This window comes from Fistularia commersonii, chromosome 21 (genome assembly GCF_037954325.1).
Source record: "Fistularia commersonii isolate RoL2024-O1a breed Wild chromosome 21, RoL_Fcom_v1.0, whole genome shotgun sequence".
NCBI classification, from domain to species: Eukaryota; Metazoa; Chordata; class Actinopteri; order Syngnathiformes; family Fistulariidae; genus Fistularia; species Fistularia commersonii.
Window position 1 is genome coordinate 10797447 of NC_141304.1, and position 144179 is coordinate 10941625.

At 40.0% G+C, this 144179-nt stretch overlaps 6 protein-coding genes, 2 long non-coding RNA genes and 2 other non-coding genes across 12 annotated transcripts; 7 read left to right on the plus strand and 3 right to left on the minus strand.

The window, feature by feature from the left end:
- Window positions 1–18168: 18168 nt before the first annotated feature.
- trnak-uuu (transfer RNA lysine (anticodon UUU)) lies at window positions 18169–18241 on the plus strand. The gene has a single exon. It is a non-coding gene; the product is annotated as a tRNA-Lys (tRNA).
- Window positions 18242–19406: 1165 nt separating this feature from the next.
- Window positions 19407–19479, plus strand: trnak-uuu (transfer RNA lysine (anticodon UUU)). Its single transcript has one exon. It is a non-coding gene; the product is annotated as a tRNA-Lys (tRNA).
- A 23991-nt stretch (window positions 19480–43470) lies between these two features.
- On the plus strand, window positions 43471–69052 carry aldh1l1 (aldehyde dehydrogenase 1 family, member L1). Of its 2 annotated transcripts, XM_086168582.1 has the most exons (24): window positions 43496–43527; window positions 43707–43791; window positions 44996–45141; window positions 46929–47163; window positions 47233–47398; window positions 48399–48500; window positions 48939–49028; window positions 50147–50284; window positions 61797–61922; window positions 61999–62090; window positions 62205–62352; window positions 62430–62549; window positions 63268–63395; window positions 63706–63856; window positions 63944–64014; window positions 64325–64430; window positions 64544–64631; window positions 65239–65332; window positions 65419–65518; window positions 65599–65697; window positions 66550–66715; window positions 66804–66909; window positions 67523–67722; window positions 68558–69052. In XM_086168582.1, the coding sequence occupies exons 3-24, from the start codon at window positions 45015–45017 to the stop codon at window positions 68611–68613; spliced, it is 2709 nt and encodes a 902-aa protein (XP_086024708.1). In that variant the 5' UTR covers window positions 43496–43527; window positions 43707–43791; window positions 44996–45014; the 3' UTR covers window positions 68614–69052. The 2 variants fall into 2 exon arrangements, with proteins under 2 accessions (XP_086024707.1, XP_086024708.1); XM_086168581.1 differs by lacking the exon at window positions 43707–43791 and having other exon boundaries at window positions 43471–43527.
- On the minus strand, window positions 52378–60245 carry LOC147222275 (uncharacterized). The gene is made up of 2 exons (XM_086168585.1): window positions 59927–60245; window positions 52378–53274 (listed from the first exon to the last, which is right to left on the minus strand). Exons 1-2 carry the CDS (start codon window positions 60123–60125, stop codon window positions 52472–52474), a joined length of 1002 nt encoding a protein of 333 aa, XP_086024711.1. The 5' UTR covers window positions 60126–60245; the 3' UTR covers window positions 52378–52471.
- LOC147222276 (uncharacterized) lies at window positions 56794–59111 on the minus strand. Its single transcript, XR_015107787.1, has 4 exons — window positions 59090–59111; window positions 58603–58713; window positions 58118–58192; window positions 56794–56887 (listed from the first exon to the last, which is right to left on the minus strand). It is a non-coding gene; the product is annotated as an uncharacterized LOC147222276 (long non-coding RNA).
- Window positions 69035–74458, plus strand: LOC147222277 (uncharacterized). Of its 2 annotated transcripts, none has more exons than XM_086168583.1 (4): window positions 69035–69894; window positions 70064–70133; window positions 71089–71153; window positions 71832–74458. In XM_086168583.1, the coding sequence occupies exons 1-4, from the start codon at window positions 69767–69769 to the stop codon at window positions 73060–73062; spliced, it is 1494 nt and encodes a 497-aa protein (XP_086024709.1). In that variant the 5' UTR covers window positions 69035–69766; the 3' UTR covers window positions 73063–74458. The 2 variants fall into 2 exon arrangements, with proteins under 2 accessions (XP_086024709.1, XP_086024710.1); XM_086168584.1 differs by having other exon boundaries at window positions 71898–74458.
- A 1288-nt stretch (window positions 74459–75746) lies between these two features.
- pdrg1 (p53 and DNA-damage regulated 1) lies at window positions 75747–80435 on the plus strand. The gene is made up of 5 exons (XM_086167748.1): window positions 75747–75883; window positions 77364–77439; window positions 78666–78740; window positions 78824–78904; window positions 80127–80435. The coding sequence occupies exons 1-5, from the start codon at window positions 75800–75802 to the stop codon at window positions 80207–80209; spliced, it is 399 nt and encodes a 132-aa protein (XP_086023874.1). The 5' UTR covers window positions 75747–75799; the 3' UTR covers window positions 80210–80435.
- A 907-nt stretch (window positions 80436–81342) lies between these two features.
- Window positions 81343–85232, minus strand: LOC147222279 (uncharacterized). Its single transcript, XR_015107739.1, has 3 exons — window positions 85057–85232; window positions 84650–84686; window positions 81343–82859 (listed from the first exon to the last, which is right to left on the minus strand). It is a non-coding gene; the product is annotated as an uncharacterized LOC147222279 (long non-coding RNA).
- znf831 (zinc finger protein 831) lies at window positions 84716–95894 on the plus strand. Its single transcript, XM_086167747.1, has 4 exons — window positions 84716–85850; window positions 86734–90487; window positions 93420–93637; window positions 94538–95894. The coding sequence occupies exons 2-4, from the start codon at window positions 86782–86784 to the stop codon at window positions 95297–95299; spliced, it is 4686 nt and encodes a 1561-aa protein (XP_086023873.1). The 5' UTR covers window positions 84716–85850; window positions 86734–86781; the 3' UTR covers window positions 95300–95894.
- Window positions 95895–105564: 9670 nt separating this feature from the next.
- Window positions 105565–121103, plus strand: LOC147222281 (endothelin-3). The gene is made up of 4 exons (XM_086168306.1): window positions 105565–105839; window positions 107968–108172; window positions 117180–117332; window positions 119406–121103. The coding sequence occupies exons 1-4, from the start codon at window positions 105773–105775 to the stop codon at window positions 119470–119472; spliced, it is 492 nt and encodes a 163-aa protein (XP_086024432.1). The 5' UTR covers window positions 105565–105772; the 3' UTR covers window positions 119473–121103.
- Window positions 121104–144179: the final 23076 nt, after the last annotated feature.

Sequence of the window (144179 nt, forward strand, 5' to 3'; positions counted from 1 at the left end):
TACCAAACCTTTGGTAGATGAGGTGAAAAACGATAGTATAAAGTATGAAATGCATATAAAGCACGAGTCAAACCCAAGGCCCGCGGGCCTAAAGTGGCCTGCCAAGTCGTTTGTGTGGCCCGTGAGATCGTCTTAAATGGTCTGATTGTCTTAAAATTAATAAGTCAAACGCGTGTATTGACCATAAACTACATTTCCTACAATTCATGTCTGTCACGTTACCTGGGAAGTGATGTTGTCCCGCCATTAGATTGCAGCGCATCCACATCGCTGCTATTTTCAACAAATTGAATTGTAAAATGCAAATGATCCCTCAATGTTCAGGAGGAGAAAAGTTGATGCAGTTGATGAAGGCTGTTTCAAGAAAGATGGGAAGGTGACCACATGTTTGTGCTTCAAGGAGAAAAAAATGGTATGTCTTTTGTGTTATGAGGCAGTCTCAGTTGTCAAAGAGTACAATCTACGTTCGCATTTTGACACCTAACACAGAGCTATGCATGCCAAAGCTAACCTTCCAGAATAACAACAAATTGTCCAGGAATTAAAAGCCAAACAACGATGGCAGCAGAATGTGTTCGCATCCAAAAATACTGCCCCAGTGTAGTAACTTTTTTTTTTTTTTTACATCTATGCAAATACATATATAACATTTTGGATTTGGTAACATTTATACTGTTTCGTGTGGCCCTTTGAGGGCAATCATTATGCTGATGTGGCCCTTGATAAAAATTAGTTTGACACCCCTGATATGAAGTCTGTTTCCATTGCTCAACTTTTTGACCAACAAATTCATTGATTAAAAAAGTTTAAAAAAACTAAGAAACGCCAGCATCTTCCTACAGCTGTGAGTGAGTTTGTGTCCTTCAGGAAAGGAGGGTGCTGCCCATTGAGCAGGTTTGCCAGATTCCAAATTAAATTTCCCCATTGATATGAAATGACATGCAATTAATCCATTCTAGCCACTCATAAAAAAAACACTTTTTTGTGTGTTTTTAAATAACAAAAATGCGCATTTTAATAACAAATGTACAAAAAAAAAATCATTAGAAATAAAATAGAATGTAATGAAGTAAACTAGTATTATTAAGTGTATTAACCTTGAAGAGTGGACAAAGATGTTGGCGATGGGGGAAGAGATCGGAGAAGTTTTCATTTCGTGCTCTTTTGCTTAACTTACGCTACACACCTGATGTTACAATGTTCTTGCCAAAATCTTCTTCTTGTGGCAACTGGACTTGATTTTCTTGCCTTTGAGACATTTTTCCTCTCATCCTGTGAGGCTTCTTCAGTTTGAATAGACTGTGGGGAAAATACAAAAAAAAAAATGTGTTAAGTGTGTAAAAGGTCACACTGCGACTCCCATGAGACTCCAGTAGGACTCAAGATTTCCTTCTGACTTTCGCTGTTTTAGTTTTTTGGGTCCAGTTACCACGAGGGGAAGATTTTTCAAGAATTAACCATAACCTGGATGACAGAGAACCTCCACACACAGTACTACAATGTTTTGCTAAATTTGACTCGCGCACTATGCTACACTTTTATGCTAAACTTAACTTGAAATGATCAAACCATCCGCGACCGATTTGAATGACTCTTCCGATGCCACCAAATCTCCATGAATGTGTTTTGCATTCTCACGGATGATGCTCTCTTGTCACAGTATCTCATCAACAACAACTTCTCCATCTTTTCAATGACAAGTTAACAAAAAGCACACTTTGCTCATGCATTACAGTGATTTTCCCCGGGCTAACCGGTGGTGGGTCGGTATCCAACTGTTTTTTGGCCTCTTCAGGGACAGCGGCGGCCATGTCAAATGCTCACCCCGCTCACTCTGCATGCAACAAACTATGTGAGATGAGTTCTTAGGTCCTGCATGGATGTGAATCATGAACTAACCTGTGATTGAGACATGTTCTTTTGACCTGCCTGCTTCCGAATCCTGCGGTTGAAACCTCGATTCTCAGTAAAATTTACATAATGTTTTTGACTTTGTGATTTTTAAACATAGTGTGAACAAGTACTTTTATCTCTAAACCCTGTGAGAAATAGATCTGGCCCTGTCAGTTCCCCTCTCGCCTGCTTCTGTTGTCTCGTGATTATGAAGATGACAAGTTCGCCCCAAGGTCAATAACATTATCTCTTATTTTGCCAAGAGAGCTGAAGTATGGATTGGAGCTGAGTGGAGCTGGAAGCCTTGCGCTCCATTTTTTTTGACTTTGGCAAAGATTTTTCTTGTTTTAGCCCGCGGCCAGATAGCAACTATCAAACTTCAGCGTCAAATCAAATATCTGTCTCTTGAGCTAATGAGTTATGCAGCTTGGCCATAGGGTGACATGCTGCTTTCATTACGAGTGTTTTGACCCAAATAAAAAAGGCCAGGTAGCTACCCTGCGTGTTTTCCTCTGATCGGGCCCCAAAAGCTCCTTTAGTTTGCTCACATAGACAATTGATTTTAGCCCCTCTATGCACAAACAACAGTTGCTACACAGCAAATCAGATCCATTATGGTTGCAACTTTTGGGAAATGCTTAGTGTCAAGCAAAGATTTGCATGTGGCTGATTGTGCCCAAATACTACAATTCAAAAATCAGTGTGTTGTTTGGAAAGCCAAGAACAATTTTATCAAAGTTCATAATTTCTCTACAGATATTTTTGATGTCTTTGTTGAGTTTACTAATCTACAATACGTTGATGTTTTTTTTTTCCATTTTGTTTTTTTTTATAACTGTGAAACAAGCTGTCTCAATATAAATCCAGTGCAGACATTTCCATTGTTGCCAAGTGGCCAATGATTAACCCGACTTTGTGCTCAAAAGCCTGTTTGTCAAAGTCTTTCACATATTTAACTTGTTTTTAAAGATTTCTTCTCATACTTATGGCCCTGTCAAGGCAGAGTTTTGGACATGTTGGGTTTGCAGTTCATGTGTGTGTTATAAGACTCCAGATACAAAAAAAAGGTGCATGCTGATCACAAAGGAGGGTTAAAGTTAAATGAGAGGTTTGTGGAATCAGTATTCTCACTCTCCCTTGAGATCTATAATACGGCCGAGCCCCCCTTTATTCCCCCCACAGAACGGCATCGACTGGCCCACAACCGAACCTCCCGGATCATTACCTCCACCTCAAAAGTCCAGTACAAACATATTTTTTCTCAGTGTTTTTTCCACTCTGTCCGGTTTCGTCAGCTGACCACATTGATGGTTATCGGCCTTTCGTTGATGTATTACAGGGCCACGGATGTGACACCCAGCTTTCACATGAAACTCGCCACAGTTAGCATGGGTGGGGATGAGCAGGCTGAAGTGAAATTTGAGCTTGGCATATGTGTCTTTGTGGCCGGCTACTCCTCAGGCAGCGATCGACAACACCCGAGGTGTTCGGCTCGTCCAGTTATACTGACCCCTCCTTGTCGCGCTCTCTCTCTGGTCTCACCTGGACTTCACCACCAGGTTGCCCGCTTGTTACGCCAACAAAACCTTTCTCACAGAAGATGATGCATTCTTCACGATTGTTCATTTCAACAAAATCCACCCCCCGCCAAGAAGAGAGGTCATCAGTTCACCCTCATATCACTTGTGGTGCGTATTAGCATCTATTTCTGATTGTGATCGCTAGCCCAACAGGTAGACGGTGTTTTTTGGGAAAACAAGATGGATTGAGGAATTCGACACCTCAGAACCAGTACTCTCAGAGAAGTTGGTGGAATTGGATTATTTGGGCACATAAAACACAACCATCCCATTCCCAGAGACTGTCCCTGTTTCGCCTAATCTGCGGCAGGAAGCCCATGTTCCATCTGTCATCGGACATCAAACTTTCCTCTGTCAGCTGTGGGCTTCCAACTACCTGGGGAAGGACGTCAACCATCGACAGGCTCACGTCTGAAAGGTCACGGCAAACGGCTCCTGGTTTTATTTGATATTCCCGATTCTTTGGCCTTGAGAAACTTAACTTACCTTATCTGTTCTTGACCTTCCAGAAGCTCCTTGATCCCGTCCGGACTTCTCAATGTTCTTCATCAGGCTGGCAGTTATTTGGTGAGCTGGACTCAGAGCAAATCAGCGCTTGGTTATAAAATAGTTTATTTTATTTGTTTGTCAAAAAGGCAATGGGTTGATTTATGCTTGCTTTTTTTTTTTTAATCGATCTTTCCAAATGTAGGATTATTACATAATTGTCCATGTGCAGCATTATAATTTTTTGCAGATGTGGTTGATGTAATGCTGCAGCAATGCAACGCGTGCATTTCGGCGAGCGTGTGCGTCCCATTCAGGTAATGGGATCTGGTAAGAGATGCTGTAAACATAATAATTTCCGTCTCATCCGTCAAAAGGCTGCATAACAGAAGGTCATGTCTGGTTAAGCTGTGCATCAGAACCAGCAGAGTGATTCAGCTGCGTGCCGTGTCTTCACCTCCACCAGTTCCCTCAGGAGTTTTTGTTTGTTTATCACTGCGTGTCCTGCTGGAGCGCTTTATGGCGCAGGCCTTTTAGCGTCTGAAGCAGGGAGGTGCCTCGAGGCCGTGCTCACGGTCACGCTTGACTTAAACTGATGAATTTCTGCCAGACAATGTCCAAAACTGCCGACCGAAAAAAGGAAATGGATGATTTCCTGGAAAATGTGCCTGTTGCGCTGCTTGTATATTTATCTATGAAAAATACGGAATAAATTTGAAAAAAAAAAAAAAAAAACTATCACTGACCCCCTGAACTCTAATACCAGCCCAAGGGAAGATTTATTAAACACAAACAAAATAAAAAAGACCTCCAGCTACTCTTCCCCGCAGAAGGCTTGCTGTATATTTGTCTAAATTTTTACAAGTGCTTTTTCCCAAAAGAAAAGTAAGCCAACCTATAGTGCACTGGGGAAAAATTATTTGTGTTTTCTGAATCAAAATGACGGACAGGCCCTTTCATCTTACCGAAACGTTACCTGTTGGGTGATTCCGTCAGGTCGCAAGTGTTTTTTGAGTAAATATTAATAAAATATACATGGCTTTCACTCCTTGTGGTCTTAAAGCACTTTACACAAAACCACCCCAATGACCAGAATCCCTTTATTCAATGGGGAACTTCTATGAAGTACATGTTATGAAATAAATGAATTAAATGAATAATTTATTAAATTGATGAAAAAAAGTGTAAATAACTGTAAATACAGCAGTTTACAGGACTGTCTCAGAAAATTAGAATATTGTGATGAAGTTCTTTATCTTCTGTAATGCAATTACGAAAACAAAATTGTCATACATTCTGGATTCATCACAAATCAACAGAAGTATTGCAAGACTTTTATCATTTTAATATTGCTGATTATGGCTTACATCTTTAGAAAATTCAAAAATCCTATCTCAAAATATGAGACAATCATGAAAAAGTAATTTTAGTTTTTTTAATTGCATTACAGAAGATAAAGAACTTTATCACAATATTCTAATTTTCTGAGACAGCCCTGTATGTTGAAGTGAACGACACTATCGAATATTACATTTTGTTTCTCATTTGTAGTCATTTTAAAATCAGTGGATCCGTCTGCTAGAGATATGGGGCTCGATCAGTTTAGTCCTGATAGTTGCAAACAAATGATTAGTGCGAGGGGATTTTTGAGGGCTTGGCTGCGGTTCGGGTTCTTGGATCGCTTTTGTGCAGAGGTTGATTTAAATGTTTGACTTGTTACATTGCCAGTAATGAGAAGCATCATGCATTCAAGCTGCGGTTCTCAGACAAAGGGCACTTTTCATAATGAATTTATTCACTGACATAATGCAATTCTGTGAAAGTTAACAGAACATCTGTACAAACAGAGAAAACTGTTGTAAAAAGAATAATAAATAAATAAATGATGTACATACATATACATACATACATACATATATATATATATATATATATATAAAATGGAAATCAGGTTTCGTGTTGCAATCAGCCAGATTGCTGTGAGCCTCTCCGGTGTTCTTCTGGTTGTTCTACTCAAGAAAAGAAATGATTATGATAAAGTTATGTTATGTTTTCATAATAAGAACATTACTGATTTCATGTATTTATTTTTGCGTTTATTAGTGTTCTGCCGGGGCCTCTGACGACCAGGTGCCATCGTGGTATCCTATCGTCCTCCTGCCGATCATGAAGGACATCTGCCTCGGCGGGTGAGATCAAACCCCCGTCGCATAAATAAGGGAAATGACTTCCAAACAAAACCTCTATGTTGTTTTTGCTCGCGCTGGGGCTATATTTAGTGGGGTTGGCACACAGCGGATCTGAAGGGAGGGTAGAAAGGGCACCCAGAGCGAGGTGCTTTGTGGGGTAAATAGGGACGGGGTGGGCCGGTGAATTCATCCAGGCGGAATTTGCTTTTGGTAATTAGTGAATTTATTGACTAATAATTGTTGAGATAAAGATGATTCTCAGAGAATGCATGACACTAATTGGCGCCATACTAGATATGGACCATTTAACAAATAATCATGAAATATCGTTTCCCTGTTAACTCAATAATTTCAATAATTTTATTGGTTTTTGCATATTTGTCAGTGAATTGTGGTTTATTTCTAGATATTTTACGACCATTGGATGATTTTAGACACTTTTGTTATTGTAACGTGAATTTTTTTGCAGGTTCCAGATAATTCGGTCACAGTTTTTGATTTTGAGCAAAAGAGTAGCAGGAGTGATTTAACACCAAACTAAATCAATGATCAGAGATGTGTTTTATTCATGAAACAGTATTAAAAGAATACTGAGATATCAAATTGCAGATAAAATGATATATTAGATCATTTTGAGTTCAATTGAGCAGAAACATACAACTAAATCATTTTGAGGCTATAGCAACAGCAATGCTACTACTACCAGTAACAACAACAACAACGACAATAATAATAATAATATGGTTTGATTTTTGTTGTTGTTGTTTCTCAACTAGCTATCTGATCAGCAGATGCAACAAAAGATATGGATCTCAAAACCAAGGGTGTGAGAGTTTTGCCCAAGAGCTTAATTTATGAACCAGGAATTCTTAACAACACACTGCGAATCTTGTTTTGCAAATATTTTTTCTGATCTTTGAATGCCCACATTTATTTTTTAGCAGTCAAGCATGTAATAATAGTGGAGTATTGGACATTCAAAATAAATAATGCAAAGATATGGAATGATGGAGTCAATCATCAGTTTTCCCATCTGAACTTCATCGGAGTGTGAAGTATTAGAAAGACCCGTGTTCCTTCCACTGTGTGGGTGCTGGATCAAATAGCAAAGCTACGCCGGCAATCTCACCTTGACCATATGCAGAAGTCACACACAGGCACGTGTGTGTGCGCATACACACACGCACATGACAGAGCACATGATCAAACAGATGTCATCTTTCTCTTCTGCTTTCTATTACTTGTTCTATCCTGACCCTCTGGTAGGCGTACACTGGCCGGCCATAAACAAGAAGTCACCCCTTGAAGCGGCTGTGCAGCGTTGCAGTCATGACTTGGTCCTATCTTTAGCATGTTGTCAAGCTATCTTCGGAAAAGGTCCTGTTATATTATGCCAGACAGCAATTTGCATTTAGTACATGTTGCGCACTTGAACGCAAGATGGGACCATCCGCTGGCGCAGAGGTTTTACGTAATTTCTTCACCGTGGAAATACAGTAGCAGAAGCATAACACTGTAGCGGGCTGAACCCCTAACTGCTCCCAGGGTGCTGCTTAGTGGCTGCCCTGCTGCTCATGTTTCATCCATGATGGGTTAAATGCATTTCACTGATGTTTCCCTTTCTGTATAACTGAATGTGAAAAACAGCAACTATCAGTAGCAACTTAAAAAAAAAAAACAGCAACTAAAAAAAATGAGCTTTAAAACAAAGAATATAATCCAATCAAAGATAATCATATTTGACATGTCATTCAAGTAGAGGAGAGTGTGACAGGAACCAGCGAGTAGTGGATGCGATTGGTATCACGTGTACGTTAGCATGATTGCAGTGAAACTGCTAAATTTGGGTAAAGAGGTATAGCCTAAAGCTGAGGAACAACTCCTCTTTTTCATCTCTTGGGACTTGATTTTGGAATTCATATGCAGGGGCTCTTTGCTGAACATTGGCGTCATACCTGTAAATGCGGCCTTCTTTCCATCATAAAGGCAGTTGCCCCTCGACTCCTCGAGGGAGCTTGTGACACCTGGCGCCCGGTTCCGGCCCTTTCTTTTTAATCGTGACCAGATGCTGCTGTCTTGACATTGTCTCTCGTGTGCCTTGCTGGAGGGGATCGTCCTCTGACTCCTGAATGTTTTAGCAACTCCCGTTTGAAGTCGCAGGAAAAGCCACTCCAGTGCCTTCTCTGAGAGCGAGATTATCTGTGATGACTCATGGGTAAAAAAGAGAGCACGTGACCAAGAACACCCTCAACTGCTCATCTAGTACTGCCTTTGACAGTTCTGGCTCCCCGTTTTTCAGATGGAGTCTTTGCAAATTGTCCGGTGAGTATGTCTGTGGAGGTTCTCCGTCTTCCAAGTCAGGACTGGATTTGATTTCTTCTCTCAAAATGTTTCACCTCTCATCCCAGAGGCTTCTGCAGGTCCAACGGACTCTGGGCAGTTTTGGGTATACACCTGTCCAGCAGTTACATCAGCAATTGAGTGAGATGATGGCGCTTCTCCCTTCCAGGAATAAGAAGTTTGTCTTGATGTATCTTCAGGTGGAGTACCCCTAAGAATGACTTCCAACCAAAGGTGTTTAACTCTGGTGTCAGCTCAATATGGCAGCGATGAGCTGAATAATCTTATCACAGAGCTAGTTTAGGTTAGCTTAGGAAATTGGGGCAATCTCAGAAAGTTTAATTTAACGTCATAAGATTGTCCATAGGTGTGCATAATAGAGTGAATGGTTGTATGTCTCGAAATACGGGCCAGTAATTGAGAGGTACCTGGTCCAGATTAAACCCTACCTTTCACTCAATGTCAGCTGGGATTGTCTCCAGGCTCAGTGCAACCCTCAGACAGGGCCTGCCTGCTGCTCTTTCGATGCCAATCTGGCTGTAAACGCTGAAGCCATCATGTTCCTGGATTCTGTCAGGGTCACGTCCGTCCTCACTTCGGTTGTTATTACACTCTGAGTGAATCCCAAGACTGGCAGTAGCAGAGCACATTTCACAATCACATAATTGCTCCTGAAGAAATGCAGGAGTGCTTGTGACAGTCGGTCAGATGTGATCTGACTGTTCTTTTAAGCTTCTTGGGGCATGCGGGGGTTTTGGTCGGACGATTCATTTTGTCTCAGGCACTGATAAAAGATAAACCGTGGAATATCCCTACCAGGGAATAAATCGGATGCACGCACAATATTTGGCGGCGCTCTCCGGTAGATCTTTGGTCACTGTTCTGCCATGCCTTGCCGAGGTACAGAACTTGGGACTGGAATTTTTTCCTTGCATGACCACTTTGAGAATTGTATCTGTTTTTGCTGTTTTGACTTGTTGTGTTTTGTAGAGGAAACTATTCCAATTTAATAGTTATTATTGTTTTAGACGGGAAATCCAATAAATCTGTTGAGTATTTCCGTTTCTCTGTTAGGCTACTACTATTATACTGTTATACTACTTCTATTGCTGTTGCACGGCGTGGACTTGGTCTTGCTCAACAGTGCTCAGTAGAGCCAGCGGTGGTGATCTTGGGCCAGGTTGTCTGCCGTCCAGGTTGATCCCCAGATGTTGTCGGTCAGAGGCCCGCCCGGATCTCATCCTTAGTTCGGCAGTTTGATTTCTTCTGATCGATTTCAGAAATTCTGCAATATATCACTTGGAAAAAAAATAAGAACTGAATTGATTACAAGAAATACCGTTCTTCCCAAAAGGTCTTGCATGAAAGCCGAGCGAAAAGATACTTGTGGAGGCGAAGGTACAGTCTCTCTGTACCCTAATTTTGTATTTTCAAGCTCAGTCACATTTACATGTTTGCCTGCAGCCACCCAGGGCAACACTTTACAAGTCAGACACACAGGTCCTCCTGCAGGAACCCTTTTCCTGATGTTTTCAAGACCTGTAGATTAACAATAGCTGCCTGTCACCAGCTGTTTTATGCTTCTTGATAATAGCATCTTTGCTCAGTATTGCAACTTTGTTTTTACGCCTACTCTTGCCAAAAAGGCCAAAGTATTGGAGTGTTCCATTGACAAATAACCAAGTAATGGATGTTTTTTTTTGTCTATTAATTACTTTATTAATTTAAAATTCAGGGGAGGCTAACAAACAGTCCTTTCTATGTAATTTTTTTTTAATTTTTTTTGTGTGACTCAGGTGTTTGCAATGCAGTAAGTGAGTCAAGGGATGTCTCATACAATTTCCAATACAATTTTCAGTGTAAACTTTATTATGGAAAGGTCCCTTTTAATTCTCTAAACAATGAGAGATTGCCTTTTAAGCATAATTGATGATGCCTTTGCATGATTTTTTTTAAAGACGAAAATGGGACTTGATTTTGTAATTGTAGAAAATTCAAGTCATCTCCATTAAGAGACATGATTTATTAAAATTATTAAACAAAAATTACCCAAATTATTTTTATAAAAAGCCAAAAAAGATTGCAAACCCGTTGATGTGTAATACTTTCCCAAGCTGTCAAACGGAAATGTTTATAATATCCAACTTGTTCCAATACCTATTAGTTTTTTAATGTTGAAGTGAGTGAGGATATGTAACATATGCTAAAAATAAGCACGACCAACCTGTAGAACCAGTTGATCACGGCTGAGAAAATAGCATGATTTATGCGCTCTCCGATACTCTCGAGCTCAGTGCACGTTCGGCACTGTTTTCGTTTGGCACATTGTCATTAATACATTTTTTAGCTGCTTTTCTACCACATCTGCCATCATCACACGGCGCTGTGAGATTGTGTCCTTGCAAAGAACACCTTTCAACACACAAGTGAGAAAAGACACCGCCTGTATCAACACATCGCCACCTCACCAACAACCTGCCATCTAAATGTTAATGCCTACGATTCATTCCACATGAGCATGTGGAGGAGGCATTACAAAACCCATTTGCATTCTCCTATTGTTGACAAGCACGCCTTGCTGTTTTCTGTCACATGCTATTTGTTATTGGTGGGACGTTTCCCACAAATGAAAATACCCACTTAAAAAAAAGCATCTTTTTCTAGATGTCATAGCGATAGTATTCGCTTTTTAATTTTCTATCTGTAGCTTGTAACTTTACAGACATTGAGCTGACAGTGATAGATTATGATAAAATGTACAGAATGGAGTAGATGATATGTGTATATATTCTATAGATTAATCACATTATAGGATACGACATATAATATACTGACTCTAGTATACATAACTGATTGAAAACAATATTGATTGGCTATCTATCAATAAAGTTACATTGGACTATTGGTTGATTGCGGACCCACTAAGCTGGAAAACTATTTAAATATTTTGTTGGAAGACTATCCATAAGACTATGAAAAAATTTACAAAATTGTCTGAAATACATCTTAACATTATGGGGATATTAAATGCTATTTGAATTATTCAAATGATAATATAAAAAATATAAATAGCACGATTAGACAAAAGGGATCCAATCATCAGATGCATATACAATAGAACATATTTATGTGGATCTTGTATTTGCAATTGGCAACAATTTTGAATTTCTATCACATAAACACACACACACACACACACTCACAAACACATACACGCACATGTATATGTTTACACATACTGCAGGGTGACATTGGCCACTATAGATATAGTCTCCTACATTCCTGCTCTCAAAATATGTTTGCAGCTCATATAAACACCAAAATAGAGGTTGTCGGGTGAATATGGTTTGGCTGAATGTGTTTCCGCATCAGCGTGTGTGACATAGTGTTGTTCTCACCACTTCATTTGCCAATAGACACGAGCGCATACACGCACACACATACACATACACACAAGGACGTTTGCAGAGCAAAACAACTTCGACATGTGACGGGAGGAAATCCAGGTCAGTGAGGGACTTGCACAGCAAATTTACATTCCATTGTGTGTGTGTGTGTGTGTGTGTGTGTGTGTGTGTGTGTTTGTGTGTTCGCGTGCGTGCATGTGTTTAAAAAAAAGCAAGTGATGTGTTTTCCTTCCAGGACCAAAAGCAGGAAAATCTCTGTCTCTCTCTCGCTTTCTCTCTCTCTCTCTCTCTCTCTCTCTCTCACACACACACTCATGAGGTTGCGCGTCCACACATGCACACCCTGGCACAATTAGTGTTGTGTGTTCGCTTGTGTGTGTGTGTGTGTGTGTGTGTGTGTGTGGAACAGCGCTGTGAGGCAAAAGGGACCCCCAGCTTTTGAAATGAGCATGTAATAAAGAGGCTCCTGTTATGTAACAGAGGTGAATGTACTTGTTATGCTACTATTATGAGGGCCTTCAACTAGTCAAACATTTTGTGAGGGCATTTTTGGGAAAGCAATCTCACTCAGAGGTTCCTATTTTTAGTCTGTATCAGATGACAGTTAACATTTAATATCATTGAATATAATATTATATAATAGAATTTGTTCTGTTGTGTCAGTGTTTGGCCTCATGAGGGCTGAACAGATATGTGAATATATGAGTGTGTGTGTGTGTGCGTGTGTGCGGGGAGGGAGTTGGATGGGGTTTGAGGGAACAAATGGGGCTTCTTCTCTCCCAGTGCGTGAAGGAATGTCCATAAATCTTTAGCCATTAGATGGGAGTCCGGCCCTGTTAACGCGCCGCTGCCTTCAATGACAGTATGTTGCCATCGGTTTCACACCCCCGAGTTATAATTACACTCTCATCCTTGATTTCTCACAGAAACAAAGGGCCGCTGCCAACAAAGAGTCACTGGTACAGCTGGTAAGAAAATGTCGCTGTTTTCTTTTTTTGTGTTTAATTTGGGGTTTAATGCGATCCAACGTTAATCTGACCGACCCCAAGAACTTTGGAATAGTTTGGGTTGAAATCAGCTCCCGCTGCAGCAGCTGCTGCTCTTTGAATCCAGTTTGGCCGAAGAGGCTCATCTGCTTCATTAAAGCAATGCATTGTTCTCCACACGCTCCACGTTGGTCACCTTGAGCAGCTTTGGTTCATAACAAGGGAACAGAAAACAAACCGCACACTCACAGACACATACAACAGTGGATTTACAGAAATGATGAAAACACATCAGTCTTGAGGAGTGGATTATCAAGTCAGTTGTATGGTTTTATGTGTAAACTGCAAAAACCCAAAATAACTATACCAGACAGACGTTGTTTATGTTGCGATCTTAACCTTCAACCAGGGATCGGATGTGGAGAGGAAGGTAGACATGAAATGCAAAGCATTGCTTCCATGGTAATTCACTTTACCAGAAACTGACGTTTCCAGGCCGCATAAAGCTTTGCATTCTTACAGGGAGATGAAACCAGACAGGTGGTGCACCTGCCAGACTTGCATATATTATTGTTTATATTAGTTTATATTAGTAGTAGTAGCAGCAGTAGCGATAATAATAATAATGATGATAATAATAATAATAATAATAATAATAATAATAATAACAACGTTAGCATCAATAATAACATTAGTATCAATAATATGATCATCATCATCATTGATATTATAGTGAAGAGCTTTGTCAATCTGGTAGGAAAAGCCAAGTCATACACAATAACAATCTGATGAAATGATTTTAAGTAAGTTCAATTGTCCTACATCTTTGTGTGTTTATTTAACCAAAGCAAGTTTGTGGCATCTTAACCGTGTATGCACGTCATCCTTCTGTTGCTTTTTATGAGTGACGAAGAGGTTGCTGGTCTATTTCCTTTCTCTGACAGTAGAAATAGAGCAGATTCCCCCCGGGGTCGCCATGATGCCTGTTTACTGTTGTCATGCAAATGCGCTAAACTTGGGACATGTCCAAATGGAAACTTTCTCAACTGAATGTCAAGGTTAAAAACATTTTTATTTTCCCAAGGGGGCCATATGTTATTCACTGATTAAATTAAATTAAATTAAATTAAATTAAATTAAATTAAATTAAATTAAATTAAATTAAATTAAATTGAATTAAATTAAATTAAATTAAATCATGATGATGAATAACTGTTTACACCTTTTTTCTGATAAACCAAAGTACAGAAAAAGTACAAGTTAAGTCACTTAATCATACATGTAAGAACAATTTACACAATACTAGTTGAATTAAATCTATTAATAACTGTGCACTGCATTCACTTTGGCACATTCAGATGTTGAATTATTTTAGTTGTCCTCTGAAGTATCACATCTGGAGCTCTGAAACGGAACAAACAAACAAACAAATGCATTTGACATTGAAACACAGTCATCAAAAACTGTTGTGGTTCATATTTTCAAGTATGATTTTAACAAGTTGGAAAAGGAACACTCCAAGGAATTATCTTGGGCCCCCTTTTTTTGGCATCGTATACTAAGGATTTTGCAGGGCTGAGCCTTGTAATAAGTAATTAAGTTATATAAGAATTCTATAGGCAATCATGTAGCCAGCAAAACCTGATTCAGCAATAGAAATATATCAGCCTAGAGCCTGACACTAAGCATTAGTTTGGGAAAGCTACCTTGAAACGGGGTTCTGTCTTAAGGTAACCTCATCACACTGGTGACATTAATGAAGTACTCGGGGACAGTTTTAGACGTGCAGTTGAATTAGTGTCGGCACATTTTCAAACCCACAGCGCCAAGCACGCGTGTGGGGTGCTTGTTCTGGATTCTTCAGCTGTCACACTCTGTAACTCAATAGATTGAACTCCGTCAGTATCACCAAATCCTAGACAAAGGCTGCTTTCATCCATTATGCTATTTCATTTCTGCATTTCCACAGTTAAAAACGTACCCTTGTTGTTTACGCAAAATGCATGCAAGCTTTGTAATAAGCAATAAACATACTGTCATATCAAAGAAATGAGCTGAAGATTTGACAGTGATTGAAACATTCTCAGACCAGCACTGATAAAATCCATTATTCATGTTTTTACAATGTTTTTTGAGTGCGTGCATCTCTGCTTGTTTGTGATCAGCAATCTTTGAGCACTTTAATTCCATTTGCAATGTGCAATATTATTGTCCATATTTACTTTTAGATGCTTAAATGAATGTATGTACAATGCTTGTGGACAATACCATCCATTCAAATGTAGCAGATCCAGGTTGCTTAAAATTAGATGACTTAAAACCTCAGAGATTGATCACACTGGCTTTCTTCATTCGTTAGCCCAAAACATAAAACTGTTTTTGGCTAATGGATGAAAAAGCGAGTGTTATCAAAAAAGAGTTTTTATGCTGATTTTTGATAATGGGTAAAGAAAATGTGTGGATGGTATTGTGGATGATACTGTCCACAAGCGTCTAATATACATTCATTTAAGCATCTAAAATAAAATATAGACAATCATGTTATAATGAAATTAAAGTCCTCAAAAATCGCTGATCACCAACAAGCAAAAATGCATGATTAAGATCTTCAACAACAGCCATGTTTGAGTAGCATCTCACCACTGTTAAGATATATTGCCTAACATCTGGGACCAATATATGGCTCACAAGAAAACTATGTGTAGCAGTTATTGAGTTAGAAACTGGATGAATTTATTTTGGTATGTAAAGGGATGATAATTGGCCTTCAGACTTGTGGACACATGACCACATCTTTTTATAGAGCTGCAAAAATGTTGTTTTAATGAGGCCAAAAATGTCAAAAAATTACAAGACAAAGCAACGTCCATACATCGTAAACAACACTGGAAAAAATAACATTAAATTACATGTAGCAGGAGGGGGAAATACATAGATGTACAAAAAAAAATCCAAAAAAACTTGTGAGTAATGAACAATCACGCCGGATCTGCGAGACTTCTGTTACATTCCAGTCAATGTTTTTCATCCTTCGCATTTGATTTGATATCCAGATTTAGAGTCATTTTATCCTCTGACTAGTGGAAGGGTGTGAGAGGAGTCGATCACGAAAAGGAACAGCCAGCCACAACCATGATTTAAGTGTCAGTGTAAACAATGGCGTTTGTAGGATTTATGACTAAATTGTGTGAACCACAAGCATTAAAAATGATTGTCCCATAACTCTTCAACAGACGTACTTCAAATATGATGTGATCATTGGTTGTCTGGTGAATATCATGGTGCGACACGTGTCTCAACCTATGCCTGGTCTTCCTTCAGCAGTCGTTTGAACTGAGACAAAGTTTAAAAAAGGGTTCACCAAAGGGTCAGTGTGCGATATTCTGTCCAGATATAAAAATACGGCTACAAGAACATACTAATACTAGATGAAATTGAACTGGACCTCTAAAATGCAGAGTATGGATAAATAAAAACATGTATCCAATTTCTTTCCTCAAGCAATGAATGAGCTGGTACTATGGTTGGCTTTGGTTATCTATTTTTAATGTATGGTGTGTGTATCTGTGCCAGCGTGTGTGTGTGTCTGTGTTTTTAGGGCTTTAAATTACCAAAATAGCGCATATGTTTACCAGTATTGCTCAAGCTACACATCATCCAAGGGGACGAGTGTACTGTCTCTGCATGATCCAACCCTCCAAACCTTGCTTTTAGTATTTATAGAAAATAGCTGCTTTGGAGGCATTTTCCCGTATGTTTGCTCAACTTAAACAGTCTACTTGAACACATATGTGTGCTCTACTCAAACACTCCATAGAAAGATACTGCGCACATTATATGCAGAAATATACCAGAATACTGCAATTACAGCAACTGTTCACATTAAAAAAACAGAGGAAATCTTAGGAATAACAAGATTATGCAACACAAAATGGAAGACATATCGGCTGTAGGAGTCGTTTAGGGGCTCTGGCCTCCTGAGACAGAAGCATGGGCAAAAATCTTTACAAACTGATAGTGAGGTCTGTTTAAATCACTCCTCTGAGGTTTGGCATCACAAGGGAGTGATAGAGGTAGCCTGCTAGTAGGCTGGATGTATTTCAACTATGCGCCAACTACAGAGGTTCTTAGTAAAGCCCCTCAGAGGCCATCAATTAGAAAATTGGAAACATTTGAAGGACTTGTTTTGTTATTGTTTCCATGGATGTAGGGAAAGAAATTTATAGCTCAGTTCTATAATACTTCCAACTGCATTAGAAACAGGGGATCAAATTGCAGCTTTAAAACAAGTCAGGGTTTATTAAAACATGTTTATCCATCGTCATTCAGTTTTTCATCATTTTATTCTAATTTAATTTAATTTTATTTTATTTTATTTTATTTTATTTTATTTTATTTTATTTTATTTTATTTTATTTTATTTTATTTCTATTGCACAATTCCATAATGTCTTTTTTGGCCAGTGGGAATCATGGGAATCTCTAATCATACATTATCACAATTCAAATTTACATTAAATCCTTGCGTTTTCAAAAGGATTTTCTTCACTGCTTAGTATGTACTTGCTAAATTTGATATCAGAGTGCTTTCTAATGAAACTGCAACTGGTACCTGAACCCTGAGAACACATAAATATGGACAACCGGATTCCAACTCGGGGGAGTTTGCAAAGATTGTACCCTTGTTTCCAAACGACACACACATATTGGCACACAAATTAACATAACAACCCCATTCAAACCTGTTGCTGCAAAACAACTCACTCATTAACATAGCAGCTTGGACCAACATGAGCAGCTATATATCGAACAGCTACATATCTGTTTAATTAGAAGAAGCTTCTCAGATGAGACATGCAACACGGAGAAGAAAAGTTTGCCACAATAAGATTTGATTACTGACCGTGGCACCGCTGAAAGTGAACCCTCACGAATTCATTAGAACTTAGCAACACCAGTGTCCATATAGAACCATGAAATATTTGACTGTGAGTTTTGCAACTAATCAACTGACTGTTATCAGTACATTATGATTTACAAGTTTTAAGAATCAAACTTTGTGTATTCATAAAGGTAGTCTCCCGTCCCTAGTGTATTTAGAACCAATCCTTCTTTCATTCACCGTCTACACCGCTTATTCTGCATGTCCTGGTCAGGCGAGTCTCGTCAAACAATGGCCAAGAAACAGGGTCTAACCTGTGATTGCAAAGGCTATGCAGAAAACATCCAAATGATAAGTTCCCTTTTTGCAAGCAATCAAAATTTAAACAATGGGACCCCCTCTCAGAGCCCGGATAGCTCAGTCGGTAGAGCATCAGACTTTTAATCTGAGGGTCCAGGGTTCAAGTCCCTGTTCGGGCGGAGTATCAGTTCCTCCGAGGTGTGTGATGCTCAGCTTTTAAGCTCTGTTGGGTTTGATTGTCAAATAAACTGAGTTTACGTGATCCGCAATTTCACAAGTTTGTGGTTGGAGTGGTTAGTGTAGCAATGTTGCGAAGTTACCACTTTGCAGTAGATGAGATCGCTTGCTCCAGATATGCATGGCAACCTTCTCTGTTTTATCGTGGATCTTCATCCATCCATTCGTCTTCTGCTGCTTCTCTACAGTTGGGTCCTGGGGCCAGCAGCCGGAACAGAGAGGCCCAGACTTCCCACTCCCCAGCCACATGGTCCAGCTCTTCGGGGGGGACCCCAAGGTGTTCCCAGGCCAGCCTGGAGACACAGCCTCTCCAGCGTGTCTGAGGTATTCCCCGTGGCCTCCTCCCAGATGGACATGCTTGGAATACCTCCCCTGGGAGGCGTCCAGGAGGCCTCCGGACCAGATGCCCGAGCCACCTCCTCTGACTCCTCTCAATGCGGGAGAGCAGTTACTCTACTTTAATTTATATTATTATTACTTATTTGGCGACCAAACTATCTGCTTCACGGTGGACATCAAAAATAAGACTGTCATTCAACTGAATCTTGAATTAATTCACTCACATTTGTATTGTTCTTCTTTAGTTGTCTTCTCCAGAAAAAGGGATGTTGTATGCAGCACCTCAGTAGGTATTTTCTGTTTCTGAATGACGATAGCTTAAATATGCGTAAATACTGAGATTGCAAACCCAAAACTGGTGATAGGATGTTTAGCATGGAAGGCACCATTCTTCTGCTTATCATTCATTCAGGCATTGTCAAGACTGCATGTCCTTCATGTGACAGTGAGACCACAGCCAGTCTCCCCTGACAATGGATAAGAAAAGAGGATAATCCTCTACCAGCTGCCAACCAATCCCAGGTCCAATGTGAAGACATCCAACAATTCCTAAGTCTGTGGAGGTTTCCAGTCATCCAGGTCAGGTAAATGTCATGGCAACTCAACATGAATTTCATCACTTGAAGATATTCACCTCTCATTTAAGAGGCTTCCTCAGTTGAAGTGAAGAAAATTTAAGTCCAGTTCCCACGACAAGAAGATTTTGATAGGATTTTGACAGTCCCATACTTGTTGATCCGTTTTAAGACAATGGATCAGCCTTCCAGAGCCCGGATAGCTCAGTCGGTAGAGCATCAGACTTTTAATCTGAGGGTCCAGGGTTCAAGTCCCTGTTCGGGCGCAGATTTGCAGCGCTGTTGTGTTTTAGCTGCTGTTGTATGAGGAAGCATCTTGGAATTATCAGTTTCGGTTGGTTGCTTCTGTTCTGTGTCCAAAAAGGAGTAACTGGTGCAATTTTGAGTGAAGAAACATCAAGTCCAGATTCCTTGACAAGACAATTCCAGACTTGTTGATCTGTGTCAAGACAATGGTGTGGTCTTCTGGAACCTGGATAGTGTAGTAGGTAGGTCATCCAACTTTTAATCTGAGGGACCAGAGTTCAAGGTCCTGCTTGGGTGGACCACCACCACTGTCTTTTCCACCAAACCTTACTCAAGGAGCTCTAACTTTATCTGCCATTGTTTTGCGTTCCCACCAGCATTGCTTAAGGCCTCTATATACTTCAGGAGCACTGCATTCTTTCCCTCAAGGGGGGGAGAAAATAAGAAGCTGAAAATTCTTTCTGGCCATGATGTTTCAAATTTAGCCAAAAACTCCACTGCAGAACTCTGGGAAAGTCCTCATAGGCCCTGCCCCCGACAGCACATGTGCTAATTGTTGGAGGATTCCGATTGAAGTAACAACGCAGTGCCGACAATGACGTCGGTTGGCTCTTGTGCGTTTGTTACAAAGGTTTCGGCATCTTTTACGATTGATGCAACGGCATCTTTTACGATAGATGTTGTACAATCTCTATCGACAACATTTGGACATCTCTTTCCAAGAGCTACTAGCCATGTGCCTGTGTTTGTATGCCATTTTTCATACTTCTTCACTGCCTCAGCTGGCAGAAAAGAAAGCTTCAGGCCAGATGATAAGTCAAGATCAAGCTGCAAGACCTTCAAAACCACCCCTAGAAGCAAGAACACTTTTGAGTACGGACAGGCCTCAGCTTGCTGATGTTCTACTTGATTCCCTGTTTCTACACTCACAAAGAGCAAGAGCATCTTTCCTGCCCAGTCTAGTCCTGGACATTCAGTTCAACAAAACAAACGGAGGTAAGAAAAAAAGTATGTGTCCATTAAAACAAAACTTGAGTCATTTTCAATCACAAATTCATCTCACTGCTCAGTCTGTTTGCATGATGAAGACCGGGGAAATGCTCCAAGGTTACCGTCTTAGGATAAGTCTGAATTAGGCCACTTAAAAAAAAACAACTTTACATTTGCTCTCAAAAACAAACATGAAGATATCATATTTCTTGTTACTCACCACATTTCCCGACAACCTTGACAGCTTGACAAATGCAGAATGCAAATATACAATTTGGCTCAACCAATTTGGCACAAATCTAATATTTGTAAGTTAAACACGGCTTCCGCCGAGGTAATGAAATACCCATTGCTTGTTCCGCAGCCATCTATTCCCCTTTCATGAGCCCCAGCAGAACTTTAGTGCTACTATATTCCGAGGCGTAAAGCCCCCTTTTCACAGGTTGCCTGGTGCTCGGTCTCTAAATGTCCCTACTGATTCATCAATCACCAAGTAGAAAGCAGCTCTTTTTTTCTGTCAGGGTTTACTTCAGGACTCATGCTAATGATGTTTGTGATTTACCCTGGAAGCCCCAGACCAACTTCTTGGATGGAGCCACAGGTCAAAGATTGGGTGGAAGTGTACCTTGTCTGTGAGATTATGGTTTGAGGGTCCCACTTTTTTTTTTTTAAACTGGAAACAAAATGTGGAAGAAGGTTTAATGGACTTGTCAGACTTATACTTTGCAGAATGTGAGCACCACTGAAATGTATAGTGTACTGATACATTGACGTCCACTCTATGTAAATGCAACTTGATGTCATTTGTTGTTTGCTTCTGATGCATTACAAAGTCAAAGGAAAGTGGCAAGCTATCTGGTGGATATGTATTGTTGAGCTTGAGCAAATTTCACTCAAAGAACTTCTTTCTCTCAGTGGCTCTTTTTTTGCTGTCTTGGTTAGCTTGTTATTTGTAGCAGGGACTGCCGACTGTGTCTTTTCTCATCTTCTTCAGATATAAAACAGACACATGTTTCGGTTATTGCAGAGGTGAGATTAGAGATTTGTGAGATTTTCTCGGCCAAAAATACAATTGAATATGTCCGCCGAGGAACTGTTTTTCATGACTAGCCCTTTAAATTCATCACAAGGGCACCTTGTATGCTTTTACCTCAGACTTACAGACTTTATTGTAATTCTGTACGCAGCACACGCTCTACAGAGCGAAATTTTAATTGAAATAGGCATCAGCTTACAGCATCTAGAGTTGATTTGCAGTAAAGTGCAGATAGATAAGGTGCAGGTGATGGTATTAACCGGAGTGAATAGCAGCAGTTATATGGCAGTGCAAGTTAAATAGCAGTGATGGGTCATATGTGCAAAGAGACAAAGTTGCTGTCAGATATGCATTTATAGGTAAATAAATCAATATATAGATATCAAATACCTGCTGCAGCACCTGCATCCAGGCCACATGTGGCTGTCAGTACTTTTGAATCCACACTCTGAACTTGGAGTTTGTCGCACCATGCTAACATTCTCATATATATATATATATATATATATATATATATATATATATATATATATATATGTACACATCTACAAAAATAAAAAAAATGCCACATTAACTCCAACATAATTCATTTTCTAAATTTTTGCAGTTGTCCCCACTATACCTCCTCAATTCCAGGAATTGCCACAGCAAAAACAAGCATCCCAGCTACCTCACAGTAAGTAACACTACCTTCTCTCAGCTCTGCAGCACACAGCAATAGCCATTGGATTTCTGGAAAATAGCCCATTATGGAAGTTCTCCCTTTTCTAGTCCCGTTGTCATTTAAGTCCAAACTGTCAATGCTGTTAATTTTTCCATTTTTTTCTCAAGATTTTAGTTTAAAAAATTTACGGACTATCAAGAGCTGCGCAGACGCTGGCTCTTAAAAAAATGACAACCTTGTTTTATTTCATTATATTTCACAACCTCACAATCCCATGGTGACATGAAATATGTAATATATTTTGTAATAATAATAATAATTGACAGGAAATTGTTTTCATGGTAACACTAATTGTAAGGTAGCTACATTTTTGAGTAAGATTGGGCCTACCTGTTGCAGTTCTTGTTGTTACAAGAAAGTTTTTCTAATGATAGGCACTGAATGAATATTTTGTACCGCACAGGGATTGACTCCGGCCTCCAACTACACCACTTAAACACACCCACAAAATAATCAATGTCCCCAGTTTGTTGTGAAAGGACTTCTGGTGCAGGACAGGAGTTACAGAATAAGCAGGTCAGACCAGAAATTTGTTTTTCTTCAGTGTTTCCAGAAAAAACACGTACATTTTCTCAACAGACCCATATAGCTCTGAGAAAACAGCAGCTGGGTGTTCACTTCCAGGCCGTAACAAATAAGGGGCAAAATTAGTTGGTGATATAAATAAATGTCATATTTCTGTGTGCTCTGCAAGCTGTGTGCTGACTGGGCAGTTTGCCTCCTCCTTTGTTCATTGCTGATAAAATAAGTGGATGAACAATGAAGGTCATTAACATTTCTATTATTGTTGTTGTTATTATAAGACCACAGTTACTTGAGTTTTTTTTTTTCTACAACAGAGGCGAAGGATATTTTTTTTGTATTTTGAGTTCAAATTTTTTAAGCTGCGGTTTGGAGTCAATATTTGTCACTGATATAAAGGAGCACATTAAATCTGTACATGGGTGTAGTCGTGGCGAATATAAAATTCAAATTTATTATGATAATATATCTTAGTATGTGAACAGCCCACTGAATTTGTTGATACCATGAATAAAAAAAAAATGCGTGTGTGCGTGTATGTGTGTGTGTGTATATATATATACTGCTCAAAAAAATAAAGGAAACACTTGAACAACACATTGTAACTCCAAGTCAATCACCCTTCTGTGAAATCATAGTGTCCACTCAGGAAGCAACACAAATTCATTTTGACTTGTTTTAAGGACATTACATCAAAGTTGGATCAGCCTGGAGTTTGTTTTTACACTTTAATTTTGAGTGTGATTCCTAATCCAGACCTCCATGGGTTGATACAATTGATTTCCATTGATCATTTTGTGTGATTTTGTTGTCAGCACATTCAACTGTGTAAAGAGCAAAGTATTTCATAAGAATATTTCATTCATTTAGATCTAGGATGTGTTTTTTAAGTGTTCCCTTTATTTTTTTGAGCAGTGTATATATATATATATACATATGCATAAATATATATATATATATATAGCAGCCTCAGGTCGGCACGGGTCAGTGTCTCCCTGAGTCAGAGGAGCCAGAGGTTGCAGAGGGTAAATGCAGAGGGTTGTGTAAAACCTTTGCCAAAACCAAATGTGCGAATCAAACCTAATAATCTCATACCAGATTGGTCAAGGCCCGGGTTAACAACGACCTGGGTTAACAACGACTGCCGTAAGTGCTGATGACCTACAGGATACCAATGGAAACTGGGCTACTTTAGGTCAAAGAAGGAGAGGTGGAAGGTGTGTTAGGATGCAGAGAGAAAAGGCAAGAGTCTGGGACTGAAAGGCCCAGGATCAGGAATCAGAGGAGCAGCTCATGTTAGATGTTTTGGAGAGAAAACATCGGTGGCAGTGGGGAGGGTGAAGGACAAACTGGGAGCTATTCTGGACAATCCTTGCCCAGATCCTTCAGCCAACAGTTCATCCCACCCTGGTGCAGAACCGAACGCTTCAGACGTGGCTTTCAGACTGCCATCAGACTGTATAACAACAGTTTGGACGGCTCACAACTCTGACGGGTCTGAGTTCTCCTGTGCTGTTTCCACAATTCCACAATCACACCACCCTTCCCCATTCACTACCTCACTCGTTCATGTCATGTCCTAACTCTGCTGTCTCTCCTATCCTTGCTTGTCCCAGCCCGCACACATCCTGCCTATTTTTGTTTATTTATTTTATTCATTGCTATTTATTTTTGTCACACTTTTTATATCGTTGTTTTGTTCTTGTTGTTTATTTTTCACCCTCACTGTTCCTTGATGTTACCCATTGTCATCCCTGATGTTGTTGTTATCTGCTGTCTATTTATTTGTGGATTTTTTTTTTTTTTGTCTTACGATCTTCCATCTTCTGTGTTTCTATTTATATTTACATTCATATTTATTTCCTTTTTTGACATTATAAATGTTATGCTGCTGTGACAAAGGAATATCCCCTATGGGGATCAATAAAGTTGATCTTAGAAGGTCAGAGAAGCCAGACTGAGATGGTTCAGTCATGTACAGAGGAGCGATGATGAATATATTGGTAGACGGATGCTGGAAGTGGAGCTGCCAGGCAGGAGGTCTAGAGGAAGACCAGAGAGAAGATTTATGGACGTAGTCAGAGGATATGAAGGTAGTTGGAGTGAGAGAGGAGGATACAGAGAATAGGGTTAGATTGAGGAAGTTGATCCACTGAGGTGACTCCTGAAGGGAAAAGCCGAAAGGAAAGTGTGTGTGTGTGTGTGTGTGTGTGTGTGTGTGTGTGTGTGTGTGTGTGTGTGTGTGTGTGTGTGTGTGTGTGTGTGTGTGTGTGTGTGTATATACATATATGTGTGTGTATATATACATATATGTGTGTGTATATATACACACACATATGTATGTATATATATGTTTGTTTGTTTGTGTGTGTATTTGTTTATTTATATATATATATACACATTACATATTTAATTAAAAGCTAAAAACATCTTTCTGTGTAACATGTCTCATGTTACAAATGCAGTATCTCAATATCTTGTGTTGTAAATGGACACTAGCGGCTTATAGATATGTATGGCCCATTAGTTTTGTTTTTTTTCTTTTTAAATTTAGTGACTCTGACTAATATTCAGGTGCCTTTAATTGTCAGAAAATGTTGGTCTGCGGTCTTTGACCCCAAGGCCGCATATGCAGTTACATAAAAATTCAAAGCTGTTCACAGTTTCAAACAATATGAAGTCCATCAACTTGATGAAAGTCTTTGATCGTTGTTATTTAGCCAAAGGTCTTTCTTATCGAGATTTAAACGTGATTAATCTTCAATCCAACAATCTTTGTGAAGTTTTTGTTCAATTACTAATCTTTGTGAATTATAAACATTATTGGTATTTACATTTTGATCTTGAACTTTTTGCTAGATTAACTTTCTCTGGTTGGTTTAAAATAACCTTTTCAAAATTGCGATGATCTTAACATGATTACATTTGGATGGGAAAACAAAAGATTGACTGTAATAATAGTTTGTAATAGAAAATCGGATTGAAAACCATTTGTGAACCATTGGATAGTGTTAGTATCTGACCGTATGTTAATCGGCGAGTCTGGCAAGACATTTAAAAATAGGAAGCCAGATCTTTGGCTTAGTTCTTCGGTTATTTCTTTTTTTCTTGCCTCATTGATAACTGCAGTTTCAGTGGAGAGAGATGAAACACTTTGAAATCAAATGGGCTTTTCCATGATGACAGGGTATGTTTTTTGATTTAACAAAGCGCGAGTATATCTGATGACCCTGAAAGCTCACGGGCATCAGTCCAAATGCAGCCACATGAAAGATCAAAAATGATCGCTTCTTATTATTCACTGCATAGCGAGACAAGACGAATTAATGTTTTCAACAAACACATCCAAAAATGAATGTGTGCCAAAAACAATAATCACAATCATTATCATAAACCCAATCAATTTCACAATCAGAATCATAATAACCGCTGCAGCACTGTGCCAGAACAGGAAACTTCCGGATTTGAGACTTTCTGCACAGCGTCTGCATGTTCTCCATCTGCTGGGGACCCCGTTGATCCAAAAACTGTCAACTTAATAATCAAAAATTCTAAATTCTCCATGGGTGTGAATGAAAAAATACATTTTTGTATATCCCTGTGCGTTGCCCTGGTAACCCATCCAGTTTTGAACCCGTCCCCTGGTTCCAGCATCTTTTGAACCTGTGCAATATAAATTATACATAATGAATGAATGAGTAATAATTATACACTAATAACATTAGTATTATGATAAAGTACTCTGTAATGGTGTCAAGTATAAAGTATTCAGTTGAATTCCTTGGATCACAAAAGATGACATTATCTGACTATTCAAGGGTATATTTGTCATGGTATGATCGAGCCTCCAACATGGAGTAAAAAAGATAATTTAAATTTTTCAGAATCGCTGTCATTCGGAACAATTGGTATCTGGCATCTGAAAAACATTGGCAAGCACTATAAGGGACCATTGAACAAAACACATGAGACATGAAACTGGCTTATAACAACAAATAACGAAACGGCATGTTATTTCCATATATTGAAAAATCAAGGTTGTGGCAGGCTAAAAAAAAAAAAAAAAAATCATATCAGGAATGACTAAGACATCAGAGAAAAGTTTTTATATTTTTGTTTCCGGAGTTTGAAGACCGGTAATGTGAAAGTGTCAATTTGAAGATAAACCTGCAGGAAAGTAAAAGAGTTTAGAACGACATGTAGAGTCTAGAAAACATCCCCATTATATAATATCACATCTGTCATAATGCAAGACACAGACCCCCTCCCTTACTCATTTGTGTCAAGTTTTGACAAATGTATCTCATAATCACAAAAGAAAAGAACAGATTTGAGTCAACCAAATTGATATTGTCTGTACGTGTTCTCAACTTCCCTCTCTGCTTGTTCCCTCTCCTAGAATATAAAAATGTAGGCTACTGAAAGTTGGTGAACATGAATTGTTTGATGAATGTCGTCCCTGTAGTTGCTTGTTTCAGCCGGGTTATTATTCACGTCGCTTGCCGAGGGGCTCAGATGGTGCAGGGGCCAGAAAATGAGGCAGATGCGTGCACGCAATTAAATATCGTTTTGTTGGACTGACTATGATGGTGTTGAAACCCATATCCTGACAATGATGCTGGAATCCCTACGAATATTAACACCTCAGTCAGTTACTGCGAAAATTCATGAATCCATGCCTTCATTCATTCATTTTTCATTCATTTGTCATTTATACGGCTTATCATGTACACAGGGTGGATTTAGCGCCGTTGCCAATCTCGATTGACAAATGATTGGTTCAAACACCCGTTACCCAAAAACGACTAAATAAAATATCCAACAGAGAAAGACCTAAATAAACAAACCCAGATAGCTTCAGCTGACCATGTCCTTTCATTGCACAGTGAATGTGAAATTGGTACATGTTATGCGCCAAACACCACATTGTTATTGTCCTTACTGTGAAACTCACAACGATCTGCGCAGTGATTTGACCAGAATAAATAACTTCTCACTGGATTGTCTTGCCCGATCATGCAGCTGAGCGTCTGTTGGTACCGCAGATGTGCTATATTTGTTGCATCGGCTGCATACTTAATGTGTTTGCTGTAGTTAGCATAATGAGCCAGTGCATTCTTGTTAAATTGGAGGCTTTATGCAACTGTTTGAAATGGCCAACATTCAGCATGTCAGCAGACCTCAAGCTGAGACGGGGTCAGGGGCCCCCGTTCATTTCAATCAGGTCTGTAATTACTCACAAGCGGCCGTGCAACAAAAAAAAAAAAAATCAAAATCCAAAATTACGTCCTGGCCTGTAAGACGCTCACTGGGATCCAAGTCGCTGTGTTATATCACTGAGACTGTGTCTTTCCACTTCCCTCTTGAGCTGTCGAAATGTACGCGTATGCATCGGCACGCATCTGCGGTACATCACCATGCTTTGTTCTGATTCCACATGGGGCTCTTTGCTTTCCTTTTCCAGGTTCCCATGGTATCAGCCCTGCGTCCAGCATACTGTATGTAAGACGTAACTCACCACCACAATGACTTTGCCAGTTGGCCACGGTTAACATTCAATGCTTTTTAAAATAAAAATCAACCTTGTGTGTTTAGAGAACCACCACTGACCATCTCCTGGTGGGAAAAAAATCTTAGCACTTGGTCATAAATTAAAATCGGTATTAGGGCTGCAGCAATGTCAAGTGTTACAATTTGTGCTATTCCTAAACAAGTTATTTAGCATCATGGTGCTAAACAATTGACTGATCTTTTTTGACCGTGACGTTCAAAGGTCAGAATTAAATGGGACATAAATAATCTAAAAAATTGTAAGAAACTACTCAAATGACTTGAGCCATCATGAAATAATCTGATCGAGAATAAATAATATTAAATCATGCAATTACTTCAATTTCCCCCTAAAGTGAACAAGACATACAAGTATACAACAGTGGAAAAAATTCACCTGGACTTTGTGAAGCTTTTATTTGAAAAAGAAAATATGTGTATAACAATTTCCCGATGTCAGACAATACAGAAACATAACATGTAACGTTCAAAACCCATATTGGAAAAGCATCTTGGGATTGTCAGGAGATTAAGAGAAACATTTCAGTTAAAAAATAAATAAATGTAAATAATAGAAAAAAAAGCAATAAATTCCTGAACATCATTTCAAAAAGGTATACACATTCACAGAAATTATCTCAACAAAACCCCGCAAAAAACTTGAGTATTATTATTATTATTAGTAATAATATTGTTGTGTTTGTTTTATATAAGAAAAAATATTACTACAATTATTGTTGTCGTTAGTATAAGTATAAATTATCATATTGATGCCAGCTCTCGTGGGATTTTGTGCTTTGCACTTCTTTTCCCTGTCATGCATCTCGCTTCTTCCTGAGCCGTGGCTTCTGTTGTGAGAGGCGAACAACTGGGAGTATGTTGTCCTGGTCTCTGGTGGCTGGTCAGCTCCCATCCAGGTAAGGGAGTCCTGCATCACGCTATTGAGGCTCCTGGATCTGCTGAGAATCACTGGTGTCCAAGTCTTCATTGTCAGATGCTATAGCTTTCAGTTACTGGAGCTGCAGAAGCTGCGAGTCCCTTTTCTTGGAACAGCAATGTGGTGGAGAAATAGCACCTTATTCGTAGTCGGTGACTGGACCTCCTCGCTGAAGTTTGGTTGTCCTTCAGATCCAGCTGTTTGCCCCAAAGTTCTTCCCTGTCTTTCTCGTTTGACTACCTGGTGCCCGGCATTGTCGGTGTTTACCTAAAAAAACAAAACGAAGTACTGGCACTAGTGAAGAATATTAAGTACCTTGGAGTCTTGTTCAAATGTGAGGGTAGGCATGAACCGGACAGCAAAGTCACTGTGGCGTCTCAAGTGCTGCATCACCATGATGAGAGGATGGAGCCAGAAAGGGAATCTCTCAATATACTATTTAATCAATGTTTCAGCTCGTGCCCAGGTTGGTGAACTCTGGGTCATGACTGAAAGATTGAGGTCCTGAATGGTCAGGTGAGACAGTTTGGATGTCTGATCAGGATAGTTGGCTCCCATTGGAGGTGTTTGGGCGTGTCCATTTGGTGAGGGGTCCTCTGGTCAACTAAGAACACAATGGAGGGATTCATATCCCATCTGGCCTAGAAATGCCTTTGGGTCTTATCGGAAGAGCACTGTGCCAGTCTGTTGGTCTAGAAAGGCTTGACCTTCTCAGTCAACTGCCACCACAACTCTGTCCCGGATAAGTGATGAGACAATGACTGAATACATGAATTAATATTCTTTGAGAAGCCTACTGTTTGGGGGAGGGGTGCAGGAAAAGAGACCAGAACAGAAGGACTAAGTCTGCCTCAAACCCAGGAGCTCCTTGCCGCGATGCCAAAGTGCTACCCCCCTCTCTTCACTGTTGAAGAATCAAGCCAAAATGATAATAGGTATAAAAACATCTCATAATTTAAAACTATCAAAATGACAAACGTACAGAAAAAGAAAAACAAAGCTTTTGTAAAACTAGTTAAAGAGCAGTTCTCGGCTTTCAGACAACATTTACATCTGGGGATTCTTGTTAGCTCTTAGTTGCTAGATTGCCTTGACATAATGAGAGAGAAATAGTTGTTTTTCATGGCATAGAATTACCTGTGATAATAATGTACTCCTGTGGATTAGAACTATTGTGTGTGTGCGTGTGTGTGTTTAAAACATTTCCCATCATACATTATCATTTACATTTATATGAGCATGGTCAAATGACATTTGTAAAGTGCAAAGCCAACAAAATAACAATCATCACACCACAATAAAACCACTTGGGTCGATTTAATAATACCTTCTAGGTTACCAGAGTACATGCCTGTATACTGGAAGCTTATACTTTCCATAGGATATGTATTGTTTTGATTCATACCTTGATGAATTTCAATGTATTTCATAAGAACAGTCGCTAATGATTGTAATGAAAGGCAAGAGAGGCGACCGAGGCAGGAGGGATAAAACGGAGGATCCGGCAGAAAATTGAAAATACAGCTGTTACTCTTAAATTTGTTTTTTTTTTTGTTTTTTTTGTCTTGGCAAAACATTACAGAAGAGACACTCCACAGACACACACTTCCCCTCCCAGGCTTGTCAGTCATGCAATAAAACCAGCCTTTCAGTGTCAAGACATGACATCATAGCTGAGGTTTCCATAGTGAGACTCACACTATCATAAACACACAGCAGACAGAACACACAGTGTTTTCGACTAAACGCACTGACAAGCTGTCTCCAATGCAAAGTCACCGTAGACCAACATAAGCCTGTTTTACTTGTCGCTTTTAAAGCAATGATTCACCGCCCACAGAAGGAATAAAAGGTGGAACAGGGGAGCTGTTCTCTGCCGGTACAGAGAGTCCAGTTTGGTGCGGAGAAAGTTTGATATCATCAGTGGCAACGCTGGAACAAACATGGCGTTGATGTCAAAAAGCTGAGCAACAAAGCAACATCTGTTTCCTGAAGAGACATCTGTGCATTTAAGCCAAACATCTTGCGTAAGGAAGTACTATATACTTCCTATTTGTTTTGTTTTTTTAATCTGTTTCTCCCAGTAACTGTTTGTGATCAGATTTTTTTTAATTTTTTTTCTAGAAAGTTATTCATAATGGTAATGGATAACGCAATACCAGTTTACGTCAACGGGGTGACAGCCCTGACGGAGGGGAGCCCCTCACTGCACAACACAAAACTCAGGCTTTGGCTCTCCATAACCGTGTGAAATGCACCTTAATGCAACTTTTGGGCCTCTGGCATTTAATGAGGATACCTCCGATGAGGACATCCAGCTTTTCCAGGAGGAGCATCAGGGCACATGAAGAGCCAAACGTTGATGTGACTGTTTTTGGACCCCCATATCATGGAGTCACAAGTATGTCTTCAGTCGCTGGGCCTTAAAAAAAAAAACATTTCCTCTTCTTCATAGACTTAATGTACATTGGGGATGAAGTGCTCCTAAACAATGACTACGTATTTTGAGTCACAGCGTGCTTCTCCATAGAAATAATCCATTTGACCCCTGATTTGATTTAGAGAGTCTGGAAGACCCGCAATATTAACTGATTTTTATCTCCTCTCTTGTAGCCGAGGGCTAAAGCAGATGTGAGTGGCATCGGTCTCTAATGTTATTGCTCTTTGGACCTACAGTGTGCAAGGCTGAATCTGGTTGTCTGATGTTTTCCCTTTTTGAATTTATTTTTGTCTTGTTTTTCGTACATCACTCGATGCCGATCAGCGTGTCCGAGAGAAGAATGTGGTGTTGATGATTCACACAAAAGCAATACTGACCCTTTTTTCTTTATTCTGGCTTTACTGGTGCAATTTGTTGTCGTGCTTCTTTGGTAGCTATCGTCAGTTGTGAGGCTAGTGACCTGTCTCTGTTTACATTTCATGATACTAAGCTAGTAATTATTTACATGGCAAATAAAAGTATGATGTTGGCAAATAGGCAGACAAAATTCAGAAAATCACCTTCTGATATGTGTAATAATAGTAATAAAAAGCTATCAAATAACTGCAAAGATGTTGTGTTCTTGTGACTGCACTCTTTATTAAGTGGATTAGTGTGTCGTAACCACGGTCTTATTTTGAGAAATTACAGAACCCCTAAATTCTACTGACACCTCAAAACAAACGTGAACCTTCATTTCACAATGAAACAGATTTATATGAGTGCAGTGCAGGGACATCGATCATGTATCCAATTACCCAGGAAGTCTGCGCTGTGCTTTGACGGACTGCCGATAATTTACTCCAAGCTGCGCCAAAGGCCGGTATCATTTTTCAGAAGGAACTCGGACTGGACAATGCAGCGCAACAGCCCGCAGAGAGGTGGTTCCAAACCAAAAGTAGGGTTCAAAAGATAAAGAAGATTATTTTCAGGATATATGTATATGCATGTATGTGTACGTATATGGGTGTACAGGACTGTCTCAGAAAATTAGAATGTTGTGATAAAGTTCCTTATCTTCTGTTATGCAATTAAAAAAACAAAAAAACTTTTTCATGATATTCTAATATTTTGAGAGGATTTTTGAGTTTTCCATAATCATCAATATTAAAATAATAAGACTTGCAATATTTCAGTTGATCTGTAATGAATCCAGAATATATGACATTTTTGTTTTTGTAATTGCATTACAGAAGATAAAGAACTTTATCCCAATATTCAAATTTTCTGAGACAGTCCTTTACATATATATATGTATATATATATATATATGTGTGTGTGTGTGTGTGTGTAAACGCACACATATATCTATATATACACAGATAAAGTACTAAGTAGTTGAGGATGAATAACCAGCAGAAACAAATGATCTGAGTCAGGGGAATCGCAAATCTTTCCAGCTTTAGACTTGCAACTCAATAAACTGTCTTCCCCAAAGAAAACAACACGAGGGGTCACAGCATTGATAGTTTAAAGTTTCAAAAGGATTAGTAGAACATTTTTAATTATTGTCAAAATCTGTTGGAACTTTATGTTTTGAGATATATTATTTCAGAATTCATTTAATTATTTTTTAATAGTCTGGTTCAGCACAATCATAAAAAAGTCCCTTTTAAGTAGCAAAAATAGCCTGGAGTTATGTTATACTTTTAACTGTTCCATCAATTTTAATTCACTTTTTTTTTTTTCAGGATATATATGTAATTGGAACTTTTGACAAGTCCAATCTGACATATCTTACTATATTGCGAAGGAAACCAACTTTTAACGAAAAAGGTTTGGACAAACATCACTTACTTGATTTAAATAGGTGAAAGGAAATGGCAGCACTGAAATCGGCGTTCTGTCCACATGGTGCAGCAAACCTCCTGCACATGGTTGCGGTGCAATAAAAGTAGGGCTGCTTTCATTTGAAAGCAAGGCTAAATTGACAACAAATGTCGCCCCTGTGCTTCCTCTGCCTTCTCTGGGATCTGACAAAGTGCTTCCAGAGAAAGGTTGTAAATAGCTGTATGTCCTAAAGGCTCATATTTTTGTGCAGGATCGTGAACAAAACGGCCCCGGATAGGGAGGAGTGGTGAAAGGTTTGAATCCTTACCCTGGTCTGTCACAACTTGTGCTCAGGAGACAGAGTTTAGAACCCCCAGACGCAATAAACGTGTGAAAATGCCTTAATTTTAATGTCAAAGTCAGCTTTATTGTCAATTCAATGTACCAGACATACAGAGGAATCGAGAAGACATTTCTCACTTTCCCACGGTGACATGAAATTAACAAAATAATAAAGTAGATATTAACAGTAGAGTTCACAATAAACATTGATCGTTAAATATTAAACTATAAAATATAAAGTGCATACACATGCAATGTACTGGTACTGAGGTGAAAGGATGAGAGAAATTTAGCAGCATATAACCTGAAATGTATAAAAATATGTAATTACGTTTATAAAATAGAATATGTTTTCTGTACAGTTTTGTACTAAAACAGTCAGTGAATAATACCATATAATAACAGGTGAAAAAATAATGGCTTTAAAGGCATAGAAAAAGTCAGCATATAATGTATAATACAATAGCAGCATGACGGATTTTACTGTAACCGTGCAAAAATAGTGCAATATATTGTCAGAGTCCAGTATTTTGGGGGCAGGAGATAGTTCGGCATCCTTGGGGAACGGGGAGTGGGAGAATGGGGGGAGAAGATGGGTAAACGGAAAAGAAATGCCATCCATGATGTTTGAAAGATGAACGCATGCCAAGAGTTGGAGGAGGAAAAATGGGGAGCGCATTCAGGTCGATCGCCGTAAACAACCTGTTCATCATCAGGATGGAGTGAGCTTCAGGTTTTTCTCTCGTCTGCTCCGAGCAGATCCTGCATCCACCCGACAGTCCGGCGTGCTGTTCGAGGGCCTGTGCGCAAAACCAATCACAGCACTGCGTCCTTCTATTCATAGGGTTTCTAACTCCGTGTTGGCGCCGCATGAGAAATAAAAACATATCAAGCGATAGCCCACCGTGAGAAAATAGTTGCTTCCGAAGCAGCGCGGCGATGGGATTTGAAGCAAATTGACTCCACTGAAAAACGCTGAACTTTGGCGTTGCAATTTTACACAGTAATGCTGAAAGAAACTGCTATGACAAGGAAATACAATTTAAAAGTTCCAACGCTGCTTGCTATCTATCTATCTAATGATTTGGTGAGACAGGAATTTGCAGATATTCAAGTTTTTTTTTTTTTGTTTCATATTTTTGAACATAAATTATATCCTGTCGTTTCTTCACTCTAAACTGATAAAGCCTCTGGCCTGAAGCGCCTTCAATGCAAAGCAACTAAGTCCAGTCAAGTTGCTGTGATATTGTTTGATTGTCAATGACGGACTGTCACCTGGAGGACTGAGAATCCTCACTAACATAATTTCTAGATTCATGTATTTTTTAATATAATTTTTTTTATTTTTCATAATTTATCCTTTATTAATCCTGGGAAATTCATTCTCTGCAATTAACCCATTATGGATGAACCATGACCAGGAGGTTGACTAACGCCAAGGGAGCAGTTAGGTCAGGGGTCCCCAAACTTTTTCCTGCAAGCGCCAAATAACTTTTCCCTTCTAAGATGGGGAGCCGGGCCAGTTTGTAACAAAAAGTGTGACGTAAACATTTATTGTTTTCCAGAAAGCCACACATAACCAAAAAGTAACCCTTTCTGGGATCTTGACAGGAAAAAAAATCAGAAAAATAAATAACACTATTTATGAAATGAATAATAACCAAATAACCCTTTTCAAGTTTTTCCACAGATAAAAAAAGACAGAGGAACACTAACTTTCTTGTAGACACAGCTGTTTGCAGCTCTCTCTTATCAAATTCACTGTGAAAACCAGAAAGCTAGCAGGCTATGAAACCAAACTGATACCAACAAGTTAAATACACCTCCCAGGTTGTATTCCCTGCATTCTGAATCTATTTTTCTCTTATCTCATCTTTTCGCCATTATTCCGTGTTATTTGACAGGGGTGTGTTCAATATTTTTTATTTTTTATTTTTTTAAGGGAGGGGTTTCAAATAAAGCACAGGCTGCAGGAGGGTGGAATAGAATGTTACGTTCTATGCAAGTACAAATCAAGATTACTTGGCCAGAATTTAAAAAAAAAAAAATCATAATGCATCTCTGGTATTGTTCAGGGGCCGGGCAAAATGTGGCGGTGGGGCGTTTTCGGCCCCCGGGCCGTAGTTTGGGGACGACTGAGTTCAGGGTTCAGTATCTTACTCAACAACCCCTTCGACACACTAGGAAAAGCCAGGAATTGAACCAGGAATTTTCAGCTCCAAAGAATTCACACCGTGAATTGTTCCGTGGTTTTCATGTAGCCAACAACTGATTTCTTTCTTTTGCTGAATATCAGGATATTTCTCCCTTGTGGAATTCAATTTAATGACCATTATTATTATTATTTTGTGGTTCATGTCTGACTTTTAGGTGATTTCTTTCTGATTTAATTCATTTTCATTTTTTTAATAGCTGGCGAGGTCATGTCAGGGTTCTTCATATCTCTCACCGGATATTCCATGAGACCCCTTTATTGTTTCTCGTGCTTTCAAGCAGGTCTCTATGGAAAAAACGTAGATCGCAATCGAGGCAGAAGTTAACCGGGCACCTGGCCTTTTCAGTGTGCAGGGAAAAACACTTCAGCCTGATGCCATACTCAAAACAGCCGTTATGGTGCGGTTTTCGAGATTTTCAAAGAGAACGGATGGTTCAGGAAGAAAAAGCTTTCCTTTTTTTTTTTTTTTTTTATCTTCATATCTCTTTGGCCAACTTGCAAGAAATAAACCATTACTGGATAAATGATAAGGAATGACTGGAAATGTATTTTCTTCATCTGGCTATTCTGAGTTCAAATAGATGGCATGGGCTTTCAGCGCTTTCTTTGGTCCCAAAGATAGGGATTATTATTTCTGTTAAACAAGTACCGGAATTTTTTCAGCTTGATATGTTTTCTTTTTTCTTTTCAGCTTAAGACATCAAAAACCGCAGCTCAGGACGGTTCATTGGTGCTGCAGCCAAAATACACACACACAAATATCCAGTGTCTCCCGAGGGGCTTTATTTTCCATCAGAGCGACGGGACTGAGAACGGGAGCCAGAACACTTAGTCCAGGTTTCACGCGTCAACCTGGCCGTCCGTCGGTCTGTCGGTCTTTGTCCTTAAACCCTCAGAATCAAAGATCACATGAGATGCTTTTTTAGCTGGATTTGAGTAGAGCGCCGTGCATCTCCAGACAGTCCAGCTAATGCTGTTGTCTGGCTAGGCATGGTGATAGCATCCGACGTAGCATTTACCTTTTGAAATAGACTCATAAACATATTTATGGATCACTTTCCATCCATGTACTGTGGTGCGGGACGCGATGGGGGAACAGAATTTTTCAAAATTTTCCAAAAATATATAATCTGGAACGCTGTATTCTGTATTCTGGACCCGGGGGTGTCGCAAGAAGAATCCCTGGAATCAGGAGCGCCCCCTACCATGAGGCAGGAGAACTACGTGCCTCACGTAGGGGCTCTTCGTAGCCATTTTATGATCGCTCAGCACAAGAAATTGGTAACACACGTACTTGTTGACAAAAAAAAACACTGTACATTGAAAATGTAATTCATATAGTAAAAGTGTTTAAACATTTTAATAGCGAAATACAGAGAGGCAGCGATATGGTCTTAGTGCAGAACATGCCAGCAGTCAGTTGTGCAATCTATGTTGAGGCTCAACAGTCAGCAGCCTCACTGCACGTCTCTTCTCAGTTTTTCAACGATGAATATAAAAATCCACCAATTATAGAATTATAGAATAAAAGAATCTAAAACAGGTAAATTTAAATGAAAACTATCTTGATAGTGCTAATCACTGATAAATGTAGCCATTTAATTCTTTTTTTTTTTTTTTTTTTTTCCATTTTAAATTTTTTTCTTTCCAAGATTGGCAAGGAAGGTACAGCCTCTTTTCTGGTTGGCTACAGTATTTTTAATTTTTTTAACCAGACATTTTACAGGTACTGTTTGGAAAAAAGCATTTACTGTATGTATTTAATTAAAAGTTTAAAAAAACACACCCTTTTTTCATAATGATCTCCTATTACAAATGACCTATTATGTACTTTTTTTTCTTTCCAAATTTACTGGATGCAGCTCAATAGTCCAAAAATTACACCAACAGAACTCTGACAGGTTTTTAGTTGAGCCGCATGAATCTTCCCTGAATGAGCAAAGACGTGTCCGAGCAGAGCATTAGGCCTTTTTTGCAGACTTCGTAAAAACCTGAACATTACTCTTATTGACCTCCTACGACCTTACGCCCATATGCCTTGGACATGACATCACATTTTTTGGGGTTGACCTCATGTTCTACGGAAATTCAAATTTATTTGTTCATTCATTTCATTGCTACATCCTATCCAAAGATGATGCAGGTCTCGAAAGCCACCAAAAAGCACAGAGGGAATCCAGTAAACCAAACAAGCGCCGGGGTCTCAGGGGTTTCAATCACACAGCAGCGCGTTCCATGTTTTACGTCAGTTCTGGATTTCTTTGATTTTCTGGATGACACCATCAAGGGATTTGGACATCTTTGTTAAATATGCTCGACCGTATTTGAGCGTGAAGGCTCAACCGATCGTTCAATGCAAATGAGTTCAATGGAAGCTCTTGACCGAAGAGAAGGAAAAAATTATGCTCAATGCATTCTGGCGCTGTTTAAAAACCTGAGCTATCTTTATTTGCTTTCAGTTGCGACCGATGATGTGCGGTTGTGTGTAGGAAAAAAAATGTGCATATCTACTCTGTCGCATATTGTGGCCGGCCTACAACCACAAGCACAAAGCATTTCATTTGTGCAGTGAATTTAGCTGCAGCCGACCCGGGTGTCTGAGGGATCTCTTATTCTTGACATGAATTATGTTGAAAAGCTCCACTTTCACTAGTGCAACATAATGACAGGGGCTGGTTTCTGACCCTGAGCTTTCGTCAGCACTTATGGCACTCATGAACCTCCGGATGTTTCTCCAGCACCGACAGGAGGGTAGAATGCAGTCAGGGCGGAGGCGGCACTCACAGCTCTGGAGAGATAAACCAGGAAGGAGGAGAGGCGGGAGGAAGTGACCACAAGCATGGGATCCACCTCCCTCAGTGCTAAATATGAAGGGTGGTGCCAAGAGGTTTACTGCAAAATGAATTTATAGACACACAAAAACCGAGTTTGCACCTTTTTTCTTAAGATAACCTCTGCAGTACCGCTACATTATTTCCCAAAGTTGGGGGTGAAAGAGCTCCTCTTTTTTTTTTGCAAAACTAAAACCTTACAAAAATGTATATGATCTAGAAATAACTAATTATTTTATTCCTTATTTTGTTGAATTTCTTTTGTTTTCCGCTGAAGGCTTTGTTTCTTTAAAAAATCATGATAAAATGGCAGGCATGAATGAACAGGAGGTGAATCGCTGTGATCAAGAAGCCTTCAGAATTTCAGCAATAAATACATTTTAAATGGTTGTCACACATAAATGTGTGTGTTTAAACATGTATATTAATATATATAATATATTTTCACTTGGACAGTATAATATATGTATATATATATATATATATATATATATATATATATATATATATATATATATAATTATATATATATGCACAGTATTTTTTACAGTATTTTATTTGGATACTTTTTGAATAATATTTTGTTGTTGGTAATGTTATCATCTTGTAAATTTCCTTTTTTTCATTTCCTTATTATGGAAGATTTTAATGAATTGTTTTGTTAAGTTTTAAGGTTCTTTTTTACCTATTTTCGAGGATCTTGTATTTTGATCCCATTCATTACAGTGAAGCTTTTGTTCTTTGTATTAAATAAGAAACAGTCTTATCATATCGGTCCCTTTAAGTCTTTATGTTAAAACTTCATGACAATGTCAAAATCTACTAACATCAGGAATAAGGATTTGCTATTCGTTAATCAAGGGCTTTCAATTCCCCCAAGATATTTATTGGCAGCATTGCATCTGTATTTACGTCAATTGGAAGAAAAAAGATCACATTCATTTTTTAACCATAACAATTTTATGAACCACAAAATACTCTTTTATGTCAAATTCAGCTGTAATGGTCAACCTGAACATTTGGCATCCCTAAAGTGAAAAGCAAGAACAATGCTTATTCAGCAAATAAAAATAATTTATAAATAAGTACATCACTTTGGATGTAATATAATTATCTTTGTGGTTGGTCTGTAAAAGTTTCCCACTGCACTTTCTCTGGATATTTGACTGGTCCATTTAGATACTTGTCTCTCAACATAAGTACCTGCGGTTCCTGGAATGTTACTATTTTTTTTCCCCTTTATTTCACTGCCTTGATCTCACCTGTTTTTTTGTATACAAAATCCTACACATTTGCTCTGTAAAATGGAAAGTTTTACAGGTACAGTTTTATCCATTTGTTTTTTTTTTGGTCATTTTTTTTGATAAATTGTAATATATTCCCAAATAGTAGGGATGCTTTGTAGGTCTCAAGTTGTTTTTGTTTGTTGTTTGCTCATTTGTAATAATGCTTTTTTTGTTAATCGTGTCAAGTATGCAATTCCATCCGCGGTCCCTCCTTCTCAGTTCCTTAACAGATTCCACCTATTCTCTGTTCGGGATGTGGATATAGATGTGGTGTGAGGCCCTGAGAGAATGCAAAATTTTCCTGATTTACTCCTGATCCGTGCTGAAGTCTTTGTTCAGTCAGGTCTGTAAACATATTTTGTGATTTTTTTTTTTTTTTCTCTTCTCGTTCATTGAGATGTCTCCTTTGCTTGGTTTTAATTTTTTTTAGTTTTACTTGAATTTACAAATTCCATAATTTTTTATCTTAACCAAGTTTTCTGAATTTTTTTTTTGATGTACTTTGCTATTTGTTCTCAGTTTTGAGTCATTTCTTGATCATTTGAGCAAAATGTGAAAATAAGAAAATGCCAGCATGGTGATTGACAGCTGTGACATTATTGCGTCAACAACATCCCGGGATGTTTTGTTCTCTACACAAAGTAAAGATGTAAAAATTAGATTTTTATTGATCCCACAATGGGGAGAATTGCCACAGCGCCATTACAGGGTAGATAATTGTGCAAATAGTAATAATAGAAAGACCATGGGTATAAAAGAATAGCGACACAAAGAAGTACAATATTCACAAATCGCCATCATGGTAAGTTTCAAAGTTAAAAAAGTCAATTTTATTGTCAATCTCTCCACATGTACAGGACATACAGAGGAATTGAGGAGACGTTTCTCACAATCCCTCGGGGACATGAAATCAACAAAATAATAATAATGGAGGGAAAATTAGCAGCAAAGTTCACTGTTACATTAAACAGTAAATATTAAACTGTCAGGTATGAAGTAAGATAAGATCAGATAAACTTTGTTGATCCCAATAGTATAAAGTGCATGCAGATACAGACTGATATTTGACGGCATGAGAGTGTCAGCAGAGGGTTTTTTGTGTACAGTTTAGTGCAAAGGTCGGCAGGTAGTACCATAAGGGTATATGGTGAAATAGCAGCATGATAGTTTCTCAGTGCAAAGTAGCATTAGGGCAAAAAAAAAGAAAAAAAAAAAGGTAATGTTTAAATATAATGTCAGAGTCTAGTAGAGAGTGGGGAAGAGTTCGGCATCGGGGGAGTTTGGGGGGGTGAAGAATAAAGAGAGAGAGAGTTCAACATGGCTCGAACAGAGGGAGTGGGATAGCGTGAAGAGAGTTCAGCATCCTGACAGCCTAGTGTATGGAGATAGTTGTCGTCATTAAAACGACATTTATATTAAACGGCTGATAACCGAGCTTCATGGCTTCCGTTAAACCAACCACCATCGCGTGATGTCAACTTTAAACACAAACGCAGAACATGTGCCTGTTAATGCTTGATGAGACTCAGTCCCTCACATAGTGAAACCATAACATCTGGGCTCTGGCAGGTCCTGCAGAGCAAATGCAGAAATAAATAATCATATGAAACCGGCTTGGAAACTTGAACCAAACCACTGTGGCAGACATGGAGGATGGTCTGCTGTTTTCTGGTTGAGTGCTGTCCCCTTGTGTTCTGAAAAGAGAGGATGTAGTTTGACACCATCCAGAGAGTTCTTCTCATTTCTACGGCACTGTGATGGAATGTGCACCAGGGTGAACCTCACCTCCTGGCCAATGACAGCAGGGATAGGATCCAGCACCCCTGCCCCCCTTAACCCCTATAAGCATTACAATGAATGAATGAATGAATGAAATCTTTTTTTTCCTCTCAATTTAACTTCTTTTGCACTTCATTCCTCATTTTTCATATTTTCAGCCTTCCGGTGTGCTTTTGCGAATAAGCTCTACCATGTGCTCGATGGTACGACCGTAAGGCGTTTATGCTGAGCAGATCATTAACGTCACTCATGACCCGAGCACCAGAGAACATGCACACACACGTACACACAAACACACACACACACACACACACACAAGGATTTAAGCAAAATGATGACTTAAAATGAAAAAATGAGCATGTGTAGAGTAAAAATTAATGAATAAATAGATGGAATTAGAAATAAATAGATAGTTATCTATTTGTTTGGAAGATAAATTATCGTAATCCTTTAAAAGGAAAAAAAAAGTATATTTCAAAAGGAAAAGGGAAAGTATCTAAATTGAAATATCAAAAAAAAATGGCCCCTTCAAATCAGGAATTGATACTGTTGTAAATTATATATTCAGTTTTTTCATTGAATGAACAATACCGCAACAAAAATCAATTTCTCAAAATAAACAAAATAAATCCTAAAGCCATTTCTAAAAATTAATTTAATATTTATCTATCAGCTGTTCCTGCTTTGGACATTTTCCTTTTCATTTTTTGCGCTTAGAATGCAAATTTCTTTTACTTAATCTGGCAAAATAAAATGCCAAGATATTAATTAAAAACCTTTTATTTTTCATTTTTGCTTTTTTATGAAATTTATGCGAAAAAAAAAAAAAAAAAGTTTAGATTCAAATGACTATTCAGGCCAATTCCTTTTCTTTAAATTTCTCTGTCTTCTCAGTGACCCCTATGGCCTCCATATGTTGCGGTCATGAAACATTATCAGTGGGTTAAATATATGTTTGTGTGTGTGTGTTTGCATGCATATAGTTGTGCAGTGTGCGTTACAAGTGTTATGAGACCTTAAGCGCAATAATAACGATCACCGTGAACTTTAAGACTCTGGCAGTTCACTTGTCGTCGCCTTGTTTTCCTGCCCTTCATCCCCACGCCATCTGACCTTCGTGACCCCTGACACATTTGCATAACCATGAACAATGACCTTGCAGCAGTGTATTCCCATCGCTATCCCCTCCAAGGTTAAGGCCTATCAACCGATAGCCGGCTAAGAGCAAATTAGCTGGATTAAACATTTTAAAAACTTTACAGACAGTGACAAGAATCCTGAGTTTGTGTTGAATATACAAGTCTTGCCTTTTCTGTTACTTAGAAATGTGACATAAATATACGTCTCTTTTCATTTGTTAATCTCTCCCCCAAAATGTCATTAATTTGCAGAAACACCTCACTGTGAATGAGTGAATGGGTTCATTTACAGAAATAAGTAGCTGATAGGCTCTCCCACACACCTCCCGTAGGCTTCATCCAATCACTCGCAATGACCCAGAGTTATGCAATGGGGCCGCTGAATGGAGTGTAAAATAAAGGCAGCCGCCGGCGAGCTGGTGCCTCTTTCCCCAGAGGAGAGGATCTGTGGTCTGCAAGCAGGAGTGGGTAAGAACACGCTGTCCTGTTTGTTTTGTTCTTGTTTCTATTATCTTTTTTTTTTTAAATGCACACATGCCGTGACACACACGCAAAATCGCGCAACTTTATTAGTTTGGTTTGTTGGAAAATTTTCTTCCCGTCAATGGCTTTGACCTCTTTTAATTTGTGTGATTGGTTGGTGTCAGAGTCAGGAGCTCTCCTGGTTGATGTCATTGGACAGAGCGGGGTGGCATGGCAACAGGTCCCTCCCCTCCTCTGTGCAGATACATGGTGTGAACAGTTTGTATAAACTTGATTGAACTTGGTAATTGTTGCACGGACACTGAATTTCAAACAGATTATGTGTGCACAAAGTCATCGTTTGGGTAACAAACAAAACAACAGCTCGCAGTGAGTCCTAGTCAGACCTACTGGCAGTATAGACTTGGAAACTATTCCAAATATTCCTCCATGTGTTACTCGGTATCTGCATGTATGTGCACACACACTCACAAGCACACACACATGCACACACAGACATTTACAGCATGTCAATGTCAGGAATTGTGAAAACAACTTTCAGTTGCTCAACTTGATCTTTGGACCCATTATGTAACAATGACTTTGGTGTGTTTGCATTATGGATCGGCCCCTTTTTCAATTTTTTTTTTTTTTTTTTACAACTTAGTAATGTACCAGCAGCAACAAGTTCCTTAGCAGGTTGAACCCCAAAATAATTTAAATTCCTTGACAGTTTCAAAGAATAAAATAGTAGTAGCTGAGATCTCCTTCCTTAAATAAACATAAACAGGATTTTATTGATTTTTTTTTACACTCAGTATAAATTGTGTAAAGTATTATTGTTGTTTCGGGAGGGGTTTGTCATGGGTGTGTGTGTGTGTGTGTGTGTGTGTGTGTGTGTGTGTGTGTGTGTGTGTGTGTGTGTGTGTGTGTGTGTGTGTGTGTGTGTGTGTGTGTGTGTGTGCGCGCGCGTGTGTAAGGGAGGGGGTTGTGAATGGCTAAAGATTCATGGAGAGGAGAGACAACAGTAGTAGTGAAAGTTGGAATATCAAAAAAATGATGGGAAAAATCACATGCAATTCGAAAAAGAAAATATAAATAAAATTGATGAAAATAAATATAGATATCTCCTGCTTCACGTTAACATTTCACGATCTCACCAGGAAGGGAAAGACGATAAATAATTAAAGTTGTATATTTCTCTGGATTTTGGAAAAAAACAAAAAGATAAAATCGAAAGTTTTAAAAATTAAATGAAAGAAATTATTTGAAATATTTATGTTTTTTATTAGAGTGGAAGAGGGGAAACACGCTGATGAGGGCAGGCCATATCATTTCAGAAAAAAAGAGAATAAGAATACTTATTGATTACCATTTGTCACAACTGATTAATGTATTCCTTGTATACATCTTAAAAAGAAATACTGCACAATGGCCTCCAATTTTCAGCCCTCTAATCCTCCGCCTCCCCCAGATCCCAGTGAGGAGCTAGAATGAAGATCGCAGTGATCGGTCAGAGTCTGTTCGGCCAGGAGGTCTATAAGGAGCTGAGGAAGGACGGCCATACCATCGTCGGGGTCTTCACCATCCCGGACAAAGACGGCAAGGCCGACCCACTGGGTGAGAACATGGCGTCGCTGCAGCTGCAAAAGAAACTGATTCACTCAAGTTCTATTATGGGCTTAATTTTGATTAACTGTACAGACTGTTGTGTCAGATTGTTGTTTGCACATCATCACTGACCCAACATTAAAATGCTGCTCACACACTGGTAGCTGGGGTTGCTGCGGGTGACTGGCATTCTCAAAATTCACATTTCAGGTTTATTTTGGCTTTGGTTTTGAGATGGAGGAAACCATCCATCCATCCATCAATTTTTTTATATTAACCTGCTGCATGTTTTTGGACTGTGGGAGGAAAGCTGAGAACACGGAGGAAACCCGAGCAGACACAGGGGAGAACATGCAAACTCCACATAAAAAGGTCCCCTTGTCGGAATCAAACCAGGGTCCTTCCTGCTGTGAGGCCAAAGCATCGCGACGCCATGGAGGAAACCATCATTGTCTATTTTTTGGAGGAAAAAAAATCTCTTGCACTGATGATAGTCAGGCACTGCAATGGTCTTGGGTAGGCTACCCCAATTCAACAACTAACCAAATTATTTTAAGCAGTGGAAGTGTTGTTGAGAAAAACGGTGAGCCCCTAAGTGCTCCCTGGATGTGGCTTTTTGGCCACTCGCTGCTTGCGGTTCATCCATGATGGGTCAAATGCAGAGAAAGGACCGTGGATGCCATGGAGTAAAGGGTTTTCTCTCTTAATTTAGATTTTTTTATTTTATGTTTTCACACAATAATATCACAGTGGACAACCGAAACGTAAGCATCCTCTTTCTACTGACCAGCCCCTGTCCTGAACTGCATCTATGGCCCACTACTAATTAAAACAACATTATTCACACATTTGTTCATCTCTCATTACAGGGAGACGATGCTAAGTCTGCTAGCAGCATTGGTCGTCTCCTGTATTGACACCTTGACAAGGTGATAGCTCCTTTCAAATGAAAAACAGTTGGCCGGGATGGTTCAAAAATTGGGTGAGGAAAGTCCTTTTCACCTCCCGCCATGTTTATAAGCCAAACTGGTCGACCCAAAAGACAACAGAGGATTGATATTTTCTTGAACGTCATGACGACACTTTGAGTTCCAGGGAAGAGCAGGGTTATGTTGCAGAGGACACAAGTTTCTTGAGTGAATTGTAGCCTTCGTCCACCGAACACTCTCCCCATCATGGTGAAAATTTATTTATATCTGATGGAGAATAATTGTGAAAGAACCCTTGAAATGTGATGTTTTTGAAGTCCATGGCTTTTAGGAGGAACATTTTCCTTTGTACAAGACATTTATCAAATATTTTGATAATGTTAGGCTGTGTTGCTTTGCTTGTCAAGACTCATTTAATTCTATTGTATTTTGATTGTTTTAAATTAAATAAAATATTTCACAATAAGATTTATAAGATAAACCTTATTGATCCAATGATGGTACTGTCACAGCAGCATTACAGGGTAGAAAAAGAAGCAAAAACTGATAATAAAGAATATGCAAAAAAGGATATAGATAGAAAATTAACATATTATGAAAATATATGTAATAGAATATGAAACGTAAAAAATATAAAAGATATAGAAAATGTAAGAAATAGCTCTCTAAAAGCCTCAATCATTAAATTAAAAGTTTTGTACAAATAAACACAAAAAATAGATTCAGTGATGCCAGAGATAAGGGAAGGTTTGAGTCCCAGCTGGTTGGATTTAACATCACTTGTCCTGATAACGTCAATTAAGAAATTGATTAATGTATTATTTACAGTAAATGTCATACAAATGAATTGCGCCCCCCAACCCACAGCCACAGAGGCGGAGAAAGATGGCGTGCCCGTCTTCAAGTTCCCCCGCTGGCGTGTGAAGGGCCAGGCCATCCCAGAGGTGGTGGCCCAGTACAAAAGCGCTGGCGCCGAGCTCAACGTCCTGCCCTTCTGCTCCCAGTTCATCCCCATGGAGGTCATCGACCACCCCAAACACGGCTCCATCATCTACCACCCCTCACTGCTGCCTCGCCACCGAGGAGCCTCCGCTATCAACTGGTGAGTGCCGATGGCCCCAGTTGGCCGCGTGACCCATCCAGTGACTAATGGGTCCCTCCGAACCCGCAGGACCCTGATCCACGGAGACAAGAAGGGGGGGTTCACGGTGTTCTGGGCAGATGACGGCCTGGACACGGGACCCATCCTGCTGCAGAGGGAGTGCGATGTAGAACCCAATGACACCGTCAACAGCATCTACAAGAGGTTCCTCTTCCCTGAGGGAGTCAAGGGCACCGTGAGTGGGCCGGCGGCCTGGCCTTGTGGGGGGGGGGGACACACCCCAGGCGTATACGTGGCAAAAGCAAAATTACCTTTCATAATGTTGCCTTCTTAATATAATCACCCAAATCCTAAGTTTTTCAGAAAAAGTAAAAAACCGAGCCATTTCTTTAATAAGGAGTTGATTCAGGCAAAAAAAAAAAAATGAAACATTTTTGGCAGTTATTCTAAGAAGGGGACACCTGTCATTGTTAATTCCATCAGCTTTTGCATTGGAAAAAAAACGGATGACAAAAACTACTACTACCACTAAAAAAAAACATTCATGTTCACCAAGCTGTGGGCAGCGACCGCGGGTACAAGTGGCCAAAATGAATTTTCTTTGCATGGTAGCCGGACTCTCCCTCAGAGATGGGGGCGGCGTGGCGCTGGAGGTAGAACAATAGTCTTATGACCCAAACATTCCTGGTTTCGATTCCCGCTGTTGAGCAAGACTGCTCCCTCGGCGCTGCTGGACGGGGTTCAATCATGATGGGTTAATTGCAGAGAATGAATTTCCCCATGGGGATTAATAAAGGATGAATTATTATAGATAGAGGGAGAAGTTCGGTCATCTGGGAGAAGCTTTGAATAGAGCAGCATAAAGAGGAGGCAGATGAGGTGGTTCGGGCATCCTGGACGCCTCCCTAGGGAGGTATTCCCGGCATGTCCATCTGGGAGGAGACCCAGGACACACTGGAGAGTTCTGGCCTCACTGCTCTGGTTGCTGCCCCTGGTGACCTGACTCCGGATAAGCAGGGGAAGATGGATGGATTATCAAAAAGACATGTATAAATTCAAAAAGTAGTTAAAAAAATAGTAGGAATTCTAGGAACTTCAGGCTAAAAGTTTACCAAAAATGTCAAAAATGCAAATGCAACACCAGAGAGCGCAGACCCACAAGAATAACATAATTAAACGCATTAAAAACCAACAATGCGGAATCTAAGGAAATAGTGAAAATGATGTTGCTGCAGGTAGATGCGGTCAGGCTGATAGCAGAGGGAAGGGCTCCGAGGATCACCCAGCCGGAGGAGGGCGCAACGTACGAGTGCATTCAGAAGAAAGATAACTCAAAGGTGAGCCAGGACCTTCACGTGCACACACGACACAGAGTAGCTTTTACATTACATTTGCAATATGACCTCATCTTCTTCTCTTCCTCCTTTCTGTTACCCCCGTCAGGGATCATCACAGATACTCCACCTCCTCCATCTCACCCTGTCCTCTTCTCTGTCCTCATCCATAGAAGTTCTCTTTGCTCTTCCCCTAGAACACCTGCTTTTTCCAAAATGACATCTCAATAGCCTTAATTTTCACATATGGACAAGCAAAATTTATGCAATTGGATGCAACTTTATTTATTTGACCTTTAGGGGTCGGTGTCTCACCTGACCAACACAACAAACTACATTTACACTATCATTATTGATAAATTTACATTATCACTATAGATAAATTTGATAAATTAATACATTTACCAAATTAATAAAATGTTTTTTTTTCTGTGTGATCAGATTGATTGGAACCAGTCTGCTGAGGCGATCCATAACTGGATCAGGGGGAATGACAAGGTCCCGGGCGCCTGGGCGGAGGTGGATGGACAGGTCAGTGTGTCTGGGCTGCTCTCAGGGTTCATATTTTCTGTTCAGAATTGGAAAGACTCTAGTTAAATTAACTCTAAGACTCCAAGATACAAGTTGTGGTTAAAAAAATTTGAGCATAATGTAATAAGTGGTAATGTCATTACATTTTCATAGCAGGCCACGCCACATTTTAAAAGGTTGTCAAAAGGTTGATTCTTATTAATTTTTGCCGATTTATTTAAACTGTTTTTCCCGCTTCCAGTCCTGCACCCTCATCCAAGAGTATAAGCTGTATGCAGATGATACACTATGTCAGGGTTGGGCAAACTACGGCCCGCGGGCCACATTCGGCCCGTTGGTCTTTTTAATCCGGCCCGCCAAAGATTGCTACAGAATTCATGCTCGATGTGAATGATTGGATCAATGAATGTGGGAGCTCAAACAGAAGATTATTTCATTTTTGGAGCTACTTGAGAACACTTGAGAATTTTCCTGAGCTGAATAACACAGATTGGCTTTGTGATTTAGCCTTTACTGTGGACACACATGAATGAACTGGACGTGAAGTTACAAGGGAAAAACTGGTTTGTTCATGAAATGCGAGCAAACGTCAGAGCCTTCAATACCAAGCTGGTTTTATTTTCAGAGCAAATGTCAGACGAGTCTGATATATACTGTTAACAAATGCGTCTTTTTTTCTATGTTTTGTATGTTGTGCCGACCCGGCCCGTTTGTCAAATTTTAAAAGTCAACTCGGCCCCTGAGCCAAAACGTTTGCCCACCCCTCCACTACATGTTAGTTTTTCAAAAATTCACACGATCAACACATTATTTTGTGTGTATAGAAAACCATTCTTCATTCTAAAATTGACATTTTGACCATTTTTTTAATTCAAACATGCCATACAGCTCGGTGCTTTCTAATGGTAAAATTATGGTATATGTTTGGCATGAGCAGAAACCTAAATTAGTGGTAACAAGTAAACCCCAATGTTGCTTTAGAGGAAAGAGCAGGTGTACGTGACAACAACTTAGGATAAACCTACTCAGGCGGCTAAAAAAACATCAATGCAAGGGTTAAAAGATTATATTTACCAACATTGGCTTGCTTTTGACATGGTTTCTGTTTTCTTTCACAGAAAGTAACATTCTATGGCTCCTCTCTGGTGGATAATGGTACTGCAGCTAATGGGCGGCCGCTGGAGATCCCTGGAGCCAGTCGACCCGCCATTGTCACCAAGGCTGGCCTGGTTCTCTTTGGAAATGACGGGAAAGCGGTATGTCATTCTTTTAAGATACACTTAAATTCTAACAGCAAAGAGAAGTTTGATTGCCTGTTTTTTCAAAAATGCGCTTCGAGATAGTCAAATCAAATTATTATGGTAATACCTTTTAGTCTTAACATCCAAAATCAGTAGTGCATGTACAACCTAATATCTGATGTAGAAAAAAAAAATCTACCTAAAAACACAGCTACAATCATCACACATCCTGATGTGTGCATGGATATATGGTTTAATGATGAAAAATTAAAAATTGGAAAAAAAAAAAAAAGAATAATTTTGCTTTTAGGGCATTTCATCAGCGTTTAAGTGCTGGTAACTGAATGGTTTGAGAGGAGTCCAGTCACGTTGGTTGGTGTTGCATTATCTGACTTTGCTGTAAGGAAACGTGTTCATGCGATCTGCAGATAAAACATGAATAAAACAGCTCTGATTTTGGTTTGAGAGGAATTTGAGAGGATTTTTAACAGAATTGACAAGCGTGCTTGATTTTCTAGATAATAATGTAGTGCTAGAAGTCAGAATCGAGTTGTTTTTTGGGGCAAAAATGATCAATTAAAAAAAAGGAAATTATCAGACAGAAATTACATTTTTTTCAATACTTCATTTTTAATGTAGATTTTACAACATATATCTGAAGCCAACACTTTGAATGATGCATTTCTTCTTATGGTTCACTGACACGGAAAGCACATGTGAGGACTGAGCCGATAGCATTTCATTTGATAGCACGGCTTTTCGAAATGCACAGGAAGAACGGAAGCACAGTCAAATGTTACTTATCTGTAAGTAACAAGACTGACTGCCTTGCTACGTGACTGTCACATCAGTGTTCAAGAAACTGTACAATGGTTTATCGACCAGTCCTTGGCTGATAAACTGAAAGCTTAGTGTCTGTCTGTGTGTGAATTAAGACAAAACACGCTGTTTTAATAGTCATCCATCCACCCTTTCATTCATTCATCCCCAAATTATGTGGCAAAATCAACCAAGATTCTCAGGATTTTGTCTTGTTGCCTTTTAGTGAATCAGAGGATATAAAGTTGGGAATCCTGTTCACATGAATCGTTTCTTTGGATGATTGTGTTTGCAGTTATGCTAAAGTGGTGTCAAACATGTTATAATACAAACTGAATTCTCACCTTTGTATGACTTTATTGGAAAAGTGTTTTCATGCGACATGAATCCTATTTATTATTATTTTTCATGAACTTGCTAAAACTATTGGTACCATTGGTGATATCATACATGTTATAAATGAAAATTTCCATTGGGAATTTTTTTTTTTACAAGCTTAAAGTTAACATAAAACAATTTAATGGATAGAGTGGAGGTTCTCAGTCATCCAGGTCATGGTGAATTCTTGTCAAAATCTTGAATGTCTTGAAGACATTTCAACATATTTGACTTGCTTTCTGGCAAGGAAGAAAAATATACATTTACTTTGGCCATGATATGATGGATGATTTTATGGTTTTATGAAAAACAACTAAAAAGAAGTTTTCATGACATAATGACAGCCCGCCAGATTAAATGGGGGGGGGGGCTTTTGGACCCCATCAGAAATCCTTGTCTGACACATTCCTTCATAATCGACTGGCCTGAACTGAGATCTGGAGAATTCAAAGACCGACAACTTGAACTTGTCATTATGTTCCTCAAACCGCTTCAAATCCACTTAATACAAAGCTTCGGAAGGTAACGGACACTTAAGACCAAGAAAGGAACCGCGGTTTTGCGGAGATGCTCCGATCCAGTCATCGACCACCCAAAGATGACGACATCATGCACTTGCCCTTTTTTCAAAGTCCAGCCCATCAAATTGGGGGGAAATAAATTAATGGATAAAATACATCAATAAAAATTCACTGGTTGCCTGTGGTGTTCGAGTTTTCTAGCACCATCTTTATCAGTAGCACGTATCCATTATTTAATGCTCTATCGGAGGCATTTAAAGTTCCAGTGTGGGGATCTAAACAGTGCTTACAATTTTATATTATATTATATTATGTTATATTATATTATATTATATTATATTATATTATGTTATATTTTATTATATTATATTATATAAGTAAACATAGCTTCATGCTCCCCGTGTTGTAAAAAAAAAATTCATCTCATAGCACTGCCCACAAATTCTTGAATCACGGCATTGCCCTTCTTTGTGCAAACGTGCAATCACACCGGAGTCTGGTTCACAGACAGTTTCACACCGTGAACTTCCAGCATGTGCCTCTTCATCAGCAGCCTCTCGGTGAACAACTCGTCGCAGTCCCCGCACTTGTACGGCCTCTCCTCCTTGTGTTTCGTGAAAACGTGCTTCCTCAGAGTCGAGCCCCGGTTGAAGGACTTGTCGCACACGTGGCAGGTGAAAGGCTTTTCTCCGGTGTGCGTCCGGATGTGCTCCGTTATGTGTCCTTTCAATTTGAAACATTTGCCGCAGAAGTGGCAGGTGTAGGGTCTCTCTCCCGTGTGCACTCTCATGTGGTTCTGCAGATTGCTCTGCGACGGGATGTGTTTTCCACATATATGACAGTCGAAGTTTGCCTTGCTATTGGGAGACTTGCCGCTGTGCGTCTTGAGGTGCAGCGTCAGCACGGCTTTCTTGGAGAATACGTAGTTGCATATGTGGCAGCAGAATAAACTCGAGCTGGCGTTTTCTTCGTATTCCTCTTGATCCGCCGTGGGGGTTGCCTTGGCCTCCAGTCTCTCCTCTGCTGCCCTGCAATCTTCTAACTGCTGCACAGTTTTGATGAGTTCTTTGGTCAGGGAGTCAGTGTCGTTGCTGTTGTCGGCTGAAGCTAGCTCCTCGCTCCTGTTGATCCACAGCTCCTCCTCCTCCTCCTCTTCCTCCTCTACGTCTCGCTCCGCTTTGATTTGGGAAGGTCCCGGTTCAGCCTGTGGCTCCACATTCAGGCTCCATCCCTGGTCTTTGGGGAAGATCTCCTCTGCGAGGGGAGGCAGTGTTGGCGGTTTGGCATCTGGAAGTGTGAAAAGAGGAGGACAGTAATGTTATCACAGCAGAAAATCTTTAGATCGACTGTGCAATGATGCATATTTTGCTGTGGATCCCATCACCAATACTGATGCCTTTCAATCATTAAGGTGGATGCATCATTGAAATGTTTTTTCTTATTAGTTTTTTTTTTAAGGTGTTTCCATTTTTATTATTAAATAGTTAAAACCTAGGAGAGAATTCAGAGACAGTTTAAAGGTAAATAGAAAAAACAGTTTTACCAAATAAGTTTTGTTACTTTTTAATAAAATAATTGTTCAAGTACTGTTCAAAAACTATAATACAAACAATAAATACAATATTTGATCTGTCTTTTCTTGATTTTTTTTCCCCCTTTAATATTAAGTTGTTCAAAATTGTCACTCAATAACAAATATTATAAAACATTTCAAACCATTGCAGTGTACAAGCATAACAAGTGCAACACAAAAATCCTCCCCTTCACTGCAGTTCTTTTTTGATGTTGACAAAAAAGAAAAAAAACAGCTAGTGAAATCATAATGAATAAAGTGCAAACAACTAAACGAAAGCCATCCATCCATAATCATCTACCACTTATCCTGCACTCAGGGTTTCGGGGATGCTGGAGTTTATCCCAGCGAGCAAAAGAGGAAGAGGCGGGGTACACCCTGGACTGGTTGCCAGTCAATTGCAGGGTTTTGGTAATTTTTTTATTTTTCTAACTTTCCATCTTCACCTTTTTGGATTGTGGGTGGAAACCAGACACACACAGAAAGGCCCCCCTGTGGGAATCCAACCAGAGTCCTTCTTGCTGTGAGGCGGAAGCGCCAACCACTGCAGGCATCTGTGTATTATGACGCCGCTTTTTGCTCTGAATTGTAAACACGTGAAGTTTATGACTTAATTTTATTTCTTCAAAATGAACAAAGCCACCACACAGTTAGCTAAAGCCACATTTGAACTACATGTTTTGTGACTTGTGCAAAATCTATCCATTGAGTAGAGCAAATGTTAAGGCGAAGCAAGTCCCTGCACTCATTTTCATCCTATATTAACCTCTGAGCTGGCAGCTATTTTGATGTGAATACTTTTTTTCCATTCCAATTTTCTTACAGTCTGGCAGACTAATCTGTTGATCTACCGCCAACCTCTTTTCCATACTTAAGAGTCTTCCCTGAGCTGTAATTAGAATTTGTTGGAAATCAAAGTCAATATGCTGATTTCTTAACTTAAAGTATTCATTATGTTGTATGTACTTCTTATTCTGGGCTTACGACTGTTTGGACAGTTGCAAAACTAAAACTTGAAAGTCAGAAGGAAACCTTAGGAGTTCTACTGAAGTGGCAGTCCGCTCCCGTCATCTTGGTCATCAAGCATAGGGTGGTTATCTCAGCAGTTTTGGAACAGTCATTTCCTGGTCTTGGCCTTACCACAATATCAAATGGGTTTGATAAAGCAAGCCATTTGGTCTTTATGGTGATGTATCAAAATCAATATCCAATAGATGAGCTCCAGTAAAAGCTGAAACAGGAAACCTAGTAGACAAACCATCACCGGAGCGATATTGGCGGCAGAGACGGTATTTGTCGGCGGTATGGATGAACGGGAACGGCAGGGGGCGGTTCATACCGATCGGACCGTCCCCTGCTGTTTCTGATCAGTATGAGCTGTCCAGAAAGAGGAGCGGATGCTGGAGCTGTGGGCAGAACACCTCGGGTTGTACAATGTCAACTCTCCAACTAATCACGACTGAGTGGAGAAGGAAAAGCGTAGGACTGAAAAAGCAGAGGATCTGCAAATACTTAGTGCCTTTCTTGTATCTAAATGTGCCATTTGTCTAGCACAGTAACGGTGAGAACATTGCATGGTGGGAAAAAAAAGCTGAAAGAATCTAGTTCTACTCTTGTAAAAAAGTGACCCTGTGATATTCTCAGTCTCAGACTAGGATCAGACTTAAAACTTTAAAAAATTGTCTTAAGATGAGGACAGGTGTGAGATGGCGGTTTCCCAACTCTTAGCGAGTCATTATTAAGTCATTATTTATTTATTTATTAATTTTCAAAAAAGGTAACTTATGATTGTTGTTTCAAAAAATCTTCAATGCATGCAATCATACATTAGTACAAATATAAATGGTTCCTCTGTCCAATTGATACTACTCTCTTTGTTTTCACCTTTTAAAAGGTCTTAACTTGGAAAAGGGACATTAGGGGGTGATCATTTCTCTAAAATAAAGATGCCTTGATAAATGATGGAGGCCAGATAAGAAAACTGTGACAAGCGCAGCTGTCAGAACAAATGGAAATCTAGTTGCCTGTCATTTAACACACTGCTATTATTGAATAACTGTCCAGTCAACAGGACTTGGGACTTAATTCTATAAAACTCAAAGCTGTTTTGCCGAGGGGTTCCATCCCCTCTAACAAACTGGAAGGGAGTCTCATGTAGAGCTCCAAAAAATATGTGAAGTCTGTAATTTCAAGTTGTATCACTGAGATTTACAATTACATGACAAAAAAATAAAAATAGACAGTGTAATTGGAAAAACAAACCCAAGACATAGCTATGGAGCATTATCTTTTGAGAAACAAGACTTTAATTTAATATTCTGACCATTCAATGTGACCATTCAAACACAAATGGTGTCATGTTACAATCCTTTTCTCTGGGGAAAAACAAAGAAAATAATCGGAGTCTATTGCGGTAATATATGGTGCATAGGTGGTAAAAACGTACCAAAAAGTATTCTTGTATAAAATTTGACATGGTAATTGCATTAAATGAACATTATATTTTAAAGTGGATTCTGATGCTAATGCAATGATTGCACACAACAAAGGCATTATAACTGAAAAAGATATACAGTAAATCGCTACAAAACCCTAAACTGGGAGCTTTTTTTGGAAAATAAACCTACCTTTAAAATCTCTTTGTAACCCCAATCTGAATTAGATTCATTATGACAATGTTACTGCAAGTTTAATCTGCGTGGTGATCGTGGACGACAACCGTTTTGTTTTATTTCAACTCCTTCTGCAACACAGAGAAGTCGACGTTGTGTACCGTCCTCGTGTGCTTCAAGTACATCAGCAGCGGGAGGCGCTAGAGGTGTGTGTACTTGGGTGGCAGAAGCTCCACACGCTGGATTCTGTCTCGCTAGCTTATTATAGAAGCCCTGTTGAAACTTCTCACCCGCAGGTGTTGTGGGCGTACAGTTTTTCCTCGGTGCGAGTCCTCAAATGCTGTTCCAGCCAAAGCCTTCGCTTCGTATTATTGGCCGCAAACGGAACATGAGAACGCCTCTCATCTGTTTCTGACATGTTACGAAAGCTTGCACGAGGTGACTGAGCCACAAGGGCCGATTCCGAGTCAGCTTCTTTCGGGAAGATGTGCGAAGATAACTAGCCACGGCAGTTCCAGGTGTTAATAGTGATTCTTCTGATGGTGGGTGGTATTCTTTGTGCATTCTGACAGTTGCCCCTTGGTGGCCTCGCATTTGAAATGCCTCTCTGACATAAAATGTTCTTCTTGTGCTTAAACTGGGGTCGTTGTAGCCGCCCGTGGTTCCTCTTGCTCCTTTTTGGCGGGCAAGGTTGTTGGATTGTCGGCTGCAGCATCTGGAATAAAATTGATCTGTCTTGAATCTGTAACAGCAGATAGGAAAACAATTGCGGCTGCAGAAGTCCCTTATCTGAGATTACGTGGCTTAAGATGCCCATCGAGAACCGTGAAAGATCCCCTCGTTTTGACAAGAATGAGTGCAGACTTTGAGAGATAAAAATTTGGTGCCAGTTCAGCGTTGACAGTAAAAATTGGAGTGGTCTTCTAGATGCCTTTAGAATTCCTTGCACCTTTTACAATGTTAGATTCCGTATAAACCGGGGAACACTAGAACCTGGTAATATCAATAGTTCACGTACAAATGGATAATTCAGTTGTACATTTATACTGTGTAAATAACTCGGTTAATTGAAAAAATAAAATTAAAACACATACATAATGTATAAATGCTTGGATAATTACTGATAGCCAAAAATATGCCATGCCACCTAATGGAATACCCAAATGTTACACCTCACATAAGATGCGTGTAGCTCAAGCACAGCATATAATATAGGCTCACATCTGTATTTCTTATATAATAAAGACTTCTTCCATATCCAACACCAGCACTGGAAATGCCTTTCTCAATTAATTCTTATGTTGTCAACTATGTGACAGGCAACATACTGATCCAACACCACTGTGAAATAGCACATATCTACTTCCAAGTTAGCAACATGAAGGAAATCCATCTTGAATATTCAATATCTACCGCTTATCCTGCTCTCAGACCAACAGGGGTGCTGGAGCCTATCCCAGCTGTCACTGAGCGACAGGGTACACCCTGGAGTAATCACAAGGTTGCATATAGACAACCATTCACTCTCATTCACATATCCTCAAAATTTGGGGTCTCAAATGAGCCTGCAGCATGTTTTTGGAATGTGGGAGGAAATCGGCGAACCCGGGGGAAACCCATACAGACACAGGGTCAACAGGCGCCCTGACGAGGAACCTTCTAACACGTCACCACCATAGTTTCTTGTAGAAACGGAGTTGCTATGCAACAAATCAAAAAACAAACAGGTTTTGTTGCTTCATTACTTTATATTGTAATATTAGCCAGTCAGTACCGAGCGACGGCAAACTCAGACAAACAGTCTCCTACTTACAATTTAAATTGTATTATGACCATGAGTCTGTCAAAAGGTTTCAGGACATCTATTATTGACTCCTTTTTTACTCCTTATGGTATTTCTTGATTCCATTTTACCTGGCAACTGAGCATCTGGCAGTTTGCTCACCTGCACAAACCTTTGTAACTGCAAGTGAGATGAAGCCTGAGTCCAAAGCTACAGTGAATGTAGTGCTTTGCATCACTGAAATGTTAAAAATAAATTAAAAAGTCAGCAAGACTTGAAGCATTGAAACTGGTTACTGACAAATGCTCATAAAAACCAAAGGGAGGTCTGCAGGTATGATGAAATAGGGCTAAACATCTGCGTTAGAGCTATAATTATTTCTGCACTGATATCCAGATCAATGACATCTCCTGCACTGAAAGCTTCTGAATTATTTATCGCTTGAGAAGAATGCCTCTAAATGGAACATGATGTCATAACCCAGGCCCCAAAATTCAAAAACCTCATTTCTAGCGAGATATCACAGATCCTCCTATTTAATTTCCTCGAGGCAGGCAGCTCAGGCAAATCATTGCAAAGGCTTCTGTTCAGCAGGAAGTGCTAGCAGATGTGGGACTAGCAGAAAAATGACAGGCTGTGTCTTTTACCTACAAAAGGCCCCCATCGTGTTCGTCATGAGGATAATCTCTGCTAATGATTGGAAGTAGTGCTCTTTACAGTACAGCTATGTCTCGAAATGTCAGGACATGCGTAGAGGGCTGTGTGGATGACATGGTCAGAATTTTTATTTCTCAATGCTGTTTATAGCGTAGATTAAAAGTATAGTCAGTTGTTTAATGTATCTTTTCCATTCATGATTTGAAAGCTGCCTAGTGAAATGTCATGCATGTGTAATTAGATGTAATAATTGGAAAAAGTGATTCCATCGGACATGCACATGTAGACGTTAAGATATGTGCAAAAATCATAACCAAACTATTTATTCAAGAAAATGATTTAATCTATAGCTGCAATATTTAAAAATTAATATAAAATTGTCAAAATGTTATTTTATTTTTTAAATTATGATGTAAAACAAAACAGAAAAAAATAAGGAAATAACTAAACATGTGCAAAATTTTACTTTGAACTCACCAAGGTAGTCTCTAAAGATAAGCATGAAATTAGAAAGCAGGGACATGGAAGTGGCCCAGAAAAATCTGAACATTTAATAGACAACTGTATCATTATTAACTGTAGTATTATTGTTGATACTATGATATATGTCTTTCTTTTTGTTTACCACATTAACCACCCATACCAGCTATACATTCCTAAACTAAAGGTATATTAGAGTTACAATGTTTAACCACTGAAATAGTGACCATTTTCCATTTCATCTGAATCATAGATAAAGGCCATCGGTAAATCAAAAATATATCTGCTATACATGATCTTGAATAGCATGAACATACGCCGCCTTGTAAATAAAAAAATGCAACATTAAATTTACAAACTAACGGGTATACTTGGGGGCGGGGGATGGCGCTGGCGTTAGGTAATAAGACCATTACTTCATTGTAACGATCCAACCAGCATGGCTCTGCTGCTCCCAGGACACATGGGTTCACACGTCACATCCGGAAGAACATGTACAATAACAGTCTTCAAAATAAAAGTATGGCATAATAACACAATGAACAAATGCGTTCACTAGTAACGACTGTAATATTATTATTCATATTTTATAGATATTGATGACTATTATTGTTGCTGTTTATGGGAAATGTATCCGTCTTCCAAATTGAGACTTTAAACGCTCGTACTTGTTTTATTTTGAAGTTAGACCGGAAGTTCGAGTTTCAGAGAGCGCTTCCCCTCGGTTTGCGAGCAGAAACGACAAGCTAACGTTGTGTCTAAACACAGCGAGCATGAAGCGGCAGTTTGCCGGGTGTTGCCCTCACTTTGGCCACCGAATGGCCGCAGACGTACCTATCCGCTGCAGGCGTAACTCCGGGTTGTAGATGAGATCCAGGAGCCGCTGCAGTCTCTGATTCTCCTGCTTGGCTCGGTTCACCTCCTCCTGGTAGTCCAGGATCGTCCTCTCGACGAACCCGTAGATGTCGAACGCCGCAGCGGTTAGCCTGTCTGTCAGAAAGACATTAAAAGATTGCAGGGTGGTGGCGGCCATCGTGCCGAATGTCTGTACTCTCTGTCTGTCTGTCTCTCGCTCTCTTTCTCTCCCTCCCTCTTTCTCTCTCTGTCGGTCTCTCTATTTTTCTCTCTCCCTGTCTTGTCTCGGTCGTCTGTCATGGACCCCCCAATGCTAAGTCTGAAGAACAAAATGGCGCCCCCATCTGGCTCGAACAGAAAATAGCTATTTATTGTAATAGCCGTAATATTAGAATGTTATTTATCCTAGTCTGCCTGTATTTTATTCCTAATTTCACATTTCTCTGTTTATCTTAGGACCTTTAAATGAACAAACTGCTGCCCGCGCAGTTAGGCTTTTTATATCATATGTTTTTTATATGTTTTGCAAGTTATTAAATTACACCATCAAAAATATTTACCTTTTTCCATGTAATTCCCGCATTTCCTCAATAGATGGCACACTCCAAACGCGTTAACCTTTGTTGACGTCATATAAGAAAAATATATTTATTTTATCAGTGTGAATGTAAGAATGTAATTATGAAATTAATAATCAGGAATAAAAAGTAATTTTACTCTATACACATGAATTTGACGTTTCATAGCCGATTGAGAAACGAACCTTACAAAAAAAAAACAGGGCAAATTTAGCTTTTCTAAGGTTTATATGGTATTCATATGTATATATATATATATATATATATATATATATATACATATCGGTAAACTATCCAAAACAATGACCTGGATATACATGTATTTAATGTATTATATTATGATTATGTCATAGTATAATATTATATATCATCCTATTCTGCCCATGTTTTATTCCAATTCTGATGCTATACTGTTTTCAGTTGAAGCTATATTTTCATATTTTTGTATCGACCGTCATACCATGACACTGTACCCAGCTAATAATCTGTATGTATTTTCCATTTATGCTCATTACAGAAACAATGCAAATACTAATCAGAAGAGAAAGGGCATTTCAATAGTGCAAAGCATGTATTGCATTCGTAACTGCGAACAAAATGTTAGTAATAAGACCACGCAAACATGTTCCGATCTTAAAATAGACTCTGAAACATGTCAAAAATATATAAATGATTTTGCATGCATTATGAAATGCATTCTGTACCAGTGGCACAATTTTAAGTTTGCACTTCTTTCCTACTACAATTTGTGCATATGTTATAGCTGACAATGGCTAAGAGCCGGAATGGTGTGTGCCACTGTCTTCACTTAGTCAAAAGCAATTAAGCTAAAGGTTCTGGAAATTTCGGGAAAAAAAGGTAAACTAACCATTTATGTTGACTATAAGTTATGTTGCGCAAACTGTATTTCCAATATATTTTTTTTTCTAACTGTCAAATGTTAACTCAGTCAAACGTGTTTTTTCTCCTGATATTAAACTACTGAGTGTGACATTTTCTTGTGACTGACTTTTTTTCTCCTAACATTTTGAGAGTAACTTCATGCCAAATTAAAGACAACATGCCATATCTTGCACATTGCATGACACAGGTTTTTTCTTGATTTGATTTTTTATTTATTCATTCAATGATGAATGTGTAATGAGCTCTGATTGCTTTTTATTTGCTTTTAATAGAAATCCACTGACAATGTATCAGGGTGTTGTCTTGCTCTCCTGCTAATCTCATTCTTTAATGTTATCAGACCAATAATCAGTGCTGTGTTTCTTCAGCTGCTGGTCAAGAATCTGCAGTTTGAAAATGGGAAAATGATCCCTGCATCGCGGTACTTCCAGTCAGGCAGCAGCACTGCTGTGGAGCTCACAGAGGAGGAGAAGGACTTTGCTCAACAGATGAGGGTAGATTTTTTCACTGGACACAACACCTCTGCACCACGAGTTATGGGCGAAACACTGATTTCGGTTTTTATTACAGGCAGTGTGGCAGAGCATTCTGACGAATGTCAGCCAAATCGAGGATTCCACTGACTTCTTTAAGTCTGGTGCAGCTTCCATGGATGTTGTCAGGTAATAAACGCAGACAGTTAGGATCTGTAAATAAAAAATATATTAAAATTCATGTTACATAACAAGGTTCCTACATTAATTTTGTGTAAGTGTAATTCATGTGGTTACTTTCAGGCTGGTAGAGGAGGTCAAACTGCGGGCGAGTAACTGCCTGCTGCAAAATGAAGACGTCTACATGAACACCACCTTCCAGGATTTCATCCAGATGTGTGTCAGGAAGCTGCGTGGGGAGGATGATGAAGAGGAATTAGAAGTTGATTACGTGGGTGACAGCCGTTCTCATCGGACATTCTCCGGACACAGCAATCGACTCGACTCTGTGTCATTTTGATTGCTCAGGTGGAGAAGACCATCAACAACATGACCATTAAGATGCCTCATCAGCTGTTTATCGATGGGGAGTTTGTCGACGCGGAGGGAGGAAAGACCTACAAGACCATCAACCCAACTGATGGCACGGTAAGAGACCGGGTTTTGCGAGATACAGCTTTACACCTCAGCTACACCGTGGCGTCAGGTTGCTACATCTTATTGACTTGTTCCTCTTCTTTCAGCCGAAGGGAATATTCAAATGTTTGTACTTGTTAAGACCTTAAAACACTTGATAGCCTTAAGCTTGACACTTTATATTTTATTGTATTTCTTATTCTCCATCCTTCCTACTATTATCTATTATTGTTATGTTTTGCTTGAAACTCTGGCACAACAATTTCCTTCGGGATAAATAAAGTTGTTCTTATCTTATCTTATCTTATCTTATCTTATCTTGTTGATGGGATGTCAGCGGGTGGAACATGGGTGGCAGGTGGTGGTGCATCAGTGATAGATTAGTTAGATGATTTGTTCTAAGCAGCAACCCCGTGGCAGGATAATGACACATCGGTGAGTCCTGATGGCAGGTAATAACACATAAGTGGGAGCACTTACACCCGAGGTTGGTATATCCTAGTGTACATTAGTGGCGGTTTAATGGTACTACAGTAATTCCTTAGTACCTCATCAGTAGCATGTGGGAACACTTTTACTGGCAGGTAGTTACACCTTAGTGCCTCCTCAGCTGCAAGCGGTGAGACCTCTGTAGACGGTCTGGACCGCTCTGAATAATTACTGCTGAAAAAAATCGTTACAAGGTTAATTGTTTTTGCACTGTGCTCACTATTCCTCACGTACCCCGCAGGCCATCTGCGAGGTGTCTCTGGCCCAGATAAGTGACGTGGACAAAGCTGTGGCTGCTGCAAAGGTGGCTTTCGAGGAAGGGGAGTGGGGCAAAATGAATCCAAGAGACAGAGGCAGACTTATCTACAGGTCAGTTATATCTCGGGAAATTCAATCGATTTGTTTGATTCGGCGGGAAACTTCTGTCAAAACCACAATGTAGTTGTACTTTTGAAAAAAGCATTTTTGAGCAGAAATATTCTTTTAAGCCAGTTGAAACACAATTTCTGTAAATGGCTACAGAGGGGAAACCTTCACTCCACCTGAATGAGAAGTTTTAAAGCTTTCCTCCACAAATTGCATATAATCTCATGTCACTCGTGACATGGACCGATCCTTCACCGCCACAGTATTGAGCATTATCCATGATGCAGGCCTTCTGCTGCTTCCCTCGCTGCAGGCTGGCAGACTTGATGGAACAGCACCAGGAGGAGCTGGCCACAATTGAAGCGATCGACTCCGGAGCCGTGTACACCCTGGCCCTCAAGACTCATGTGGGCATGTCTATCCAGACCTTCCGCTACTTCGCTGGATGGTGTGACAAAATCCAAGTGAGGCACCAAAACTTTGTGACTCGTAAATGTGTGGAACGAGCGAATGGGACCTGACTTGTTATTAAGAAATGATTACAATTGCAGGGTAGCACCATCCCCATTAACCAGGCAAGACCCAACCGAAACCTGACCTTCACCAAGAAGGAGCCAATAGGGTAAGACAACAATAGTAACAGTGATTATTGTAAAATTCTCATAAACAATGCTTTCCCATAAATGATACTTTTATTGAGTTAAATGACTGAATTCAACTATCTTACATTTGTGATGCGCATCTATATGAGGAAGAGTGGTCTGTTTATGGAATAACGTTGCACAATCTGACCAATTTAAAGGGGCAGGTAAAGACTCTTGTACAGGTTACGACATTTTAGCATCTCCATGTGTGTTTATTTGACAGCTGTCAGTGTTGTTGATATCGCAGGAATAGACTGAAAGTACGTGCTTGTCTTTCTTTCTTTCTAGAGTTTGTGCCATTGTGATTCCCTGGAACTATCCTCTGATGATGCTGGCCTGGAAGACAGCAGCGTGTCTGGCAGCTGGTAACACCGTGGTTCTCAAACCCGCTCAGGTTAGCCAGCACACCAGCGTCGTACCAATCCTGTAATTGTGGGTTTGCAGCCAACAGATACATCTTTTTAACGCAATGAACTGGAAAAGTATATTGATTCTTTTCGGTTTCAGGTCACGCCGCTGACTGCACTGAAGTTTGCTGAGTTAGCAGCAAGGGCAGGAATTCCCAAGGGAGTGGTAAATATTCTGCCTGGATCAGGTAGGAAATATGTCACACTCACATGGACTTACACACACACACACACACACACACACACACGTATACCAACTTGAAGAACATGGAGATCCTTATTTGGTGAGCACTTTAATTGAAATCTGGCCTGGTAGTTTTTGCCAAGAAACATTCCAACAAACACCAGGAAAAAACATTGCACTTTAACATGGAACTCATATAACTTTGGCATTGTAACCAATTAACAAAATGTGGTTGGGGTGGTTCAGTCGTTGAACTGTCGACTCCCTTTGATTGAAAACGCTGAGTGATAAGAATTGTCTACCGCATGGTTTAGCTAGAATATTAAAATATCCCAAAGCTGCTCAAATCATTCAACAGCATCTCATTGATCAGTTTTTTAGTTCTTCTAGTTCTTGTTTGTTTGTTTGTTTTTTGCTGCAAAGTTGTTTCCATCACATTTACCGTAAAGTCCTTTTTTTAAAGGGTCCTGGTGTTTTTTTTTCTCATTTTAGCAAAGTTACAGATCCAAAACATGCATAATACACTGATGCACACAAAGTTACCGTCTTTCTAGTCAAACGTGCAACTCCAAGCCACTGCTGTGGTATCTCATGTCCGTTCACTCTTGTAGGCGCTTTGGTGGGTCAGCGTCTGTCCGACCACCCTGATGTTCGCAAGCTGGGCTTCACAGGTTCCACTGAAATTGGCAAACACATCATGAAGAGGTGAGAAATGGACGACTTTTACCGAGCTGTCTGGCCAGGATTCAGCATTGCTGCTCATGCATACCTCGTTGTCTCTCCATCCAAAGCTGTGCCGTCAGTAACGTGAAGAAAGTTTCCCTGGAGCTCGGGGGAAAATCCCCCCTCCTCATTTTCAGCGACTGTGACTTGGACAAGGCTGTGCGCATGGTGAGCACTCACACAGGAGCATGTTGTTGCACAATTCCATGGTAATGCTGATGACACTGTTGTGTTTTTGTGTACTCTAGGGTATGAGCTCAGTGTTCTTCAACAAAGGAGAGAACTGCATTGCAGCTGGCAGACTGTTTGTAGAAGACAGCATTCATGACCTGTTTGTGGAAAGAGTGGTTTGTACCTCTTAAGCATTTATACACTCAATCGGACACACAAACACAACTTTGAACCTCAAATTGCCTAAAAATATTCCCCTTTGATCAGATCAGCTATTCTCATTTTTCAACCGATCAGAATCTCTGCAACAAATAGCCAAATGCCCTGCCATTATATAATAGGAAAATGAAAAAAACATGCATAGTAGGATATTTGTATTATGAAAGATGAACAGTGAGTCTTATGATAAGGAAGAGTAAAGATGGGTTCAGGTTATGTATGAATTGCCAAGTGGTTCTTTGTGAGTTTCCAGCATCAATGAAAGCCATAGACACAATGTACGAGATTTGGTTCAGTTGCTCCAAAGCAAAGTTTCCACCTAATTCAAAAACAGGCTCTGAACCAGTCCTCCCACCAGCTGACCCTTTCCCCGAGGCCTTCACGTCGCCATCATTGATTTTATCTGCAACTGCTCTGTTGACCTTCGGTGCGCCTCAAGAGTTTAATGCTTGACCCACTAGCTTTTCCTTTATCCACTGTCTCTTGATATCTCAACTAGTGCTCTACGATCTAAAGCTCATCGTTGTTATGCAAAGGCCCTCTGACCTTCTTGAAAAGCAAAAAAAAAAGTCTGACAAGGCTTTTGCTGTGCAACTTAGCAAATGAAATGGAGCATGAAGTTAGCTGGTGTGAGAGAGGAGGATGCAGAGGCCAGGGTTAGGTGGAGGCTGTTGATTTGCTGTGGTCACCCTCTTATGGAGCAAACGAAAGGCAAATAAGAAGAAATTGCAAATAAAGCTTACTTACTTTCAAAGAACTTACTTACTGAATCTCCTCATAGTTTTTGAAGATACATGCATTTCTCTCAGGTTGACGAGATGAAAAAGATGAAGATCGGCGATCCGTTGGATCGTTCCACAGATCACGGCCCCCAGAACCACAAGGCACATTTGGACAAGCTGGTGGAGTACTGTGAGATTGGTGTGAAGGAGGGGGCCACTCTGGTCTGCGGGGGCAAAAGGGTGGAGAGAGCAGGTAAGTCCTCGATGTGGGTCCGTCAAAGTGGTCCGCCCCCGACCTCCTCTGCCTCTCGTAACAGCTCTATCTATTCACGCCTTGCAAGGTTTCTTCTTCGAACCGACCATGTTTACTGACGTGCAAGACGACATGTACATCGCTCAAGAGGAGTCGTTCGGGCCCGTCATGATCATTTCCAAGTTCAAGGGCGGGTAGGTTTATTCAAACATTGTTCCAGAGTGTTCTTTTAGCATCCCAAAATTGTTGTTTTTTATATATATATATATATATTTGTGCCCGACAAATACTTTTTATACAGATTGTGAAATAATATAGTGCAGCGTGAAATAATAGCCACTTTTATCATTCTCATGAACAGAACTATTCTTTAATTATTACATTTTATTTTCATTTATTTCAAAACTGTAGATAGAAAAGGTTAAATGAAATGTATTCTTGCCTAAATCTTCTTGTCCTGGCAACTGGACTTGAATTTCTTCTCTTGAAGACATTTCACCCCTCATCTGAGATACTCCTTCAGTTTAGGACTGAAACATCTTCAAGTTAAGAAATTCAAGACCAGTTGCCACGACAAGAAGATTTTAACAAGAATTCACCGTGACCTGGATGACCTCCACTTAAATGAAATGTATCAAAAGAAAAAAAGGGAATATGAGCTGAAGAAAGTTGGTGAAGAGTCTAAAAGAATTTAAAAAGCCAAAAGCATTCCATTGTTTTATTTGAAAGCTCTCTCACTATGAGAAATAGTTCATATTGAATGTCAGAAATGGAATAAATGCTTGTTATACCCTTCCCTCACCGCAGTGAGGTGGACGATGTCCTGCGAAGGGCCAATGCCACAGAGTACGGCCTGGCCTCGGGCGTCTTCACACGGGACATCAGCAAAGCGCTGTACGTGAGTGAGAGGCTCAACGCCGGGACCGTCTTTGTGAACACCTACAACAAGACCGACGTAGCCTCGCCTTTCGGAGGCTTCAAGCAGTCCGGTTTCGGCAAAGACCTGGGTAAGGAACGGAGCCTCTGCTCTTCGATGCACAACGCATGGTTGCTTGCATGCCTGGTGTTTGTTTCACTGCACTGATATATGTTTATCAGTCTCGTGTAGCAAAGATAGCAGATAGAAGCATTCAAAAAGCTAATAATCTTGACCCGAGAAGTAGCCTCCAACCCCTGAATGGCTGATTGCGGATGATAAAGGCCACCATTTGAATGTCAGTGTATGTCATGCACGATGCATTTGGCCTGACCACAGTCCGGCCATATCTCTTATTCAGCACAGCACTTCCGTTTCCAGTGTCCGAGGCTGACTCATGCAATGAGTACAAAACGATACACGAGACCCATTAGCAGTAGCATAGTAGATAAACAAGAGGAATCTGTGCAACGGACAGGAAGTTCTAGGATGTTTCCAGGCTCAAAAAAGAAACAATGGCATCACATGTTTAACTGACTGAAGCAGTTGGTTTCAGTCTGCAGTGTGAGCGGCGGTCATCATTCTTTGTCTTAACTGATCAACCTCTATAGGTCCGAGTAGGTCTTTACGGAAGTCATGCATATGCATCATTATTCAACTTAAAGTAGGGTGTTGGTAAACTCCCTTTTTATGAGCTTAACCATCTCATACAACCAATCGTGTTTGAGTTGTTGGACACCTTTAACCCAGATTAGATTCTTAAGACATCTTATAAGTGTGATTTTTGTAAGGTCATTTAGCAACAGAAAGGAAAATAAAATTCCACTTTTTTCTGCTTTACTGGCAGCGCTAACTGAAAAGCATCTCAATCACTGTAGGCATGTGGACAACTTCTTAATCTAAAGTGGCTTGTTTCCTCCGTATAGGACAAGAGGCTCTCAACGAATACCTGAAGACCAAGGCTGTGACCATTGAGTACTGAACTCAAACCTGTGTGTGTGTGTGTGTGTGTGTATGTGTGTGTGTGTGTGTGTGTGTGTGTGCGCGCGCATCTGTGTTTTAATGCCATCTCTGGCCCTGGGTATAGACGAGAGCTAATCCTTTGACCTCAATAATAGATGAAACACCTCATTATGTAATGGCTGTGTTATGACTAAAGTGAATCTCTGAATGTTGACATGACTGATTGTGTTTTGGATACTTTGTTGAAATTTTATATGGCTAACATTAAGTCAGGAAAGTCTAAAGGAAATACTGAGCACCTCCTTCTACCTGCTGTCTCCTGACTCCAATAATTTCCACTTGATTAACCCCAACATGTTCATACTGAAACTTAAATTTGTATATGTAGTTTTGTAGTCCTCAGTTGAATCTATTTCTAATGAAAAGCTGGATTAAATTGACTTTACGAAAAAAAAAAAGTGTGTTCACTTCACGCGGCCGTGACAAAACCAGCTGCTTTAAACTGCTCAACTATCAGATTTTTAACTTTGTCAAACATTTGTTTTGCTGATTGTGTTCTTTTTGCTCTTCATCCTCTTTTTCATTTCTCATTTCGGGTTTTTTTTTAATGATTTTGAGACTACTTGCCAAAAGTCAAAATATGCTTAACTTAAAGTAAATGCAAAATTTTAAGAATATACATATTCATTCTGTCATATATTGTATATGTATGTATATATACATTCTTCTAGAATATACATAGCTATATATTTTGCTTTTGTGCATTCTACACACAATATATATCCATTATATATGTTTGCGCATATAAATATGTAGCTTTGGGGTGGTGTGTATGTATATATATATGTACGTTTGTATATGTGTGTGTATACACACATATATGTTTTTATATATATATATTTATATCTTATATTCGAGGTTGATCAATTTTAGTGAGATTTATTTCTAATCAATCTGTTCACTGGCCAATGAATTATTCAATAGGGATTAAAGAGGCGCCAGGCGGAGCTTCGCCTCCTCCCACCCGCGGCGGTTAAAACCTCAAGCAAACAACATTAATAAAAAAAAAAAAAGGTGGTGGGATTTTCCTCCCTCTCCTCCCGGCGGTGATCCCTTCATCTTTTCCCGTTCCCCCCACCTCCATCCTCCCATTGGCGGTCGCGGAAGCGGGGATGGGCTCCATCCTGCTGCAGGAGCGACTGGCGCAGCGTCCTCGGTGCCGCCTGGAGCGCGGCCCCGTCGGCGGGGAGCGAAGGGGGAAGCCGGCGGACAGCGGCTGCGGGCCGGACACGGCGCCCAGGTAGACTCGGTGCTCTCGGGCTGGGTTCCGACCACCTTAACGGCTTACAGACAGATTCGTTTTTGTTTTTCTACCCCGGAATACGCAGCTGGAATCAGCGCAGGATTAGAACAAATCCCTTTGTTCGTTTTTTTTATTGTTAATACCGAGTGTATCCGTTGTTTTCAAGCTCGAAGATGGGTCGGCGGCAGCCGCAGAGGAAGCCGCGGAGCAGCCTCCCTGCCCCGGAGGGCGACAGGGTGAGTATGTAGGTCAAACTGGCTGTTGTTTACGAGTGGTTCGGGTATTTCATATTTCTTCAAAATATTAGAAATTGGATTAAATGTTACGATAATAAAGCCACATTTTTTTCTCAAGGAAGCAAATTATTTATTCATTTCTTTAAAGGTGTAAACACACATTTTGCATCTCCTTAGACAGGTTGTTAATATTTTGCCACACAGAAATTGACCAAATAAAAAATAATACCCCAATGATATCATTCTGAATGCTTACCCGATACAAGTGAAATCAGTGATTCACTAGTGGTCTAGATCTTTCAGGGGTTTCAAAGATTGCTCTAAATAAGATAAATTGGATAAATGTACCAATATTGAAGCCACTGTTTTATGTAGGAAGTGGATTATTTATGTATTTATTCAAAAGCAAAAACACACACATTCTGTACCTCAATAGACAGTTAATATTTTGACACACACAAATTGACAAAAGAAAAAAAGAAAAAAAAACACCAGTGACATTATTCTGAATGCTTTCACACAAACATCGAGCAAAAATAGAAAAACTAGTGTGTGCCCCCTTTTCTTTGATTTTAAAGTCATTTTTGCAACCCCCACCCCCCACCCCCCAGAAAATTAATTTGGAGAACCTCCTTAGAATTTCCTCATCATAATTTTCTCAAGCTCTTCAGAAATTTGGTCAATTGATGTTAACAAAATTTAATTGTGTGATTTTAACTAAACAACCAAAAACTGACACAACAAAATCACTGTTCTTTCATTTGCTACTGCAAAGACTGGTTTCCATCAATCATCTAACTGTTGAAGTTTGGCGCCAGAACTTAATGCGGGCGAAAAACCTGCATGTAATTAGATTGTTGCCTAAGTGGCTTGTACTTTTTCAAGCTAGGCAGATGATTCTTTTAACCGATCACTTTGAAAATATATGGCATTCATAACATCGATATTTTGGTAGAGGCCGCCTCAGAGAAGGAAGCACAAGCCCAACGCCACGGTGACCTCATCCACATCTCAGCACAAGTAAGATGATCATTTCCCACAAACTGAGGGATTCTGCTAGGTAGAGTTTTGATTGTTTGAAACAATCATTCACTTTACGCGAGTTTGTATTCACGTCTCCAAGCTAGCGGGTCCCTGCTTCGATTCTGCCAGGGGATCTTTCTGTGTGGAGTTTGCATGTTCTCCCTTCGTCTCCGTGAGTTTCCTCAGGTTTCCTCTTACTGACCAAAAAGAGCTCGCCAACTGGAGACCCTAAATTGCCCAGAAGTGTGAAAAAGTCCGTTAGTGATCATATGTTTCTTTGACTGACTGGCGATTGGATGAACCCCGCCTTTCGCCCAATGACAATTGGGATGGACTTTGTATAGAGTAGACACCATCTCATATCCAATATGATCTGGACCAAACCTGCCAGATACCTGAAAGCTTGGAGTTGTACAGCATATTGAACCCACAACTGCCTGATCTCGGTGAATAAGCTGGCCCAACATGCCTTGTTGCTAAATGAGCTTCACACACTAGACTGGGATATTACTTTTATTTTTGTATTGTATATATTTTACAGTCTATTTCTCTTATTACTATTTGCACCATGTAATGCTGCTGTGACAATTGATTTTCCCTGTTGTGAGATCAATAAAGGCTATCTTATCTTATACCGCATCTGATAGAGACTTCTCAAAAATATCATTATTGTAGGGCTGAAGAAGTCTGTGGCATTCTGGAAGGGAGCTGCTCCCATAAAGAAATCCATTTTGTGTTTAGTTCTCAGGGAAGCTCAGAGTCCCGTCCTTCATCTGGCCCTGCAGAGGACAGGCCGGAGCAGCGGGTGGCACCGCAGGACATCTTGTGCTCCACACAGCTGAAACACAGAGCAAGTCAACAAACCAAGGCTGGTCTCTCTTGCCGCCCCTCTGACTCCAGCTCTTCTCCGCTGTGCGGAGGGGATGCTGACAGCGACACCGACCTGTCCGATACGGAGCGAGGGCCAGCTCTGCCTCCTGCTGGCGAACCTCCTCAAATGCAGCTGCAGCCGGAGATCCAAGAAGATGGCCGTCTGTCCCGTGGCTGCAGATCAAAAGCACAGGGAGCCCATGCGGAATTTAACTATCCAGACTTCCTGCCGCCGCCGTTCAATTCCTGGAGCCTCACACAGCTGGCAATTTTCTACAACACAGAGGGCCGAGGGGCCTCGCGACCACGCCTGGTGGGTCCGCTGGAGAGGTACTTGGAGCGGCTGCTGCATCTGGAGTGGCAGCAGATCCAGACGCTCCAAGAGGAGAGCAGGAAATCCATCGCGTCGGACGTGACGTTGAGCAACAACAGGTCAACTGCCGCTGCCACTTCGTTGCGCCTCAGCTCCCCCAAGTGTATACTCCAGTGTCAGCGTGGCTTCCCCCTCAGTTTCTTGTCCTCACTGGCCGGACATTCCACCCTCCTGTCCGGTTACAGCTCTGTGCCATGCTGCCGCTCAACCCACAACCACGGCCGCCAGTCCAGGCTCAGCCCGCTGGAGGCGCACAAGGGACCGGCGCCACTTCCCAGGAGGAGCTACAGTGAGAGCCGGGTCCATTTCTCAGAGAGAGGCTTGGGACGCCTCAGGGACAGCAGCCCTGCACGGACCAGCAGCCATCTGAAGAGGATGCAGGCATCTGGCAACATTCGCAATCCACCTCAGGGTCCGAATGCCAAGAACAACCCTTCTGCCAAGGAACGGGGCATTTGTGGAGCTCACCCGGACCACAGGGCAACAGTGGGCTGCAGGATGAGGAGTGGCTCAGAGCAGAGGCGAGAATGGAGAAGAGCAGAGCTGAGGGAGCGTGAGATCAAACCGGATGCTGTGGCAGCAATAATGGATAATTTGCCTGGATCCAAGTATTCTTACATCAGCAGAAGTAACCGGCACAAACAGGTTGAATTTGTTACATAACAACAACTCCAACCACTGCAAAGACATTCATGTAATGTCTTATTACATTGTGAATGTGTCTAATCACTCATTTGAATGAGTCAACAGAAGCACAAGAAACTAAATTAAATTAAATTAGATTAAATTAGATTAAATTGAAGTAAAGTAAAATAAAGTTAACTCAATCATTCAGAGTAGGTGATCTGGTTTCACAGATTTCATGTTACTGCCTTTTTGTATACTGTAATTTTGTAACACTGTAGGTGTAAATTGTTGGGTCACTGTAAAATATGTAATCCGAACATATTTGATGGTGATTTTGGCTAAAAATGAACAATATTTACAGTGAGTCAAATATGGGATGGTCAGCACAAGTTTTTTTTTTAACAATACTCCACTGGCCAACATTGTTCTAACACACACAACACTTAGAATATTGAATGTGAATACCTTTAAATCTCCTTCCCCAAATATTAGTTTGTATCATAATCATTAAGATGGAGTGAACAAAAATAAATTAATTCATGATTTTTTTTTCTTAAATTTTGGAGAAAAAAAATCTGGGGAAAAACCTCAGGATAAATATTTTTTTTAAATGTCGGTCACTCACTTTGTGGTAAAAATTTTCGTGATCAATTTTCTCTTATTTTGGATTTAAGTATCATGAGCTAAACAGTAAACAGCTTTTCAGACAACAAAGTGACATTGACAGATAGGAAATATAAATTAATTAAAAAAAAAAACATCTGGCAAGACTGATTAATACTGATATTTTTCTATTCATTTCAAATGCATCCATCTTTGACTTGTTGACTGAATGATTAAAATGCACTTGTATATTGTTTGATATGCACCTGTATGTTCAAAACTGTAATACTACATCCCCATGTGCCCATGCACATGCATGCATGCACACACGCAACCATCCACTCATATTACATTTTTTGGTCAAAAGATTCAAGAACATTGAAAAACAAAGCATTATGAACCTGCATCAAAACTATATTAACATATATCATCTGTCAAATGACAATGAAAAAAATGAATGGCAATTTTCTTGTCATTGCGGTTTTCAGATTTTTTTGTCACTTACAGATGTTTACTAATGTTTGATCAAATTATCTTTTTAGCTGATTTTAAGGTACACGGCTGCTTATTTTATTTCCTGATATTTTAGAATGTATTGTTGAAAATATGTTAAATGTCTATTTATTTGTCTATCTATGTATTCATTTATATAGCCGAACAGTTGAAATCATACAATTTTGATGTCCGTCTGATCGAGTTTTTGCTCTCCCTTCGGTAGATAGTTTTTTGTTGAAAATATCACAAATGTTTTAAATGTCTCACCCTTGTCCTTTTTTTCTCGGTGCTATATTGGAATAATAAACAGATATTCAGAATCTGTATTGAAAAACATTTGTTGTCACATATATTAATCCCGTAAGCACTTCTTTGTATTCAGGGTTTTCCAAGCCTCAATTTGCATCAAATAGTCGATCAAATGAGTACAGCACTTTTTCTGCTGGCACTTCCTTGGTTCTCTGACCAAATTATACAGATTTTAAACTCTTTTTTTTTTAAGTAGTCAAAATCATAATTTCAGGCAGGAAAACTAAATCCTGTTAACCTGCCACTGAGTTTCCTTGAAAACTGCAGATCAAATTTGAGAACTGATGATTTGTTGGATGGAATGAGTCAAGATATATGTAGACAAAAGACACACCTCAGGTATGTTGTACTGGTCTGCCTCTTGCTGCCGAAAAGTACTGACCCATCGAGGCGTGGACTCTATTACACTCCCGAGGGTGTGCTGTGGTGTCTGGCAGCAAGAAGTTGACTGATCTTTGTAAATCCTGCAAGTTTCCCATGAAAGAGGGCCCATGATCTGCAACAATGCCTAGGTAGGCGGTACATGCGCATGGATGGCAAGTCCTAAGGTTTCCCAGCAGAGCATTGCCCAAAGCATCACTCTGCCTCCATCAGCTTACTTCCGTCCCATAGTGCATCCTGGTGCTGAGTGTCCCTGGTAAGCAATGCAGTTGTGCCTGGCCACCTTCTTGCATTGCTTCATGGTTCAGTTCTGTTGCTCACGTATCCACTGATGCCGCTTTTGTCAGTGGACAGGGGTCAGCACGGACACCCTGACCTGTCTGAGGCTATGCAGCCCCATGCGCGACAGACTGCGATGTACTATGTATTTGGACACCTTTCTGTCAGAGCCAGCATTAACTTCTTCAGCAATTTGAGCAACAGTAGCTTGCCTGTTTACAATTGGACCACATAGGGCAGTCTTCATTCCCCATGTGCTTCAATGACCAAATTTATGTAGATGATGACTGTGGCTCTGTTGGTAGTGTGTTGCCCTCCAATTTGAAGGCTGGTGGATCGATTCCAAGCTCTTCCTTTCTGCATACCGATGTGTCCTTGGGCAAGACCCTTTATCACCAGCTGGCTCTGTTAGTGCTTTGCATGGATGCTATTCCACAAAAGCACTTAGGTAATGAAAATGCCATATAAGCATTGAACCCAGAGTAAAGAAATTAAAAAAAAAGGCATGCATATCTTACATGCTTGCTTTTTCTCATATTTTTTTTTTTTTTTTTTTTTTTTAAACAGTAGAAACAATTGCACACGGACTGACAAACTAGGGTTTGTAATTCCTCCAAACAACGAAGTTACAAGTCGGTACTTCCTGTTTTATAATCGTTGTTTCCCGACGGACGTATTTTTATAGTAACACAAAACATAAGGCAACATGGATGCGACGTCGCAGCGCATTATCGAGTATCTACAGGAGGTGGAAGAGGCGGCAGAGGATATTCTTAGCAGCAAACAACAGGTATGGAAAGCAAACCGTATGATTTGTTTTTTTTTTCTAGATGTTGCTAATTATAGCCTGATGCGGTAGCCATTAGCGCTGTGACCGGAAGCTAGCTAAATGAATGCTAACGTGCTAAAGTTGCTCCGTATGGCTACAGTTTCTTTATTTTGCATTGATTGCTCCAAATCTGTGGGGGGAAACACATTGATGTAAAAACTATACGATGCAATACGTGTTTTATCCAAATTGCCATTCTGTTCCCCAAAAACTAAATCTGACAGACACAATTTTTTAATGAAACAAACCTGGCGTTTCGGGGCAACGTTGAAAACATGTCATGATCCAGTTCACGCCAACATTTCACACTTGAATTCGGGTCCAAGCAAATTCTATTTTATTCTTCAATATTGTTTTCTTTCAGTTGGTGGTTTCAGAAGGTTCAGAAAATATAGAATTACAGAAAATATAGAAATCGGCTATTCTTGTATCGATGTCAGTCTTATATGAAATAACCATGCATTGTATCTCATTCCTGTCTGTGTACAATACTACATTTGAAATGTATTGTCATGTTCTCACACTGCATGTTGTCACTGCTTCCACATTTTCACTACCTGATTCTGGTCCAGTTTTCATTATTATGCGTTTCATCCATCAAGCTACAAGTCCACACATCTACCGTAGGATTAACCTTATCGCAGGAAGGTTGCTGCTCCATTTAGACGCTTGATGACTATATTCATGACCCCTTATATTGAAGCAGAAATTTCTAACGAGTTACTTTTGCCAAATAACAACAACAATTAAAACAAACAAAAAACAGCAGGCCTTCACTGACTATAATCTGGGCAGCACATTTAGGGGCAGTTTAATAAACTCCTTGGTTTAAGAAATCAAAAAAATGAATAGGTTCCAGGGAGTTCTAGATGGCATTCCTTCATTTTCTCGGTTGTTATCTGATAAATCTTAATTTTGTTGTCGCCTCTGATTTATTTTCTAAACACACATACAGTACTTTCTCCCCCTTTTACAAACACTCATCCTACCTATTTCTGCATTAGCACATGATGGTCCAGAGACACTATAGACCAAAGGAAAATAAAGAGGAAATCCCCTTTAAAGTAAGGGGAGCCTCGTGACAGGAGACGTGTCGACAAAATCAGGAATTTTCTGCATATTTTATGAAGCATTTATTAAATAAGAACATTCATGGGGTGAAGATTGTTCTATCGTCTTATAAAGTGACTAGAATGTGTCAATTTCTCTTCCCCTCAGCTTTCTTTGTCTGCTTTTATTGTTTATTTGGGGTTTGTGCAAATGCACTGTTAACATATGTTCAGTAATATGCTGTATGTAAGTTTCAATTCAAATAAAGTTAATCTCATAGATGTTGATGATCACTTCTCAAACACATGTGATGAACATTTGTAGTCGTTTATGGTTTGCCTGTATCTGCCCAACTGGTTTGAGAGTTTACTGCAGACCGCCGTTCTTCCAGATCGTGACCTTGGACACGAAGAGAAACAGGAACAGAGAAGCTCTAAATGCACTGAGGAATGAAATGTCAGATTCAGGTTAGTGACAGGATGTGGTGACATGAGGCTCGGGTGCTGTTACACCACACCCGTTCTGGCATTGAGCGCTTGCTTTTTTAGAATATCCGATAATCAGTTTCCAAATCAAACTAACACTGAAATGAATTTTAGTTTACGGTTCAAGTTGTAGATTTCATCAAAAGAAGCCTTACGGTCAATAGGCAAAAAAGCCTGATAAAATTATGGTAAGAATGATGTAAAAATAGTTTGAAGTCCTAAAATCAACCAGATTTAACCCCTGAATGTCTGCAAGAAAAAAAGTCCTCTGCATCTCAGTCCTAGCTTTGCTGGAAATGCACCGAATATGTGTCATTGGGCCATTTTCCAAATTCAAGCAGAGCATTTGTCACACATTGATAATGTTCAACCTATTTTTTCTTTCTTATTTTTTTAACAACCAGCTTTATTGGCAGGGGATTTGATTGCAAACATACCAGCTTACTCAGTTTATCTGTTTGACCGAGTTGTTATACATTAATGACAGCTCAGGTATTTGCTGCCAGGCATCTTTGCACCTGGAGTGTCAGAGATTTTCAAATAATTAACATTGAAAAGAAATGAAGGTCCTTTTAAAAATGGTCTTTATATATTTTAAATTGAAGGTTTTTTGTAGTCCTTGATATGTAGTGTAGTCCTTATGTAGTCCTTGATATGTCTTGGTTTAAATTGTTTATTTAAACTTATTTATTTTCTGTCGAAATTTACTGTGTACCATCACTGACCTGTTCCACCTTGTAGATGAACCTTTTACACTTTAGAAACAGCGTACCTGCACAAAAACATGGATGAATGACAGGATTAGCGTTAAACAATCTTGTAACAGTGTCTGAAGGAGTCAAAGCTAGCAGATTTTTTTTTTAAGTCAAATTAATACTCAGTTTCACTGTGTGTTCACATTATGCAGTTCAGTACAAAATAAACAGGAGCAGTACGATCCGGTTACACACACAAGTTAATTTGAAAATTCATAATAACAACACACTCCTGTTTTCCCATAAGATTTACACATATTCTTATATCACCACAAACTACCGTCATACCGAAAGGAGTTTCCCCCCGTAATTTATCTTATTACCTGATTCTCATGTTGCTGTGTTGATAGTAAACAACATCAGGCGAACGTGCTTTGCTTCAATTTATGTAATGTGTGTTATTTTCCATCCACAAGTCAATTATGTCAACAGTTTTAATGCTTTCTCTCACAGCAAAGGTAAAGGTTTGCTTTGGAAACATGTTCATCAAGTTTCCCAGATCCAAGGCACTGGAGATGGTCCAGAAAGGTACAGACCCGTCAACTGTGAGACAAAGTTCGCCTGTGAGCGGACCGGCCGGCGCGAGTAATGTGTTTCCCTGCCGTCTGTAGATCAAGAGCAGTTGGACAAAGAGATCGACAACCTCCGCAGGGAACTGAAGACTAAAGTGAATCACCTCAGCGAGATGCAGGGTATGGAGAGATCGCACACTGCGCTTTTTTTTTTTTCTTTTTTACTATCACATGCGGGGAAATTGGTTGGGTTATGACTCCTTATCAGGTGTGAGGGCAGGGAGGTTTACATACGGTAAATAATTCTTTTGACGGCAATGGTATTTTTATTTTTATCACATTTCCTCTGAAACCATAGCCAATATAAATAGAAGAAACCAAGATGTGATAACTGTTGAATTGTATTTAACCCTCAGTTTAAGGGGTTTATCTTTTTTTAAACACAGCGTGTTGTTTTCAAACGGCCCATAGTGATTGCACTGTAGAAAAGCTATGCAATTCGCGGAAGGACATCTGCTTTCTATACTGCAGTTTCATTCCAGTTTGACCAGGCGTCAGCAGCCCGCGGCTCCAGAGCTGCAATAGAGTAGTAGAGTATACTTGAGTATTTCATTTGAATTAATTTTATTTTAGTTTGTTCATTTTTTTATGTAAATTTGGAGAATAAAATACAAATAAAATTAAAAAATCGAAATGACATCTGCCCAGTGACACAATTCATTGAGGTTTTGTGGCCTTGACGTGTAGACACTCTGCACTGACATTTAGGAGCATAAGTCACATTAAACAAGTAAAATAGGTTTTTACTTGGCGTTCATTTACAAATATATATTTTGAAGTGTTCAGTGAAATATTACTTTTTATTTGCAGTGGCAGTTGACTGCATTGGCCCAGTACAGGCCATAAAAAGATGACAGTTTTGGTTTGCTGCTGAAGGATAATTTAAGTTTAGCCTTATATTTTGTAAATACAAGGACAACTCAAGTATACATTCTTTTATCTGAACATAATCTTCACCCCAATGTTTTTTTTTCGGAGTTCAAAGGGTTTTTTTTTTGCATGCAACTTTTCCCAGGAGCAGTTCATTGATTTCACGACTGCAACAAAGTATATTTTTTTTATACATAGCATGTAGGGGGAAAAAGATATTATTGCATATATGTTTTTCCATTTTTGATGTCAAAAGGGTTTTGTGACTCCCAGTGTTTTCGTTTCGGGTCCAAGTGGCTCTTTGAACGGTGAAGGTTACCGACCCCCCAGTTAGACAATAGTGAAGTTCCAGCACATGGCTGGAAGAAGAGGAAGGAAAATATTTATTTATGAATGCATTTTTCCTGCTGTTTTCCGAACGCCATGTCCTCTGACATGTCAAAGTGAGCAGAGTGTGTGTGTGTGTTCTCAGGGAAACCCGAGCTCCGGGGATATAATCTCTCTCCTCTGTCTGGTGAAGAAGTCAGAGCCATGAACAGCCTGTTTAAGAGGTGACATCACATTCCCAGGTTCAGTCATCTCATGACCCGCGGTAACCCTCCCAGGCGGCCGCCTACCCACACCGCCCTATGGTATCACTGGCTGTGAGTCACCTTTAGGCCCCAATTTCATTGTAGGCCAGATGAACAGTGTACATAATGTGGCATTTAATTTATCATTTCAATGTTTATTTTACTCTCAGTTTCTCAACCGTATGTAATAAATGTATATAGGTTTAAGAGTGGCACTGACTGACAGCATCTTTGTCCTTTTTTATTTTTAAATATCAAATATTTGCAATGAACTCAGTTCTAGACACAACAGTGAAGAGGAAAGTCATGTTCCAGTACAAATCTTGATTCTGTAGGTTGAATTTAAAAAAAAAGTCCTCATCCTGACTAACTCAAAAAAACGGGCTCCTGCACCTCTGAGAGCGCAGCGGACACATAGGGTTTTTGGGCAAAAGGTGTTCCAGTTCTCAGACGTGTGCACCCAAACAAGCCATTACTTGTGTAGTGGTGGACAAAGGCCTGAAAGTCTGGGCTATTTGAAAGCGGGCAGCTCCAGCAGGAACGTCACTCCAGTCAGGTGGATTCCAGTTAAAAGCCTTGTTGCTGCGGATTATGTTACTGATCTCCAATAAACCCAGATGCAGCTTCAAATCCCTAGGTTATTGGCTCAGGTTCTTCTGTAATGTGACAACTGACCGAACAGACAAAAAATATTAACTACTTGTTCCTTGCCTCTTGGTTGTTACCCTTAGAGGCCACCATAGCCAATCATCTGCCTCCAACTAACCATCTCCTCTGCATCCTATTCTCTCACACCAACTGACTTCATGTCCACTGTTGCTCCATGCATAAATCTCCTCTAGACCTCTTGTCTGACAGCTCCAAGCTTAGCTCCCTCCTACCAATATCTTCTCCATCCGTCCTCTGTCCATGTCCAAACCGTCTCAGTCTGACTTTATCTCCAGAACGCCTAACGTGCTCTGACAGACTCATTCCTGATCCTATCCATCCTCCTCGCTCCCAAACATTCCTTCCACATCTTCATTCCATCTTTTTGTCAGCACTAGTGTCTCTAAAGAGATCAGAAACCGCAACATGCTACATTAAATCAATAACAAAAGCAACACTCTGTCAGGCTAGTTTGTAAAATGCTTTTATTTAATTATTTCTGTTTAATTTCTAACTTATGTATTGGTATTCACTGTATGCAAAGACAACTTTATCTATCCATCTGGCTATTTATACATAATATAATAATTGTAAGTTATGAACAACTGCAAAATTAGCAAATTCCTTGAAATTTGTAAAATTGTTATCATTGTTTATTATCACCATACTACATAGCATGTAAAAATTGGATTAAAATGTTACAGTTCAATGTAAAATTCACCCACATTTGAAATCTATCAGGAAATCACTTGGAAATTGATCTGAATATTATTATTATTGGCTACATTTTTTAATTTTTTTTTTAAAATTCATTTCAATTTTTTACCGAAAAATAATAAATAACTTTATGGAAATAGACCGTGTTTTTCGGTTGAGTGATGAGGGTTCTTTGACTTCTCAGGCCCGGCATTAAACAGATACAGGACACCGTGAGTGTTGACAGCAACGTGTTCACTGTCTTATTCTGCTGCCGATTATCACTGAAGAGCCCGTATCCACGGAAACCCCAGCAACAACGGCAAAATATAATCCATCAACATTAAGTATCCGCTGACAGCTGGATGACCTGACGCCTCGCACGCCACGACCCGTTTCCGCCCTTCAGAAATGCAGAAGATGTCTAGTTACCATGTCAACGCATCGCACAATCTCGGTGGACCGGCCTTCTGTTACCGTGGAGACCAGCGGGAGGCTGGAAGCCGAAGATGAGAAACAGTTTTGTTTTTTTTTTCCTCCATCCCACAGCCGTGACACAGTGTTCAGAGCGGAGACACTGCTGTGCATCCGCTCGCTTTATAACATAAAACACTGTTGAATCCCTGAGGTGGGATGGAAATCACACGAGATAAAAGGTGAATTCTTCCATATCTGAGTCAGAAGTCAGATAGTGCGATAAGAAAAAAGCAAAGCTTATTTAAATGTTTTGACATGAGAAAAATATTCACATACTGCATAAAATTACAAGATTGAAAAAATATACAAGCTAACTCTAACCTCAAATAGAATTAAAATCAGATCAATATTATGAAATCAAATATGAAATTAAATCTACATAGGTGTAAATCCATTTGATATACACTGCGGAAAGGAAGAATACCCCGCCAAATATTGAAATATATCCTTGCAAAGCCAGGGGACATCAAACCGAAAATAAATCAAAAGTATAACAAGTTGATATAAACATCTGTTACCTCACCTAAAGAAAAACAACACATGAAACAAATCAAACTAAGCGGTAGCTCATAATAACGTATTTTGTTGCAGGCTCAGTAATCATGAAATATATATGTGCTACTTGAATGGGGAAAATAATAATTTATTCACATCCCCCAGGTAAGAGAACATTTAGAAACAATGACATTTATTTTATATCCATTTAATATCTTGTTATAGACGCCAACATCTCTGTTGTTTCACTGTCAATGTTTTGGGTCCAACCGTGGATGTGGACGGTGTTTCGTACAGCAGAAGGGGACTTTCTTTTCCTGGCAGAGGAAAACATGGTGGAAAAAGTGGAATCAGTGTGTCTCTATTTTACTAGTTGCACAGAAAATGTCTACCTAGAATTTTGACCACACATCATTATACATTTTTCCAGATTACATGGATCTAAATCATTGATTTATTTATGTATCTATAATTTTTTTTTTAGATCCCTTATGTCCAAACCATGTTTCAGTTCAGGCCATACAAGAAGCACATGTATTTTCTTTTAATTAACTATTTATTTATATTTGTTTTTTTCTTTTTAAAGAATGTTTGCATTTTTCCATCTATCTATCTATCTATCCATCCATCCATCCATCCATATTATGTCTATCAGGGGTTTCTATATTTTGTGGGAGCATTGTTAGCACACATCGGTTGCGATTTCCTTAAACCTGCATTACGCAGCCGGGGCTGTTTTGTGGGAATTTAAAGTTTTCCAGGTTCAGATATCAATACGTGTCTTAGGAGAGACGCGTCCGTGTTTTTTCTTGTTCGAAGTTGTCAAACAGCAGGATTGGGTTTCCTCAGCGTTCATCGCTGAGAGTCTCGGGGACCAAGTAACCTCATGGAGATCTCGCCGGCGTCCAGCTATTCAGCCAAAGCAAGCAAGTAAGCAAAATATTCAACCGAGAATTCTTAATCTGTCGATTACTTTCTTCACTGGTCGGCTAGTTTTTCATTCAGGAGACTGGAAAATGCTGATGAATGCCTCTTTTCCAAAGGCCAAACCATAAATGTCCCTTTATAAAAGATAGATGTTCTTTTTGTTGTTGTTGTTCTTACTATTCCAGTATATGGTTTGACTTGAAACCATTAATAAATAATAAGAAATATGGCTTTGAGTGTAATATTTGGCGAGTGAATGATTCTGAAAGGTTCTGGCCTTTACTTAACTTCACAAACAAATCCTGTTCTTCTTGCATGGAAAAGAGTTGCTGTGAATGAAGGATTCCAAATTCGATAGCGAGCATCCAAGTGTTGTTTTGCTCAGTTTTCTGAGGTTCTGTGATGTCGATACTTTGATTGGAAGGAGAAAAAAAAGCAAAAGTAATTTGAAACTATGTTATTATGTATAGATACAGTGTGATTGGTGAAATTAGACCCAAAGCAAATCTTTCCTCCCTCTTTGCTTGATTTCTGTCTGAATGTCAGCATATTATGAGAAGCCATGGTAAGAATCTCGGTAAGTGTCTGTTCCTGTGAGATTTGGACCTGCAATGCCTATTTTTGCCTCATGTTAAAGGTAATAAGTTCTAAATTCTTGTTTCCTTGAAGCCAAAACTCAAGAAATAGGCAATGAGTGTCTTGGGATTTTTTTTTTTTCAGTTTATTTTGCTTTTTATTTTGTAAAATTGTGTTCCAATGAATACTTGACAAGAGTACCGAATATGTGGAAATTTGTTCAACCCTGAAGGACAAATAACAAACACTGGATACTGAACATCTGAATTTAATCTCCTCATAACTTTATTAATCCCCCCTTTTTTTACGATGCAATTTTCCGAGTTTGGATGAAGGCAACATTTTTAAGGGGTCAAAAAAAAAACCCAAAACAGATTCATTTGATTGAATACATTCGACTGGCCAAGTCATTTGAAGGTGTTCAACAGAACGTGAATATTGCAAATTAATATGCTAAAGAATGAATCTATGCAGCAATGATCTGCAGATACATTATCATATATCATTACTTTTTCTTCTAATTTAAAATATATAAATAAATTAATATTATTTAAATTGATATATATATATATATATATAAGTAAATACATAAATAACTACTCACGCCTTTGTTGGACTTGTAGATTTTCCAGGTTGCAGATCTTGAAAGAACAAAAAAAATAAAGAAATGATATTTCATCAAATCTCGAACTCTGTTCCCACAGGCTATGGAGACTTATTATTAAGTTATACTGCAACATACATCCTCCGGCGGCCTTCGTATCATTTGCTATCATCTGAGGTGGAGTATGGTTTTCAAGTTTTTTTTGAGATTGAGAGGGACTTGACTTTTGAGTGGAGAAATCCAAAGAAGAACTAGAACCAAATTGCTCAAGCGCTATCCCCCCTATTTCTCTTTTTGCGGGTAATGCATGAAAACTGACAGAATTAGCAGCAGCAATGACTAAACCCATTTTAAAACATGTGACTCTTGATTAAACTCTATCATACTGTTATACAGCATTAACTGACCTTTTGGAAGCAGGGATTTAATGGCTCTGCTATAAACCCTCCGGAAAGTGTAACTCATTGATTTAAAAAAAAAAAAACCCTTGCTTGCACGAGCACGTGTGTTTATCTGGTGAAACGCGGCACAATGATTAATCCCGGCCGAGGCTGGAGGTGGCTGTTCACTCCGAGCTGCTCACAGTTCACCCATTTGTTCTGCGACTGAAAGAGCGAGAGCGGCGGACGCTCAGCGGAGCTCAGCGATGCTCTCTCGTCTATGTGGGTGTATGAAATACAGTGTGTGGGAGGAAGTAGGCAGGTGGGTGAGTAAGTACATAACTGAACCAGAATTGTTGAAGCGAAAGTCAGTCAGCCGTCCGGCAATGACGCCGAAGGAAAGCCTCCATGCCGATCCTCTACACTTTACGCCGACTTGAAATCATCCATCTGTGCGCCGGGGCCTCTTCACACTCCATGATCTCTGTTTTTGAACTTGTCCTCCGGAAGTCTTTTTTTTTTTTTTTTTTTTTTTTTTTGGTGACAGCCTCACACCCACCCAGCCAGCCAGCCAGCCCTTCCCTTTCTCTCACTCTCTTCCCTCACCGCTTCAATTTCATAGTGCATCTTCTCTCTCATTTGCATTTGTTCTGCTTCCTTGTGACTAGAAGCAGTTCTTGTCAAAGCGAGGACAAAAAAAAAAAAAAAGAAAGAAAAAGGCACATGGCTTGGACAAAAGAGCAGATTGAAAAAAGTTGGAGCTCTGCAGATGGCAGAGTTCAGTTTGGCTGGCCTTCCCGACTGAAGCGCGAAGTGAGAAGGTGAGTGAATATGTTTTAACAGTTTTTTATTTTTAATTCATTTGTCAACACACACAACCGATCCGTCTTTTTTTTTTCCTTTTCTCATCTGCCCTCTGTGACGGTGCCGCTCGTTCGATTCCTCGTTTCCATTTATTTCGTCCCGCTTGCCAACCGACGGCGATATTTGCAAATTAGAAGAAATAAAAAGAAAAAAAAAAAGAAAACGCAGCATTGGTGTGATATTGTGCTTCATTTTTTGCAAGCCTTGCGTTACGATATGATGCGGGTGTTGCAAGAAGGAAGTTGTAAGTGCGTCGCAAACAGAACTCGCTCTGACAAAACACAGGCCAACTAGTCTCGGTAGCAAAAAAAAAGTGGTGCTTTGCAAAAATTAAAAAAACACACACGAGTCCCTGATGAGATATAAACCGTGGCACCTCACAGCACACACCAACAGCCTTTGCAGAAGCTGTTTCGCAACATTAGGGTAGAGTTTGTATGCCGTGGGTGACTTTGTGCTCTGATTTGTCGGTTGCACAAGTGTCATGAGACTAAATGTTACTACAGTCTGTGAACGGGAGGAAGGAGATGGTTTGTGGAGACACTTTTCGTATAAAGAGGTAAAATCCTCTGAGGTCCTGCTCGGTCCCTCCATGTGGGACCGAGTGATCTGGCATCATCACCTCCTCCTCGTCTTGATTTTATGTACATATAATATCCATATACTTTTATGGATATGTGTGTGTGTGTATGTTATGCTCGCTTCTTTGTTCAACCAATTTTGAAATTCTGCCCAACCTCCAAGTTTCTTTTCCCTCTCCAATAAAACCTAGAAATTCAACCTTTACTTTTGATGCAAAGCAAAACAGAGGTCTCACTCAAACTGTTCTCATCTTTATAGGTATTAAGAGACCTGGCACTGGTGCATCACGACAGCAGCAGTGTTACCATGGAGACTAGCAAGCCGGGATTGGCGAGCGCTCCGGTGAACATTAGCTCTGTCGCAGCACAGACAGAGAAAAGAATGGATGCGCGGGGACCACTGACGGCCGTTTACCTCCAACCGGTGCCTGCTTTGCCAGCGCGGCCTCACTTTCAGTCTCCGACGCCCGCTCCGGATCTGGACGCCCTCCATCTGCCCGCGCCGCCGTTTACCCTCCTGGAGTTCCACATTGTCGGCGGGTTGCAATCCCAGCCGGGATTTAGTCCGGCATCTGCCGCTCCTGCGGCCAGACCTCGGTCGGTGGGGAAACACGTGTGCATCCACTGCGGACGCGACTGTATGAAGCCCAGCGTCCTGGAGAAGCATCTCCGCTGCCACACAGGGGAGCGACCTTATCCCTGCACCGTTTGCGGGGTTTCGTTTAAGACTCAGAGCAACCTCTACAAACACAAGCGCACTCAAGCTCACGCCAGACTCTCTTACGAATCCGAACAGAGCAGCGTGGACAGCATCTCGAGCTCCAGGGACACCAGCACCTCCAGTTTTTCGTTCGACGAGTGCAGCAAGGAATGTGGCAGCCTGGAAAAGGACAACCATATTCACGAGAGAGCCTGTCCTTCCACATCAACCAACAATGCCTTGGAAGTTCACGGAACTCTGGCCGAACCGATGCAATTTGTTAACGGAGGCCAAAAGGCGGAGCTAAACAAAGGAGAACCGGCTGTTGGTCGACATCAACCCCTCCAGAGACAAGAGGCCACTCTGTTCTCCAAGCAGTGGGAAACCTCAGCGTGTAGGACAAAGGCGCAGAGCCACGAAAGCACCGACTCCGGTTTTAGCGAGGGCGGTGACCACAGCATGGATTCCCTCAACAAATCCACCGCCGAGGTCCCCGAAGAAACTATGAGTGCGCTTGTACCTTCAGAACCGTGCCACAACGTACAAGCGCCAAAAGGCGCTACGAGGAAGCTACAAGAGCAGAAGACGCTGGAGGAGCGCATATCGAAGTTGATATCCGAGAATTCAGCCGTTGTGGAGGACAAGCAGCTTGAGCACGTGAGACCGAGAAAGACGGTCCTCTCAAAGCAGGGTAGCATTGACCTCCCGATGCCGTACACGTACAAGGACTCCTTTCACTTTGACATGAGGATCAGCAAGGCTATCAATGTCGGGATGCACAGAAACAAGAATCCCGGGCTGTACAGCTCTGGCCCGACGAGCCAATGCACCGGCACGGAGCATGCCCCCCTAATCCGGAGCAATTCGCTCCCGTACAGCGTTACCCTCCTGCAGCCCGAGAGAGGCAGCCCGTCCTCCTCCTATCAGAGCGATTATGCAACTCTCATTCGGAGAGGAAGCTCGGGCCAGATCAATCCAACAGATTTCGCGATAAAGCCTGCGAGCCAGCAGCCATCCTCCCACCGCCCACTGGTCAGGCAGACAGCCGTAGACTGCAACCACGCAACAGATGCTCCCTCCATTAATTCGTCTATGGAGGAGGCGTGCGCAAGTAGTCTTAGTTGTGATGGGGACGGCAGTGACATTTGTGGTGAGCCAAACAATCGAAAGCTGCGTCGGAAGAAAGCTCAGAAGTTTGCCTACAACAAGTGGTACATGTACGGGGGAGGGAGATTCAAGAAACTCTATGACGGCGGAGATGGCGGCACGATCAAAGGCCGGAAGTCTTCATTAAACCCAGAGCAGGAGATCTTTCAGGGGCTGCAAAAAAGAATGTCAGCAGTTCACAAAGAGACAGAAATGGCAACACGTTCAACTGGAAGCTTTACCGGAAGTAATACGACAACTTGCCTTTCTGCAAAACCTTGCGGTGGAGATGTGAACCCAGACACTAACCAGCAACATTCATCAAACAGTACTCTTCAACCCTCAGTCCACAGAAATTCATCTTTGTCAACTTTACCGTCACCTTCCAATGGGTCGCTGGTTCCTAAGAATGCAGACGTCAAAAACAAAACAGAAGTAGAGTCTGTGACAGATAAACAGAAACATGTTGACCCCGCCTCAGGAGTTTGCAGCACCCATGTTCCCTCAGACAGGAAAAAGCAGAAGACCGATGATAAAATGATCAACTCAGTGGTGATGAAGACCGGCCAAAACACACTGATTCATTCCCCTCCCTCTGTTACTGGCTGCTGGCCTCAGCACAGCACAGATCTCAGTTACGTCAACCTTCAAACAAATCCAAGCCATACTCAGCCCAAAGGGACCGCTTTACCTCCCTGCATAATAAATGCAAATGTTCGAGCAGGTAACACTTCCACTGCCAAGACCACCTTCCTGCCCAAGTATCAGCTCAAGTTTCCAAAGAGTGCTGACTCAACCCCGGGTCTGCACGGCGCCGATAAAACAACGGGAATCGAGGGAAGCGGCGTCAAACAGTGTTCGGTTTTAAACCGGGATCCAGAATCGGCACCCGTGGAAGTACCCAGCTCTGTCACGCCGTCACTCCCTGAGAATACACCTATCACCACTGAGAAAACCGTTACCTACGCTCTTGCGCCCTCACTCTCCTCTCATAAGGATTCCAGCGGATCTGGAGACCCAGGTCAGCTTGGTCTTGCGAGCGTATCTGAGGATTGTGGCTCGACCGCGCCTAAAATGCCGTGCAATATTGTGCCTTGCGAGTCGAAGCTGCCGACGGGTCAAAACGTATTTCACGTTCACACCGCGGACCTTCAGATATGTTTGGAGATCATATCAGACGAACAGCTGGCTCTTATCGAACCCCAAATCGAGCGTCCCACAGGTAGCGGCCCCTCTCCGAAACACAACATGGAAGAAGCAGCTTCGAAAATGATCCAGAGCAGAACTCATAAATCCGAGGCAAAGGACCCCGAACGGTCCAGACATGAAAAGAATTCTGAACTATGTGAATCTTTACCCGTGCAAACCACAAACGACATAAATCCTCCCCGGCCTTTCCAAAATCTCCCCATGGCTGACCACAGCCACTCAACTCCAGATCAATCCAAACCACCCAAAGCCATAGGATTGTCCCTACAGCAACACGGTCATGAAAACACAACCGCGGAGACTCCAGGCCGCGCTGGCGTCGCATCAACCGCCGTTTCCCTGAAACGTATAAAATCGCGAGGGGCGCAGACCTCATGCGAGGAACAAGCCCTCTCGGTGAACCGCAGCGCCGAAGACGAGTCTTCGCTCGAGGGTGAGGGCAAAGGTGGCGCACTCTCCCGATGGCTCCCCGGTCAGCAAAAGGTGATTACGACCCGGTCTGCGGGAGCAATAAGAGAAAAGCACTTGAAAAATGTATTTATGGTGAAAGGGAGCCAACATAAATGTACTCGTAACACACGCACAGAGAATGCCAAGGAAAAGGTCTCCAAACAAGATCATGGAAAAATGAGGTTCAACCAGGCCTCACGTGCTTCATGTACCGATGAGCTGTCCTGCAGGACGCTCGCCATTAATCAAAGTAAAGAACCGAGACGGGAGAATCCAGAGGTGTCGTTCCCTTGCGATGTGCCAAAAGAATCTACATCGGCGGATAATCTCCAGCCATCTGAACACGCAAACGTGGAACGCCACAGCCCGGGAGGTTTGAACACCCCCCGTTCTCTCTCAGAGGATCTCAGTCGCGTCCACACGGAGCTGTTTACATCAGTTTCTTCAAACATCCAGATGGACACGTCCAAAGACGGCCGGGCCACGAGTGTCCAGAGAGTCACTGCAGGTACAGTCAACTCTTTTGGGGAAAAACGGCAGGGGGATTACCGTGTCTACAGGTTATCGGACACCTAAAAGAACTAAAGAGTGATCGGTTGAATGTCTCCATATGAGGGAGTGAATGTTCTTGTGTCTCTATATGTGGCCCTGTGATTGGTCCAGGGCGAATATCGCCTCTCATTTAAAGACAGCTGGGATAGGCTCCAAAATCCCTGCGACCTTGACTGCAGGATGATGAACGAATGTTATTTATTGCGGTTACATTCGGTTGACAGCGACGATATATCAAAAATTAAACGTTCTCACATTTACTTGACTTACATAAAAATCACATAGATAAGAGTCTTAATTTACATTTTGACAAGTATTGCATACATCATGAAATATATTAGTTTCAGCTAGGGACTCTTGATATTTGATTGCGATGGCTCAATTTCTATCAGCAATGTTTGGCTACGTTTCTGGTGTCATTTGATTGTTTCTTTTCTCTTTTTTTAATGCTCAACCATAAGAGGGTGCTATAGGTTCACTGCCGTTTATCCCGCCTGGAAAACGTGAGGCTTATTACTAAAGCAAAAATAACAAAAACCTTTGTTTACAGTATATACGAAAATTGAGGTTTCTGAGAGGCAAAAATCCAGGAATACTAACTGGATAAACATGCAATTTGTGCTGACCCAATTTTAAATGACCAGATGAAGCAGTGAAACTCCTTGTAATCAGTTTTGTTCATGCAAAAAGAACAGTATGAACCGTCTTGGGGACTTTAACAAGTTCCAGACTGCTGATTTTACATAAATGAAGAATTATGATATGATACAAAGCAGTACAATTTTTTTGATTTTCAATGTTTTAATATTGCATCACCTAAAATGCAACAGAAAAGAAAAAATAAATAAAAGTAATAAAGATAATAAAAAAAAATAGAAAAATGCAAGTTGAGAGAATTTAACTTCATTGTAACATAGATAAACAGAATAAGGAAAAAGACAGTGCTAGAAATATTTACATTTATATTTTAGTTTTTAATTTCAGTTGAACATATTTCTGCGGCCCATCCACCTACCGCATAGAACGGAGAGCTGATATCACATCACTGGCTACTGGCCATGGGCGTGTGGCTACAGTGAACAAGGGAAATATTATCCAGGCCCACTGATCTGGAGGGCATCTGTCTAGTCTGGTGCAGAGGTATGGAGGAAGTCAGCTGGATGACGGATCTGATATGTGCCTATGATAACTTCAGCTGCAGGTGAACTGAGGACCCTTCTTTTCGGGACAATCTCATCTTGCCCGACGTGACCCCTTGTTTTCCCGACAAATGATCTGCTCTCGTGTTTCAGAGCTAATTGACATGAACTTAAAATTAGTAGATTTAAAAAAAAAAAAAGGCAAAACCCCAAATCAACACTCAAATAAAATTATTTCATCATTATAGCGTGGCTAGTGTATTTCAGTTCATATTCAGTTCAAAAAAAGCATAATATTCTACCTATCAGGTATTCTTTGCTCATTTAATGGGGTTATTACCATATTACTTTGATTTATAGATTAATATTCATATATCAGCAAAAACATCTTATATGACTGATGTAACCATATCCAATGGCAACAAAAAGATGAGGCAGCTTGTAGCTATAGAAACCGTAATGTGGATGTAGGATGAAGGTCACGTACTGGAAGTATTTTTCCAAGTATATCTAGGCTACCGGGTTGTATTTAAAAATGACATACAGGCGGGGAGAGGTTTGCTGCAACCTTGGCCTGGATCCCAGGGCTCTTTGTGCACATATTTGCTTCCCCTTCCAGAGACTATTGGTCTTGTGTACAACCGTGTTTTTTCAGATGAGTTCAGACCGAGCAGAAAGATTAACTTCATTTGCCCAAATTATAGCAAGATTTTGAGATTATATCAAGTCCTGACCAGAGGGCCTCGGCCCTTCTCAATGCATCAGATAAATTAACATCCTTATCTCTAGAAGACATTTTGTTATTTCAATGCAATCTCAAGAAAATAAAACCATTACCCCATGTAGACGAAGTATTTTACTTATTCAAGTCCGCAATGTATATATTTGTTATCTAAACTCTCTGGGGGTGACTAAATGGCTAATGGTAAAAATGGAATGATGAGAAAAAAAAACAATCTGTATCTCAAAAACTATAGCCAACCTTCTTCTGTGCTAAATATTTGTTAACAAGTGCAATCTAATTGTACTTCTTCAAATGCAAAACTAAAATAAACAGCATCTTATTGTTTCTCCCCAATGACTTGTGGGATTTATTCTTGGTCACAGTAAGTTGAAACATGCTATGTCTTATTCCCTGCACATGTCACGCACAGATATTAGATTTAGGACACGCGTGGCCCTTGTCAGTGTTATGTCTTTGTATACTTTTAGCCCATAAAGCAAATAAAACATAAACATAGAGCTGATACTGTGTGTTGGAAAAATAATGTAACTAATCTGCGTAAAAATGGTGGATTCCATATTGAGATGAATGAGTTGTATTTATTTTTTCCTTCATTTATGTCTGTATTCATTATTGCAACAATTTATTATGATTATGATTATTATACGATTGTTGTTACTGTTGTCGTTGTTGTGAATGCCACAGTTGTCATTGCTATTGCTGGTGCTAATGCCAGTGCTAATGCTAGTTATTATTTATTTATTTAATGGCCTATCACTATTATTACTAATAGGATTATTTTTTTCTCTGTTGTTGTTGTTAGTGTCATAGCTGTTGCTGTTGCTAGTGAATTTGTAAATTATTGTATCATTATTAATATTATTATCATTATTGCTGTTGTAACTGTTGTCGGTGTTGCTACTGCTGGTGTTTTTGCTATTTTTTATTGTTTCTAATAATAATGATAATAATGATAATCATATTTTTTACTATTCTTATATTTCTATAAATATTTCTTCTTGTAGGTGTTCAGGTGGAGGTGTCTGTACCAGGATGTCCAAACCCCTGTCTGTCCCCCAGGCGGTTTGAAAGCAATGAGGGGAGGCAGAAGCAAGCCGGGGTGGAAGTACAGCAAACTGTGCAGGGACAAGAGGGCAAAGCTGCTTTGGGAGAAGACAATTGGAAGATGGACAGGGTGCCAGGACAGCAGGAGATACTTTTACAACAGAGAAGAATTAGCGGGGTGAGTCTTTCCCCTTTTCCCCTCCCCTGCCCATGTTTATCCTCATATGTTATCCAAAGTCCAAGTTTATATAATTATGTCAAACTTAAACCCTCAAGACTGACGCAAACACAAAAACACCGTGAAAAAAAAAAAAAAAAAAGAACCCCCCAAAAAAAACACACAAAAAGAACAAAATGTACAGAAACCCCTCCCAGCCCTGCATTCTTTCTAAATACATTTATTACTTTATATAAACTCAGCTCAACCAGACCACAAATCCCCCACGGGCCGTGCACTGTATATTCAGACTTAACCGGGGGATCACGTGGAGCCAGGTCCGACATATAACAGTCTCTGACACCACGCAGTTGCTTTGGATTTTTTTAAATCCACAGCGAGGGCATTGAAGCTGAAGCCCTGTGTTATTCGCATGACATAGTAAGCACAATAAATATGACTCCCTCCTAGCTATTCCCAACCCGGGCAAAAATACTACAAGGAAAAAAAAACAACAGAAAAAAATAAAACGCAGAACAAATACCCCTTGATGGTTTTATATATGACCGAGCCACACGTAATTGCACACCTGATATATGTTGCCTCCGTCCGTTTCACAACATCTGCGTTCAGTTAACGTGCGGCGAACACAGCTACTTGTTTTCATCTCGGTGTCTTCAAAGCGACCCGAAACCCGAACATGCATAAAGGATGTCCGAGGTTCAGCGCTTGTGAAACCTTGAATGCTCCATCAGCTCGACGGTATGATTTTGTCAAGATGCATAACTCACCAGATACTTTAAGATCTTTGGTATTTCAGCGATGCAGAAAGCTAATGAAAAGTCTAAATGGGTGGAGGACAATGGCTGCACTATCACGGATGGAATGATGGTAATGCTTCCATTCTTTATTCATTAACAGGGAGAAGACAGAGAGGTCAAGGTGGATTCCTCTAAAAACTCTCGGCGATCTGAGCGGCAGCTTTCCCAGACTCACTCTGGAATGTCTGCGTGCCCTCGGCTCCCTCCGAACACATCGAATAACACGAACTCACCTCCCGGCAGCAGTCGCACCGGTCCTCTCAGCTTTCCACACGAAACCATCCTCGCCTGTTTTTCGGAGCGGCAGGGGGCCGGGATCGCTCGGCAACCCGATTTGAGTGGACCCGCCACGACGCAGGGCTTTCTCGCGCGCGCGAAACACACATACTCACAAGTCGAACCTGTTGTTCAACAAACGTTGAACCCGACGACGACCCAACAGCAAGGATACGCGGCTTCAGGTTATATCAGCGCGGCAAACTGCTGTTGTAATAAATCAACATCGGGAAGTCATAAAAGTCCAACTCTCTCGTGCGACGTCAAAACATCTTCCGCCGGTCGCCTTAGCCAAGCCGGAGCTGCTGTATCGACGGGAGAACACGGAACGACCGATGGCAAAGTGGCGGAGAGTTGCGCCGGACGGCTTTCGGAGCCTTCATCGTGCTCACAACCGGAAGGAGCCAGCGATGCAAGTAACCCCAGAGGAGCTGATGCTGCCAAGTCTTACTTCGTGGCCGCTCAGTGTCAAGCCGACCAAACTGCGGAGTGCGTGATCGGCGGTTCGAGGCCGACGTGCTGCCAGGAATACACACTGGACACCAGCAGCAGCGACGACGAGGACAAGCTTATCATCGAACTTTAACGCCCCCCACCACCACCCATTAGTCATATATCATCAATGTATTTCCGTACAAAAAAAGAAATACATACAATTATCTTATTTTCCTATTAATGTTCCCCGGGCAGAGCACTCGTTCCCCCTCGTAACAAAAAACAAAACAAAAACCAACAGCCAAAGAATGTCTATAAGGCTAACATGGAATATATGATGCAGTCGTACTGCATTCTGCAATACTTACTCCATCACCACGGCGTCCAACTGCAGGACGAGCACACACACATACGTTACATCAGCATTCGTGATTTGGTCCTGATTTTTTTTTTTGTTTTGTTTTTCCACCGTATTTGCTGTTGAATCTGTCTAAAGCTGGCGAACGTCGTACCTTGGTCTCAGAGGTAGCGGTATGTCACTTGTAAACTCATCAAAATTTGCAAAAACAAAAAATTACATCTCCGAATGACAAGATGAGACTGAATTCAGACAATAAAATGTGACAGACATATAAAATCAATGACATTTAAAGGGATGTGAGTACTCTGTAAGTCTCTTTTACAACCCTGGGCTCAGAAAGGTCAATGCATGACGTTTCAAGAATAAATCTAAGACGGATGATAAACGGCAGTTAATAGTGACAGACATTTCAGCGTCAACGGCTTACCTGACCCCGGGGGTCTGAGTGGTCTTCGTCAAGCCAGGATAAAAATGAAAAAAAAAAAAAAAAAATGGACTGAACATCAAATGCTAACTCATGTTCCGATTCTTTGTTATCGTTTTTTGAACGCGACATTTCCAAAATGGAGTGAAAACACATGGAGTCCTGTTTAAGATCTCTCCATTTCTATAAAGAAGGGGTGCGCAAGGAAAAAATGCTAATTTTGCACAGAGCCTTTCACCTTCGCTTCCGGGTCCACGTTCCTTAAAAACATCGTCGATTATTCATGTCCGATTCACGGACACAATGCATATATTTCTCGTGGTTGGGTTTCCTTCCAGAGAAGACAAGGGAGACCTGCAGCCCCCAAGGCGCCGCCTTGAACCCGGATACCGAGGTTAACCAAAGTCAGAGCGTTTACGGTGATATTTTCGGGACTACTTGGATCCGTCCATCGTCTTTCTTCAGAACCTGAACCTGCAATCTTATTGTAGACGTGAAACGTGATTTGCATATTCGGCTTCCAGATACCGAAGCATTTTCCACCGTCGTATAGGTGGTTCTTTCCTTGTGTTGGAGATCTTTCGTCGTCGGTGCATTGGAAACCTGAGCGCAACAGAGAGGAAAAAAAAATTACCAATAGCCAGCAGTCATTCTGTATAATCCTAAATTTGGATTTCCGTAACTGCCAGGGGGAACCATAATCACTGCATTGGCTGTTAAACCCAACCCAAAAATGGTCTCGTACCGTTGAGGAACCAATCGCCGGAGACTAGCCTCACACACACACACACACACACACACACACACACACACACACACACACACACACACACACACACACACATGATTGGCCATAATTGTCGTTTACCCTCCTGTGATCTATCTCTTTCCTTTATCAGACAACACCTGCAGGTGTGACTCACCAACGCATTCTGCCGAACACACACATTAGGGCCAATTCCTGCTGCCAATCATCCCAGCAGAAATTGGCTGGAGTTGCGAGACCCTTTTCGCCCGTCTACACTCCGCCGTGAGTCAGAAGCTGTAACGGGTCGGTCAGGTTCAGAAAAGGAAATGGGAGGACGGGAAATTTTTTTTTTTTTTTTTGTAAATAAATCCCGAGCTGTAGCTCAAGGTGACTCGCTTGTCAATACTCAGCCTCTGGGACTCCCCAGGTGCGTGTTTGAAACGCTGCGTTTATCTTTGTTCAGACCTGTTGGGTTTGACACACCGGGTGAGTTTATAGTGCGGCTTCAGACAGGAAATGTGTGCAAAAAAATGTGTGGTGGGTCAATTAGCCAAGTTATAAAAGCATTTACTGGTTTGTCACAGGCATTTGAAATCCAGTCATGGTCAAACTGACAAAGCTCGTTTTGATTTATACATTTATTAATTTATAATGCGTTTATCCACTCGGCCTGGTGAATTAAACTTTGCACAAAAAATGTGAATGTGTGTCTGTTCCTTAGTTCCCCAGTCACCTTTAACACAAAAGTAGAATATATGAATCATAACAGATTTTTAGACATTTGCACAGAAAGCATCATTCATTAAATCAAAGCTTACTTTTCACAACAATATAGTCAAAATGATTTCTATGAATTCAAACTAACTAAGTGTTTCTTATGGAAAACCCTTGGTGGTTATGGTTAATTAATCCATAACACAATTTTTACCAGGGTCAATATATAAGCACTAAAACCAAAACAGTGCAAATTCAGTTGTACCTCTTTATTACAGATATGAACATCGCTGTCATGATTCATTAAGATGATTAACTGGGTTAATAAATAAGTAATAAAACCCATAGAGGACTAATTCAGTTATACTCCTGTATTACAGATATGAATATCACTATCACAATTGATGATGACTTAAAACGGGTCAATAATTAAGCAATAGACCCATACAGAGCCAAGTCAGGTATATCTTTCTATTATGGATACGAATATCATTATCAGTGCGGCGGTATTTACAATCATTTCCAGAATTGAGATTCACATAAATCATGACATAGGAAGTTGGGATTTAAAAATAATGTAATAGTTAATGAAAATGAAAAAAAAAAAAAAAGGAAAGTAAAAAAAGTAAAATAACACAGCAGTCAATTGAAACTTTATTCACATAGTCAGGGAATAATGTATCCGCCTAAAAAAGGACAGTTTAAACCACAAAAAAGAAAAATGATCGCAGGACACCGGCATTAATTGACTATTTCATGATCCTGTTTGAATATTTCCTAAATATATACATATAAATGTTTGTTTTATTTTATCCAATTTTTTTAATATGTGCATTTATGTTTCAGCATTTAAACATTTTTTTTTTTAGACTTTGCAACGCAACGCTTGGGCCCGCCCGAAAAAAGAAAACCTTTGTGCCGCCCCCTGTTTCCCGCCAGCCTGCAGGAAATGACAAGGACAATATGGGTGTAGGTTTTTTTTTTCTTCTTCCCTCTAATCCATGGTGTGCTATCACCAAGTAAGTGCTTGTTGCCCTTGGATCACTTTGAATGAAGGAGTTTATTAGTCCTTCCTGTGGCTTATTACTTCCCGCCTTGTCTATACTACATTCCACCTGAAACTCGGTAGGGGGAGGAGAGGCAGTCCAGCGGGCGGACCTCACCTGTAGCATGGGAAAACTATAATGCATCCAAAACATTAAGTTACTCCGGTAAATGATAGTATTTGATCTTCGGTTGCATGTTGTTTACAGCAAACGCATAGTTTACGGCCGGACATGCCAGAGTAACTGATGTTGACTGCATTGAAAAGCAAACCGAGCACTGGGGGAAAAGTGCTTGGGTTCAGTTATTCCATAACCGCTGTTTACGGCGTCCTCGTACCCCATTATATCTACAAAGAATTCTCCGGAACAGTAAGGTTTCTCAAGGTCCCCCAAATGACAGAGGTTATTACATTGTAACAACTCTTGTTACACAGGCGACCATTATGAGTGTGTGTGCAGCAGACCTGCAGACTGCCTGAGTTTTAATGGAGAATTTCCATGTTAATCTAGCAGCTAAGCTAAAAGTTTTTCCATTTATTTAGTTGTTTATTAATCTGTTAATGCTTCTAACTCACAGCAAGAAGATCCTTCCTGTTCAGAGTTTGCATGTTCTCCTCCAACGTTCCGAAAAATATCAGTGGGAGACCCTAAAGTGGCCAGATGTTTGAATGAGGGAGTGAACGTTGCTTTGTCTATCACACAATGAATGAATGAATGAATAAATGCATGAATTTAATCTCAGATTTTAATCTCTGGATTGACAGTCAACTAATAGGCCTGCTGCACATGTCACAATTCTCTCATGCACAAGGCAAGCAATCAAATTACACACACACACACACACAAATACGAATATGCATATGTATATGTGTGTATATTTATGCATATGTATATATATATATATATACACTGCTCAAAAAAATAAAGGGAACACTTAAAAAACACATCCTAGATCTAAATGAATGAAATATTCTTATGAAACACTTTGCTCTTTACACAGTTGAATGTGCTGACAACAAAATCACACAAAAATGATCAATGGAAATCAAATGTATTAACCCATGGAGGTCTGGATAAGAATCACATTCAAAATTAAAGTGTAAAAACAAACTCCACGCTGATCCAACATCGATGTAATGTCCTTAAAACAAGTCAAAATGAATCTGTGTTGCTTCCTGAGTGGACACTGTGATTTCACAGAAGTGTGATTGACTTGGAGTTACATTGTGTTGTTCAAGTGTTCCCTTTATTTTTTTGAGCAGTATATATATATGTAGGCATTTTTACATATACATATGTTTGTATGTTTATGTGTAATCTCTGGATTGACAGTCAAGGAAACTCATAGGCCAGCTGTCACAAATCATCTCTCATGACACCAGTCAATGAATGAAATCACACACACACCCATACATAGATAGATAAATATGTATGTGTGTATACATACATTTATATGCGTGTCCGTACATATATATGTATGTATATTATACAGAACTGTCTCAGAAAATTAGAATATTGCGATAAAGTTCTTTATCTTCTGCAATGCAATTACAAAAACAAAAAATATCATACATTCTGGATTCATTACAAATCAACTGAAATATTGCAAGCCTTTTATTAATTTAATATTGCTGATTATGCCTTAAATCTTAAGAAAACTCAAAAATCCTATCTCAAACCATAAGAATATCATGAAAAATAAATTTTTGTTTTTGTAATCGCATTAGAGACGATAAAGAACGTTATCACAATATTCTAATTTTCTGAGACAGTCCTGTATAGATGTGTGTATTTTGTATGTATGTATATATATATAAGTATATATACATACAGTGTGAGCAGGGAGTAAGTGGGAAATCTAGAGGCGGAGGTATGCACTGGAAGGGGGCGCGTGAAGGTTCAACAGTCCAGAGGAATGGAGAGCGTGAAAAGAGAAATGTCTTCAAGCTGGTCGGAACGGGTGGAAAAAGGGTCAGGGGTGACCCTTTGGTTTAAAGACACAGGAAAAGACAGGAGGCAGTGCTGGAGGTGGCAGAGATGAAGATGTTGAGGTTCTCTTTTGGGGGAAGGAGGAAGGAAGGATAGGTGCAGGAATGAGTCCATAAGAGGGTCAGTTCATATTCGATGTTCTGGAGATAAAGTCAGGCTGAGATGGGTTCGATGTGGACAGAGGAAGGATGGTGAGGATCTGGATAGAAGGATGATGCAAGTGGAATTACGGCAGGACGACCAAATGGGAGATTTATGGATGGAGCGAAAGACGACATGAAGTTAGTTGGTCTGAGAGAGGATGCTGTTGAGAATGGGGTTCAATGGAGGCTGACTATTGGCTGCAGCGATCCCTGAAGGGAACAGCTCTTCTTATTATGATCGATGTAACACCAAAGCTGTGGTCTCCATTTATTTCATTGTAAAAACTGTTTAATGTCACAGGAAAAATATAAATAAAATCATCCCTCCTGCGGGGCAGGTCTCGGAGGTTGGTTGGCTCCACAGAGCAAGACGCCTGTGGTTCTTCTTGGCTAAGCCCAGGCCTACCTGCTCACATTTAAAGGAAAATAAACGGATGGGATTTTAACAGTATTGTAGACTTGCAAAATCAGTTCCAAAAGTCTGGTCCAAACCAATCAAATGGGGTAATTAAGTAGATAATTCCAGTCCCGGTGGGAGACGTCTGCAGTCACACATCTGCAGCCCTCCCTGCATTCAGGTTTCTTAATACATCCTTGTGCTGCAACCACGGGAGTTTCCAATAAATCCAATAAATAGATCTTTTTTTTTTTAAAAAAATGCTCTCTTTAAATTCTTTCAATTGAACTGATCCTAAATTTGTTCACCACGCACTGTTAGATAGTACCCTGTAGGTGTGATGGGTGCTCAAGTTGTATGCATGCAAGGAAATGGCAAAATAAAAGCTTCCAGGGAGATGCTTCATTTTGGCAAGATTCTTTTCAATATTCAGGCCCAGTTGGAAAAAAAAAATCCAGAAAAAGCCTTTTTGTAAAAGCAGAAAAGGACCTGGAAGAAAAAGAGTTCACTTGACAAAGTCAAAAACAAAAAAAAAGTCAAAAATTATATACAACAGAAACAGCATCATCCAAACAACATAATGTTACGGTTAAGTAATTTGAAATATTATGCTTTGAAGAGAAATTTTATTTACAGAGCTTAACGCTGACATCAGGCAGACTTTCCATTTTCAGCCAAATTCCAGACGTCACAAAAAAAAAAAAAAAAAACAGGGGTAATGATCATAGTTTCCATAAAAATGTTAAATGTAATGTGTTCATCTGTAATAATCGTCTTATATGGCTGTAGATTTCTCTTCATTGTGCAAAAACCTTTTTTTTTTCTTTTTTGACAGCGGTGACAAAAAATATCGTGCACACATAGATTTCCTTTTTGGTCCCACTTTACACTTGACCTTCCCATCCACTGCACGAGTCTGACAGCTGAAATTAACAGTTATTGCCATATAACCATTTTTCATCCCTTCCTGTGCATCGAAAGCCATGTTTCTAATTTTTTTTTGTGATGAATGGAAGGATTATGTGTTTTTAGAGAAACTACGCAAATTCTGAGGTCAAATGAATTGTTTGACTATCCCTTGTCGTGTTGACACGTTAACACCGAAATGCAAAACCCGGCTTTGAAACACAGTGTACTCGCACTTTTCTGCAATATTTCCAGTTGATCCTGCAGGAGCTGAATTACAACAACAATATATGGTATAGATACCGAAACTCACACATCTGGTCCCCTAGATTTAGAAAAACATCTTAATTTCATCTGGATTTTCCTTAAATAGTTCAAGGACACGCAAGTGTAGCATAAAAAAAAAAGAATCGAAACTGCTTTATAGTTTTTATCTAGTGATCTCCACTGCATTGGACTCTAGGAAATATCAAAATAGTGACTTTATTTCTGCATTAAGTGAACATTTCCTCCTTCTATACACATGTGGATCCCATCTGGGCCACACATGTAGCTCTTTACAGTCCGCTATACACCTGGGTCCTCACCCCGCATACCTTGAGGGCCGGTTTACACACATCGCCCTTCGGCTACAGCATTGATTTAGACGCAAGTAAACAGTCACTCCGAGGCTGAAATTCTAGCAGCAGGATGGGCTCTGCTCCAGGAGCTAAAGGCCGAGAGCAGAATTCAAATGCGGAGCCGGCCAAGCTCAGGGTAGATACAATATCTTAGGCAGACATAACACCACCCCCTAATAATTGACGCAAGTTTGCGTGACTGTAACCCGGCTCTGCGGCTCAGATGTGTGGACATTTTTAATAAACTGTTATAATGGGGTGGAGAGGCCTGGGCTATTTATAAGTGTGTATATGGATAGAAGGACACATAAATATAAGTGCTTTACAGTGTAAAGTATATTTAAAAAAAAAAAAAAAAAAGATTGTTTTTAAGCTTGGAAGACAAGCCTTTGCAGGAAAAAAATGTGCTTATGATTTTATTGCATTTAAGTTTAAGATGTTTTTCTTTTCTTTTTCAACGACGCTTTGAGGTCTTCATCTAACCAAGACTCAAAGGTAGAGACACCTTACACAAGTATTTATCATCCATTTATGAATTCATTTATTTCATTGATTCATTTTGAGGAAGACCCCATAGACAAATACATATTGTATATATATATATATATACAATATGTATTTGTATTTATATATATATATATATATATATATATATATATATATATATACACACACACACATATATATATATACATATCATATATACACATAGATAAAGATCTACAGCGAAAGATCAATATATACATGTATATAGATAGATTGAAGATCCCACATATATATATATATATATGGATAGAGTAGTATATGTATGTATGTATATGTATACACACACACACACACACATCATACTTTGAATGGTGGTATGTTTTTATATAAACAAACACATACACTGATCGTACATACACAGATATATATATATATATATATAGATACACATAGCATAGTTTTAGATATATATAGATATATGTGTCTGACATTTCCCCATCACTGCCGACAGACACATTATGTGACCGTAAAGGTGACGGGGCTGTTGAGCCATTCATCCACAAGAGGGCATATAATGGTGAAACATCAGGTTCTGGCAAATCACGGCTGTCTTTTGTACGAAAGCGTCTAAGAGGACTTTAAATGTAAAGAAAAACACGAGCAGAAAGTCTTTCCCCTCCGTCTTTACCTGTACGAGTAGACCGACCATTCATGTCACCTCAAGTTCAATGTCGCCTTGTGTTTTTCTTTCCCTCGTGCCTTCCGGGTGGTCTTCCACCTTCGACTACCCCGTCGTAGAGGTTACCCCGCTGTTTTTCTTGTGTCGTCTCAAAACACCCAAAAAGGAAATCATGCCGTGAGCTGAATTTTAAATTGTCCTGTGATCCAGCGTCTCCTGAGATCTCCTCACCTCAGCATTTGGGCGAATGCTCATCCGGTTACTCACAGATCAAGTCACCGCTGTCTCACGGCTGTTGATTGCGAACCACTCAGATTGCGGATGTGGAGTGTAACTTCTGCCAGCCTCGGGTGATGCATGGCTTTGAGTCTTATGTTTCGTCAGCGGGTCGGTCGAACCGCTTATTGAATCTACCACTTTAACTCAAAAAGTGATTTTGACCATGTCACATGAAAACAATAGAAACTGCATTCACTTTCAGAATTAGAATATGCTGGTGTTAGTCAGTGTTTGTGTATGTTTTTCAGTTCGGATCAGATACAACGGAGGCCAAAACATTTATTCTTCAAAAAACAAATTTGGATGAGTATGAACTCTTTATGTATAGCTTTGCAAAAAGTGAAAATCCCCGGAAATGGGTTCAACAAACCGATATGCTCCTTGGAACATGTGTTAAAATAAACGGACAAAAACATTATAGTGCTGATTTGGAAAAGGATATATATATTGAAACATTTCCCAGAGAATGCAGTTTGACAAAGTGTGTGATAAACAACAGTAATGGTTTCCAGCTTTCCCTCAAAAGTCAGGAATGGATTAAAAGAGCTGTTTCAGTTCATCACGGGTGAACCCAAAAACGAATCTATCACATAGCGAAAGACTTGACTCCTATTTATGCAGACGGACTCTGGTATTCTTCTTCTTTTGTAGGAAACAGGTGACATTCCAGCGGAGGGGGTGTCCTCCCCTCAGGCCGACAGGGGAATTTTACCTCTGTGGGATGGAGCATCCCTGAGTAGGTCCCCTTTGGAAGCAGCGATGAGCAGCACTAAGCGGTTGTTGAGCGCAGACTCAACTGTCACTTCTCCTTGAGTAACCAGACGACGGCAGGAAGTGGAAAAAAATGTATTACAAAATACAAAAAAGTGCGTCGGGGTTTTAAAAGAGACACCGCATGAATGGGATTCATCAAGGATCATTATTAATTTGATGAAAGATTTGCACCCATTGCCGGTAAAACAGTGAAAAAAAAACAAAAAAAAACACGTTTATTATTATGATTATGATTATTTATTGTGATGATTATTATAATTATGATTATTATTATCACTAGTAGTATTAGTAGTAGTAGTAGTATTATCATTATTATTATTATTATTATTGTTAATATTATTATATTAATTTACACATATTCAAAAAGAAGCAGATACAAAATAATTGGATTTTATTTATGAATTGGAAGGGTGGAGGGAGGAGTCACTTGCAAGATGGATACTCAAAATCAAACAATTTGAGTTTCAATGCCATGCTTTATTGGCCTGCAATTTTATCTGAATTTGTTGAGATAATTTTTTAAATCCTTAATTTAGAAGTGCTTATTGTGATCACAAATTGCATGGAATTTAGTTGTAAATATGGCTATTAATATGTATATTTCTGGATCTTTTGAGAGTAGACCTGGTTCCTGAATAAAAAGTGTTTTTTTGACCCTAATGGAAGCCTACACACACACACATTCATACACACTTAGACGCACACATACTGACACATGGTAGTTTAGCTGGACTTTTATTTTGACAGGCCAAACAGGAAGCTGACTGATGTTACAGTTAGCTTGCAACTGAGCTGTCAGTTGATAATAGCAGCAGCAGGCTCAGTTGGAAGCAAACTCAGAGTTGCAGCAGCTGCTGTTCAGGCTGCCAGCAGCCACTTGCAAGATGAGATGTTTTATCAGGACGTCCTAAAATAACAGAAACCAAACTCCTGCTAAAAATCTCACACTCAGGACCCTGGGAGATTTACACTCAGTGGGACCGAGCATCCTCGTATTTTTTTATTTTTTATTTTTTGTCTTTCCATTTTTATTTTTAATCTCTCATGTTTCTCGTGTGATGGCTAATGTGTCATCGCTTGATCTGGGAGTTGTGGTTCTGATCTTGCTGACAGCATCTCTTGCAAGTAAGTTACAACCTTTTTATCATGACTTTTATCATCTATCACCTTTGTTATAGAAATTATTGCGTGGCAAAACACTGCGCAGCTGGGATGGGGCCACAGAAAAGTATGGGTTATTAGTCCTGATACCTGTAACAGGTCTAGGAAGGTCAGCTTAAAGTCTTTGATAATTATGTATGAATACATATATACATATATGTGTGTGTGTATATACATATATATGTATATAAACATGTATTGCAATTTGTGAACTGATGTAACCGATGAATCAGTTCATCCAGAAGTGAAAATGTCACCAGGTAGCAAAGAGTAAAGGGATCTGATCCGAGAGATGTGGCGCGTTAGAACTGCAATCACTGACACGCTAGTTTCCCCCAAAAAGAAAAAAAAAAAAGATTAATATGTATTATTTTACAAATAGGGAAAAGGCATACATACGTTTGCATGTGTATCTGCATGTTTGAAAAAAAAGTGCTCTTCTCAGTTCAAACAACCAATAAGGTCATTGTAAATACATGATTTACATGACATTTTTGGTGATAAATCGATGAGATGATCAGGTTAGTATTGCTCTTTTGCACCTTCATAAAACGATCTGTTTGATTTACATGTGAATTGAAAGTCAGAATAGTTGTGCCTGCGGACGAACATAATGTTTGATTCTGAACATAAATGCAACTCACGTAAGTCAATGAGTTCTTTTTTAGATAAAAAAATGAATAAAAAATAATATATATACATATACCGTATGCATACAGTCACAGATTATCCTATTGATTTATTTTAACTGACTGTGAGACAAAGTATTTTGATACAGTTGAGGTCATGTTGGCTCCTGACTATGCGTATTCAAAAAATAAATAAATAACTAAAAAAACCCAAACAGTGTGGTTGGTTTGTAAATGGGACAAAAACGTGGCTCAGACATGTGTCTCTCCGTGGGTGTGGTCAGAACTTTGAGGTTGGGGTTCACAGAATCTCTTGGGGGGAATATATAGGAAATAGTGAGTTTAAAGCATTTTGTGTTCCAAAAGGTGATGTATTATATGCTCTTTTTTTTACAAATTTTTTCAAGTTGTATTTACTTAATTTTCATATAACTGACTTTTTGTGTGCAATATTTCCATATTTTAAAGCTTGAATTTATAGTTTTGAAGTGAGATGACAATGGATTTGGGGCTCAAAACATCAGGTTCATGTTAAGGCTATGACACTCAAAGCGACCAGGAACCTAATTGATATTCACCAATGCCGTTACCATGGCGATGGCAGGTTATTTCTATACAAGATTTGATTTTTATAGACTCCTTTCCAGCTGTTTCACATAAATCAACAACTTTTTTTGAGAATTACCCCAGAATTACAGAGAATATGATTCATGCTTATCTCCAGACGTCTCCCGACTTCGCTCGGTTCCAGGAGATCCATTAAAAAGCGGGAAAAAAAAAGAAAGTAGCATCTTCACACTGACTTTTAGTAAGTGATGAGTGCTGCTGTTGGTCTATAAATACCAAGCAGTTCAAGGAAACAGTGCTTACAGAATATAAATCCAGTATGACCGTATGGACCGGGATCCGCATACAGATTCCAGAGTAAACCCGACGAGGCGGCCTTTCGCTGTTATGCAACGGGAGAAAGATCAACTGCCAGACGGTCTTATATGTTCCGCAGTGCCGACATACTTGCCTGAGACCGACACACCATCTTAACTTCATTAGGTGATTATTCTGTAAATTTAGACAACAGCAGGTCGCTTCTATTTTTTCTATGTTATACACTTCTCTTGGGAGGAGGAGGGGGGGGTCTAATTTTACAAGCACTTGAGTTTTATTGGGAAAAATCATATAAAAAAAAAAAAAGAAAAGCAACTGGGACCCGTCAAAGTTAAACAGTATTTACAAATGATTTAATCACTGTCAGGAAAAGCATACAAGTCGCGTGAAGTTTTTTACGACGGTGTGTCGTGAAGTGATGCGGTGATGCTCCATCAGTTGTGCGTGAACACAGAAATGAAGGGAGGTGTATTTTTGCATATAAAGAAAGTTTCAAACTCTGGATGGGAGGTTAAAGGCCAAAGGTTTCCTTTCCCGACCAGGCGGGTTTTACATCGGATCTCTTTTTTGTCCTTCAGGTTCCTCGGCAAGAAAGGATGTGAGCCAGAGATGGGAGGAGGAGCAGCTGAAGCTGAATACGATCGTGACCCGCGGATCGAATGATCTGGGCGACGAGGCCCCGCAGGCCAGGGGGCGCACGAAGAGATGCACGTGCTACTCGTACAGAGACAAGGAGTGCGTGTATTACTGTCATTTGGACATCATCTGGATCAACACGCCAGAGTAAGAAAGACGTGTGAACTCATGACATCACACCGTGTGACGTCAACATAGATACGTCAGTCAATCGTGGCCCCCCCTTGGTGGAGGCAGTGGGAGGTCCCGTCGCAAAAACGGGGTCACACCACGGGCGGCGGTCGGGTTGCGATTCAAACCGACAAGCGGCGACGTTGCGACGGGAGGTTGAGGGTTCAATCTCCAAATTTTTCTCTCGATCTCAAACGTACTAAAGTCATTACGCTTGATTCGGAAGGCTCGAATGAATTCTCGCAGACGGAGGCAGAGGTGAAATTGTTGTACCAAGTGCAAATAAGTGACATTTGACAAGTTAAAATACATCACATCTCCAGCTCATATATATCCAGTAGTTTTTTTTAAGTATCCTGAACGATCCCAACACCTGCATCAGTAACTTGTGCAAACTCAACAGTTTGCTTCTTGCTTGCATTCAAAGAACAGAAAAGCTGCCAGCGGTAGATTGGACTTACTTCATGTCTATCAATGTGATGTTGGCATCTCATGGTTTATGGACACCAATGCAACCTTTTGATTTTGCCCAAAATTGATAATTCAGCATTGATAAGTCACGCTGGGGCCGTGTATGTAAAGTCTTCGAGTGCAAACAGGCATGCGCTCTTTGCATGTCCTCCATGCAACATTTGTTCGTCTCATTGGTTTGTGACTGCGCTCACTTATGTCGCACCTCCCAAAGCTCGTTCCTTCTCCCGTGACATCCTCGATAAGAGCTTTTTCTTTTCTTTCCTGGAAAGGTAATGGCTGGGAAAAAATGAGGAGCTTCAGGCCGTTTTGTGACACACGGTTCAGATGTATATACGAACAACTTCTGCAACTAAAACCACTACTACTAATTACATTACCAGCATAAATAATTATCACAATTACAGGTATTATTCTGTTCATATTTTCTTTTCAGTGCAATGCCATCTAATAATAACTGATTTGCTGTAATTTCGCTGTAGAACTTCTCCGCTTTCTTGTTAGTACGACCTTCTCCGAACTACAGTTGAGCTTTGTTTCGTTTTCTGACAAAAACAAAAAAGGAAAAAGAAACAAAACAAGAGCAGCTGCGTTAGAGCACAGCCAGAGTACACATTTATCAGTTTTGTTGACTCCTCAGTAGAGGCCTCAGGGCAAATCTACTTTAATTAAGATTTCAGAGAGTGTGAAAACACACCTTTCAGCCAGTGTCTCTTGGGAAACAGGTGGGGTGCGAGTTGGCACTGTATGAATGTGTGTGTGTGTGTGTGTGCATGCACATGTTCCGGTATCTGCCTGCGATCATCTATTTGATTACAAACCTTTCGCTGAGGTGTGGCCACAAGTGTTTCTGCCAGTAGAGAGCAGTAAGGCGATTGTTATTCTCTCGCAAGACCGCATGCAGAACTTCCCTTGAAAAAATACTGATTTTAGGGCCTCATCTCCTCACCCAGTTATGCAGCTGACAAACTCTTTTTCGGTACAGTACCCACTGATTTACTCAGTGGATGAAGTGACTCAGTACACACTGACCACCAGATGACTTCTGTGTCTGCAGTCTTGAAATTGGCTTTGGATGCATTTCAGGCTGTGTGAAATGTTTTATACGCACGCATTACTTTGTGCGCTCCTGCAGATATAGAGGTCTGACTGGAAGTCAACAACACCTAAAAAGACTTACCTGTAACTAACAACTAGAAGTGGAACTGTTTTTTTTTTTTTTTTTTTTTTTTTGGTTTGTTTTGGCAGAGCATTGTCACTGTAACCCAAAAACCGTTTGCAGGTTTGCACTCACTGCAGCAGTGATAGTCAGCGGGAGAACGCGAAAGTGTTTGAACAACCGAAATGAATCGTAATGAACTGAGCTTCTCGGGGGACCAACTTTTATGAGCGCCTGCGGCTGCAGCAGCAAGGTCAATCTACCTCTGGGCCAAATCATCCATTTTTAAAACTACTTTACAACCATCAAGGTGGCTTATAAACCTTGCATCGATATTTCCTCTCTGACAAGGTCTGGGGAAAATACAGTTCCTTTATCTCACTGGTAATAGCGGGCTGCTCTTTGGATGATTCCTAATATGTGTATTATCAGATTTAACATTTTTATCACTACCCATACTCACTTTTACACAATTATAGTCTGCAGTTCCATTTTTTTTTTGCTCCCTTCCGGAAACCAGTTTTTCCCCTGGTCTCAATATTTACATGGCCATTGGAAAGTGCCTTAGACTTATTCTTATATTATATATACGCTGATAAATCAGTATTTCTACAGCCTTCAATCATGTGAGTCAGCCAATTGGAAGTGTGTTGATGAGTTCATTGACATTTATCAGTTCAATAACTTTTTTTTCAATCATTGCAAGCAATGTAAGTAAGAATCAGGTAAACAAACATTTAGGGGCCCTTAATTACAAAGATCTAATGGAATGAAGAAATTAGTGTCATATAGTAATAAAGGTTAACTTTGTCGTATTTGCTCTTAGGGCCATTGGATTACTTTGGACCTAAAGTTCTATGGACCCATGTGGGGTCACAGAAGAGATGACGCCGTCCATAATATTGCATTTAAACGTCCCATCTGTCAACTGATTGGAAACAACCAGTATTTTTAAAGCAGTACATCAACAGAGGTCAGGGTTTTCCATATCCTCCCCCTTGGAAGAATATCTCTGTAAATCACACCCAAGGAAAGATCCGTATTTTTCCTCATCTTTCAATATTTTCTCAAATTTAGGTTGCAGATTAAAAAAAAAAAAAAAATCTGGACATGACACTCCTTTCCATTTCTTCTCTAAATAACCCATCCTCATTTCACTTTGGGCTCACGGGTGTCGAGGTGTAGACGTAAGCTCTTTACAGGATGTTTCTGAGAGTGGAAAAGCATTTGTTGGGTTTAAAGGGTCATTAGAATCGGAATCTAAAAATCCAAAGGGAGCAAGGGGGGAAAAAAAGGTGGGCTTTCACATGCGTGAAGCCGCGAAGACAGTACGAATCACTCAAGGGGTTATACTCTATCACCAAGTGGATATTTTGATAAAATACCTTAGTGGCTCAGGAACACCCCCCTTGGTTGTTCGATATGATGCAATACCCTTAAAATCCAGTAACTGGAAAACATGGCCGCTCAGCAAATCACCCATGGGATCGATAAGGATGCTACGCTATTAGAAAAATGAGGTTCATCATCCATTGGCATAATCAACAATCAGGTCTAATATTTTTTGATGTATTGTAATATTGTATTAAGATGGTACAAAAGATCCTGGAAAACATGGAAGACGTGCTATTTGTTCTACAAGGGGTGAGACGAGGTTAAGTTGTACGATCCTTCACGTCTGAAGATACTCCATTAAGACATATGTTTTCACAATCTGCAGGAAAACAGGTGTCACACAGGTCACTGGCAGGGTGGATATTTCATTTCACGAAAATAGAGGTCAAGAGGCGCAGAAAATACATCAACGGGGTGATCGGGATCCTGACATAGAGGAGGCGTTGTGTGAATATGGGTAGAAAACAGTTAATATATCAAGAATATTTGATCCAGATGTTCAATCAAGTTGTATTGAAGTGCGTGTTTTCACCTTTAAATTGATTATGTTGACTGAATTCTTCAAGAGTAAAAAATGCTGGTCAGCAGCATATAAGCTATACATTAATATGGATGGATGGACATCAAAAAAAGGACAAAAAAATTTAAGAAAAATACAAGAATGATAAACCAAGTCTTAAACATGCAAAACTGGCAGAAACAGCAGTGGAACTAATCGGAGGATAATGAAGGTGCTCCGTTTCAGGGACCACATTAACACTGCATTTTAAGATACTTTGATTTCATCGGTGTGGAAGATGTCCCGCACAATAATTTTGGAGGTCAGCAATCACACATAACTTTTACTTTTGGGGTGATTTGTTTTTTTTAGTTTAAGCATTTATCGAATGTAACATGGGATGCGAGGCCGATGTCCCTTATACATCCATCCATCGTCTGCCGCTTCTCCCGCACTCAAGGTTGCAGGAGATGCTGGAGCCTAACCCAGCTGTCATCAAGCGAGAGGCGGGTTACACCCCGGCCAGTTAATCGCAGGGCCACTTACAAACAAATATCAATCACTCACTCATTCTGCGCTATTTTCCCAATTTTTTCCAACCCGCTGCATGTTTTTGGCCTGCGGGCGGAAACCAGATAACCCACGCAGACACGTGAAGAACATGCAAACTCCACAGAAAAGGTCTCCTTTTTCGCTATGAGGCCGAAGCGCTAACCACTGCGCCACCGTGCCGCCCTCCCCTTATACATATGTTGCAAAAACGCAATACAAACACAGAAAAAAAAAAAGCAATTTCTAAACATGGCTTGATGACTGGCGCGCCAGCCAGTATACACACACTGCATTCTCATCCCAAGAGGAAGCTGGATTTTTTTACACACCCTCAAATTCACTGTGTGTGATCGATTTAGGGGAAAGCCCTGGCTTTTCTTGAGATGATGAAGAAAATGATCCCTCACTCGTCGTGATCCACCCGATATTCCCCCCACTGGGATCCTCTGGGATGCGGTTTAAACTTCGGGGACTCTTGCCGTGCTCGGCTTCAGAAATGCACTGGTGTTGCGCAACATGTAGACGGCGAATGTTTTGAGTGGCAGTCTTGGCACGCCCCCCCCCCCACGCTCTTCACGAAACGGCCTAGAACCTTCTCTGCCGATCAGAGAAGTAATCAAAGAACCGCAACGTGACTCTACTGAAGTCAAGTGAGTACACGGACGTGTAACAACAGAAATGTGAAATGGCTACATCATCCAAAGTACAAATCAAGCACAGAATACTACTTGGTCAATCAAATTTGAGTCAGAAAATACTGTCTTAGTAGATCCAGAAGATGTGTATTTTCCTTTTAACAAATTAGAAGTTTTAAAACATTGAAATAAGACTGTGCTGTCTGAAATATTGCTCTTTCACCCAACCCTGGAATTTTTTTTTTTTTTTTAAATGAGCCCATTGAGACTTTATGACTGAAATTAGACAGTTACAACCGGGCAAGACTTGGCAAGAGTGACGCACTATGCACTTTCTCTAAATGTTATATTGCTGACATTTTGATGACTCTGTCGACTCAAAAAAAAATTGTTGATAATCTGGACTTTTCTTCCCTTGGTGTTGCTTAGTCTCAGCAGTGTCGTGGTTTTGTTGGATCTCGCTGTGAGTCGCAAGGGGAAGCGGCAAAACTGCTGCACAGTAAGAGAAGGGAGTACGAAGGGCCAATCATTTTGGCAGGAGAATTTATTACAAATTGTTTAAGACAAACCCGTGCCAAAAGCAAGCTGGGGCTGAGGTCGACGCCGGAGGGTACAGCAGGTCAAAGCAGGCCAGCCAAGCCGAGGATCCAAAAGCTGCTTCCTGATTGAGCAAAAGAATGGTGTGAACGGGGGAGATAAGGATTTGTACGAAGGCGCGATCTCAATAGGAAGATCCATCAGCAATGTAGATCGGGCATGTGGTTGTCAGGCCACACGCCCGATTCACCCACCGAAGCCCCAGAACACACTTATTAACCGCGGTGCTGTGTAATCCGGTAGCACTCGGATGGAGATACTCTGCATTTCTCCCCGTCAACATTTTAAAAGCATGCATGTAACCCAAATAGCAGCACCTGTGGTTGCCTTTGGTACAAAACCAACTACTGCTGTCTGGGCCAGGACAACTGTTGCCAGTGTTGTGATTTACAAGCTGGACTTGGAGGTAGCGCATTTGTCAAAGGAACATCCAGGTTTATAGATGCATTATGTAGTAGGCGCTTCTTAGAGTAGCTTTTGTCCAACTCCGTTGTTAGGAACCCAAAAAGTAGCGCTACGTTGTACTCATTATGCTATTTATGATTTTTAAGTTACTGCCTCTGATCTGTGGAACAGTTATTACAGATATTTGATTATTTCTTCTAGATTCATGGTTTCCTTAAATCTTTTTTTCTTAATTTCTTGAATTTTTTTTTTTTTAAATGGGAGGGAAATCAAACAAAATGAAAATAAAATCACATTTTTGCAAAAGAGAGTATTTGCAAAAATGCAATTTTATTTTCGTTTTCTTTGATTTTTTTTGAAGAATGAATTAAGAATTTCTTCCCATTTAAAGAATTTTTTTTTAGAAAATTTATTGTGATTTGAAGACATGCAGTAAGTTTACCAGAATTCTGGTGCATTTACCTGCCATCAGAGAGTGCAATGTAACAAGAAAAAGTTTAAAGTAAATACAGTATAAAAATAATTGTGATGTATACACATGAGAAACCTCAGATGTTGTATATACGTAGCATTACACAAAGGTAATATTGTAAATGCACAACAAAATAGACAAGTGGAAAACCCCAACCAACATCATTTACAAAGCACTTTGAAAAGCAACAGCTGGAACAAAGATCTACAGGTAAAAACAAAGGACGTTAAACAAACAACACAACAATAACAAATATTCAAAAATACTAATTAAAATGCTGGGAGATGTTGAGAAAAACATCAATGAATAAATAATTCCATGATTACATTCCATGAAATTAATATCTCACGCAGGGTCAAAGACCAGTACGTGGAAGTATGTTTTTTTAAGGTGCATCTTAAAAATAGAGTGAAAGTGTTTGTCTAAAGTGCAGAGGCACTTCTTGATAAGGTTTGGAGCCATAGATGAGGAGGCTCCGTCCCCTCTAAGCTTCCACATTGATCTGGGTACCTTTAGGAGCAGCTGGTCAGCTGGCCTTAGGGTCCAAGCAGTAGTAAAGGGGCCGAACAGTTCAGTGCAGATGCATTTTGAACCAGCTGCCGGCTGCGAACAGAGAACTGGCTGACTGTAAAATAAACGTTGTTGCGGTAATCCAGCTGAGACACAATAAAGCTGCGGATTAGGGTTAAAAGCGCTATCTGGAAAGGATGGGTTTGATATTTGCCTGCTACCATAAACTAAAGAAACCAGGTCCAAACACCACCAGTTCTGTTTTATTCTCAGTAAAAGTCTAAAAAGTTTCGGACCCCCAATGCTTTAAGATCATCCAAACAAACCAGAATTACGTTCGCTAAAAAATGCATCTTTACATTTTTAAGGGACATATATCTGATAGTCATCAGCATACAAATCAAGTGTGATACTGTGCCTTCTAAAGATTTCCCCAATGGGAGAAAATACAATTAAAATACCAAGAGCTCTAAAATTGACCCCTGTGGAACCTCACATGTCAAGAGAGCAAGGAATTGTTTTTAGTGGAGTTGTAGCAAATGAAAGCTTGCTATTACAGGTTTGTGAGAAGCAGCCTTGTGGACAGTTGCTCTTGCACTTCAAATTTATAGAATCTCAAAAAGCAGGTTTTAGTCTGTATTTGTCACCGATATGTCACCTTGGGAAAATTCAGTGCTAATATATTTCTGTTTAATTTTCACACAATGTGTCAGAAAGGTTTTGGTTTTTATAGGCGTGAACACATGCATGCATGACTTTAAATCGTTGCAAATGTTCACTAAAATGATAATTATGCATAAAAAAGCTTACAAATTTACGCACATACATTGCAAATACATGTGCTGGGTAGTTTGGTAAACCAGATGCAACGCACACAGGACATGTACTTTTTCACATATCTGTCTTTTTTTGTTTTTGATTTAGTGAACTTTACTCAACAATGAAAGTTAATACTTTCAAAACACATATCAATAACAAAGGGCAATTTTCATTATATTTATGATTATCATCTGTTAACCGCCTTCACACTGATTTCCATGAACCTTCACCTTTTTGTATTCTAAGAGAGAGAGTGACACCAAGGTAGAATAGCGGTAGATGCGTTCTTTATTAATCCCAAGGGGGAAATTCACACTTAGTCTTCGGGTTAGTATATAAGGCCGTATGTGTTCCCATCATCGCCGAGTCCATTTTAAGTCTCTCCAGCTGCTCACTTAAATGAATGACCTCATTTGTACCAGGCGTTTTAACACGCGATCGGGATATGGGTATCTGGAATATCAAGGTGTAAATGAGCCGATTGGTTCGAGACCACCTGCAGGGGCAGCTTAGCTCATGTTATGCTCAGATTGCAGTTGTACATAGTTGCAGCTCTGTGCCAATACATAAATTACAAAAAAAAAAACAAATTAAAGGAATAACCTGTGAGGCTTCTTTATTTTTATTCATTTATCTCTATTTTTATTTTCTTCTTTTTCCTCTTTTGTGTGTGAATGTTGACGTCTTTTGTTTTTTGTTTTTTTTTGGAGCTCTTTTTATGTGGCCAGTAAAATATTGATAGACTTGTACTGTGGTTTAATCTATCTAGGAGCCATCGGACGGAGATTTTATTGATGAGACAAGGTTGTTTTTGGACCAATCTTACGCTTACATACTTCTCCCCGTGTTACAGCAACTGATTCACATCAGTCGTTTATTCAAATCATTTAAACATGTGTTTGGGCAGTATCGTGAGTGAGGTGACCAACATAAATAAATAAATACTGCTAAAAACGCTGATGTCTGTTTGAGAACTGACATTTGTGTTTAGTATTGAAAAATCAACCAAAGTTGAATGTGTTGAGAACATGGTGATAGTTTGTCATATCCAGTTCCACCAGCTTAGTGATTCAGTGCTATTTGATGAAGATTGGCGAGATAAAAAGATTCCTAATATGGGCTTGATTACAAGGAGCTTTTTAAGGGGAAAAAAAATTACAGAAGACTCAATGTTCTGTAACTCAAGTTAGTTTTCTGAGTGTCCAGCATTTTTCAACAAGGAGGCCATTAAGACCTCTGCAGAAATCCATCACTTTGTGGACTTGAAGCAGTTGGTGTTGAAATTAAAAATAGAACTGAGTTAACCTTTCAAGCAAGTGTTGACACAAATCATTATGAATCAGTTAAATATTGCCATTTTTGAACGGTCTTAAATTATCTTGAAACGCTACGCTAAAAGACGCGTTGAGCACGAATTCAACCCAACCACTTATATCTATTTCTTATATAAATCTTGTTTCCTTTTTTAGGCACACCGTCCCATACGGCATGTCCAGTTACCAGGGGTCCCTGCGAATGAGGCGCTCCACTGGCGCTGAGCAGGGGAGAAGGGAGATCGAGGCCCGGCGCTGTTTGTGTGCTCTGCATACAGACTCCAACTGTGGCACATTCTGCATGGACAGGTAAACTGACTGAGAAATGTGGAAACCTTGACTAGAATTTACACTGAGAGTTAAAGCTGAACACAAGAGACACATGGATTATCACTGTAATAAATGAAACATAACATCTGCATATGGCCATATGAAATAGTGAGCTATGATTTGAAAAAATCGCGTAATTCTGCCGCACAATTGATCAAATCGGAGCCTTTTGAAAGTTAATTCATCAAGAGTCATCCGATAGATGTTTGCGGAGGTTCTCGGTGAAATCTGCATCCTATAGATCTTCTGTTATAAGTTAGTGATGGGCTGCACAGCCGAAAGACGCCGCACGATTTATCAGGATGTGATAAATTATGAATTTGTCTTTACACGATTCATGGTGTTTTATACTAATCTAATATCATATAACTGTGAATGATTTGTTTGGTGCCACTTGAATCACAACAGAAATCACATCCATGAAACATTGGCATCAACAAAATCAGCTTTAATTGTATGTTTCTACCATATAAGGTAAAACAGTCATTGTTTCAGCTGTGTATTAATACAAAACCTACCTTTTCAATAGTACACATAATATTTAGTACAGATTTTTATAAAGTGTTATAAAAAATGTCTTGCACGTGTTATTATTTGCCAATGTGTATCTCCACTCACAATCCTGCAACACATGTCTCAGTGTTTTTCGTCAAAATGTTTCTACATGTGAAAATACAGTGGGTACATTTAAAGGGAATGTTTAAAAAACAATGCTTATTTATTTGGTCATTTAACTGTAGTCAATCTCCGTTTCACAACTTGCCGATTGCCAATTTCACAGAGGAGGCACATCGCAAAACATTTAAACCAACACTTGCTCATGACTGACTAAATATAGACGCAACTCTGTCACGTAGAAAAACTACCGGGATGGGCGGAGCCGCAAGAGGATTTAAATCAGAAGCGCATTAGTTAATCATAGCTCATATTCAAAGTTGATTGTGAAATAGACAAATAACTAAATGAGGCGGCGCAGTGGTTAAAGCTTCTGCCTTGTAGCAAGAAGGTCCCTGGTCGCTTGCATGTTCTCCCCCGTGTCTGCATGGGGTTCTCTGGTTTCCCCCCACAGTCCAAACACAGGTAGGAGGTCAGTTTGAGACCCTAAATTGCCCGGACGTGTGAATGACAGAGGGATGAATGGTTGCATGAGTCTATATGTGTTCTCTATATGTGTATGTTTGGGCAACTGGCCCAGCGTGAACCTCTCGCCCGGCGACAGCTGTGATAGCTTCTAGCACTCCCTGAGTGTTGGATAAGTGGTAAAGATAATGATTGAATGAATAACTCGATTAATATACAAATAAATTAACAAATAAACAAATCAATTAATTGTTTAGTTATTTTTATTGTTATCATAATTGGTAAAAATATAATAGCATTAGCTATCAGATTTCAGACTATGCACTTTCACAATTTCAGTTTTGCTTGAGTGTAAAGGAGTGGAATGGCATACATGTGCTTGAGGACAGGGTTAAAAAAAAAAAAGTTTTGCTTTTTCGCTAAGCTGCTTTACTCGCTCAAGATAAAGTGAGATATTGACGGCAAACTTCGAAAGCTGATTTGGTTGATAACCGAAAGCGTCTCACACTTTGTCAGAGTACATTCAGATGAAACAGACACAACCTGAGATGGTAAATCAGAAATGTCAAATCATATTTACTGCTTTTTATTCTTCCTCAGTAATATGCCACAACAAAAGCAGCCCCCCATAATAATAATAATAATAATAATGATAAAAATACCTCAATATTAAGAACAACAACAATGATAATGCATTTCAAAACAATACTTTTGTTTCATACGTTTTAATTTTACCTTGTAATTTTTTATTTAGTCATGTTCTTTGAGTTTTCTTGCAAAATTTTATCATTCATCATTTAATATATGACCCCGTCATATATTAGAGATGGGTCAGAGAGGTCAAAAGGTCACAGAGAGTTGATCCAATTGAAACAGAGGAGCAAATCATCTGGAAAGATTGTGTCCAATATGACTAAATCGGCAACATCCGATTCAAATTCTCTTCATCCCGTGATGTCTTTTCTCCTGCAGGCAGAGGATTAACCCCCCGGTGGCACCTGAATCCGACGGGAAGAATGCAAGGCCTGCTGCGAAATGAGCCTGTGACATCCTCTAATGTGGACCGGCGCTGTCTTTGCACGAAGACACGCCTGAAATTTGAGGAGCGGCCCGTACACTATATCTACGCGAATGTAGATGGACACGTGTTGAAATTCGCTGCCTGTCTTGCCATTAGAGCCGACGGATAATTCGCAACCACAAAGGGAAAAGCGAGCGGTAGCAGCAGGGAAGCAAGCGGCCTTTGTCTTGTCTGTTTCGCAAGTGTCAATGTTTTTCATTATCTTGTCACAGCTAAGGATAATCTACTTGTCCAATATGAAAGACATGGTGTTCGTACGTATGTTTGGCTGTCATTTGACTCCCCGACTTCAGCATAGCCAGGTTTTTGTTTGCGGGACATTTGTGTCTGCATCTCCACAGGGGCGTCAAAACCGATATTGTAGAGTTGTCACGGGCACTGAAACCTATGTCATAATGCTCCCATGGCAAAAAAAACAAAAACAAAAACAAAACAAATCGGAAAACATATAAAAGATTTGAAGTGCAATAGGCCCCTGGGCACAAGTCAATTTTTGGATTCTCTTGTTTATTTATTTTTCTTTCCTTTTTTGTTTCATCTTTGTTTGGCCAGCAACTGACTTTTTTTTTTTTTTTTTTTCACTTTTTAACACCCCCAATTTTTTGTTCTTCTCTTTTTTTTTGAGCCAATGATTGTAAGGGTTTTTCATTTTTGCTAAATCATGGCAACGCCCCACCAAACCCAAAAACAAAACAAACAAAACATGACCAAACTTTGTGAAAGATCTGGCCTGAGGAAAATGACCTACACTTGTGGAGAGCAAGTGTCCCAGAAAATACAAAAATTACCCTTTATTATCGACAAGAAAACTATTTTTATAGTTTTTGAAATCACAAGTATACCTAGTTCATTTCTGCTGCATACCTACATACATAAACACTCCCACTGGGTTCCTTGTTTTAGCCCACAGTCTAAAAACACGTACGACCAAACAACAGGAAAAGCGGGATGGAATATATACAAATTGATTAATTATAAAAATTATAAAATTCCGTATCTTGAGAATGTTGGCAAGACAAGCGCGTGATTTATCCAGAAAAAAAAGAGAGTTGCAGTATGTATCAGGGAAGAAAAAAAAAGGAAAACAAAAATGATTTTTCGCGAAAAAATTCCAATAGGGTCAAATTTTATGTAGCAAAATTGGAAGGCTGAAGTGAATTTATTTACTGAGGACATAATCAGTTTGTCACTGGGAACTTTTTTTTAAATAGCGCCACAACTTAATTTAAGCCAAAAAAAGGGAGGTGTGCGGCACACAATGCTAACTTCATACCTAATTCTAAATGGAGCTTGTTTGTCAAAGTTATCTGCATCCAGATATTCATTATTCAGAGTCTTTTCATGATGATGATTTTGATAAAGATGACGCCGCTGGTGGAGTTTTACAGTATTTTGTTTTATTAAGCCGAATCCCTGCCAACATTCTATTTGTATGAAAAGTTTCAACATATATAAGAGCTTTTAACTATATTTTGATAGAATACCAAAATGTACAATAAAGGTTTATGTATATGTATATATATTTATACATACAAACATATAATTGTATATTTGATAATACTAATTGATAATCTTGTACGGTACCATATATAAATTAATGGCACATTTCATTTGTCTTCTGTTTTTCCTTGAACAATTGGGCACTATATACTGTATATGAATACAGAAATAAATTATATTGTCATTGACAAAAAGAAAAATAATCAATCAACTTCTCAATGTAAATCACAGCATATCATCATTGGAATGTGGTTTGCGGAGAGATGTCTAAGGGTGTAGCACTTTTAAGTTACAACAGTGTTTTCTCAAACACAGCCGAGGTTATATATTGAAGGCCACCGAAAGTCTTGGTAATTCATAAAAACGACAACCAAGTATGCTAACAAAGCAGTGAGAGCAGTGGGCCACATTTGCAAAATGTCAGTAGAAATCCCCAGCTGACCATCTTGTAAATGCAAACACTTGATTTGTTTTGATCTCTTTAAAAATAATGGTCCGAAAGTTTATTTGTGTAGTGAAATTCAGCATTCAGAGTCATTTTTTTATTGTTTATTATTGGAAGTTAGGTCTGTTCAATTTCAAAGCATGAAAAAAAGGAAGGTATAAAAAAAAATTGTGGTTTGCATTCGAGTGTTGAAACAGTCCTGTAAAACGGGACCGGGGTGGAACTCAAACAGCGGCTCAGACACTGAAGATGGATTCAGAAACAGAAAATACACCTGGAAAATATTAGGAAAACAATTTGGGCTGGGCTCATGCTGTGAAACATGAACCCAAATGATTCCATTAATGAAATTTGAGAAGGACTAAAATCTGTGTCTGGGCTGCAGAGGTCTTGTACTTGATGGCCCCGACCCGTCGCCTTTAATTTTAAGAAATGTCAAGCCATTAAGCATTACGGAACCACAGATTTCACTTCTGAATCAATTGATTGGTGACAGCGTTTACATCAGGTGACGGTAAATATTTCAACAAATCATGTGCGGCGACCAATTATCAAGCCATTGTCTGCAAGGTCATTGGTTGCCCAAAGTTGACTATTTGTGGCCACTGCAGAAATAAAGGTTAACTGTTCCCATCAATCCAGGGGCATAAAATCATAGGATTTCAGTCTTTTTTTCTTTCAAATTGTTTCTCATCCATCTTGATTATTGATTCATTTTTCAAAAAAAAGAAAGCCCTTGGGTTTCTATAACTTTCCTTGACTAAAGCTAAGATAAATATGCTAAGTCCGATGATTTATGAAGAGTCCAGACTTTTTATTTGACAGTAAACTTTGAGAAAAATTCAACAATCAGCTGTCTACTGTGGTTAAAAATCCCTCTGGAGAGTTTCTAGAGTGGATAACAGGCTTACTTATTGGATAATATCCTCAGCTCTGTGCTTCCAACAGGGATAAGATGTGTCCTGTGGTTCAATTTTTGACTTTTTAAACACTAACAGTCTTTTGTTGTGAAGCAACAGATTTTTGAAACTGAACCAGATGCTACATCGTCCCCCCGGCCATCCCTCAGATTTGCTCCGTTGAAAGTTGTGCCACTTAACCTCAAAGCTGATTCGAAAACGTCGGGCGAAGCGGAGCGGAAAAAAAAAAAAAAGAAGATTCTAGGATGTTGTTGAAACACATCTTTGTCAATTAGAGGGTCCCAAGAAGTCTCTGTGTCCAGGTTTTAAACATACTTTTTTCAACATATAATCATCAAAACTAATATTTCAAAGACACCAGCAAGGGATGTTTAAAGAATGGCTCTCCGTTTGTTCCAGTTCCTTCACTTTTTGTCCGAGTGACGTCAATGCACCGTGGCAAACAATCCTGTTTTGGGTATGTTTCGCAAAAATTCTCAAGTACCTGCTTTGCCCACAAGTGCTTGTAATGACATACCAGAAATATTCAAGTAAAGACGATTTAGAGGAATCATTATGTGGATAAATCCTTGTTTGTGGTTGCTCCCGATATCCACTGACGGCAGCCCTGAGCTGAATAACATGTTCAGACACCTGGGAAACTGCAAGAGACAGTGCAGAAAAAAATTAATCTAAGCATTCTTGAGCTTTTCCCATCATCTTTTCATCTTCTAATAACAGTTGGTATGAGCCAAGCTTGTGAAGGTGTAATGAAAGTGGGATTTCCAAAGGAGGAGAAAAAAAATCTCCACGGTACAAGCAGTCATGTAAGGCCTTTTGGGAAAATTGCACTTCTTACCAGCTCTTATTATATCGGCTTCTATCTTTCCTTGTTATAATGAAACCTTTTCAATTGCAGAAAGCATTACTTATATTTATATACATGCAAATATGTATATGTGTATTATATGTGTATGTGCATGTGTATATAGTATATAATAATATGCAATGAAGTATTCATTTATTCATTTCAATGTACTATTTTTTCCATTTATCTTTTTTTATTTTTATGAAAATCAACAATATGCATTTGGGTTAGCGCCCCTCCCTTTCATGCTACAAAATATGAAGAAGACCACATATTACCGGAGAATTGTCTCAAAATCTCCTTTCCACCACATTGATTTGATTATCAGCTCCACGACAGGTTCTTTTGTGTTTTTGGTGCCAGAAACCACTGGTTTCCCAAGTAACTCAGAATGAGTAACAAACGGCAGAAGCCGTTGAAAGAGTTTCACTTTGCAATTCATCAAAAGATGACTAAAATGCAGCATTTGCATGATGCACAGGATGCACATGCATGAGTAGGTATTACTGTTTAACAGCATGTCAAGACACAGAAATAGTTCTTTTCCATCTGCATGACTCTTCACCCAGATTTTAGGAGCCTGGCTTTTGTCACGATGTGACGTGCACGTGTGAAGAATGATCAAAGAACATCTGGACCTGCTGTAAGAGACCGCATGGGAGTCCACTTCCAGTCCACTTCCTGATTTCTTCATCCGTTGCTGTTTTATCTCCCAGTAGCTACTTTTTTCCTCTGCTACCGTCCAGAGATCAGGTGTAGCATCTTCCCTGCGATGGAGACCCGAGAAACGCGGACCTCCCTTAGGATGAGCATCAGGAATGTGGCCGGCACAAAAGGAACTGGAACAATAAATCAACCCATTATGCACATTGTGTGCATAATTATTACGCAAGTGATTATTTGGACCGTATCATCCACAATTTCCATCTCCATGTTGTATAAACTTGAATGCTCGTTGGATTTAATTCATATGAGGTGTATTTGTGTAAAAAGGGAGGGTGTTGCCTAAGGAGATCAACACCCTATATCAAGGTGTGCATACTTATTAGGCAGATTCTTCTCGGAAGAAATGGGCCAAAAAAAGAGATTTAAGTGACTCTGATAAGTCAAAAAAATGTAAAAAGGCTTTCAGAGGAATGCAGAACTCTTGAACTATAAGCCCCAATATAAGATATTGGAGTGTAATCATGGAACCATCAAATGTTTTGTTGCAAAGGGTCACAAGAAACGTGTCGAGAACAAAAAACACAAATTAACCCCCAAAGATTTGAGAAGAATCAAACATGAAGCTACCAAGAACCCATTGTCCTCCAGTGCTGACCTTTTCCACAACTGCAACCTACCCGGAGTGTCATCAAGTACACTTTCTTACCTCAACCATGTTGTGGTAAGAAAGGCTGAAACCCAACCACCTCTAGACACCAAAGTTAAATGTCAAGAATGGGCCAGGAAATATCTGAAGACAGATTTTTGAAAGGTGTTGTGGACTGAAGAGATGAGGGTGACTCTTCACGGAGCAGATGGATGGATGGGCTCGTGGTTGGATCAGTAACAGAGACAGATCTCCACTTCGACTCAGACGCCAGCAAGGTGGGGGTGGGGTTCTGGTACAGACAGGTATTATTAAAGATGGACCTTTTCGGGTTGAAAATTGGCTCAAGATCGACTCACACCTACTGCCAATTTTAAGAAGATGCTTCCTTCAAGCATTGGTTCAGGAAAAAGTCTGCAGGTTTCAAGAAGATTGATTTTATGCAAGACATCTCCATCACATGCATCAAAGTAGTCCACTGCATGGCTGGCTATTATACCTTAAAAATGAAAAACTAATGACATGGCCCCCTCCTTCACCTGACTAAAATCCTATTGAGAACTTTTGGACCCTTCTTAAGCAGGATATTTACAGTGAAGATAAACAGTATACCTGAAAAGTGTCTGGGAGGCTGTGGTTGCGGCTGCACAAAAAGTTGATTCTGACCAGATCAAGAAACTGACTGACTCCATGAATGGATTTTTTTTTTTTTTTTGAAATATCAGAAATGTTTATTTGTAAATTTTGAGTTTGTTTGTTATTCTGACTGTAACAGGTGAAAATAAATAGGTGAGATGGGAAAATCTTTGTTTTTCATTTAGTTGCATGATAATTCTTGACGATTATAGTTGCCTAATAGTGGTGTATATATAGGTAATCTCTTAAGGAAGCCAACACTTCCCTTTTTTTTCGAATTAAATGTTCAGATTTGGGGAGTTGTAAACATTTTGGATTCACAAAGATCACTGTAGTTGTACAATAACAAAATTAATCCTCAAAAATACAACTTGCCTAACAATTGTACATGCAGTATATATGCCAACTTTTTCAAGGAATTCGTCACTGGGGACTGGTTTGCATTACCTATTAAAGGACAGAATAGATGATTAAAAAGCATTAAAAAAAACAGATTTTCTGTTTTAAGCAGTCATCTCTAAGATTTCACAAGGTTTCTTCCTCAGTTCAGGTTTTTTTTTTTCTCCAGGCATGGTGTCAAGTGATCAATATATCAAATACTAATATATTTTTGATTTGGAGTTTATTTAACCTGCTGCTGATGAGCTTCTTGACAATGTAACGGCTCATGAAAGGGGAGAGTGTGACTGGAATAAAGGTGGAAATGTACTGGATAGATTGAGTTCAACCTACTGGATCTGTCCCGACAACCTGGCCTGATATCAGAGATTAAATTTGGACAAACCTGAGGTCTTCTTTAATACCCTTGTGCCTCGCTGCCAGGTTGCAGTAAATACAACGGCCTAGATGAAAAACATGTAAGATCTAACGAGCCAGATGTAAAAAAACATGCACATGATTATGCTGTGAAAGCAAGCCTGACATGCGTGACATTTTTTTTTCCTCGTAGTTTCATCATGACATGCGCGCCGCTTGTTGATGCCATGTGCCTCATGTTGCATTGCACAGCTGCTGGTGATATTTCACATGGACACCTGAATGGATATACGTCCTCTGGAGTCACACAGCCGATTCAAAGGATTCACAGTTGAGCCGCTGAAGGACAGCAGCGAACTGAGGAGCCAACTTTATTTGAGGTGGTCAGATCGTATTCTTTTTGCAGTTTTGAGCACTTAACATTTTTTTATATTTATATGTGTGTATATATATATATATATATATATATATATATATATATATATATATACATACTGCTCAAAAAAATAAAGGGAACACTTGAACAACACAATGTAACTCCAAGTCAATCACACTTCTGTGAAATCATAGTGTCCACTCAGGAAGCAACACAGATTTATTTTGACTTGTTTTAAGGACATTACATCAAAGTTGGATCAGCCTGGAGTGTGTTTTTACACTTTAATTTTGAGTGTGATTCCTAATCCAGACCTCCATGGGTTAACACATTTGATTTCCATCGATCATTTTTGTGTAATTTTGTTGTCAGCACATTCAACTGTGTAAAGAGCAAAGTATTTCATAAGAATATTTCATTCATTTAGATCTAGGATGTGTTTTTTAAGTGTTCCCTTTATTTTTTTGAGCAGTATATATATAGATATATATATATCTATATATATACACATAACATTTCAATAATAAGGCAACCATTTATTTTTGCTATTCCAGTACTTGGATATTTAAGTATGTTCTGTGTTTGTCCATTCAACCTTCATATTTCTTTTTTTTACAGCTCTATGTGTGCAGTGAATACTCATCTGCCTATTAGAGTAACATGATCTTCTGCTGAGGAAAAGGTTGTCATATAGTAACGCAAAATTCAGCTAAACCCCCAAAGCACTTCTGTGATTAACTATCCTTTACTGTGAAATTTAATTCCTGGGTTAGACGATTACTATTTCCTGATGTTTGTCCTTTCCTATTGTCTTGTTATCAATATGACCAATATGGAAATGCGTTTTTAATGTGTAATATTCAAAAACATTGTGCTGGGTATGTTGCTATGGAACATGGTTTTACATAAATAAAAATCTAAAAAATAAATGGAGACATCTTTAAATATTGTGCACCTGATCATCCGTACCAAGTACCGTCTGGAGTGCCAAAGACCAAGCTGGAGGATACCTCCAAAGGTGATCCAGAACGACCAAGCTGGGAACCAGTATGACTTTCACTTCAGTGCGAATCAACTGGAGAAAACGGTGATGGACAAGCAGGAGAAGACAGCCAGCGTGGTTGCTGGGAAGAATGAGCACGAGAAGCTGGAGAAACACCAAGACTTCAAGGAGGAGTCGGAGAGGACATGGGGTGTGAAGGCAAAAGTGATCCCAGTAGAGATTGGGTCACTTGAAACAATCACCCCTAAACTGGAAGAATGGCTGCGACAGATTTCTGGAAGAACATCTGAGATCTCTGTCCAGAGGAGTGTAATCCCCGGAACAGCAATGATCCTGCACGAACCCCTCGAGCTCCCAGGCCTCTGCTAGAAGACCCGAGCTTCAAGGACACACAGTACGGCCCGGATGAGAAAGGGACATACATACATTGAGAAAATAACTACTCCCATACTCCTAAATAATGACTGCACTGCAGAGAGCATTGTATCAGTGACGTGATGTGAGGGGAGGCAGGAGAGGCCGTGCCTCACTTGCCAATATTGGAAAGAAAAGAATGTAAAATGAAAAAAGGAATTAAATGGTTACATTTAACAGTGATTTGCACTGGAAAAGTATTTTTCATTTCACTTCACCAGTTTTAGATTGCTTTTTATTCAAAATCGCTGGATTTTCCCATTTACTGTTCAAATAATGGGAAGAGACATGTGCAAGGCTGCGGACAGTTGACCCTCAACATCGATTGTGCAATGACGTCTGACTGCTGGCATGCTCTGCACTAAGACTGTCTCTTTTTATGTTGCTATTAAAATGTTCAAACAATTTTTCAATATGAACTACATTTCCAATGTACAGTGTTTTATTTGTCAACAATTGTATGTGTGTTTCTAGTTTCTTGTACTGACGATCATAAACGCTGCAAAGAGCCCATAGGTGAGGCACGCAGTTCTCCTGCCTCAAGATAGGGGATGCTCATGATTCCAGGGATTCTTTTTTGCGACTCCTCAGCTAATTCGGTGAATAAGCTACTCTGTAGGGTTCGTATGTTTGTAAATCTGCCTTGGACCTCACCGCACGTCACAGATTTCCGATTTGTGTGTCTCCCCATTTATGAAGATGCTGTTTGCAGTTATAAAGTACATGACCTAATTCGCTGCTTAGCTCGGGACAGAATTGTTGGAAGCTTTGTCGAATATTTTGTAATTTGGTACATATTGTTTACTTTCATCAAACTGCATCTTAAGTTGCACTGTCAGGTAATTATTGTCTTCTCTGTGACGCCCCCGCAGCAAATGGGCACAAATGTTGAAGCCTCAAATGCGAGTTACAAACTTGTCCTGACAGAAAAAATTCTTAGGGTAAAACAAACAGAAATACTTTCAGACAGACAATGGAGAGACAAGTCGTTCTTGTAAAAGGAAACAATTTTTTTGCAGACTTGCCAGAGACATCATTAAAATACTCCATCCCTCCTTTAAGAATAAGAATAAGAATGTAACAGGGAAAATACTAATTGGTCGGATATGTGTTTTTTTTTGTTTTTTTTTTCTATAAACATACCAAATGCCAACGTGGAGGCAAATGAAGAAGCTTTTGTGGCAGGATTTCAGTCCAGATTATCATCTCGATCCCATTAGAATTAATCCAAAACCAGAAACCCTCCAAAGGCTTGTTGCACTGATCCGGCATCCTTCCTCCACGCTCCTTGTTTAGTTAAGCCTAGTTGACCATAAACTAAACCAATCAGCAATTCACAAGTAACTGCAAAGCAGATACATCAATACGAACAAATATACAACTAGCCAAAACACAAATTGATTAAGTCTGGAATAAACACGGAAAAAAAAGAAAAAAAAGGGTACTTGTGGAATAGATTAATTCATGGGGAATGAGAGCTGCATTGTGACCGCAACAGGATTCCCCAGGCACTGAAACTGTAACCGTCTTTTCGGCTTTTGGAAAATAGAGGAGCTGAAGGGATATTCTAAATGCAGCATAGAATGATTTCGATTTAACTGAAATTAGTTAAAATAAAAGTAACCTGTTTACTGTTACTGAGCTGCAAGCAGTTTTAAATGGTCAGTGATGCAAAAAAAAAAAAAATGCCAATATAGCATCTACCAACTTCCATAGGTAAACTGATGGCTGTGTGAATATATGCAATTCAACCTCCAATTTCGCTTTGGAGGAAAGTGCTAGAAGAAATGGCAGGGAGGTCTCAGGATTTGCTGTTTACTTTTGAGCAAAACTCAAATGTGTGTCGTGCTCAGAATGCTTCCTTCTCCCCTGTAAAATTCAGCATTCTATATGTGTATGTGCGTAACACATCGTATAATAATAATAACAATAATTTATCCTTTATTAATCCCTCGAGGGGAAATTCATTCTCTGTAATTAACCCGTAATGGATGAACCTTTTCAACAGCACCAGTACCAGGGGAGCAGTTTGGGGTTCAGTGTTTACTCAACAACACTTCAACACACTAGGAGGAGCCATATTCAAATATCAAAAAAAAAAAAAAAAAAAAATTGGATCGCTGTCAGCAGCTATGAGAGAGACTGGATGAGCAAAGGCCCAAAAAAGCGACTGCTAGAGTGAAAAAATAAACTATAAATGTGATGTTGATTATTACTTAATCAGATATGATCCACAAACTCATAATTCTAGAGCCTAATTCTGGAGCCTTGGAGGTGCTAGAGCTTATCCCAGCTCCCAGCTGGGCACGAGGCAGGGTTCGCCCCGGATCGGTCGCCAGCCGATCATGAAGCAACCATTCACTCCTTTATGCATGCAAACATTGATCATTACATACAGTGACTTAGTAAAGTGAAAATCTGCACAGAATTAAATAGGGCAAGCAGAAGCTGAGTTGCTGCAGGAAAACTATCAGACGCATTATGATATGAAGGGGAAGTAAGTTACACCGACATGAAAACTAATAAAAATAGAGTATTAGGTGGATGGGTAAAAGGCACTTAGAATCTGGGTGAGTTTGCAACATACTTATGGTATAACAGAGTTTTCAAACTGAAAAATCAAGGAAAGTTGATAGCGTTGGGAGAATCAACAATGTTTAAGGACTACAAATGATGCTGTTGAGAACTTGCATATTTGCAACAATGCAATGAGAAGCAACAGGAGACTGTTGAAAAGAGCTAGGGGGGAAAATATAGATATTGACAGTCAAAATTGAAGTCTGACAATATAAGAAAATCCCATGACCATGTTTTTGATTAATTAAGTAAGATGTAAGGGACTATATCCCAAAAGCTGTGGGATGTTTCATCTGCCAAGACATTTGGCGTGTATTATAATTGAGCAATGGATGGAGGGAAAATGCTGGGTGTGGATATCGAACGCATGGAGAACAAGCGCATCCACATCATTGCAAACAAGCAAGGAAGCATAACGTAACATATTGGGGTTATGAAGCAACAAGGAAAGAAGGAGAATCTCAACTAATATAAATGCAAGTGTGCGAAGCAGAAGCATATAATCCAGTGAGACACAACCGGAGAGGGCATCGTTAAATCTGGAGATGAGGTCCAAACTGGAAAGAATTCAAATAAGTGTCAAAGCAGCAGTGCATCATTTTAATGAGTTTACTGTGTATTTGCAAGCTCTGGTTAATGTACTGGTTCAAAATAACAGGATCAATACTGTTGCAATGTTCTAGTTGTTTCTGTTTATCCCTCAAGTTCCTCAAAGATCTGGATGACCTCGATACACCTCTTTAGCATCCTTTGGACATCAGGGACGGTGACTCCGGACTGGCAGATTCTCTTCAACAATGGGGTGTGAAGGGTCAATCCCAACTCCAGGGGGATCACATTGGTCAGCCCCCCTTGCAAGGTCTATTCAGGGGTCCAGAAAAGTTCACATTAAACAGTAGCTGGCATCCAAATAACTACAGAATTTTCATCTTTGCCCGACTACATTTTACCAAGTAGCCCCTTTCCTTGAAGAAATGAACATGGCCCCTACAGGAGTATCTCTGTTGAGATTATTTCTTGAATTCTAATGCATTGTCATCACTCCCAGTAGCCTGGTTGAATATAGTTACCCATTAAATAAAGTTGTATAAGGGAGTTTTGCATAAACTTCTTTTTCCCTTTTAATTCACATCAATGTTCTAATGTCATACTTGATAGTCCATGGTTTGGAATCTAATATTAATGAGAGCTATTTCATTTTTCATGGCTTAAAAGCATCCATACCTCTTTTACATAGAGTGAGGAATTCTCAAAGGACATTTTGAACAAATGAACGGACAAACTAAGGTTATTCCCGAATTTTTAGTTGTCAGCTTGTCTTCTCCAACTATGCATGCCTGAGTTGCAATTTTGAGCCGGAGGATGAGATCAGAGCTTCAGACATCCAGAGCAACAAGAATTGCTTGACAACCTGGATATTTGTGAGGAAACGTAATTGAGCTTTTGGCCGACTCCTGCTTTACAAACTTTATGATGGCTGTTGTCATCCCATCACAATATTCGCTTTCACCTTCATGTGCACACAGTTACGTAAATATTGTCCACACTAATAGCAGTTGTGGAAAAACATATATAACTGGTCACCTAATTTGTACATGTGAACCATGATTTGGGGATGTGCATGCACCAAGCAAAAGGTCTTTGGCTTAGAAGGATTTGGTTTGCATCTGTTTTTTCAAGCAGATCGGAAAAAAAATGTCATCATTGCCCTGTGATTGGATTCTTCAATTGCAATTTCCATATTAAAAGCATGATCGGGCTTAATAATAACAAAAATTAAAAAGGACACTACCTTCCTAAAATTAGTTTGCCAATATGCCTGCACATAGTTTAACTTTTGGACACGCCCGGAGTAAAAATGAGAAAGTACGTTTTGCTCAGTATAATGATCCAAAAGAAATGCCCAGTGAATTATGGACTGTCTCTCACTAAAGGATAGCACTCAAAAAAATAATCCTTAGACTACTAAACATCTTCAAGACCAAGGAGGTGGGAGTGGACGTCAGAAAGAATCAGAGGAGACTTACACCAATAACCATCCGGGATGAAGAGGTAGAGATAGTGGACTCCTACAGGTGGTCCACATTAACAGTAAACTAGACTGGTCACAGGAAAAGTCAGAGCAGGATGTTCTTCCTGGGGTCGTTTGGTGTCTGTATCGGACTCCTCAAGACCTTCTACCGGTCTGTGGTAGCCAGTGTGCTCTTCGTCGCTATAGCGTGCTGGTCAGGCGGTGCCAGGTCTAGTGGGGTCAATAGGCTCAACAAGCTGGTGAGGAAAGCCCACTCGCTAGCGAGACTGAACTTGGATAATCTTGAATCGGTGGCAGTGGGGAACGAGAAGGACAACCTGGGAGCTATCCTTCACAATCCTTCCCACCTCCTTCACGATGTGCTGTGGCTGATGTGCAGCTCATTTAGCCAACGGCTCATCCCGGCCCAGTCCAGAACCGCATGCTTCAGGCACTCCTTTGTGCCCACGGCTGTCAGGCTGTATAACAGCGGTCTGGACGGCTCTCCGACCATCCGGAAGTGCATCTGTGCTACCGCTATCTCACTAATTCACACGTGTCACGTGCTCATTCTGTGATCTATTTTTATCCTTCTGTTGTCAATATGCTATCTAATTTTTATCCTTGTTGTTGTCTTTGTCCTTTCAATTGTCTATTTTACCTATATCATATTCATATTTATTGTTATTGTTGTGCTGCTGTGACAGAAGAATTTCCCCTATTGGGATCCATAAAGTATTACCTTATCTTAGCACCTGTTCTGGGCTTTGGACCCTATCCAGCTATATCTTTGTCACGCAGATACCAGCACTACAGGGTTGGTTTCAGCTCTCTTCAACAGGTGGTTATGTGGGGCAACAACATTTTCAGGTGTTACTTTGAAATAATCCAGCAACAGCAACTCCTCTCCATCTATTCACTTCAGCTGTAGCAAAAGGCAGGGAAGCAGAGTTTTGATTCCAACACCCTGTCATGATGACCCAACGCTGAACTAGTTGAGGTCTCGGTCCAAGAGAGGCTCAGTATGCTCACTGCCAACCACCTTCCAGAAACTGAGTCCAGCAACACGGTTCAGCTAGAAGTATTCAAAGGTGCTGCATCTGTGAAATGCAAGGTGTCTGCTCAATAGCTGAAAGCCTCGACTCATTCTGACAATCGTTGTCATATTACCGGTAACTAAGTCCATAATACTTTGTCTGGAGGTTTTTCCAAATGGAACGACGTCTTGGCCGCCTGCTATTCCCTCATTCTCCTTTGTCAACATTTCACGAAGACGGATGGTTTGCATGCGCTGGAAAATTACAATCAGAGAGAGCTACTCCAATGGTCGATATAAAAAACTAGTAGATTGTTGAAGTTGTTGATAGTGTTAAGCCAGATCTACTTTAAGTAGTAGCAAGGATAAATTAGGGATTACAGACCACAAAACAAAATATCCCATTGCTATTCCTGGGATTAAGAAAGTAAACTTTACAGCCAAGTGTTTGTGAAACCATTTTGTGAGGCGTCTGGCGTTTCTGTAGTAAACCTCATATGTCCAGGCTTCAGAATTTAGGATGCAAAATAGGAACAAAATAATATCGAATCAAAAAGGAAGCCTGTTGTGTGCCTAAGATAAATGCGTTCACAGTTGCTAGGCATTCGAAATAATGAAGATTAATCATATTGGCAAGATTTTATCCAGCTTGAACAGGAATAGAATTGCAGAAAACATGAGGTCACAGGTTTTTCCTCCAAGCAAGTTGTTCACGAGGCAGCGGATGCTCCTTGTGGATTCGGTGTTTGAATTTCCTACTGCTGATAAGTCTTGGTCGCATTTCCAAAACACGTGGAGTAAACTCAAAGAGAATTACGCACTTTCCAAAATAAGTTCTCGGAATTTTAAAGTTAACATAAACTTGGGCTCGATGCACAACCAAAGCTGTAGTCTTATATATTAGGTCAGTTAAATCTTTGGTTCATTTTACCCCTCAGCCTGTCCTCTCTGTGGCTTCGGAGCTTTGCGTTAAGGGACAGAACTAAGTAGTTTTGTTATAATATCTTCAGAGCAAATCACAACAGTTGAAACGCCAGGAAGTGTCTCTCTATGTGCGAACGAGTTTCAGATCATCACAAAACCACGTTGCCAAATACTGGCCTGGCATGTGTATGACAGTGTATCTGGTGTTTTGTATTTCTGATGGTCTTGTGGGCACCAAGATCATTTTCAAAACGCTACCATCTGCATGTGGAACCATTTGAAAACGGTAACTGAAATGAATGCTGTCTTGTAAAACGGGGGCCTCGGACTCGTCCAATTGTCATTTCTGTTGTCCCATTGCCGGAGCCAGCTCCCCCGCCCCCCCGGGCTACAACTCCGCCTGCCAAGCTGCTTGAATCATCGAGGACTTTCACATTCTGACGAGCCCTCTGGCCTTGCTGCATCGGCATCTCTGGCGGGGGAGACCCCTGCACCTGAAATTGGATACGTATTCCTTGATCCCCGGGGACAAGGAATTCTGAACTCGCAGGAATTCTGGCCCACCTTCCAAATTCCCCTTTAACTCAGCCCGCTGCCTTTGAGCTGTTGTTTGGGATCCCTTAAGGTAAACGGATCAATCCCAGTTTGCGGATTCAGTAAGCAAGACTCCTTACTTATTCCTCTGTCCCTGTCCAGTCGGCCCAGTATGAAGACACCAGGTTCAAACTCACCTGGTTGCCAGATTGTCATTGACATCAGCTTAGTACCATCTCCATCAGTGTCATCTTGTAGTTGAATACAGTATATTATATATCTGATCTTGACATTGGCGACACAACACTTACATTATCTATTCATTTTTAGGGCCTTGAACAGGACCCCATGTTACTCTTCAGGGAGCATTGTTACTCAATTGTTTGTGCTATATTTTGAACTTGTACAGTTGAAATCCTTGAATAAAATATCTGATAAGTCATTGTCAGGAATCCAAGGCCTCCAACCTCCAGACCAAACAATGGGAAATGTAAGCCTTGATTTAGGAAACAAATTTCAGTAGTTGTATCCAATTGAATTTTATTAGTAAAGTGCCAAATCTTGACAAAAGTTGCCTTAAAGGCACCTTTCATGGAGCTGCATAGTCCAAGTCACATGCTTGCTTTACAATTTACCTCTGCCAAATTTTGACATCCAGAGCCTGTTTGACTTGCTCCTTGAAAAAGTTATGTTTCAAATTAACAGGCTGATGAAATCTCCTTTGCTCGTTGAAATTTTAAGATATGTGCGAACTATATATATATATATATATATATATATATATATATATATATATATATATATATATATATATCCAATTTTTCTGCCGCATTTAAGGAATTATCATGACAGATGCTGCCTTGTTTGTCTTTCTCTTTCGGGAACCCAAAAGAAAAACACCCCAAAGTTCATTTGTACACATTTCAGACGACGCCGTGTCACGCGTTTGCCTGACACTAATGGGGCGGGTGGGTGCCATATTTTCACGTTAGCGGTAGTTCCGCTGCATAAAATGTCAAATTGGATTTAATTTATATAGTGCCAAATCACAACAGAGTTGTCTCACTTTACATCTCCAGCAGGCCCGGACCACACACACTCTTTAAAAATGATTTACAGAAACCAAACATTCCCCCATGAGCAAGCACTTGGCAACACGCCTCCACCCGGCAGAAACCCAGGACGGAGCCGAGCTCAATGCGAGCGGTCGTCTGTCTCCAGCTGTTGAGGTTGAAAGTAAAATTCAAGTCCGGTTGGTTGCCACGACAAGAAGGTTTCAACAAGAAGTCACCATGACCAGGATGACTGAGAACGTCCACAGACGTGGGCTTGCATAGTCATCGGTGGGAAGTCACTTAGCTTTGACCTCAAGGAGTTCCCGTTCAACTTGATAACAAACCGTCTGCTTGATCGAGGATGCGGAGCCACGCAGGTTCGGTGTTTTCTCTGTGAGAGTTCGCATTTCCCGAAAAGCTGCCCTCGTCTAGCCGGGGGTAAAACTTCTAATTTACCAGCCGCACGGTATCTGGTTCTCGATGGGTTTTCCATTTCCACTTGAATATTGTTAGATGTTTGTATGAAAGGAAAAGCAAATCCTCTCCCTTGACCCAATCTTGCCCTGATACCTTATAAGTCTTTAATTCGCCGCCCCTCTGCGTTATTAGCCGGGCAGACATTGGAACTCTCTCCACTGTTTCCATAACAGCCTTTGGGACCCCTGTTGAGAGGCCGAATTAGCCTCTCCGTCAATGAGGGCTAATCCTTTAATTTTCTACAGGTTTTCTAAGGTTCCTGGAAGACGAGAGGAGTCAGATATCAGTTCAAATGAGCCTGAGAATATTCATAATTGTTGCTGGTTTGGAAAAGTTACCTCAAAATTGTATATGTTTCAGTGCAAGTCACTATAGATCACCTCAGTGTCTTTTCTCTTGTTATAAATACAGACATAAAGAGGATCACTCATTATTTGGTGGAAAATAAAAAAAAGAAGTAACTTCAATAATGCAACTTTTTATAGCAAAGAAAACAAAGGAGCTTGATATTTCTGCTGTCTATCACTAATAGGATAAGACTCTGAGTCTCGACTGATTACCGGGGCAGAAATACATTTAAAACAACCTAAAGTACCTTTTTTATTATTAAAGTAAAAATTCTTACCATGTCCAACCCATATGACTTTATTTCTAATCATCTAAACGTCTGCTGACCCTCTGATAAACTTGTTCCTGATCCTATCCGTCCTCCTCACTTCCAAAGAGAACCTCAACAAACCACAAGGATTGAAAGTGTTCATGTGTTTTCCCGTACAATGAAATTCTTACTTTGCTGACCGCAGTGCATTTGGAGTTGTACTGATAATAGATAGGGAGAGCAAACATTGTTATAAATATGAAAAGTGTTGGTAAGGGAAAGGTAAAAAAAAACAAGTGCAGCTCGGCATGCAACTCACAAAGTGCAACTCACAACTCACGGCATGTAATCCACAAAGTGCTGGTGCAAGGATGAGCACAGTTTAAATGATTTTTGACATTTGAAGATGAGTGAAGCAATAGAAGGAATAATGAGTGTAAACTGAGAATCTGACAGCAGTCAGGTAGAAAGAGTTCTTTGGGCTAATCTTCACCTCCGCTGCCTCCAACTTTGCTTCCTGTCTTTACCTCAGTATTTCTAAACCAGACAGCATGGTCGTCCTCCTGGACTGTTGACCCGAAGTCCTTAAAGTCCTCCATCTTCTTTATCTCCTCCTTCTGTAGCCTCGCCCTTCCACTCGAGTCCCCTCCCGTTCACACATACCTAATCTGTCTTGTAACGGGATCCGAACAGATTCGCCGATTGTTTTGCTTTGCGCTTCAAACCTCTCAAATTTTCATCTTGCTCCCTGCTCACCCTTGCTTTTATCAGATGCTCTCTTTTGCAATTACTGTCACCATGTCAAAAATGAGCAGGGAGGGGGCCACGGTATGACAGTTACAGGGAGTCGTGGCCATAATCTAAAATGAGGAACTGAATCATTCAACCTTCAACCTGCGTGATTCATTCACTATCTTGGACGGCACCGGACGGCTATAAATAAAACGTTGTTTTTAAGGCAGAAGCTGCAGGCCATATAAAATCTGACCTCAGTCACACTTTGGTGAGGTTTCGTCTAGACTCTATAGCTCAACTGCAGTTGAGCATTATTCTTATTATTCTTCTTTTTATCTTTATGGTTCCCACGGGTGCCATAAGTACTTGGGTTGGTGAAATGCTCTTCCATTCTGTCGAGGTGTCCTTTTTGCCGTTAGTGACCCACTTTTGACCATTTTATGTCTTCTTTTTAAGGGAGGAATAAGCGGGATTTCAAGAGGAGACAGCAGGTCAGAAGTATAGTGAGGGGATTCAAACATTCATTTCAGACATGAGTTTTCACTGCGCGCCAAGTTTTTCTACTCATAAATCAGTAGAAATTGGGTTTGCTGGAGGATACAAAAAAAATAAAGTTTAGGAGAACGTAAGGGAGTCAGAACATTATTGTGGAACATTATAAGGGAGTCGTTCTGAAGACGACGGGTCATTTGGTGTTGAAGCAACCGTGAGATCTATGACTTTTGTTTCATATCATTTATCTCCAATTAAAAACAAAAACATAAAAAAAAAAAAAGAAATACTAGACAAATCTAATAGGACTTTGACAAGTACCATGAAAGGATTTGTGCTGTTCGAAGTTATGAAAATATGTGTTTATTTATCTATTTATTGAACAATAGGACCCTAAGGGACCACGGTTGCTATGTATTGTTTTAATCCATGTCATGGCTTATTCAAACAACTTCAATTCGTTTTGAAACACGCTGTGAACATCCTGAAACAGTTGTTTAACCACGTCTATCTTCAAGGCCGACTCAGCATTCTTTGGGATGTAAAGCCTGAAAAGCTCTGTTACTAATATATAATCATTTTAGGCCTTTCTTACCAACTTACTCAGCTATTTCCCATGTTTGGTAGTACTGATTTTCATGTAATATCCCCCAAAAAAATCTGAAAGCTCTGCATTTTTGAAAGATGTTGATTCAAGATAAGTAGTAAAATAATGAGTCATAAGAGCAAGCTGACAAAACAAAGAGATACACCAAAAAAAAAAAAACAGAGATAAGACTTTTACTGAAAAATTCACAAAAACAGAAAGATATATATATATATTTCTTTTTTGCTATGGATCCACTTATTTTGTCGGGATTGTATGCAGTTTTATGATTTTAAGAGTGAATTAACTGTCTATAAATTATATACAGATTGTATTACTGCAATATAAATAAACTTTTTTTACTCAAATATGTATCCAAATATATATCCTTTTTTTGCATTATTGTAACTTGCTTATCACAACCTGTTTGTTGCACATATTGGTGCAAAACTTTACCAATATGCGTATGCGAGGTTTCTTATACATTGCAGAAGATTGTTGAGACATGTTCTGCAATGCATCAGCTTATATTTGACCTGCAATGATTACAAATACTTTGGAAATTTTATGTGTGATGTTTTTCTTAAATTAAGTTTGTTTATAACACTGACATTTTGTAACATAAGTCTTTGCAGCTCACCCCAAAAACCTGCACGCAGAAATATTGATGTGTTGTTATTGGGATGTGTATGATAAGATATTGCCTGCAGATTCATGGAGCAAAATATGCAAGAACAATTTTAAACAATGATAACAAGTGGCTAACATGTGTCTTTTTAGATTTTATTTTAGCTACACACGAGACTGTAGTTTGGTACATTTTTTACTTGCCCGTATATGCCATAACAACATCTGCAGTGTGGTCATCTGTTATGACAACAGCTGCAAAATATCTTTTTATTTGCAACTGTGTCTGGACTCAATTAATTTTGGGTTTTTACTTTATGTGCAATGTTATGTTTTTAAAGGAAAGGAACAAAATAAAGAGAAATTATGGCAGTGGAAACAATATAAAAGGAAGGAATAAACATGTTAGTTAAAGAGTTATATATATTTATCTATTTAAGCCTAAATTATAATCAAACAACTTACCATGTACTCCAACTGGAATCCACATGTCTTATAAACTACAAAAATATTTTCTCTGGAAAGTCTTATTGAAAAAGTCTTGTGAAACTTTAATGAATTGATATATAAATCAATTATAAGAAATGCACCCTTTTATTCTATCTTGTATTCGTATTTTGCACATGTAGGATAAAAATCCCAGTCAAAGGCATGCACACATAAACTTCTTTATGCAGATCCTCGGCACATTCTTCGAGAAAACTGACTGAAAACAAGCCTCCGAGCCCTCCAGAGGCACCAACAATGTGCAGCTCAAGATTTTGCTCTAGGAAAAGCGAAAATGCGGACAACCGTCTCTGTCGGAAATGATCCACGATGGTGGCAGGACTCTTTGGTTTCTGGGGCTCAAGAAATATAAGAATTGCGAGCTTTCCTCCCTTGCCAAGGCCACTCAAACAAGAGCTGTAATTGCAAGTTCTTCCCTTTGGTCGTTCTCCGGAATTGTGACAGCGGAGGAAGATTTTTTTTTTTTTTTTTTTGATATTTGGCAACACTTCTCCACGAAAATATTTGTCCCATATCTGCATCTAAGTTCTGAGAGGTAAGTATACCCATAACAAACATTTCTTGCTGAAACCAGACATTGATTTTATGTAATATACATTTTAATCAAGTTGAAGCAGGCTGTGCAAATACCTCTCTGCAGCCAGGAATACTGAGTGTACCTTGGGCACGGTAAAAACATGCTGGTGAAGTTTTTCCTGAGGGTGTGGACGCTGCCTATTTTTTTTTTTTTTTCGTAGTTGTTTGCAGCACGTTGCGTCCTCCGCAAACCTGCCAGCAGACTTTATCCTGGAAGAGGAGACAGGGATCCAGAAGGGATAAGATCTGGATAACATTCCTAATGATGAAGATAAGTCGCCCCAGCGCCAGGCGTGCTGAACAATAGAAACCGAAAGAGCGCACCTTGAGTTAGCACCATTTTTAATCATGATGGTGATAGATCATCATACATAATATAAACTCTTGTAATCACATGATAGTTGCATGTCTTGCTATTATCCATTTATTTGTTACTTATTTGTCAAATGACAAACAATACAAAAACTTTTTTCCCCCAGAAAAATGAAAGCATGCTCAAACATAATGAACCACGGCGATATGATTTTTTTTTTTATCCATTCGGCGCTTTCTAACCTTCGTTGTAATTTCATGGTCCAAGTCAGTGCTCCCACATGCAATCCTCGACAAACCCCGAATTTTTTGCAATTTTCTTACTTTGTTATCAAACCTGATCGGGATCCATTCAAATGGACCGCAAAGACGATAAAAAGGAAGAAATGAGTTTGCTTTGCAGCAGAAACGTCCAAACTGGAAATACGCCGGGTGTGAAAATGATCAGATTTATGTACAGTCTGTATTATGTCCACAAGGTGGTGACTTGTCATTCTACTACATCTGACCCTCATGAAAGAACACATTAATGCTTATTAGTTGCGTGGTTTGGCATATGCTGAGGTTAAACCAATAAATCCAGGATCAGGTGGGCTACAAAAAAAAAATTACTGAACTACAGCAGATTTCATAACTTAACATTCAAACAAGGTCGTGAAAATTATCAGGTATATAAAAAAAAAGTTTGTAGGCCTGCAGATAATGGAGGAACGCTATCATGTAATTCAGTTCCATATTGCTATGATTACCAAAACTCTTTATTACTTTGCTCAACTTCAAATGATGTTTCGCAGAAAAGCCATGCGAACAGTTAGAGGTAAAAAGAACAGATAGATACATCAACAGGACAAAATAACTCTTAATCTTTATTATTTGGCTCAGCTGACAATGACACCTCAGCTTGAATTAGTATGAAAATACCTTTTATAGTTTTGCAGAGCATGTCAGGGCTCATCCTGTTTTATTGCCAGTATTCTACTGATGTTGTCTGCAGGTGTTTCTACATCTGAGTTTACAGCTGTCGAGTCATTTTCAGCAAGTCCTTCGTTCCCGATCGCAAAAAGGCAGATCGCAGTCGTGGTTGACCCATTTGCGCAATATTTTGAAGGAAAACATTAATACAATAACATTCCCATCCTCCAAACAAATCAAAATAATAACATCCTTAAAAGTCATTGTATTCTGCAATGCAGTGCTGCTGTCTAACTGTTTTCTGTTTACATCTGAAACTAGTGACACCTGAAAGACACAACGTACCAGAAGACACTTGCATGGGAAGTACCGCCGATTTTCCCATCTTAACGTATCCAGGTCTTGCCCTTTATTCCTTCCCATATGTTCCCTGGCCCAAACTGCCTGTATGACATGTAGCCCATAGGACTTGGTTACAACCAGGCAAACTCATCCACCTATAGAATGTCAAATCTCTGTGGCTTCGCCTCTATGCGTCAGGTTGTCACCTGGGCCATGATACCATCCCTTGCCTTTGCTGAACCTGGTCAAAGTTTCAATTTAAAAACAGAATGACTTCAGCTGATAAAAGGATGGGGTACTCAGATGATGGACGATGGACAAAACCAGAAGGCGACAAGGTGGTGTCACTCTTGCTTGAGTGACACCAGGGCTCCCTCCTTTGAGTCAGGAGAGCTTGTAGGCAAGCGCTTGGAAACCAGTCAGGCACATTCAGGAGCAGCCCAAAGATACAATGTGAAGCTATCACTCTGTGCAGGGCTACAAAGTCTACTCAAGAGGAGACACCAACCAATTATCAAACCTTTTTATTTCAGAGAAACAATGTGGATTCCATCCAGGTCGTGGAACAGTGGACCACTCTTTACTTTTGCAATGATCGAGAAGGGATTATGCTAATCCTTTCTACATGGGCTTTGTAGAAGGCGTGTGACTGTGTCCCATGGTGAGTTCTTTGGGAGGTGTTAGGGGTCACAGGGCCATCACAACAATCCACCCAGTCACTTTACAAACCTTGTGAGAGCTGGGTCCATATCCTTTGTGCGACCTCACATTTCAAGTGGGCTCTGTCATGGCTGCCCTTTGTCACTTGTTCCATACCATAGGCGCAGACAAGGAAAGGACTTTGTCAGCAACATGTTAGCAATATCAACAAATGACCTCCAACTGACATCGAGCAGTTTGTAACTTAGTGGAACTTGTTCAGAATGATTGTTCACCTCAAAATCAGAGACCATGGAGCTGTCCTGTAGCACTGTACTCTATGAGTCCGTAGAGTCTGCAAAGCACCTGAGAGGTATTTTACTAAGTGAAAAGTACAAGTACCTTGGAGTGTTGTTCAGAAGTGGGGGTAGGGTGGAGCAAGAACTGGAAAGGTATTTAAGTACTACATCGGTAGTTATCCAGAGGAAGAAGCTCTGCCAGAATGAAAAGTTCAGCATAGCATTCCATCTACAGTATGTCCCTTTCTATCACCTACAATCATGAACAGTCATGACTGAATGAGGACCCAGATACAAGCGGCTTGCATGAGTTTCCCCCCCTGGACAGCCAGGCGTAGCTGCAAAGGTAGGGTGAGGAGTGCAGACATCAGAGGGAGGCTCAGATCGGCGCTGCTGCTCCTGCATGTTGAAAGGAGCCAGATGATGTGGTATGGACATCTGGTAAGGATCCCATATGAACACCTCACGTTAGAGGCATTCCTGGAGTGGCCGACTAGCAAGAGGGTTAACTAAGATCATAATGGATGGATTCTAATTCCCGTCAGGCCCGGGGACACTTGGGAGGAGCTAGAGTGCATTGCTGGGGACGGGGATAGCTGGATTAAACTCAGCGGTCTGCTGCCACAATGATCTGGCACAGTGACTGAATGAGTTTTAAATTCACACGAGACCAAGAATGCATGGAAAACCATTACAAGATCCAATGGATCATAAGAACTGGATGAGCAAAGATTATCTGACGTTCCTTCCTAAGATCTAATAATAATATCTATAATCATTTGTAATTCTTAATATTTGACCCACTCAGTGTTTGTCAAAATTCAATGCAAATTCTGGATTTCATGGCTTACAGTGCAGAGAGAGGATACAGACGATGGACTACCAGGACTGAGGACTCCATCTGTGCCATTCTGTAAATTACAACTGCAAATTGTACCATACCATTGCAGCCAGCTATTTAAAAGAAAAATGTGTCAGGGGCCAGATATGGACAATTAGATAGTGCATAACCTTAAAGGTTGCTTGCTGGAACTCCCTGAGGTAAAGCTGCAGCTTTAACATCATCGCAGTGATGAAGGTCACGCCCTTGGCGTAATTTGGCAGCGGTAATTTCAGACGATTCTTACACCTCACTTGTGCGAGGAAAAAAAAACGTTCAGTTATAAACATTTATCACCATATAAACCACAATCGTGTAACACATAGCAGTTCTTACA

What these genes read in the sequence shown, in the direction of transcription:
- znf831 (XM_086167747.1), top strand. Translation starts at nt 86,782, where the DNA reads ATGGAGACTAGCAAGCCGGGATTGGCGAGCGCTCCGGTGAACATTAGC. An exon ending in TGTCCAGAGAGTCACTGCAG is followed by an intron (nt 90,488 to 93,419) that starts GTACAGTCAACT and finishes TTCTTCTTGTAG; the next exon opens with GTGTTCAGGTGGAGGTGTCT. An exon ending in AACAGAGAAGAATTAGCGGG is followed by an intron (nt 93,638 to 94,537) that starts GTGAGTCTTTCC and finishes ATTCATTAACAG; the next exon opens with GGAGAAGACAGAGAGGTCAA.
- LOC147222275 (XM_086168585.1), bottom strand. Translation starts at nt 60,125, where the DNA reads ATGGCCGCCACCACCCTGCAATCTTTTAATGTCTTTCTGACAGACAGG. An exon ending in GTTACGCCTGCAGCGGATAG is followed by an intron (nt 53,275 to 59,926) that starts GTACGTCTGCGG and finishes TCACACTTCCAG; the next exon opens with ATGCCAAACCGCCAACACTG.
- aldh1l1 (XM_086168581.1), top strand. Translation starts at nt 45,015, where the DNA reads ATGAAGATCGCAGTGATCGGTCAGAGTCTGTTCGGCCAGGAGGTCTAT. An exon ending in CTGAGGGAGTCAAGGGCACC is followed by an intron (nt 47,399 to 48,398) that starts GTGAGTGGGCCG and finishes ATGTTGCTGCAG; the next exon opens with GTAGATGCGGTCAGGCTGAT. An exon ending in AGAGGCAGACTTATCTACAG is followed by an intron (nt 63,396 to 63,705) that starts GTCAGTTATATC and finishes CCCTCGCTGCAG; the next exon opens with GCTGGCAGACTTGATGGAAC.
- pdrg1 (XM_086167748.1), top strand. Translation starts at nt 75,800, where the DNA reads ATGGATGCGACGTCGCAGCGCATTATCGAGTATCTACAGGAGGTGGAA. An exon ending in TTCTTAGCAGCAAACAACAG is followed by an intron (nt 75,884 to 77,363) that starts GTATGGAAAGCA and finishes CCGTTCTTCCAG; the next exon opens with ATCGTGACCTTGGACACGAA. An exon ending in ACTGGAGATGGTCCAGAAAG is followed by an intron (nt 78,741 to 78,823) that starts GTACAGACCCGT and finishes TGCCGTCTGTAG; the next exon opens with ATCAAGAGCAGTTGGACAAA.
- LOC147222281 (XM_086168306.1), top strand. Translation starts at nt 105,773, where the DNA reads ATGGCTAATGTGTCATCGCTTGATCTGGGAGTTGTGGTTCTGATCTTG. An exon ending in GCTGACAGCATCTCTTGCAA is followed by an intron (nt 105,840 to 107,967) that starts GTAAGTTACAAC and finishes TTTGTCCTTCAG; the next exon opens with GTTCCTCGGCAAGAAAGGAT. An exon ending in GGCACATTCTGCATGGACAG is followed by an intron (nt 117,333 to 119,405) that starts GTAAACTGACTG and finishes TTTCTCCTGCAG; the next exon opens with GCAGAGGATTAACCCCCCGG.
- LOC147222277 (XM_086168583.1), top strand. Translation starts at nt 69,767, where the DNA reads ATGGGCTCCATCCTGCTGCAGGAGCGACTGGCGCAGCGTCCTCGGTGC. An exon ending in GGGCCGGACACGGCGCCCAG is followed by an intron (nt 69,895 to 70,063) that starts GTAGACTCGGTG and finishes GTTGTTTTCAAG; the next exon opens with CTCGAAGATGGGTCGGCGGC. An exon ending in TCATCCACATCTCAGCACAA is followed by an intron (nt 71,154 to 71,831) that starts GTAAGATGATCA and finishes TCATTATTGTAG; the next exon opens with GGCTGAAGAAGTCTGTGGCA.